At 48.5% G+C, this 144,179-nt stretch overlaps 2 protein-coding genes across 11 annotated transcripts in view; one reads left to right on the top strand and one right to left on the bottom strand.

Annotated features, from left to right (window-relative positions):
- Positions 1-32,402: 32,402 nt before the first annotated feature.
- LOC144936880 (uncharacterized) lies at positions 32,403-119,177 on the bottom strand. Of its 10 annotated transcripts, none has more exons than XM_078864075.1 (32): positions 118,542-119,177; positions 110,177-110,352; positions 101,328-101,622; positions 98,776-98,955; positions 94,120-94,568; positions 92,994-93,746; positions 79,887-79,958; positions 70,464-70,553; positions 70,051-70,098; positions 68,284-68,379; positions 67,648-67,713; positions 66,666-66,713; positions 66,472-66,558; positions 65,838-65,903; positions 64,856-64,903; positions 64,662-64,748; positions 64,047-64,112; positions 63,065-63,112; positions 62,871-62,957; positions 62,237-62,302; positions 61,391-61,438; positions 60,774-60,860; positions 59,708-59,755; positions 59,373-59,420; positions 59,179-59,265; positions 58,892-58,939; positions 58,376-58,423; positions 57,601-57,708; positions 56,510-56,557; positions 49,250-49,408; positions 45,128-45,193; positions 32,403-35,577 (listed from the first exon to the last, which is right to left on the bottom strand). In XM_078864075.1, the coding sequence occupies exons 2-32, from the start codon at positions 110,333-110,335 to the stop codon at positions 35,545-35,547; spliced, it is 3,639 nt and encodes a 1,212-aa protein (XP_078720201.1). In that variant the 5' UTR covers positions 110,336-110,352; positions 118,542-119,177; the 3' UTR covers positions 32,403-35,544. The 10 variants fall into 10 exon arrangements, with proteins under 10 accessions (XP_078720201.1, XP_078720209.1, XP_078720210.1 ...); XM_078864083.1 differs by having other exon boundaries at positions 57,601-57,690; XM_078864084.1 differs by having other exon boundaries at positions 57,601-57,687.
- A 13,629-nt stretch (positions 119,178-132,806) lies between these two features.
- Positions 132,807-144,179, top strand: part of LOC144936734 (galanin receptor type 1-like) — a 16,406-nt gene continuing 5,033 nt past the window's right edge. The window contains exons 1-2 of the mRNA XM_078863863.1: positions 132,807-133,632; positions 139,881-139,946. Coding sequence (XP_078719989.1) covers positions 132,952-133,632; positions 139,881-139,946 — 747 coding nt within the window. The 5' untranslated portion in view covers positions 132,807-132,951. The remainder of the gene's footprint in view (positions 133,633-139,880; positions 139,947-144,179) is intronic.

The raw sequence follows: 144,179 nt of genomic DNA, 5'->3' as shown, positions 1-144,179 counted from the left end.
TGAAATTGCGTGGTTAAAAAAAATGGATGGCTTCATTTCTTCGAGTGATTTTTGTGGCCTTCAAATTTTCCGTAGGAACTCATCTCCAATTATATAATCGAAGTCAATGGGGACAATAGGGTGCGATATACGGAATTTGGCTTTGACACGTTTTCACGAACGTATCGGTTCCGTATATAGACGGATGCCGGTGTGCTGTTATTGTTGGGGTAAAGGATTGGGCTTGCGTTGACAAGCAATTATGTTTCACAGGATTAAGCTCATTAATGTGTAATACGATTTTACACAGCATTAGGCTCGCTAATGCGCAATCTGATACAGTTATGGCTGTGCCTGTTAATGTTCATTCATATTTGCACGCGTGCGCTCGCACACGCGTGCGCATCTTGTTTATAACGGGGCATCAGCCCATTGAGAGACGTTTCTCTTTTTTGAAAGGGGTGCCTGGGAACACAAATAAAGAAGCATCTTTGCACAATATTCCACGATGTATATATGTATGTTGAACTTCTTTCGCACCGTGATCTTTGATGGCCAGCCAAAAGCTGCTGTGCGGATGACCGGAGTTCTGCGTGATGATGGTTTATGCTCCTTGACGATATCAGCGAGGTTATTGTGGTTTGTTTGTGGTTCTAGATTTGAAGATTTTGTGACTGCAAGGATTCATACTCTTAGTTTTTTCGGTAAAGTCACGTAGGTAAAAAATGAAATTAAAATTAATAATAAAAAATAATAAAAAAATCAAGGTGCATCCATTTCAGGGCTACCTACTTACTGCACATTTACCTTTTACAAAATATCACAGTTGCAGAAAATTACATAAATGCGCCAATAAAAATATAATAAGAAGAAATAATATATAAAGACATAAACATACATGTAAATATTAATAAATGCAAGAATAAACAATAATAAACACATTTGAACCTTAATATTTTAAACAAATCAGTTGATCTGATATAAAGCCATCATAGTAATCTCCGCCATATGGTGGTGGCTATACACGTGGCCTGCATGTATGTTGAACTTCTTTCACACCGTACGTAACCAACTGTGCTAATCCAGCACCGTTCATGCGATATTCGGGGAGGTGCTATATATCCAGGCTCGACAGCGGATGGAGGTGCAGCAAAACGCAGACTAATATCACGTGTCCCGTTTATATGGGATAGAGTGTTGCCCCCTTGCACGCCGTGGAATTTTTTTCAGGTGCTCCGGTTTCCTCCCAAATGTATAAACACATTCATTAATTGGCTGGCAACATCTTAATGTATAGAGAACTGCAAAGCTTGGGCAATTGTTGGTAGTGCCGGCCTCCCGGTCTGGCTGCTGCTTTCCAGCTTGTCTGTGGTTCCCCAGCGATTGAAAAATGCAATATGCATGAATGACAGCGTTATATATATACAAAATATATTATCTCCCTGAGCCAGTCATCAACCTACAATAGGTTTCCGATATTCTTTTAAATATTCAATGGGATTTCATATGCCCACTTATGCAATCATAATTGCAAAATGCTATAAATGTGTCCCTCCTAATGTGCTCTCGCCGGGGAAGGGTAGTGCAGCGGTAAGCGCTCCGCGCTATGAACGCCGTGGCTCGAGTTCGATTCCTGCTCACGGCCAACACCAGTGACGATTATCTGAACCGGTCCTGGGCCTCCGCTAGTTCGACTCAGCCTCAAATGAGTACCTGGTGCGGTGTGTAAACATCGCCACTAGGGAGGAAAAGGCGGCCTGGGCGTGGTGCTGGCCACCCACCCCCTCGTGGGCCGTGCTCGCCTTCATGGGTGCTCGCGAACAGCACTTGCCCCAACAGTCTGTTCAGGTTATCAGCGCAGTTTTCTTCACTAGTTTTTCGAGGGGGACCACTTTTGCCGATAAGACATCATCAATGTGAGAGCCGCCACACATTTGAAACCATTGGGTATGACAACACGATCATGATGATGATGATGGGGGTAAGTGTTTTCACATTTGTGTGGCCGCACGTCACGGGTGATACTAAAGGTCATCAGGGATCGCCAGTGACCCGCGGGCTTTGCAATGAAGGAGCACTGCTATAGAGGGGATCTTTGTCACCTGGTCATACACGGCTAAGGGCTTGAGATTGTATTGATTGATTTGGCGATTGTAAACTGGTGTCTTCCTGCAAGCCATCTCAACACCAGGATGGCGACTGGGTTCAAATTAAGGTGTTCAGCCTCGGCTTACTTTTGGTTCTCAAGTTAAAAGCAGAACGACGGACAAAGAAAAATATTTCAAGAAACATACTCTTTTGTTCTTTCGGTAAAGTCACGTAGGTGAAATAGCCACAGAAAGAAAATGCTGAAATAGGCCTAGTTCAGCATTTTCTTTCTGTGGTTGTTCCACCTGATGAAGAATGCTTGTGTTGCGATCGAAACGTCGTGATTTGTTTTATTTTTTTCTACCTACGTGACTTTACCGAAAGAACCAAAGAGTATGGATTCCTGCAGTCACGAAAGCTTCAAATCAAGATTTCAAGAAACAATTCACTGTTGCTGCTGCTGCGTTGGCAGTGGTGCACAAAAGCACAATTAACAACAACTCAGCACGCTCGCGAATAGCACTGCTTTAAAAAAATTCCGATTGTATATATATATATATTTGTAATGTCATTGTTTTCCTTGATGGCAGCGTTGTTGACGAATTGTGTTGAGGATTATTGAACAATAAAAAAAAATTAGCGTTGTGATGAATGGAAGAAAAAAAGTAATTCAGCCATCCGCCAGTAGGGGTCTCTAGCGGGTAATCATAATGACCGAGTGACCCCATGAACAGTTCAGCTCGCTCTCAGGTCAGGTCACGGCCTCCGAACAACATTTTTAGATTGCTCAGTGATATTGCTGATGGGCGTGTTGCCCATTCTATAATTGCATGCGGTATTCGGATTATAATCGGTAATAAAGGAACATATTTCAATAATTGATCAACATCAGTGTGGCAAGTGTGCTGCATGTTTTATTTGACCGCAGCGAAGATTGTTTTTGTTGTTGTTGTTGTTTTTGTTGTTTTTGTTGTTGTTGTTTTTGTTGTTGTTGTTGTTGTTTTTGTTGTTGTTGTTGCACAAACTCTCCGATGTGATGTCCAACGTTGCTGGGAGCTTCTGCAAGGAATTAAATTCCTAAACAAGCCCCCACCCCACCCACCGCGGCCACGTGGAGCGAAGTCTGACATGTGTGCTGTTCGGCACACCGCGTGTGGTCCGCCATGATGTCCGACGTTTCGCTCAACGTGCTGGGAGCTTTTGGAAACAAATCCCTGCGTAAGCTCTCAACACGTTGAGCAAACCGTCGGACGACACGCGGCACAACCCGAAGACACGCACCGTCGAGCTAGAACATGTTTTGATATCGTGCGGGAAGTGTTGTTGTTGGAGGGGGGGGGGGCATTGGCTTGAAGGCGTGGATTGTGAACGCGTTTGGTCGGATTTTGGCGCCGTTTGTCATAACCACCAAAGACAGAGATCGTCCCGTGTAGCCTTAACAGACTGTTGGGGCAAGTGCTGTTAGCGAGCAACCTTTGAAGGCCCACACTGTGGCACACGAGGGGGTTGGGTGGCCAGCACCACGCCCGGCCGCCTTTGTCTCTCTCAGTGGCAATTTTTACACACTGCAGCATCTACTCATTTGAGGTTGAGTCGACCTAGGGGAGGCCCATGACCGGTTCAAATACTCGCCACCGGTGTTGGCCGCGAGTGGGAATCGAACTCGGGTCGCCGGGTTCGTAGCGCTAACCGCTACACCACCACTCCCCACGGCAGCCACCACCACCACCGGCGGTGTGATTCTGGATGATGGAGCATGAGCGTTACACTTCCTGCAGACACGGGCACGCGCAGAGCTGGGGGGGGGGGGGTCCGCGACCACTGCTCGCGTAACACGCGGCGGTCAAAGCTGTCTATGTGCCATCCCTTAACGGCCCCCTTGATCGAGGAGCCGTCGACGATGTGTCGAACGCCGGGCGGCAATGGTTGGTTCCGTGCGGTTGTGTGTGCCGTGGGCAAGCGGACGCGTTGATCTACAGCGACCGCCGTACGGGCCTCGCCTGCAGGGCCGTGATCATCAACCTCCGATTGATTGGCGAGGCAAGAGCTGTATGGTGTTGCTGGACGGGTGGGGGTCAGGGAGGGCAGCAGTGAGGAAGCTACGGGGCCCGTGGGCTGTAATCGGCCCCGTGCATTGTAAAGTACGGAGCCGTTTACAGCCCAAACGGCCAACGAACAACATTTACATCCACAATATAGTTTTTTTTGGGGGGTTAGATCGCGTACATATATAAATGTGTCGTCAAACCAGCCGCCACCCGACACAGCCAATCAGTAAGGTTTGTCACGTAAACAGAACGTGCCAATTCGTTACTAGTGTAGTGGCATAGTGTAGTAGCATAGCGCTGGCTGCTGGCAGGAAAGGGGATCTGCGGCGTACGGCAGTCCTGAAGTCAGCAGGCCACGTGACACACCAGAAGGGGGGTCAAGGAGAAAGGTCACAGAAGGGGCACACCAAGAACCTGCTGGTAGGTTCTAGAAAGGGGGCGTGGCCGGGGGCGGAGCCAGGCCACGCTGACGTCATAAGAGGGGCCCCTGTAGGGGACCTCGGGGCTGTTGTTGGAGTGGGACCCCCCTCGTGCTGCTGAAGTCTTCGTCACCGTTCTTCTCGTCGTCGTCTCCGTCTTCACCATCTCGGGGCGCCGCGAGTCAGGCAGCCTACCAACTGTCCTGGCTGAGTAGCGTCGCCGGCAATAGGCGGACTCATTATGAAGAGTGTTAGCCCCGATGGTGCTTGTTCATCAAGAAGTGCCTTCGAGTATGTTCGTCTCCGAGTTAGTCACGACACTAGCACAGCAACGCCGGTGTGTTGGAGAACAATCCACAACATTTACAATCTGAGTACGACGTTTCGCCAGTAATTACAACTCGCTTCATCAGGCGACAGCCAGATTTTAGTGGAGAAATCCTCCTGTTTAGTTCCTTACATAGAGGGGTAGATGTGATGACGTCACTTGTGAGCTCTAACGACACATTTTTCTACATTTACGCGATCTAACCCCCCAAAAACCTGTATTATGGATGATATTGGTCGCGAAAGCCTGCTACGTGTTAAACTAACAATTACACAAGCCATTGCAAGTGTATGAGCCGCCACTAATCGTGTACCAGAGGAAAATATCCTCGATTTGGCAAGGCTGTGTTCCTAATTTCAGCATGCTCAGCCACTCGTTCTCTTCCAAGTATTTCTGAGTACACAGCCAATGTATAGAGTCATGGCGTCGTCAAAGATTAGTGTCAGCTAATGTGCGGTTGTTCCTTACTGCAGACATCTAAACGTTGTATTCGGTCCTCAGTGGGCTAGAGTGTGCGACTAACAGTCGAAAAGTTGAGTTAAAATCTCAGTCAGGGGTCGACTCCACTCACCATCTCTGCATGGAGAATACAACTGAGTACCACTTTGTGTGAACTCATTACCTACGTGTGGATGTTGAACTTCTTTCACACCGTACGTAGCCAACCGTGCTAATCGGAGGTGCGGGGGAAGGAAAACAAACGAAGCACAAAAAGCAGTTCTCAAGAAATGAGCTTTCAATCTAAATGTGTTTTCAAATTAAAAGTGGTTATTCCCTGTGGATAAACTGCCCCCTGCCACAGGAACGTGAAATGAACATTGCTTCTTCAAGGGCTTCCGATGGATATGAGGATTGCCTCATTGTTTGAGCAAGGGTGACACTTTGAGCTTGCCTTGATGCCTCTGCATATGCTCAGCACGTGATTGCAAGAACAAACATAATCAAGCTGAAGCAGGAATATGGAAGTAAATAATATTTACATAAAAAACCTGCTTTTTGAAATGATGAAAGGATAACAATAATCTATCTGGATTTACATCTTCAAGAGAAATGTTTTCCAGTAAATGACACTTTAGTCTGTTTTGTGATGGCACGTACAGCCAGCGAACAATCTTTATTAAATCGACCATAACACGGGAATACAAACATACAAACATGAGTGAACCGGTTTTAGTATTTTTGTTTTATTTTATTTTATTTCTAACTACGTGACTTTACCGAAAGAACCAAGGAGTATGGATTCCTGCAGTCACGAAAGCTTCAAATCAAGATGATTCATATTGTCGTCACAGTGCCCATGCTTCTGGGTTCAGTGGAAGTGTGGGTGCGCTGCATTCCTACGTTATTCTTATGGTCTGATAAGGACGAACAATGGTCAGTATCAGAGATCAAAGCTGCGAGCGATATGACATTTTAAAGGAATGGATGTTTTCAAGTTTCGGGTTTCCCATACAATTCTAGATTTGAAGCTTTCGCGACTGCAAGGATTCATATTCTTGGGTTGTTTTCGGTAAAGTCACGTAGGTACATTTTTTTAATTAATAAACGTAAAATAAAATAAAAATAAAATAAAAATCACGACGTTTCGGAGGCAACACAAGCTTCCGTCTTCAGGTGGAACCGTCACAGCACGCTTGCTGTATCAAGTAAATGAGGTATCATTTACTTGATACAGCAAGCGTGCTGAATGAGGTATCATTTACTTGATACAGCAAGCGTGCTGTGACGGTTCCACCTGAAGACGGAAGCTTGTGTTGCCTCCGAAACGTCGTGATTTTATTTTCTTTTTTTCTTTAATTCAACTTTCCCATACAACCCCATGACCAGTCGATCTGGTGCTGCTCCTGCAGCAGCCGGTGCCATCTCGACAGTGGCTCCACGTCTCCAGTGAAAATAAATTAACAAGTTTGTTTTCGAGGCTTGAAATAACTCGACAATGAAACAAAATCTACTCCAACTCTCAAGACGAACACATTTAGTCGCCCGCGTAAGATTGCGTTGGTTCCAAGTTATGCAAATTATACGCTGTTAACCTTTAGGCCGCCTGTGACGAACGCACCCGTAATGCGCCCGATCTTGTCAGACCTGGGAAGCTGAGCAGGGTGGGTTCAGCGACCACCACGTGGCAACGGGGCTGCGATTACGTGTTCAGCAGGGGACAGCTCAGCAAAAAATCCGTGGTTGTACCGTACTTCTATGTTCCCGTGCTTCTTGTACCCCTACGTCCGACGCAATTACCAGCGTTGTGAAAGCTGGTCAAATAACCCCCCCCCCCCGCGACCTACACAGTGTGGGGAGGACTTTATCCAGCAGTGGATTGGCAAAGAGCATGTACACGACCTTTGGGCCAATGGAATTGGCGAGAGCGCCAAAGACGGAATGCAGAGCAAGGCAGTGGCATGGCCCAGCGGTAGGTAGCGTGTGTCCACCGCTTTTTGCAGAGGTTTGCGGTTTGAATTCGGCAGGCCACCCTGGTTATTACTTCGGGTGTATTATCCATTAAAGAGGCACCGTCTGCTTCACAGTGGACGTTAAAGATCCCGTGAGGTCATTACAAAAGAGAAGGCTATTGTCTTCCGGTGTCATGGTCCATATTTTTCCAAATTTGATCAATTACACCTCAAATTACTCAATTGGGATTGCATAGAGCAGTATTGCCCCCTACTCTGAAGCAACTACAGACTATCTGTGAACATGGCTCCTTCGTGATAGCCTTGACCCATAAGAATGGATCATATATCAAATGCACAATTTTTTTCACTAACTCTTCACTAATTTTCAGAGGTGGGGGGGCGGCACTTTCGCTAATAACACATGCATGTGAGGTCCGCCACACATTTGAAACCATTGAGGTTTGACAGCACGATGATGGGGGGGGTTACATTTGTGTATTGTCGGGAGCCGCAGTAAAGGCCACCAGGCGCCGCCGGTTGCCTGCAGGCCTTGCGATGAAGAACCCTCGTCTCTATAATCAACTCACATCATGACAATAGGTAGAATTGCGAGCGGTTGATCGTGAGACGTCCATGGTTTTCACACCAGCCCTTGTGCTCCTCTGCAATGGAGACACCGTGGATTGACTACCCACCGAGAGGCTTACGCACTATGTGGGGTTTAAGTAAAGAGGGATCAGTCGTCGGCTGTCGTGGCACTCAATCAGCCATCTTCTTGGTTCTTTCGGTAAAGTCACGTAGAAGGGAAGTAATAAAATAATAAAAATAAAACATAATAAAATAATTCTCTCGACGTTTCGGCCACAACGCAAGCAGCCGTCCTCAGGTGAAGACAGCGTCATTCAGACGCTGTCTCCCCGACAGACCTCGTCTTCACCTGGGGACGGCTGCTTGCGTTGTGGCCGAAACGTCGTGAGAATGATTTTATTATGTTTTATTTTTATTATTTTATTACTTCCCTTCTACGTGACTTTACCGAAAGAACCAAGAAGATGAATCCCTGCAGTCACGAAAGCTTTAAATCGAAATTCAATCAGCCTTGTGCCGCAGGTGTGTCTGAGTACAACGCTGTCTCAGTGTTTGCGGAGCGACCAGCAGTTGGTGGTGCTAGTGTCTGGCCTGGCTGTGTTGGAGTCGGTATTATTGGCGTTAGGCACTAACACCAGAGTACAAGGATGCATGAAACAATACCCTTGTATTGGTTCATGCATCTGGGCTCCTTGAGCTGTTTAGAGCCCTAAGCTTATGCTTGGTTTACATCTGCCTATCACTGGAAATGACTTCTTGTCACGTATGTGTGTGTGTGTTGCCTGCGTGTCGGGGGAGCGGTGGTGCAGTGGTTTGCCCACTGCGTTATGAACCCGGCGACCCGAGTCGGATTCCCACTCACAACCAATAACAGTGACGAATATATGAACTGGTCCTCGGCCTCCCCTAGGTCGACTCAGCCTTTACTTGGTGCAGTGTGTAAACATAAAAATTGGGGAGACAAAAGTGGCCAGGCGTGGTGCTGGCCACCCACCCCCTCGTGTGCCGTGCTGCCCTTCATAGGTGCTCGCTAACAGCAATTCCCACAACAGTCTGTGCCAAAAGTCTAGACGAGGGATCTTTGCTTATGAGTATCACGTAGTCACCTTTGAAACCTTCCTTTGTTTACTTTTGCATGTTCCATAGCTAGGTGTGGCTTACTCAGAGCAAGGTCTGTATTATATTTAAATCTCTCCTGGAATGTACTTTCTATCGTACAGAGTTGCCAAGTTGAGTGTTAAGAATGCTGAGTTTGCATGGCTTGTATAGTCAGTAGCGTAACGAGCGTGGAGGCAGGGGGTGACTTGACCCCCACCGGTGGCCAAAGCTACAAATTGGGGCCGCGCTGACGACCACCACGAGATATGTTTACACAGTGTAAACAAAAACGGAGCGCCCCCACAGCGTTAAATGTCCAAGACCGTGAGCGTCACGACGTGATGAGGCAAGAGGCGCTGCGGTTTATAACGGCCTCTAGGTGCGACCTTGCGAGACAAATCAAATATTGGGGGCCCCCAACTTGGCCGATTGCCGCACTCCCTGAGCTGATAATTGAGTTGCTTCGCCACTGCTGTGACTGCACAGCCTCACCCTGGATCGTACAAGATACACCTCTCCTGGTTCAGCATAATGTGCGGCACTGTTAAGAAACTCTACATAGGCCAGATCTCAAAAACTGAGCAGAGTTGGGCCTGGATAGTGTTTGGATGGGTGACCGCCTTTAGGCTCTAGGCTCCGCGTGCCGCATGGCGGATAGCAGAAGGCAACGCGACACAATCCGTCGTTGTAGTGTACCTCCCGGCTGCCGCATCAATGTCACCCACCACCATCAACCCCGCAACTGAGCAGCGTGTGGAAGTGCGGTACAGTAACTGCCAATGCGCGCATGGTGTGGGGAGAGGCCCTCATCCAGCAGTGGAGTGACCAGACGGCGGCTGTTCGGGTATGGGGTAACGGGTGGTGGGCACTGAATTTGCTGCGTTTCCACTGCCGTTAGAAATCGGACTCGTGCTGTGCTCGTCTGTTGTTGGAAGAGTCGAGCTCCTCAATGGGTTCAGCACCCACTTCCCTCCACCCACCTCCTGTGTCCTGTCCAACCCCGATCTCCTGCGGGGAAGTTTTCATAATTGTTGTTAGGCGCATGCATCGGGTGGCCGAAGCTAACTCAACACGACAACTATTATTTGGGAAATTTCCCACGATGGGGTTTTTTTTCTTCTTCTGGTTGAACCCTGCCCTGCTTGTTTTTTGTTATGCGTGCGAGATCTCATTGTTGGATGACAAGTGAGTGGAAGGTCTGCGATTGTGTTTTCGGATTGCACTTGCAAGTTCTAAGCTTTCTCTCGCTGTCTCTGTCGTGGAGACGCTGTCTCACCTGAGGACGGCTGCTTGCGTTGTGGCCGAAACGTCGTGAGAATTATTTTATTATGTTTTATTATTTTATTATTTTATTATTTCCCTTCTACGTGACTTTACCGAAAGAACCAAGAAGATGAATCCCTGCAAGTCACGAAAGCTTTAAATCGAAATCAGTGGAATTCTGTCAACTGAATGTACAAACCGTTAACGGTGGAATTCACTGCAGTCTACTGGGGGGGAAACTATTCAGGTTGATTTTTAAACAGCCCAGCGGTGAGCGAACTCACCGCTGTGCCCTAGTTTATGATTCAATCCCACAAAGCCCGCCTGTAAATTAGATGTTCGAGATGCACTGCTGTAATTTGCAAGAGAAGTGATTATTTGTCGGCGTCATAGCGCACGATTGAATAATATCTGGCAACAGAATGTATAAATCGTTCACCATCTATAGAGCTACGGTATCCCGGGTGTGCTTTGAAAAACATAATTAATCTCAATGAACCCTTTTCTACTCTGCCAATTAGCAAATTCTGCCAATTAGCAAATATGCCACAAAATGTAGACATTTTTCAAATTTAAAAGTCATACCTCGTGCTCTCTGGATCGTCAACACATCCGTGCAAGGACTCGAACAACTACACGCTTCTCAAAATGTGACTTTAGATGCGGGTTGATTAATGCCCTCTCGGCTGCCACGAGAGATTAAGGCCCTCTCGGCTGCCACGAGAGCACGAGTCTTCATTCGAAACGCGCGACGTTATTTCGTCAAAGAATGATGAGGCTTGCGACGGCGCAACAATCGCATTTTAATCACTCTCCTTTTTTTAAATTCCGCGTTTAAACGGCGCCTCCGAATGAATGTCACGGCGGCTCCGCCGCTAATTTACACCCTTCCACGTTGCATTGCGAGGCTGGGCCCGCTAACCACTTCAACAAAGTCACCCCCAGGGACAGACGACAGCCAAACACGCCCACCACAGCAGCGATCCCGCACGCCTTTTCGCCATCACGGTTCTCCCAGCTGCACGTACACACGCTGAGAAAGAGCGATCCCCCTGTATACATTTAGACCGATGGCACGTTTGCTGTTAGCGAACACCTACTCAGGCCGGCACGAGAGTTCAATGTGGACAGCACCGAGCCCGTCCACCTTTGGTGGCTTGGTGACCTCACAAGGCCGTAATTATAATATATAATGGGGGAGACACATTCCCACACATCCCCCCCAATATTCAAATATGTTCAAAATGCCCCCCCAATATATTGCTATAAACAATATTAAAAATATTGATACATTTCTATGCTATATAACTAAAAAACAAAAATTTGCTAAACCTGGGCCACAATATCTGGACTTGTCTTCATATAACAATGCATAGATTTCTGTTTATATGATTGTGGTTATGGATGTACTTTATAAATCCCTAATCTCTGTCATTACTTACAATGACACAAGAAAATGTAAAAAAGAACAAACAGAGCAATGTAATACAATACACTATTTTACATTATTGTAAAAAAAAGTACATCCGATATGTTAGTGAATTTTTTTCATATTTTAGGCAGGAAATGACAGGAAATTTGTTTTCAAATTTAGATTTTTTTTCTGGGGGGGGTGGGGGCCTAGACCCCCTGGAAGATTTGGTCCCCCCTAATGTGTACTCCATGGCGACGGCCTTGATATTTACTCATTTAAGGCTGAGTTGACCTAGGGGGGGCCCAGGTGAAGTTCATTTTAGCCCACGCTGTTGATGTGAACTGTGGCCAGGAATCGAAACCAAGTCATAGCGAAGCGGCTGTGCCGCCACTCCACACACACACACGTGCGCACAAAGACAAAGACCCCCCGTACAGCCTTAACAGACTGTTGGGGCAAGTGCTGTTAGCGAGCACCTATGAAGGCCGGCACGGCACACAAGGGGATGCGTGGCCAGCACCACGCCCGGCCGCCTTTGTCTCCCCAGTGGTGATGTTCACACACTGCACCAGGTACTCATTCGAGTCAACGATGCAGGTGACATGGTCAATCCGGGGAAATGTTTGTCTGAACGAGTTGGTCCATTGGCGTGATATGCCCTGCCACGTGTGCTTGGTCTCGGGGCCGTTGCGTAACACGATGACAGATTGCGCCACACCAAGACAAAGATTCCCTTGTGTGAGCCTTAACAGACTGTTGGTGGCAAGTATTGTTAGCGAGCGAGGCCAAATTGGCACACGAGGTGTGGTGGCCAGCGCCATGTCCGACCGCCTTTGTATCCCTCATGGCAATCTTTTACACATTGCCCCAGGTTCAGATAATCGTGACTGGTTTTTGGCCGTGAGTGGGAATTGAACTCCCGTCTCCAGGTTAGTAGCGCAGCGCACTAACCGCTACATCCGTGCGAGGGATGCTGCTCAAAAATTACAGTTGTTCCAAAATTAGTATTCAGATTACAGTGTTTGAGACATCTATGTATTTTCCGTATGCCAACTGTCCACCTATTTCCCTTGGACAGTCCTAAATGTAATACCATAATACTTTACGTGTGTGCTCATATTCGGGTCGCCACCTTATCCAGCCAGACTTTTTTTTTCCCCCGGTCAGCCTATATCGGTCTATTATCAAAACTGTGCAGGTGACTGCAATACAATTCAACACAAGACCGGTAACCAGATCTAGGTGCGAATCAATTCCTACCACCGGAACGCAGATGGCAGTTCCAGGACTGTCTGGGGCAAACCGGGACAGGTGGCAACCTTAGCCCATACATCAACACGCACACACCCACACAAACAATTCCCTTTTTAGGCAGGCAAGGCTGTTGATGAGTGAGGTAAGTGCTGTCAGAGGGGACTTAATATGACCGGCATGCAGGGATGTCATTTGTGCCTCAAGCAACTGCATGTGTATATACACACACAGACACGTATATTTACACACACACACACATATGGGGGGCAGTAGTGTAGCGGTTAACGTGCTGTGTTACGATCCCGGCGACCCGAGTTCGATTCCCACTCACGGCCAACACCAGTGACGATTATCTGAACCGGTCTTGGGCCTCTCCCAGGTCGACTCAGCCTTGAATAAGTACCTGGAGAGGTTTGTAAACATCGCCAGGGAGACAAAGGCACGTGGTGCTGGCCACTCACCCCCTCGTGTGCCGAGCCGGCCATCATAGGTGTTCGCTAACAGCACTTGCCCCAACAGTCTTTTAAAGGCTATACGGGGGATCTTTGTCTTATACACACACACAAACACTGTGATAACCGCGGCAGACTTTGCCCACTTTCTTTCCGCGTAAGTGTTAAGCTGCATGGAAAGCATAATGCTTGGTTCTCACGCTTGCCAGGATGGCAACTTGAGTTCATACTCGAGTTACGCGGCTCACAGAAACGCCGTGTAAGAGTCACATGGGGCACAGTCGTTGCCGGCTTTGCCTGCGATACTCCTCGAGGCCCAGAACAGAAATGGCACTCGTCGGTCCCACCGGAGGTGGCATGACGTTTCAGCGGTTCCATTTTCTTTACGTGGCCAAACACATTCCTGCGGAGGGAGCTGGTAGGAACGTTGGGTTGCTCGGTCAACGGCCAGGGTCAACGGCGGCGTGGTGTATTCCGCAAATATGCCCGACTGTGAGGGCGGGCACAAGCCGTTGTGAGTAGGTTAAACGTTGAGTTTTATAAGGGCACCACGAGGTGACCAGCCCCTCCCCACCCAGCCCCACCCTCCCCACCCAGCCCCTTTCCACCCTCCCCACCCCACCCAGCCCCTCCCCACTCTCACCACCCAGCCCCTCCCCACCCTCCCCTCCCCACCCAGCCCCACCCCTCCCATTTTTGGATTCACGACGGATGGTCGGACACAACAATCCCCTGTGGGCTGGTGTAACCAGGAGGTTCCTACCAGTATAACACAATGAGTTGTCTGATAACTATCTGAAATGAGCGGGTTACAACATAATTATTTTCCAAATAAGTAAATCGATATGGCTAAAGTTTTTGAAATTGCACTCTTTGGATATTGGACCGATTGAAATAAATGAGTCGTACATTTTTGGCACTCCACCCGCCCCTCCTCTGAAGGTGTCCTGGTTGGTTTGGAAGTTGGGATTGTGGTCTGGGATGTGTAGACATAATGGACTCTTTTATTTTAGTTGTGTTGATAATTTTAGTTTTTTGTGGTTTTGTTTTGGTGCAATTTCTTATTTTTTTCTTTTGGTTTAACACGTAGGCTTTCGCGACCAATATCACCCATAATACAATTTATTTTGGTTAGATCGCATACATATATATGTGTCGCCTGATGAAGCTAGTTGTAATTACTGGCGAAACGTCGTGCTTAGATTGCAAATGGTGTGGCTTGGCTCTCCAACACACGGGTGTGCTGTACTAATAACGAATTGGCATGTTCTGTTTACGTTAGTAACCTTACTAATTGGCCGTGTCGGATGGTGGCGGGTTTAACGACACATATTTACACGATCTAACCCAAAAAAAACCTGTATTATGAATTTGTTTCTTATTTTTATTTTGCTTGGTAGCAGGGTATTTATTTTTATCGGCAGTGGCTGTATATGGGAATTTGGTCCTTATATCATAATTAATGTACAGCGTTGTGGGATGCTATAAGCATGAATAACTCGATATAAAATTCAAGTATCATTATCATTTGCTATCATGTGTGCTGTGGCCCATGGGCTGTAACGTTGCCGCGGGGTTGCAAGCGAAGAGCCGCTTGCCTGGTTCGTGAACCGGGCCATCTCGCTTCTCAGAGGTCACGTGATCGCAGCAGCAGTCTGCCCGGGGGCTGACTGAACAGCTCCCAACTAACTGCAGCATGTGGGCCTCTCAGGCTGAGTTGACAAATTCCGGGCGTGTGTGAGTGAATGCCTATTTGCCCTGATGGAGAGTTTAAATGCCCAATCATGTCTGAATGTCTATTGGCCCACCTTGCACTGTGCACTTCACACACCAATGCATTTGACCACTCCCTCTATACGAAACAGCACAAAGTCACACGTGCACGCGTGTACACATACAATACATGGCTTATCAAGATTGTCACTATTTGGTGAATTGGGCCGTAATATGTTTGCTTTGGTCAGCTTATTGTAGACGTGTGAGATTTTGTAAGCGCTTGGTGAAATATCATACAAGGAGGTCGAATTACCTTCATGGTCACCGCCTGAACAAATGCAAACAACCCGTATTTTCAAGAGTGGACTAAAACTTGCAATAACAATAACAATGATGACTTATTCACGCAGGCAAGCCACACTTGGTACAAATACTCGTTTGTCAGGAGGGTCCTGCATTGGGATGTTTGATCTACACCAATTACACAACGTGTATAGCTATGGGAGGAAACCTGAAAAACTAGAGGACGCCAGAGTGGTGAGATGTTAACTACCTCGCCGGGTGTACAGGAGGCCGTGGGCTCGATCCCCCCACCCTGTGATGCCTGCTGTATATTTGGAGTTTGCGTGTTTTCCCCGTGATCGCGTGGATTTTTCTCCGGGTCCTCTGGTTTTTGCCTCCACATGCGTTTAGAGTATTTGGCTGCTATCGATTTCCACGTGATAAGTCACTTCGTTGAGCTATCAATTGTGGCCGGGTCACTTTTGAAAAAGGGCGAATATATCTCAGTGTGCCTTACCTGCTAAAATAAAAATAGAAGTTAGTGAGTTAATAGAAACCCAAGCAGAACGTACACACTCCACACAGAAATGTGCCTGAATCAGGAATTGCCCCCAGGTCCTTCTTGCTCTGGGGAGCAAGGGTTACCAATGCACCACCCTGCCCCACCCCTTTACTCTACTGAGGTCAGTGTAGGGGAGGAAGAGTGAAACTTTGTAAAAAAAAAAACATTTTCACATCCAATTATTTAATTTATATTTTTAATTAAATGTCCTCAACAGATGTTTACATTGGATGACACTCGTCTCCATTGCCTTGAATGATTGGTGTATGTGCTCCACATCACAATGGCAGGAAATGTTTTTTGGGATCCTATTTTTGACAGTGGCACAAAAGTATGGCCCAGAAATGAGTCAGTAAGTTGCCAATGGGTCGTCTCCCTTCAATAAGATAGCACACTGCAACATCGCCAACCAGGGTGCAATGCGTCAACAACTCTTGATAATTTTACTCTTCATACAAATTAGTTCATGTATAATACAACTTGGATATGTGAAGGGTTTGCCCCTCACTAAATGTCCATCAATGGGCAGCTGTGTTCATTTGACAATGTAAGACAGTTCATATGAAAACGCGGCGTATTTCGTGTAGTCTCTGACTGCTTTCACTCAATCTCTCTGGCCTCTCCATCTCTCTGGCGAAGATGGCGGTCTACAGAACGAGAAAAACGATACTGGAAAGTGACACTGACGGCTGCTCTGTGCTGCTTCCAGTGTTCAGAGGCCTGCTTAAGGCGCGGCTCCGGCTGGAGCACGCATACCGTACACATGCCGGTGATGTGCACGTCTGGGGAGCCGGAAAAGCCCTCTGTACCAGCGTGGACGCCACCCTCGTGTTCACCTTCTGAAGCGCTCGCTCGTCACCGTGGCGTGCGCGATGACCACCACAACCACGTCACTATTCTTGTGTGTTGTACGCGGTGCTTTTAGCGCCACAGAGCGTCGATTTGTAGCGTTTATTTTCATTTGTTTGCTGCTGACTTTGTGTATTTCATATCGAAATCGCCTCCAGTGCTTTTGCTGCTGGCGGCAATAAAAGTTGTTTAAAAAAGTCAAAAGTCTGCTATAAAGAAGGGCCTTTGCTTGAAATGTCTACCATCATATTTATTTCTTTTCCTCCCCCTTTTAGACAAATATCGTGAGTCTGTGTTACAACGGCGAGCCGCAACACAACAACCCCGGTATGGATGATCGCCCGTTGCCTCTACCCTGGCCGGGGTGTGAACCCACGAGCCAATAATACGCCAACGATGCTGCTCTACCGGATGGGCTATCCTACTGCCAAACCGCCACAAGGCAATGGTTGAAATTGCTTAAAAATAATTAAAGAATACGAGGAGGAGGAATATACATTTCTTCACGTTGACTAAAGTGGGACCGAAGAGAGAATACTACAGATGCCTGTATTTCCACACCCTTGCTCAAACTGACATGGCTAAAAAAAGATGTGGGTTAAAAAAAAAAACTTCAAAAATGCAGCCAAGACCTATATAATATAAATGTCACCTGTAAAGGAATGTGGAACACTTACCAGCTCCTCTCTCGACCCATTCCTACATACTCATGGCCGCGTCATTTCATAAGTGTACAGGGCTCATTCTGTCCTCCAAGGTCGTAAAGCGATCATCATCGCGACGCCACCACTTCCACCACAGCTCGCCATCACTTCCTTCAGCTAAACCACGTGTTGTAGTTGTTGCCAAGCTAACACCTGACCTTTACCATCGACCTCTTGCAGTACCCAACAGTGTGGCTTTGTGCCTGCACTTTGTCACGCAGTGGACACGCCCTTTGAGGGCCGCCCTCGGAGTCTGCTTCTCGGTCTCCTACTTGGTCGCCGACTTCTGGATGCTACTCCCATGCCCGTCTCCGTCAACTGCCCTCCTCCATCCTGAACACGTGTCCCACCCATCACAATCTCCTCTTTTCCGATTACATCTCTAACATGTTTTTTTTACACATTCTATTCAGAACTTGCAAGTTGCCCACCCTAGCCTTTGTTTTTTTAATGAGATTCCAGGTATTTTCCTTTATTACAGGACATCAGGCCTTCGAATCGTGAGATTGTGAGGTCACATAAGGGCCGGGCTCGACTCATCCAAAGCCAAAACATGCCCGTCGTCCTCAACTAAAGTTCACAAAATTATCACTGCTGCTGAATTCATGTCTCATAGCGGTTGCCCCCTGCAATGGGAATAGGGAATGTACAGCACAGGCTCAAGGCTTCCATCAAAGGCGAGTGCTTCCCCACTGCGTCAGTGTGGAGACGTTGAAACTTGCAGTATTTCTAACTCGGGCCGTAGACAGCAGGCACCATTCAGGGCTAGGCAGTCCGCCCCCTGGGCCTCAGATCTGAGGGGTGTCTCAGAAGAAGAAGAAGAAAAAAGCCAAAAGGGCCTCAGAGGACACCTCATGCGGAATTTTGCCCCCGGGGCTCGAGAAACCTTTAGTTTGGCCTGCTTGTTATTATGGTCACGGAGATGACGAATCCTTGCAAAGAGAGACGACGAATGAGCTCCCACGGTCTCAGACATAGGGCGCTCACCGTGTAAGTTACGAGCCACGTTCAAAGTATGCAGGTTTGAGCCTGGATCGTGCTTGAATGTGCACTCACGATTCATAACACAGGTGTTGTAGGCTGCCACGGGGCCACGTTATGGACAGCAGAGGGCAGTACAGTAAAATACATTACTGTACTGTGTTTCTATGCTCCCACGTGTTCAACTCACACTGACCAGGGTGGTGAAGTATGGTCAAATAACCCACATGGTGTGGGGCAGCCCTCATCCAGCAATGGATTCAGGTATATGTGAATACTTGCCGACAAGTGTGACCTGTGTGGGTTGTAATGTGCCCGGTTCATTATGTGCCTGGGTACGTGTCTTTAAGAATCCATGAAAGTAATGTGTAAATGTAGGCTATGCAAAACTCTCAGGAGGAAAGCGTGTGTGACGTGGGAACGGAATCCATGAATATGTGATTGTTTGTATGTTTGAATGCATGTGAATTAAGTGTGTGTGTGTAGGGAGCAGTGGCTCAGTGGTTAGCACACCGTGCAGAGGTGATATTCTCTACCATAGATGACTGGCAAGTGGTATTCAATCTCCCTGAGCCTCGCCTAGGTTGGCTCAGCCTTAAACGAAGGCAGTAAGCGGTGCAGTGTGTAAAACATCAGCACTGTGGAGACAGGCAGGCTGGCCACGGTGCAGACCACACAGACCTCTGGTGCAGCACTTTTCGCAGACGCCCCAAGAGCCTGTTAAAGGCTACACGGGGACCTTTGTCTTTGTGTGCGCGTGCTCGCGTGCTTAAAGCGTTATGCTTGATACCAGCGCTTAACCCACCAGCCCCTGGGTGTCCCAAAAGGATCGTTATTTGATTACCTGCACGGATGGGCATGGGGCTGAACCATACCTGTGTAATAAACGACTGGACCACGATGTCTGGCTCAGTGTCCTTTATTATTCGGTTCGTGCTGTACACCCACACGGCTGTCTTTACTCTGTAGCTTCTCCACGGTGCTGACTCCAATGTCGGCCCGATCCACAACAGCAGCTCCGCTGCTGTTCTCTCACACAGCCCCCCTTGGCTGTACTCTCTGCTGCTCTTCTCCCTCCGCAGCTCTCACAGCTTCTTGCTCTCTCTCTCTCTCCGCAGCTCCTCCTGGCAGCCACACCGCTGCCTCTAACAAGCAGCCCCCTCTCTCTCTCTCTCCGCAGCTTCCTCTTATCTTCGGGGTTGGCTCCCGATCGCCGTCGGCGCCCCCCCCTCTCCACACTTGCCCGCGTGGCCTCACTCTTTTCCGCTCACACCCCGACTACCTTCCCCTTCCGGTTTACCCGCTTAAAGCCCCGAACCTTACCCCCACGTCACATGACTCCACCCCCCGTGACGTCACCTCCGGAAGGTCGCTTACGCCCGCATTACACCACCCTCCCCCGTAGAAAAATCCCAGCCGACCTCGGCTGACCAATAGCAAATCGTAATGCGGCGAACCGAGCTTCCCCCCCTAAAGGACACTAAGCATATAATGTAACAACAAGAACAACAACAACGCAATGAACATCAACGATCGTACAAAAGCATGCAATAAATACAACTGTAAGAAAAAAATAACAAGACAGCAACAATCAACGAAACGTAAGCGATTTGGAACGTGTGCGGGTCGCCGGCCCGTCCCGGACGGTCGGCGGCCCACTCGCAGAACGGGAACGCGATGAAAGTCGAGGAATGACAGGGGGTAATCCCCCTGTCGCAGCTGGAAGTCCACCGACGTCCCGTGTCCCTAAAGAGTTAGTCTTGGGCTTGTCCTGTGACCGTGCCCGCAGCTGGGTCGGAAGGGCTGCAGGGCTCGAAGGTCCCGCAGACCTGGCAGGCGTCCTCCGAGCAGGGCCCCTCGTCCCCCGCAATGTCACGGCCGGCCTGTCTGGAACAGGTACGACAGGCGCTCCAGCGAGATCAATGGACGCAGGCAGGGGAGAGTCAGCAGCAACAGACCCCGGCAAGGCAACATTGGGGGATGACGCATCATGTAAGGGAGCAACATATGGTTTCAAGCGCGACGTATGCACAACCCAGCGACGAGACCCAATCTGGACGCGTGCTGTCTGTGGGTTGGGAACCGCAATGAGGCGTACGGGACCATGCTAGGGTTTGTGCAATTTCGGCGAGGTCCCCGGACGTACCTGTGGACAATGAAGCCAGGCTAGGTCCCCAACCTTCCAAGGGCACTCCCCCTCAGACCGTCGCGCATATCGCTCGTTCCGGGCCTGGGCTTTGGCCGTAGCCACGCGGGCATTCTCCCGCGCCTCCGTGACTCGGCGAACCGTGTCCTGAATGTATTCAGGAAGTGGTTTACGAGGTCCCTTCACCCCAGTTCCCAATTGCACATCCACCGGCGGCACGTTTTCCCGACCATACATAAGGTAAAACGGCGAATATCCTGTAGCCGCATGAGGCGTCATCCTGTACGCCGAAAGCACCCCGGGGATGTGCAGATCCCAATCTGATTGTTGTTCACTCACGGTATGGCAAAGCATGGCAGACAACGTCCTGTTCAGCCGTTCAACCATACCATCCGTCTGCGGATGGTATGGGGATGTCCGTACTTTCTTAGTCCCAAGGCCCGCGCACACTTCCGCCAATAATTTAGAAGAGAAATTCCTGCCCTGGTCCGTGAGGAGTCTCTCAGGCGCCCCCTTATCCATAATATACCCAAACAAAAAGGCGTCGGTAATGGCCGCGGCCGACTGATCGGGCAACGGCCAGGCCATCGGCCAACGGGAGAGGTACTCAACCCCTACCAGCAAATATTTATTACCCCTCGCCGATGGTGGAAAAGGTCCCAATATGTCCAGCGCCACCAATTCATTGACTCGAGACACCTGAATCGACTGGAGAGGCGGCACGTAAGGATGTTTCGGCGGCTTACGTTGTGCACACGCAGGGCACGCGCGCACGTGCCCTACGACATCTGTCGCCATGCCGTGCCAAAAATAATGACGTTGCAACGTCAACAAGGTCTTCTGCACCCCTAAATGTAAGAGAGTGTCACAATGGAGGGTTCTAATCAACTCGAACCGCAAGGACGTTGGTACCACCAGGCGCCAACGTTCCTGGAACCCCTCCCGCCACATAAGCAGACCATCTCGGAGAGCGGTTTGCGGCCCCACAGCCGTACTCGGACTCCCATTGTCCTTAGCAGACCGCTTCCGCAAGGACACCAATGACTCATCCATCATCTGTTCCCGGATCCAGACAGACCGCGGCAGATTCAAAACCCCGTCAGCCGGTCCCGGTTCCATCGGAGTGTCCGACTTCTCGACGGCCAACGTGAGCGGCTGAGGGGGGTTTGGAATCGGCGAACACCTATGCGTCCCCGACTCACATTTACAAGGGGCGCGCCGCGGTAATCTGGAAAGTGCGTCAGCGTTCGCATGGCGCACTCCCTTCCGATGTTGAATTTGGAAGGAAAATTCCTGTAGCGTGTCCAACCAACGTGCCAACTGTCCGGATGGCTGGTCAATTTTAAGGGCATATTGCAAGGCCGCATGATCCGTACGCACAATAAAAGAACGACCGTAGAGGTATGGTCGAAATTGCCGTAGGAAAAAAACAACCGCCAATAGTTCTCTGCGAGTGACACAGTAGCGGGTTTCCGCAGGAGACAAGACTCGGCTACCATACGCCACGACACGCTCTACACCCCCTTTAGACTGTGATAACACCGCCCCAATACCTGTGTCACTCGCGTCCGTATCAAGAATGAATGGGTGATCGAAATCGGGATAATCCAATGTTGGGGCCGTGGCCAATAGATCACGCAGACTCCGAAAGGCCGCCTCCTCCGGCTGTCCCCAAACAAACTTCCGTCCTTTACCCGTAAGGAGATGCAAAGGCCTCGCAATCGTCGCAAAACCCGGCACGAATCTTCGGTAATACGAGGCAAATCCCAAAAACCGCCGAACATCCCCCACGGTGGCCGGAGTCGGCCAATCCCGGACGCACGCCGTCTTTTCCGGATCCGTGGACACTCCCTCAGCGCTCACGATGTGCCCCAAATAGCGGACGGACCGTTGCAGTAGGTGACATTTCTTTGGTTTGAATTTCAATTTGGCAGAACGCATCCTCGTGAACACTGTCTCCAGCCGCGTCAAATGTTCATCGAATGTGCGGCTGAAGACAATGATATCGTCCAAATATATAAGACATGTCTCCCACTGCAACCCCGTCAAAACGAGCTCCATCAATCTTTGAAATGTAGCAGGGGCCGCATTCAATCCCATCGGGAGACAGTTGAATTGAAATAACCCCTGCGGCGTACGGAATGCGGTTTTCTCCCGTGAGGACTCGTCAAGGGGAAGCTGCCAAAATCCCGAAGAGAGGTCCAGTGTGGAAAAGAACTTAGCCCCCGACAATGCGTCGAGGGAGTCATCCATACGCGGCAGGGGGTACGCATCTGCCACCGATATCTTATTCAATTTGCGGAAATCAACACAAAATCGCAATTTGCCATCCTTCTTCTTAACCAAGACGACTGGAGCGCCCCATGGGCTGTTAGATGGCGATATAATGTCCGCAGCCAACATGTCTTCCACTGCCCCCCGTACGTGTTCTCGCTCCGCAGGACTCATCCGATGCGAATTTAATCGAATAGGGGCAGCATCGCCCGTCTCAATGTGATGGTAAAGCAAGGAAGTGCGGCCCAAATCCAAATCATCGGAGCTGAACACGTCGGAATATGTCAACAACAATTCACGCAGCGCACCACGTTGCTCCATGGACAGGGAAGAATTTTCGTCACATAATTGAGCAACCCAACGATCATCCGAACTCCTTGGCTCGGAAACCCCAGCAACAACTCCCCGGCTATGTGGACAATCATGGGTCGCAAACGCCGTAGTGGCATGTGCCACAACCGTACCGGCCGGGACACGGACGTTTTCTCCCCCCGCATTAAGCACCTGTAAAAACGGTAATTGATCCGGCCGGACGATGGTCTGTGCCCCCACTAACGCCAACCCGGTTGTTATCGTGGCGGACGGTGACAACAAGACCCCTACTGCTCCTAGCCGATCAGGCAGGGGCTTCCGATACCGCAAGGGTATAAGCATCTGTGTACCAGGTGGGATGTCCACAGATGCGACGGACAGCGCCTGCACTTGTACGGCCGAAGCAGGTCGCCCCCAGGGCGACGGCAGAAACGAGATTTGACGGCCCCCCGGCAGTTCAATACAATTCTCATTGATTTTGATCAAAATGGGCATCTTAGCCAAAAAATCGGTGCCTAACAAACAAGGAACCGCCAAAGATCTCGATATCAACACAACACCCGAGGCCGACACATCCCCAATAGATATCTTAGCATCCACCTGACCCACGATACCCATGCTACCCCCGTTCGCAGCGACGCACGACCCATAAACCGGACGCACAGCCCGCGACGGAATGCCCAACAGATGGAAAATGACATCCGATATAATAGTCGCAGACGCGCCCGAGTCGACCAAAATGCGCACGTCCACACCTTGTATGGACCCCGGTACAGTGGACGAACCCGTAGCGGCCGCGACAACTCTCCGTGCCAATTTGCGCCACTGCGTAACTGAATGACAAGGCCCCGTCGATGGCCTTTCTTTAACAACAACAATAGGATCGCGCAACACAGGTGGTGGGTGAGGTGGAAAGCCTTGCCGAGTGTCTGGTGCGTGCCGACATGCCTGTTTCGGAGGATCTTTAGCCGACTTGACCGGTGCCGAGGCCTCCTGCTGCGGCGGAGCCGGGAAGCGGGCCCAGCAGTCTCTGGCGTAGTGGCCCCTACGCCCGCAGCGGAAACATTCGGCCTCGTTGCGCCGAAGCGCAGGCCTCGCCTCCTGACGGCCCCGTTCTGGTAGCACCGCGCGCGGTCTCGGCCCGCCGCGTCCCGTCCATGGAGCGGAGGCGGCCGTCAGTTGTTGAGGGCCCCGGTCATCCGGAACATAGACGGCCTGCGCAGGGTTCCACCCCAGCACCTCCTCTTCTTTGACGGGCTCCCCCGTCCACGCCGTCACTTGTTTCCAGCGACGGAGGTTGAATTGCGCATCGAGACACTTAGCAGCCATCCGGGAAGTTAGCTTCTCATGCCCACACACAGGCATGGGGATCCCTAGATCCCGAGACAGCTCCAACATTTTCCCTAATATGAGAGGCTCCAGCAGGTCCTGTGGCGTCTCAGGATAAGCTGCCATGGCCAGCTCCAGCACCGCACCCCTGAACGCCACGGGCGACTCCTCTGGTGCTCGTTGTCGTTGAGCGAATCGCCGATGCGCATCATCTGGTGGCTCATAAGCATCGGCCATTTCTTGAAAAACACCACATAAAGTTGCCTTCTTATCGGTCGCTATGGAACGGAAGAATCGGACAGATTCGTCATCCAGGAGAGTCGGCAACACCTCCAAAGCCTCCGCATCGGTCCATCTTGCTGTGCGTACCGCCGCCAAGAAGCGGCAGGCGAACGCGCTCCAGTCCCCACCGACGGAAAATTCTTTAACTGTTGTAAGGTGGCGACTCCGACTCCTCTTCCCGCCGTCTTCCAATGGTGGTGGTTGTGATGGCAAATTCAAAATGGCGTCGGCCCGCGGCGTGGCCAAGATGGCGGTTTGGCGCCACGGAGCGCGCAAAATGGCGGCCTCTTGCCGCGTGGGCAATGGCGGCGGCAGGACAGGCAACGTGGCGGCCCGCGGAGCACCACTTGCATCATCCATCGTCCCTGGCGCGACGAGATGGCATAGATGCGCCAGGACGTCCTTAAGTGCCTCCAGTTGTACCGCCATCGCTTGCCATCGTTGATCCGCGTCTGATGATGTCGACGGACCCGCCACCGCGCCAACATCCTCCACTCCCGTTCCCGTGGTCTCCTCAGCCGGGCTCTCCTCCACCACCCCAACAGGATCCGCGGTTGGAGGGAGTTCGTCGTCGTCGGACGAAGAAGCCGATGCAGGCGCCGGATTAACTTTCTTCCTCACTTGTTTCGACATGCCGTTGCACTTCCGACACCAGTGTAATATACGACTGGACCACGATGTCTGGCTCAGTGTCCTTTATTATTCGGTTCGTGCTGTACACCCACACGGCTGTCTTTACTCTGTAGCTTCTCCACGGTGCTGACTCCAATGTCGGCCCGATCCACAACAGCAGCTCCGCTGCTGTTCTCTCACACAGCCCCCCTTGGCTGTACTCTCTGCTGCTCTTCTCCCTCCGCAGCTCTCACAGCTTCTTGCTCTCTCTCTCTCTCCGCAGCTCCTCCTGGCAGCCACACCGCTGCCTCTAACAAGCAGCCCCCTCTCTCTCTCTCTCCGCAGCTTCCTCTTATCTTCGGGGTTGGCTCCCGATCGCCGTCGGCGCCCCCCCCTCTCCACACTTGCCCGCGTGGCCTCACTCTTTTCCGCTCACACCCCGACTACCTTCCCCTTCCGGTTTACCCGCTTAAAGCCCCGAACCTTACCCCCACGTCACATGACTCCACCCCCCGTGACGTCACCTCCGGAAGGTCGCTTACGCCCGCATTACACCTGTGCCAGCTTTAATAAATGCTCACTTACAGGACTTTCCACAACACTTGCGCATGGGTCACACGGAGGAATGTCTGCGTGCGCGCGCGCACGTGTGAGCACGTGTGAGCACATGTGAGTGATGAAAACACAGCTGGGCTTGAAGGGCGATCATAAATTTCATCGTCACATCAAAGTGGTTGAGCGAGGTTGAAACGGTGAACGATAGCTCTTCTTTTTTTTCTAAGCTGAAGATCACATTCCACAGCAGCATCACTAAGGAGGTCAAGCGACAGATACATTCCATTAGTCATTCACTCAAAACACAGAGCATTTAGCAAAACGCATTTAATAAAAGGAACGTGATAGGCGACATTTCGGGCAATAGCCCTTCCTGAAGAAAATTATTCACAGCACATTTGATTTTACTTATTCGGAAGAAGAGCCGTTATCGGAAACGTTGCCTATTATACATGGCGGGACGGTGGGGGTTATTTTAAAGCCACCCAGCATTCTAGACGAATATGTTGTGTACTCTTAGGTTTTTTTCGGTAAAGTCACGTAGGTAAAAAATGAAATTAAAATTAATAAAATAAAATAAAAAAAATCATTTTTTTTATCTACGTGACTTTACCAAAAAACTAAGAGTATGAATCCTTGCAGTAACGAAAGCTTCAAATCTAGAATGAATACGTCGTGTTTTTTTGTTGTTGATTGTGCTTGTGCACTGTTGCCAACGCCACAGTATCGCCAACGTCATGTTTACAAGGGAGCGTGCATCATTCGCACGCCACCCATGGGGTGTAATGTTTGGTGCAATGGACTCGATTCTATCTCCTGGTGCGGCAGCTGAATCTACACGGAAAATTAAATTCCTCCCTCGCCACCACTGTCCGTCCGGCAGGGTTGAATGTCTACACCACAGTCTAGTCCAGGGGTCGGCAACCAAAATAACAAGAAGAGCCATTTCTTTCCAATTCGGTACAAAATTCAGTATTTCAAGAGCCGCAATGCATCTGAGTACATACTGTACATACGTACATATTGTCAAGAAGCAGCCCGTAAAGAGCCACATGCGGCTCCGGAGCCGCAGGTTGCCGACCCCTGGTCTAGTCCATCGGCAGGTCACTTGTAGAAAAACGTGCATTGAGATTTAGAGAATGTTTCTGCTATTAATGTCCAAATGATAAGCCAATTTGTTGAGCTATCATTTGTGGCCAGGTCGCTTCTGAACAAACAGGACCCTGCGGGGTGGGCTGGTAGGAACGAATAACCAAAGAATATAAACATAATGTATTATTACACTTGTTAAGCCAGGAAAGCCCCACTGAGTCAAAAGGTTTTTGTAGGGTCCTGCCAAGTGTTTGCAGTAGGGGTCGATGTTGATACACGGACGGACGGACGGACGATATAATCTATTGGTGGTCTGGTCCACTTCGTTCCTACCAGTATAAGTTCATACCTCAGTGGGCTTTGCCTGGTAGGATGGGGATGGTTTTACCTGTTGTATTTGTTTGTGTTTGGATGATTTGTTTACCTTTCTTGTACTTTGCACGACTATCATGTTTTTATATTGTTTATTGTTGTAACGTTCTCAGCTGCCCTTACTGGACATCTGTGAAAAAAGAGCTTTATCGCTCATCGGATTCCTCCAGTAGAAATACATATTCTTTTTCGATTTAAAGCTTTCGTGACTGCAGGGATTCATCTTCTTGGTTCTTTCGGTAAAGTCACGTAGATAATTATTTTATTATGTTTTATTTTTATTATTTTATTACTTCCCTTCTACGTGACTTTGCCGAAAGAACCAAGAAGATGAATACATATTCTGTTAACATGTGGGTACTCCGGCCTCTTCCACGATGTCTGGGCGAGCACGGACGAGCAGGCGAAAAATCCCTCCTGCTGTGGCAGTAGGAAGCCCTTCTGCCAGCAGTGGCGTGAGCAAGCACTTGCAGGGCTGCGCCTTAACCGTTTTACACCCCACCGGATTCCTTGCCTTCCAGATGCTTTAATAACGTTCAGTGAAGCACACCATCGTGTATATATATGCACACAGCAACGAAATGTCAACCCGTGACGAGGAATTCATGCCATTTGCAAGAGGGCCCTCCCATAAAGTTGTGTTTAATGTTCGGGTCAGATTGTAATGTCTTATTATATATTTATGTTTTGCCATCTGAGCCACACGAGACTATACCTATGTCTGTTCCTTTTTCCAATTTATCGGAATATGTTACATTTTACGACGTGGGTGATGAATACAACTTCTTTAGCTGAGCATCATCATATGATGCCATGGAATGGTACAAATGAAGGTGCCAGTCCAGGACTTACCTGGTTAGTAGTCCATGTATATACTGCCTGTTGTCCACACACGATGCCGTATTTATTTTCACATTCTGAAAATTTCCTTATCACAACAGTTGTTTTTATTTGTTTGTTCCACATTGCTATTCTTCATCAACTGTGCATCTAAAGAACAGTTTCCTCATAAACAGCTACCACATCAAGATTGCTATCCTATTTAAAACTGTCTTTAATTTTGCCAGGTAAGGCCCAATGAGCTATCTTGCTCTGTTTCCGAAACGACCCGGCCACAAATGATAGCTCAACGAAGTGGTTTATCATGTGGTAATTTGTAGCAGCCAAACACGTTTATAAATGTAGAGTGAAACACCGGAGGACCCGGAGAGAAATCCACACGACCACGGGGAGAACACGCAAACTCCAAATGTACAGGCGTCAGGATCGGGATCGAACACCACGACTTCCTGCATACCAGGTGAGGGAGTTAACATTTCGCCACCGAGCGATAGGTTTATCTGTGATGGACGGAAGTGATATGGGAGCTACCTATCCATGAGAAGCTCTTAAACTCTCCCCCGCCACTCCAAAGTTGTGCCTCAAGTCCCGGGGCCGGTCCCATTCGGGGACAAGGCCAAAGCCCTCGACGCGAGCTCGTTCCGCTCGGCCTGGACGTGGCGCGACGCCACCGTGCCACGAACAAGGAGCTCGCTGCGGACCACCCCACACGAGAAACTCCCGGGGTTCGACTCCTACCCAGACAACAGTGGTCAGCTCTAAACCGCTGCAGGACAGGGTTAATACCGCAAGATGTGGCCACCTCCTTCGTCGATGAAAAATGAAAATAAACGGCCCGCAGTGTGACTGCCGCGGTCGCCAGAGGCAGACTGTGGATCACGTGATTGAGCCAATGCCCCCAGCACCGCCAATTCACAGGTCATGGGTCACACGATTCAGCACTGCCCCATACACCGCCAATTCACAGGTCATGGCTCACGCGATCCAGCACTGCCCCACGCACCGCCAATTCACAGGTCATGGGTCACACGATTCAGCACTGCCCCATGCACCGCCAATTCACAGGTCATGGGTCACACGATTCAGCACTGCCCCATGCACCGCCAATTCACAGGTCATGGGTCACACAATCCAGCACTGCCCCACGCACCGCCAATTCACAGGTCATGGGTCACACAATCCAGCACTGCCCCACGCACTGCCAATTCACAGGTCATGGGTCACATGATTCAGCACTGCCCCATGCACCGCCAATTCACAAGTCATGGGTCACGCGATCCAGCACTGCCCTACGCACCGCGAATTCACAGGTCATGGGTCACACGATTCAGCACTGCCCCATGCACCGCCAATTCACAGGTCATGGGTCACGTGATCCAGCACTGCCCCACGCACCGTCAATTCACAGGTCATGGGTCACATGATCAAGCACTGCCCCACGCACCGCCGATTCACAGGTCATGGGTCACGCGATCCAGCACTGCCCCACGCACCGCCAATTCACAGGTCATAGGTCACGCGATCCAGCACTGCCCCACGCACCGCCAATTCACAGGTCATGGCTCACACGATCCAGCACTGCCCCATGCACTGCCAATTCACAGGTCATGGGTCACGCGATCCAGCACTGCCCCACGCACCGCCAATTCACAGGTCATGGCTCACACGATCCAGCACTGCCCCACGCACCGCCAATTCATGGGTCATGGGTCACGCGATCCAGCACTGCCCCACGCACCGCCAATTCATGGGTCACACAATCCAGCACTGCCCCACGCACCGCCAATTCATAGTTTATGGCTCACACGATTCAGCACTGCCCCACGCACCGCCAATTCACAGGCCATGGGTCACACAATCCAGCACTGCCCCACGCACCGCCAATTCACAGGTCATGGGTCACACGATCCAGCACTGCCCCACGCACCGCCAATTCACAGGTCATGGGTCAAACGATCAAGCACTGCCCCACGCACTGCTGATTTGCGGGCAGTATCACTGAAATCCACTAAGCCCCTACAGAGGCTGTTGCATGGCTTCATCACCTCGATATCCACATTTAGAAATGTTGCCAATTTCACCTCGCTATATGAAAGAAGAAGCGATAAAATGCTTGAGGAAAGTCACTGCCAGCATTTGGCACGCTAGGTGGAACCGACGATCCTCGTTTTTTCAGGCTACTGGCTCGAGGTGACCATTAATCGCAGGCATCTGTCTGAGATTTGAAACCAGGTTTTTTTCCATGACATTCGCTCACAGCTCCGACACGGGCGTTAGCCCCTGGAGGCGTATTGCCACATTAAAAAAGACGGTGTTTTTTTGGCATAAATCAGCCAATGCGATGTGCGATTTGCTGTGTGTAAATAGTGTAGATGTTTCTCTCGCCAGAGATCCATACATTAAGATTAATTTGACTAAAATTTAAACGGTGGCAAATTCCATTGTTTTTTTTGCCCCCCCCCTTCCTCGGCGCCCGAATTCTCGTTGTCATCAAGAGATGACACTGCCAGTGCACTACCGCGGGCCGACGCAGCTCCGGAATATGACGCGGCACAACTACTTCTGAGGTCACGTCACTTGCCACCTTCTGTGTGGCCCTGCAAATGGTGTCTTATCGCAAGTCAAATGAACAATTTTTCAACGAGATTGTCAGAGCAGGAATAAGCCGAACTGAGTCCAATTTCTTTTTTAAAATGACGGTTTGAGGGGACGCGTTTTTAATCACAGAGGCGGCTGCCAAGATTCGATTCCAGGACCTGAGAGGAACCGCCTCAGTGCTCTGACATGGCACCAGCTCCCTAAAGCCACCGCTACGCTACTTTTTCTTTTAACCTTCCGCCCGCCCGCGCATGCGTACGTGTGCCCGCACGCATTTGCTTCAATAAACCTGCTCGTTCAACAAGATGCAAAATGAGAAATGTTAGCGATGCCGCGTGCTTGCTCGTATTTATCAAGAAATTGTTTTTTTTTCATCGCAGAGGTAAGGTCAGAGCGCTGACCTGGCACTGCTGAGCTTCTGGGTTCAAATCCAGGTGACCGCTTGTGATTAAACATCGCTCTCAAGTATGGCGAGTTAGCAATATGATGGTTCTTGGCTCGTTCACTTCACCATTGGATTTTAACACTCAATTTGGTTCTGTGCATGACGAGGCTTTATTATATCTGAGAATTTAAATATTGGTTTCAATGTCACGTCATGAATATTACTCTCACATGCACAGTGTGAACAGGAAGGGGGATCTCAGAGGTGGCTCTGTAGTGTCCGCTTCTGTGGGCCGTTCTCTAACATGAAGGGCTACGCCGAGCCGCTCAGAATCAGAATATTTATCCTGGAGAAATCCGATGAGCTATGAAGCTCGTTTTCACAGGATGTCCAGTAGCGGCAGGTCAGAAAGTTACAACAAGAAACATTACAAAGTATAGGAAAGGTAAGCAAATCACTAAAATTAATAAAATAAAGTATAAAATAGATCATTTCCAAAGCTTGAGCAAGGCAGCAAAACACGAACAAGAACAGCCCCATACCACATCAAACAACACAGTCCCTCTATGAAATTACCCATTCAAATTCAACTATCGATTCCATGGGTAAGGATGAAAGTTACAAGTCACATTTGCAAATGCAACTGTATTTGCAAATGTGAGATTCGAACAACATCAAAAGCACGATTGGCATACACATGCTGGGAAATTGACAAAAAAAAAATTCTAATTGTAAATAGGTTATGAACCCCCCAACGATGAAATAAACTTTTGATTGCTGCACGCAGAAGATACGCACGACTCAGTCAGATGCCTCTTGCCGAAGTTTCATATCGTTTATTTGTACACTTAACAAGTGGATTTCAACTACAGTCTTCGGGGGGCCACCTCAGTCCAGCATTCGACATATGCCTTGCAACAGACACGAGCAATTTACAAACAGTTCATAATTTACATTTTAACGAGCAGGCGGGTAATTTACATCCGAGTGTGAGCGACTGGCGGCCGCGTAAAAAGTCAGACTGATGATCGGTCTCTGAGGACTGAGGTGGGAGGGGTGGTGGTCACAAAACCCCTGAAGTGAAAATCTAAAAAACTCTCAATGTCCAGGTGCGATCCCAAATCTTACAAAACAACATTAGTTCCCCCGATGCAATTACCCCTTCCCTGACCCACCCAACCGCTGAGCAAATACATTTCATTAGAAAAAATATACAAGGCTTATATAATTAAAGGAAGAGCTACATTAAATGATAAAAAGTAATCCCTTTGTCAAGCCACTGCTGGATGAAGGTCCCTCCATTCCATTTTGGTCGTTGGGGTTGTTTGACCATACTTCACCAAACTGGTCAATGCGAGTCGGTGAAGGGTAAGGGGCAGGGTAAGGGGTATGGGCCTACTTCAGATATCACTCGTCAATGATGCAACACGTGGTGGCTTCATAAAGCGGTGCGCTAACCACTGCACCACCACTCTCCCCCACCTGCCCCTGCCCCCCATTCCACCAAAGTAATGGAATGAAATAAACACGATATGTGTTTTACAGTAAATCACTGGAGTCGTGTCTGTAGCCATTGGTTCTGCATTCTTAACCATAGAAATTACTGCCACTGCTAATGTCACCGATGCATGTACTGGTGTCAAACGCTGGAGCAAAGAGCTGCAATCACAGTCCGACTGCATGCCCGGTAGTGTGTTTGATTCATATAAAAAAATACAAATCTAAACTTGTATTGAAATTGTATTACAGTGTTAAAAGCAAAACTATACAAGGTAATAAAAAAGGCAGGAAAGAATAAAAAAATATTTTGACAAACAGTGGTTTTGAGAGAGTCTGAACTCATTCGCCCCTGGCAGAATTAATCACACGGCGTGCAAGAGTAATTCTAAAGCTCCCCATCGGCAATTAAAAACAAACAGCACGTTACAAACATCGAGAAGTAATTTGGAAATAACAAAGCGCTGCAGGCAGAATGACGAATTATTAAATTTTTTCCCCCTTCCTGTTGCAAAATTAACTTTGCACGCTTCGCTAAAAGGTGTTAAAATATACACTAAAATCATGTCTCAGAACACAGTTCTAATTAAACAATAACAGCGTGACCGACCTATATATATTGCGTTTTACTTGTACATCAATCTCACATCTGTCAAAGCACGTGACGAGGCGACAAGGCTCGCACGCATCAAAACCAACACCTTCCGAGGTTGAATTTTCCACTTGTGATTAAAAAATACTCGACACAATCATAAAAAAACACCGTGGACTTAAAAGGAACTACGGTATATATGTATAATGCATACGATTTGGAGGCGATGGCATGTCATCGTAGCAAATGTGCTATGTAGAAAGGCCATTTGCCTGAAACATCGCCTACTTTTCCTTTTAAGGCTACGTTATTTACAAATGCGTGAAGATGTTTTGTTTTATTTGTGATTGTGGACCATGGCCAACGCAGCAGCAGCATCACCAAAATTATTTGTTACATTTTACCTCCGATTAACACGGTTGGCTACATACGGCGCAAAATAAATTCAACATACATTTCATTCGTGCGCTTTTTTTTAACCAGATTTTCCAGAATAATCCCATGTAATAGATGCCAGAAGCCTCCGATTAAAGTTTCGTGCATTTGACTATCGTTTCGATTTAAATCTTTCGTGACTGCAGGGATTCATCTTCTTGGTTCTTCCGGTAAAGTCACGTAGAAGGGAAATAATTAAATAAAAAAAATAAAAAAATAAACATAATAAAATAATTCTCACGACGTTTCGGCCACAACGCAAGCAGCCGTCCTCAGGTGAACAACAGGTCAACTGTCTTCCCGACAGAATTATTTTATTATGTTTTATTTTATAATTTCCCTTCTACGTGACTTTACCGAAAGAACCAAGAAGAAGAAGTTGACTATCGTTATTAATATTCCTGAACCCATCCTGTTTGACAATCTGATAAAGACTAACGCCACATTTGTGACGCGCTCGGAAGCAACGCGCTCACTCTGTGACTTCCGAGGAACTATCGACCGTACTATGCCGCCCTGGGGCCTTGACGATTTCACTGCCTTAAAAGTGTCACGCCGTTACCAGAAAAACCCTGAAGTAAAAGCGTAAAACGTAAAAGTAACACCCACCGAACACTGACGAAGTGAATTTTGTGTGGGTGCCCCAGCTGACAACATAAAAATAAAAACGCCGCAAAAGATGCCAGCAAGCGGTGAACTTCACCGGGACAATGCCACGTCCTCCGCACGGCATCCGCGACCAGATGTGGGACCCCGCAACGCCTCCTCTGAAACCCCCTGCTCGGTGTCTCGTGCGTCACTTAACAAGATGATGATGGTTGTTATTATCGTTCGTTACGTTTCTGCAGGCCCCTTTTTGTCAGTCGGTGCGGGCAAAGGAAAGGGGAGCAGCTGCATGATACTTAGCGGTCAGTGTGCACTTTTCCATCCAAGGCAGCTTGTACGCACGCAGCCAGTGAGTTTGATTTACACAAAGTGGCTCGTCACTGTCATTTTTTTTCAGTGGCAGTCACCAAGGCACGAATACCAAAGCAAAGCCTCCCGTTTTGCCGAAAGTGGAAATTACAGACCCACCATCACGCAAGTGCTGTCAGAAACTGGCGGCATGTCTTATATTTTGAACGGCTGAAGTTACAGACGTGATGATGGTGGATGATGAAGATGCGACGAGCATGATTTTGATGTATTGTGCGTAAATGGCTGGTAATTGATTTCGAGGCTGACAACGTTGTGCTTGTGTTGATGGTGATGTCAGCTGTTTGCCCTGTAGGAGTATCTGCTATAGTGTTGCACGCTGCAATAGAATTTGCTATGGTGCTGTATGTTGCAGTGGTGTAGTGATTCAAATCTGTAAATGACGAGAAAACCCAATCAAAACAGAAAATGTAGTGCCGGCCGGAATACAAATAGATTCAACAACAAAGAAAAATGTGTGCATTGTACCAACACAGGATCTCACCCTTATCCAGACCACCAGATTGAGTTGGGTAGTCTGGGTAAAGCTCACAGCTTTTGTACTAAACCTAGCAGCGTAGTGGTATTGTTGTTGTGTGTTGCAGTAGTCACGACATATGCTCCATGGTCGTGGTGTATGCTGTGGGGCTGTATGTTTTATTGGCATATTATATGGCGTGCTGAGTATTGGTATAAGCTATGGCGCTGCGTACCCGAGTTGTGTAAGCTTCTGCGGTGTGTTGTGTCTGGGTTAGGTGGTGCCAAGATGTGGCAGTGGCGCTGTTGCGTCAAACACAACTTCTTCTGCTCTTTGGAGTTGTGCGGCTCTGCTGCTTGGCGAGTTATTGTGCTCAGGAACTGCTGATGATTTCGTTCGAAGATGCCTGTGACGAGAGACACACACACACGCATACACACGCACAACACGATCCTCTTGTTAATCGTCTCATCCGTGCTGCCACTCGTTCTCTCCGCGCAGGTGAAGGAAGCACTGGCTTCGCACTGCACTCTCAGGGTTGCTAAATATCAAACTTAATTTGTAGCTTTCGTGACTGCAGGAATTATTCTTTGGTTCTTTCGGTAAAGGCACGTATAAAGATAAAATAATAAATTAAATTAAATACTAGCATACGACGTTTCGATTGCAACACAAGCAATCATCATCAGGTATAAATTAAATAGAAACACAAATCTAGTATACTTAGAAATGTAATGTAATACAGTATACTAGATTTGTGTTTCTATTTAATTTATACCTGATGATGATTGCTTGTGTTGCAATCGAAACGTCGTATGCTAGTATTTAATTTAATTTATTATTTTATCTTTATACGTTACTAAATATCGCCGAGCGTGCAGTATCTTAACGCGCGAGTCACGGGCCCAAGCACACAGGTGGAAGAAAAAAAAACAAGATCCCTTTTGAGATTCCGTGAACCTTGTGGGTCAAGAGCGGACATCAAGAAAATGCCTTCAATGCCCACTTACACATGCGCACACACGCGCGCATGCACACCCGAAGGCAAAGACAAAGATCTACGTGTAGCCTTTAATAGGCCGTCGGGGAAAGTGCTGTGAGCGAGCGCCTATGAAGGCCGGCACGGCAGACGAGGGGATGGGTGGCCAACACCACGGCCGACCGCCTTTCTGTCTCCCGAGCGGCGATGATTTTACACACCGCACCAGGCGCTCAGTTGAGGCCGACTCGTCCTTACACACAAGCGTATTCTCGTTCTTACAAATTCACCCTCGTAAACACGTCTCACACACAATGATATGTGCACATTTACAGCACGTATGCGCAAGGAGGTAGTCGCCTGTGGCCAGTAGCACGCCCAGCCACCAATGCCTCCCCCGGTGCTTCTCTCGTTTGTTGGAAAGAGCTTGCAATGGGACGTCTAGTTTGGCGATCCACTCCATGGCTTCCCGAGATATTGAGTGGAGAAACGAAGCTAGCCTTCCGCAGCAGATCTCAGTGGGCAGGTCGATGCGATCGATACCTTTCAGGGTCTGGGACTCGTGGCCACGGTCGCACTTGTGTGCGGGAGGGGGGGTCGCATCCATCATCCTCCCCTCTACACTGAACTATACTCAACTCTTTGTTTATTTCACCAGGTAAGGCCCACTGAGCTATACAGTAGCTATCTTTCAGAAGCGACCTGGCCACAAATGATAGCTCAGCGAAGTGGCTTATCGCGTGGAAATTTACAGCAGCCAAATACTCTTGTACGCGTAATGTCGATAAAAAAAATCCACGAGAACACAGGGAGAGAGACATGCAAACTCCAAATACACAGGTGTCAGGGTCGGGATCGAACCCACGACCTCATGTATACCAGGAGAGGCAGGTAACATCTCGCCACAAATGGCGCCCTGCTTCACTCGTGAAACAGGCGGGCGCGTCATCGTCCGTGTCTTGTCGTGCGGGTTCGGTCGAGTGCCATCCACTGTCTTCGAGAAAGGTCAAAGCCAGTGACCTCTGCTGCTGGGTCAGTGACGAGACGTTTGGCTGTCTATGCCGCGTGCGTCCCACGATTCCATCCTTTAGAACGATGGCTCATTGCCATCTGCGTGGATAGCGGCTGCTGCTTCGTGAGAAGGCTGGCGTGATTTTAAGCACTTTCGTGGTGGGGTTTTTCAAGTCTTCATTGGTGGGGACTTTGGAGTCGTTGAAAGGCTGCATCAGGTACTAATTTAAGGCTGCGTTCACTGAGAGGAGGCCTGATCCTTGGTCAAGATAATCGACGCTGCTGTTGGCTATGGCTAGGAATACAACCCAGGTCACCAAGTTCCTTGCGCATACAAACACGCTTGTACGCCCACGCATTCCAGCTTGCTCATGCTATGACAGTCAAACATGCATGTTACATGCGCACACACACACACACACGTGGGCTGCGCCGTTCCACGCAAGCCACGGGTTGGTGCGCAGTGTCTGGCAATACTCAACGTAAACACTGTTGTATAAGAGGAGGTGAATTTTAAATCATTGTACTCGAGTCATATTGATTGCCAGAGCATGTAAATTTGTGCCTTAAAGCTTTCGCGACTGCACGAATTCATACTCTTTGGGTCTTTCGGTAAAGTCATGTAGATAGAAAAATAATAAAATAATAAAATATATTTCTTCCTGCCTCAGCAGTCCGCCTGCTGTATTTTTTCACCTGAAGACGATTGCTTGTGTTGCGAAGGTATTAAAAACATCCCCCATAAAACAAAAAAGCGATTGCCTCCGTCGCTTTATATACTGAACATCTGAATGTATAAATAGAACATCTAAAAGACACGTACACGTAAGCCAAATGACCAAACTGCTTAGGATGCCCAAGGATCTCGTAAGATCGCGGTAGCGAAGCAGGGCTTGGACGAGTGACCACCACGGACGCCTGGTTGTAAGAGGCTGCTGCGGGGATGTGCTACGTGGTGGTCAGCAGAGAGTGCAGTGAAACAAACATACACCGCTGTTCCTTGCTAGTGTAATGTGAGGATATATCCGGCTCACTGACTTATCACAACTCGTCATGATGATTGGCTCTGCCGGTCCTGGTTTATAGCCAATGGGGGGAAGCCTAGAGGCGTGGCCCTGACGTAATGGAAAGGTGACAGCTGTAAGTAGAGGATTGGTTCTGCTGGCTTTGGCCACAGCCAATGGGGAGATGAGTCAGGGGCGTGGTCCCGGGAGCCTACGAGGGAGCCTGGAAGATTCCATGGAGGCTAACTAGGATTGGTGGAAACGTACCACGTGACCCGGGTATTAAATAGGGGTGGAGACGAACGACACGTGGTCAGAACGGGAACGAACGGAGGAAGGGGCCACGCGTGAGCGGGGCTCCAGGTTGCCACGTGGCAGTGCGTCTCTATCTGTCCCTCTCACGCTGCCTGTCAGCAGCGTGAAGGAAATCTGTAATGCAAGTTGAATAAAAGACCGGATTCCAGAAGTCGCCTCAACGACCTTAATTACACTAGTATGATCCCGCGTCTCTTCTCCCCGCCTTCGCCAACCCGCACTGACCAGCGTGGTCAAAGTGTGGGCGCATTAACCCCACGGCCCGCACGGCGTGGGGAGGTTCCACATCCAGCGGTGGAGTGACAAAAAGGGGCTGTACGTGTTCTCTCATCTCAGCACACTGAGCTGCAGAGGTCAGCCACCGAGGATTCGATTTGGCGTCTCGCTCAACGAGTTGCGGGTCTCGCCTAGGTTGACTCGACCTAAGATATAATACCGAACGTAGCTGCATGTCACGAACGTCAAGAGCAGTGCGAGGTCGACGAGGCATGATGCCGAAGGCTGCTTCACTTCCTCGTGTGCTGCGCTCGTCGTGATATAGGCACTCGCTAACACCTTGCCAAAGTGATTCATACTTCTATTCGTCATAGTCGCTCCCTGTTCAAGTCCAGGTCTCAAGACCTTCCTGTTTTCTTCCTCTGCCTACGACTGCCTGCCTCTCGCTCTCTCGCCATTTCATCTTGAGTGGGCGGTCGCATTTAAACGCTATGCACATCGACATTTGAATTGCAGATTGTTATAAATGCAACGGTTGCGGAAGCTTTTTTTTCCCCTTGCAATGATGTCTAGCGAGAAATCCACGAACCTGTTTCAAACACAGTGGATGGGACATTGTAAGTTTGAAACGGGGCAGCAAAAAAAACTGCACCAGATAGCCGGCCTGATGCCTTTTAAAAGGTGGCCTTTAATAATGAGGTCTTTGGCAGAGAAAGGCCTCATTTGTATGTGGGTGCTATTGAACTCTGGTGACAAACCACTCAGACACCCGACTACATCAAATAACATAATGATCGCACCTGGGAGAGGCACTCGGGCATGCCAGCATGGCTCGACAGAGCAGAGAAAGTAGAATTAGGCCGAGCCGTCTTTAGCGGATAGGTGGGAGCCGTCTTCTTGGTTCTTTCGGTAAAGTCACGTAGAAGAGAAATAATAAAATAAATAAAAATAAAACATTATAAAATAATTCTCACGACGTTTCGGCCACAACGCAAGCAGCCGTCCTCAGGTGAAGAACATGTCTGTCGGGATGACAGCATCTGAATGGTGGGAGCCGTGTTAAGGCTTTTATATTGTCTCTGGGTGACAGCGCGTGCTAGACTGTGTGTGTGCATGCGGTGAGTGGTGAGCAACTGAGTGAGAGTGTGAGTGGTGAGTGGTGAGCACACTAAGTGTGAGTGAGAGTGTGTGAGTGATGAGCACACTGAGTGTGTGAGTGTGAGTGGTGAGCACACTGAGTTTGAGAGTGAGAGTGTGTGAGTGGTGGGCACACTGAGTGTGTGAGTGTGAGTGGTGAGCACACTAAGTGTGAGTGGGTGGGTGGTGAGTGGTGAGCAACTGAGTGTGAGAGTGAGAGTGTGTGGGCGGTGAGTGTGAGAGTGTGTGGGTGGTGAGCACACTGAGTGTGTGAGTGTGAGTGGTGAGCACACTGAGTTTGAGAGTGAGAGTGTGTGAGTGGTGGGCACACTGAGTGTGTGAGTGTGAGTGGTGAGCACACTGAGTGTGTGTGTATGTGGGTGGTGAGTGGTGACACACTGAGTGTGAGAGTGTGTGTGTGGTGAGTGGTGAGCACACTGAGTGTGAGTGTGTGTGGGCGGTGAGTGGTGACACACTGAGTGTGAGAGTGTGTGTGTGGTGAGTGGTGAGCACACTGAGTGTGTGTGTATGTGGGTGGTGAGTGGTGACACACTGAGTGTGAGAGTGTGTGTGTGGTGAGTGGTGAGCACACTGAGTGTGAGTGTGTGTGGGCGGTGAGTGTGAGAGTGTAAGGGCGGTGACTGACTATGTTACAAGATTTTTTTCCTGGGTAGTAAGTGATATTTCCTAATTGCTTATGCCTCAAAAGTATAGAAAATTGCTATTATTTCCCACAAACTTTGCTTTTGTGACCCGGACTTTACGTAAAGGAATGACACAAATGCACACTTTTCTCATTGAAAATAGGTACATTCATAAATATCACTGTCCTGGTCACAAAAGCAAAGTTTGTGGGGAATAATAGCCATTTTCTGTACTTTTGAGGCATAAGCAATTGGAAAATAACACTTACTACCCAGGAAAAAAAAAACATGTTTTTTGTTACACAGCTATCGCATTGGTTTGACAATGAGTGCTAGAGTGTGTGTGTGTGTGCCTTTGGTGAGTGGTAAACACATTGGTGTGACTGAGCGCTGCAAGAGTGTGCGTAGGGGAGCAGTGGGTGTAGTGGTTAGCACACTTTGATTTAAAAAAAACCCAGCTCAGCCTCAATTAAGCCAACTGGCGTAGAGCGTTGACATCTGCACTGGGAAGACAAAGGCGGTTGGGCGTGGTGCTGGCTGTACCCACCCACCCATTTGCTCTGTGGCCAACCTTTACAAGAGCTCGCAAACAAATTTTGCCCCAACAGTCTAATAAGGATAGATCTTCGTGTCAGTGAGTGTCTCTGTGCAAGTAGGGTCACATTCGTAGGAACTCTGGTTGGCCTGCATTCCTGCACATGGGCTGAGGTCCAAGCCACATTGCAACACGACAGCAAGCTAATTTATAGATACTTTTTTTTATATATACTGTATTTACACGGCGCAGAGAACAGGTTAATCATCAGACACATGTTAATCATCAGACACATGTTAGCACGTTGACACTTTGTGCATGGGAAAACTAGCACGAACATAACGAAACCACTCTTTAAGAGTAAATTTCCAAATGCGAAGTGTTATAGTGCCAATAAATTGCTGCGTTTTTATGCAATTATAGCGTTGCCAAACACGAATGAAAACGGAATACAGATGCACAAAGATACACATACACGCGCTTATTAAAGCAAGCGTCTTAATACTTCATGAGGCCTCCTTTGCCAGTAGCAAAATATAATAATAGGTTTTTTACCCTTTTTTCTGGCAACAAAACTGAAACCTTTTTTTACAAGGGATCATGTTTGCCTTAATCACAATACCTGCAGTCAGAATGCAAACAAAAACACACTGATAATGTATGCATTGTCCTTGAAATTAAGGAAAGCTGCCTCTGGTGTGGACCAATCAATTTCAAGGACAATGCATACATTATCAGTGTGTTTTTTGTTTGCATTCTGACTGCAGGTATTGTGGTTAATGCAGACATGATTCCAGAAAAAAGGGTAAAAAACCTATTATTACGTGTTAATACTTGTTATTTACTTTAACAGCAAAAAAAAACCCCTATACTTGTAAATATTAATTCCAAGTCACCTCTAATAGCTCCGTATTATATACACCTGCAATTGCAGAGGTAGTCAGTTTGCGTCTATCTCCCGGTGCTGCAGCTGGGACAAATATATAAAGTCATCACCCCAAGACCGGGTCCATGTCTCTGTCCAGCCAGCAGTAGAGATGGGCACAACCAACGTTTAGTTGATCGTCGGCCGGCGTGGTCGAGTAAGCCACACGGCTTCCTCGAGAAGTTCTCTACAGCAGCTCCGTTTCACAGATGGCCCTTCGACCGGTAGTCGGGCTAGCGAGCACTTTCACGGCCGCACCTTGACCTTTTTTTTTTATTCAACCGGATGAAACGCAATCACATTTTGTCTTGTGTGAGCCCTGGTGTGCAATTGGGCCGAGCGCGGACGGGCGGGTTCACACTCACCTCGTGTGAAATTGCAAATGACTGCTCGAGACAGGACGTAACGGGCAGAGCGTTAGGATAATAACTTGTTCCGCGGCTCGAGATATTTCAGGTTGTTATCGAGATATAATTACTTGTAGGCGCTTTATTATTGTTGTGTTTACACACACAAGCTCGGAAGTGATGTGCACGCGCACACGCAACCACGCACGCACGCACAACAAAGATCACCCGTATAGCCTTAACAGACTGTAGGGGCAAGTGCTGTTAGCGAGCACCTATGAAGGCCAGAACGGCACACGAGGGGGTGGGTGGCCAGCACCACGCCCGGCCGCCTTTGTCTCCCCAGTGGCGATGTTTACACACCGCACCAGGTACTCATTTCAGGCTGAGTCGACCTATGGGAGGCCCAGGACCGGTTCAAATAATCGTCACAGATAATCGTCACTGGTGTTGGCTAAGAGCGGGAATCGAACCCGGGTCGCCAGGTTCATAGCACAGCGCGCTAACCGCTACACTACCGCTCCCACGCGTGCACACACACACACGCAGGGTTACATCCTCAATTTATTTCGTACACAAAAGTACACGTTCCTACGTATACAACTCACCACATGTACACGTGATGCTGAACCGGTCCTGGGCCCACACACTTCACCAGTGCCACGGTGGCAAGATGTTAACTACCTTGCCTGGCATACAGGAGGTCGTGGGTTCAATCTCAATCCAGACGCCTGTATATTTGGAGTTTTGCATGTCCCTCTCCCCGTGGTCGTGTGGATTTTTCTCCGGGTCAGCCATTTTTTTCCCCTCCAAATTTAGAAACATGCGTTTAGGGTATTTGACTGCTATAAATTCCCACATGATAAGCCACTTCATCGAGCTATCGTTTGTGGCCAGGTCGCTTCTGAAAAAAGAGCTGGATAACTCAGTGGGCCTTAGCTGGTGAAATGCAAAATATAGTTTTAAAATAGTTGAAATAGTTTAGTTGAACAATGACTGACACTGTGTGGGAAGGCCAGCAGCCAGTAGTCGAGTGACAAGAGGCTCTAAAAAAATTTTTATTATTAAACGAGCACAGATGTACACCCTGCACATTGGCTGTAATTTATAACTGTCAAAACGCCTGCGCTATCAACATTTGTCAACTTTTCACTGCCACCATATTTAATGGGTTCACATATCCAGACGGCAAATTGCTCATCTGTAATGAGAGCGCCTCTCTTTCTGTTCTGTTAAGGCATCACTCTGCCGATCGACATATCTGAAAAGCATTAGTTGTGTCTTACAAATTCGATACAGAGTGCAGGCTCGAAGATGATGCAGAGAACAAAAATCCGCAGCGTCTTGCGAATTACCAAGGGTCAGAGGCTTCTTAATGGAGCCACAGCTGAGAACTGTGTAAGTAATGCCGCCCTATAACTGATCAGCGGACAAAGCCTTGGTAGAATGATGCCGGTTCAATAGTAAGAGCGGTGCAGGGACAAAGGATGTGCGGCATTAGCTTCATCCGCAGCTAATGTAAGAGGGTTAACGATTACTCTCGCACTAATACAGGTGAGTTGATTACTTGGGATTACATTATGGATTACAAGCAGGGATATGCAGTCCAATATCATCTCTGTCCACTGCTGTCTACTTTGCCGTGTCTCATTGTGCCCTCAAGGCAAATGGACAGTCAGTCCTCTGCAATCATGATGTACGGAGCATTATGCCGAACGTAAACTTAAAACAGCAATCCCTTTACAGCAAGGCTGTCATCTTATTGGAGCCTGGAATTTTCACTCCACTACCCGTCCACGCACTGCCGGGCCCAGCAATTCAGGCTATCGAAGCGCCCAGCCAAACTTCACTCACTGGGAAGTCGCTCGTTCACTTCTTCATCTGCCCCCGTTGACTGGGGAACTCCGTTCCCACGGCCATCCCTGCTGTCAAACTCCCAGCCCCTGTTCGCCCCCCATCCCATGTGACTGACTGCCTCTTTCCATTAAATGAATATGCCAGATGTGTCTGTGCAGAACTGCTTGTTGTCCTTCTCCCGCACCGCCAATTGGCACGGTTGGATACGTACGGTGCGCAAGAATTTCAACATATATACGGCATCTCTAGTTGCGGTCGCATTTAGACGCGATATAAATCCAACCTGTAATTGAAAAGTGTCACGAATGCTCTAGTTGTAGTTGCTTGTCTTAAGCAATTCTCTTCCGGTGATGTTTTGCTTGTTATTCACAGACATCAAACAGCGTGGATGGGACACGGTCTTTGAAGAAAACGATTAATTCGCTGATTATTCTGTGGAACTGCGTTGGCAGTGGTAAACAAGCACAAGTAACAACAACAACATCGACACATTCGTCAATAACACTATGGCCTTTAAAGGAAAATAGTACATAATGGTCGACTTTTCCGGGGAAATTGCTCTTCTTTACAACGCAGAGTAAACCGAGTGAGGTAACGTGAGCAATGTAGAGAAAATAAAACTCCAAACTGACACCGCCGTGTACTTTTGTGAAGATTTTGCGCCTTTTGGCGTCATCTGGTCCAACCCTTGTGAGATTAGGCTCTAAGGAAAGCTGTCTCGGGTGTGGACCAATCAACTTCAAGGACAGTGCACATTATCAGAGTTATGTTTTTTATTTGCATTATGACTGCAGGTATTGTGGTCTATGTAAACATGACTCCTTGTAAAAAAAGGTGTCAGTTTTGTTGCCAGATAAAAGGGTAAAAAAACAATTATCAAGATTTTGAAACGTTGCCTGTGCGGTCGCCTAACTTGTGAAACTCGCCCTCATGGCGGGGCCGATCGCTCCTCTGCGACCGTGGCCGCTATCAGGCCGCGTACTCACATCTCCGTTGCCAATGAGTTCACCGTTGCCACCAAACACCTCCTGTCTCTTCTCTTTCCTCTTGTTCTGCACGGGAAAAGGTCAGCGCGCCACACGTCACACGCACACACACACGCGCACGCACGCACAGTCAGATTAAAAGCAACGAAACGCGAACCCTTTATTCACCCTTGCGGAAGCCACGTCGAGTCTCAAAACATTTGTACGCTTGACTTCACCATCTATACCAAAAAAATCCTCGTAATTCGGAAGAGATAAAAAATAACGTCGGTTCACTTAAATCATGTTAACAACAAAAAAACACCTTGATAGTTGCGGCTGACCCGACGAAGGGTGCTGTCGATCTTAATTAAAGGGATACAAATCGGCACGTGGCCGCACATGACACCTGCATGGCATTTCCGTTGCGAGCAGCACGCGCTAATTACCCGCAATTAAGGGGTAATTGCAGGCACTTCTTTGCTATCAAATGGACCATCGCTAATCTGCGTAAACCACCAATCCACAAGAGGTTCGGATCCAATTACAGTAATTCATATTTGTGGTCGCTGGATTTATTAATTTATTATTGTTGTTGTCTCTGTGAAGCCATCGTGGAGGGGTGGCGCAGTGGTTAGCGCACCGCGCTGTAAAACCCCGCAAACACTGAGTTCCCTTTCCAAGCGCGGCTAACATAGCTGCTGAGCGATTATCTGAACCGGTCCTTCTTCAAGCCACGCTGACAAAGCGTCGACTGCAGTTTGGTCCAACAACCTCCATGGCTGACAAGGCAGCATGGGGAGGCCTTCATACAGCAGTGGATTGGCAATCAAAGCCAGCGTTTAGAATGAACCATTGCATCTTTTTTCATGGTGACGGACGGTGGGTAATGTGTGGGTAACTCCACGCCCTCCGACCTGTTTGACCGGCTTTGACGCGCAGGTTAAATGCCCCCCGCAGAACGAGTTTGTAGTGTGAGCCGCGAACGCGCGCACCGGGGTATAGAAACGACCTTTACATTTTAGCCCAACGCGAACACTCTGGTGCCGGGTCTATCCTATGACCACTGTTTCATTGCTTTCATGGCTTTATTTTGGTGATTTCGAAAAGTGTATTGGTTTAGCCATGTTTGTTTGTTGTAGTACAGAGTTAGACTGATGGCCTTAATCTAAGTTGTCTTGTGGTTGTTGTTGGTTGTTTGACTTGCATCCCACTGGGATTTTTGCACACAGCGTTGGTGTACGGTGATTTTTTTTCTGCAATATTTTGCTGTCTTTTCTTGGATTTTCTGTTTGCACTTAGTCACATATTCACTTTAAGATCTTTTTTGTACATGTTTTTTGTTTGTTGCGGTTGCACCCGATTCAAGAGCCAAATGGCTCACAGGGCTATACCTAATAAATGAACTTGAACTTGAACTATCCGTGCACTCCGCTGTGTATCCGTCATGGGAGGTAATAGCCTCTGTTACTTTTGCAACGGCAATAAATTGCATTCCTGGTGGTCCAGTGCGGTGTCGACCGTGCATGAAGAACTCGCGTGCTGCTAACTGTCGCACGAGTGGGATTTCATTCCCAAGTCACAGCGATTTCCGACTTTGGATGAGCAATTCAGACGATGCTCATCTCCAGTTGACAGCCTGTGGTGGTGGAAATTCTCCATTCCTATGGCAGAGGTGAGTCTATCCAGTCTATCCATAGGATAACCACCGTTGACTTTGCCACAAAGTGGTACTCATTTTATGGACCCCAGAGAGACGATGGACCGAGTCAACTCCCACCAGGGTTTGAACTCGCAACCATGACCTTTGCACTCTGTTGCTGCACCAGCGTAGCCAGATGTTTTAGTCGCTGAGTGCATGCCCAAAGGCTTCAAATGCCAAGCGACGAGCAACAAATAGCACCGTGAGAGTTGGAGTCGACACGAATTACGACGTTCCTTGACTTGAGCTTGGTGAAAAGCGTTGGGTTCAGGGACGATGGGAGGGAATTACAAAGTGGAGCAGTGCGAGGGAAGAATCAAGAGGGAGAAGTGTTTGACGTACATATACAAAGCCAAGGACAAAGGTCCCCTGTGTAGCCTTAACAAACCATTAGTGAGCACCAAAGAAGGCCGACACGGCACACGAGGGGGTGGGTGGCGATGTTTACACGTCACACCGGGTGCCCATTTGAGGCTGAGAGGGCCAGGACTGGTTCACATAATCATCACTGGTGTTGGCCATGAGCGCAGCGCAAAGCACCGCGCCATTACTCCCCACTTGACATACACACACACACACACACGCAAACACTATACCTGCATAAAATGATTAAATGCTGCTTATTAAATTGCAAGAAATGTGAAACCAAATAGACCAAGTATATTAATACGGCAGAGTAAAATTAGTTTTTGCTTTAGTCCAGGGACGCTGTATCCAAGGTTCACGAAACACATTTAATTTCTGACCAAGGATGGCATTATGCTGCTCATTGCAGATATTCCCCGATGAAACCAGTCACTTCATTTGGTTGTCGTCTGCATCTGTGCTTCTTCAGCTGTGGTTTATCGAAACACCTTGCTTGGTCCGAGCTTCGTGTATCAAATGAGTACCTGGTTGCGATGTGTAAACATCGGCACTAGGGAGACAAAGGCGGCTGAGTGTGGTGCTGTCCATCCCCCCCCTGCCCCCTATGTGTGCCGTGACGGCCTTCATCGGTGCTGACTAACAGCACTTTCCCCAACAGTCTGTTTCAGGCTTCATGGGGGATATTTGTCTTCATCTCATGCGTACATATTACACGTTGGGCACGCTGCACTTTGTGGATTTAAAATTGATTCACAATCGGGAAGCGTGCACACATTGGATTCTGCGCGTATGGACCCGCACACATTACATGCCAATGGTAAGGTATCCCTGCGGCTAGTGGAGGGGAGGGCCCACAGCAAATGAAAAGGACAACACATGCGAGAGGTTTGCGGTACACACGATGCTCAAGCTAATGAGTCGTTGAATTGTGACCGTTCAAGTAATGACAATTCACCAAAACAACGGGAGGGGCACTTTGTCAACTGCCGACTCAATATATTCCGTAATTGCATCAATGTGCATGCATCTCATGCATGCATTGCGGTGATATGTAAAACGACAGCGAATCGGGATGCGGCTACGCTTCGAAGCAATATTAAATACAATTGGGAGTGTCCATTGTATTTGATGCAAAGTACGTTTACTGTGGGGGGGGGGCACGTGCCCCCCCAATGATCCGATCTAAATCCCTCATTTCGATCGGATTATTGGAGTTTATTAGTAATAAATCGGCATTTTGCGACCCCCACTGCCACTGCGTAGCATATTATGACGTGCCAGGGACTCTATGAGATGATAGGACAATAGTCTGAGTCCATAATTGGCAATAAGTAACGGCAAAGCAGTTATAAGTGACTCACAGAATTGTGCGCAGTTGCGTATAGAGTACACGACTTCCCTGAAGGCATTCACCTTCAGCGAGCGCGATGCCGATCACACAACGCGGTTCGAATTCGACCCTCGATCGATGTCTGCGCCATCGCCGTACACGCGAATACAAAGCAAGGGACAAGTCCTCACTCACTAACAACTGCTATCATTTTTCATTGCTGGAGGAGTTGCCCCCCCCCCCCTACCTGAAAATCCTGGCTCCGCCATTGAGTACGTATGTAATTCGATTCCACGTTGCGTTGCGCTGTACGGCTAGCTGCACATTCGACACGCACGTATGCACGTACGTGATTAAAATAAAGTGCAGCAATAACGGCCACGAGTGGGTGTCTGTTGTCGGCATCTCATTAACCCCTTCCCTGACTGGTTACGCGCGCCGCGCCGCACCACCGCCGCCCAATGTCACCACAAAATCGTCCCCCACGCCTTCGACAGCAACAGGTGCCGAGGGGCGAGAGTGCATCAGGAACCCCACCGGCCGCGCCTCGCGAGTGACGCATGCACGAGATCCATGGGATGTCAGGTGCGCGCAGAGCATCATTCGTTCAGTCAACGGAAGGCAATGGGGCTGTTTCATCTCACTGGCGATGGCTGGTGGGGAAGGCGCGGGGGGTGGGGGAGGGACGGGAGGGGTGTGGAGAATAGGGGGCGCGGGGGGGAGGGGTCTTCAAAGTGTTACTCACCACTCGGTGCAGCATGCCCAGGACGCTCTTGTCACGGTTCTCATCCAGCCCACCGGCCCTCACGCTCCGAATGGTTGGTGAGCTCCCATTGGAGGGGGAGCCCTCGCTGGTGGATGAGTTCCCATTGGTGGCTGAGTGTGGTCCATTGTGAGCGGCCACCTGAAATTGCCCCCAAAACAACGACGCCAACATTGTCATCTTTAAAATGATCATCATACATCAATCATACATCATCCAATCATTGTCCTCCATTCACCATCACCATTTATCATCCATCCACCACCATAATCCATCCAAACATTATCTATCCATCACCATTGTTTATCCATCCTTTCAATAATATCATCGTCCTGCCATAACCCATCCATAATCTATTTATCACCGTCATCAATCTTCATCATCGTCGTAAACGTCGTCATCATGGTGATTGTCAGTCATTGTTATCACTATTTAATCTACAGTTTAACACTAAATTTCCTGTTAAATTCTCAATAACAGGGCGCTGATGTGCAGAATTGCACCTCTGCTTAAACGACCCAACTCTTGTTTTATATCTCTCTCTGTGCCAATTTTGTTGCACTTAGTTTAATGCGTTTCTGTTTGTCTGCTTGAAAATGTAAAGTGTTCAATGTAGGACTTTGAGATGCTTTTGTATTTAGATGCTTTATGAATTCAAAATTGTATTTTTATTGTCACAATCATCATCAATCCCGATTAATCAACATATTTGAACTCATCCATTATAATCACCGCCATCAATCACTAAACTCTGCCACCTACTCAATAAGTCATCATTATCATCATACTGGTTAATGCCACCAGTATCACTGGCCACAGTTTAATAATTTTTAACGAGAGTAGTGTAAGTGTGAGCACAGGGCGAGCTACCGACACGAGTCAGTCTGGATTTATACAGCGTCCAAATTCAACACCGTCACGATGCTGCACGCACGCACACACAAAACAACCACTAACACTTCTAGACCATCGATGTCACGATTTTAAACAACGTTTTTGATAAAATCATGAAATCTTAACTCTATGCGCACACAGGCCTCAGGAGATCACCCGGCAAAGCGCGACGCTTTCAGGGAAACACGTGGAGCCGTAGCTGACACGAAGCTACCCCAAGCTGGCACGTGAACGTACAAAGTAGCCAATCGTCAAGACACCTGCTGGAATTGCATTTGTGTGCGCTATCTGGTGCGTCGTTTCTCTTGAAGTGCCAACGGCATTGGGTTTAGAATGCTCACCGAAGCGTGAAAAGGCTACGTCATAACAAAGCAACAGCTGGGCCAAGCGACTCGCTGCAGACAAGCTGATGGATGGAATAATGGGCCCAACGTCCCATTTGCAGGTCGGCTCACTCTACTACCCTGTGTGCAGCCCCGATTATTGCCCCATCCCACTGCCATCACCCCATCCCACCATCAACCAATCCCACCATCGACCAAATTTAACACGTTCCTGCGGAGGGAGCTGGTAGGAACGTTGGGCTGCTCGGTCAATGGCCAGGGTCAACGGCGGCGTGGTGTATTCCGCAAATATGCCCGACTGTGAGGACGGGCACAAGCCGGCGTGAGTAGGTTAAACGTTGAGTTTCATAAGGGCACCACGGTGTGACCAGCCCCTCCCCACCCAGCCCTATCCCTCCCACCCCCCACCCAGCCCCACCCTCCCCACCCAGCCTCTCCACACCCTCCCCACCCAGCCCCTCCTCACCCTCCCCTCCCCACCCAGCCTCACCCTCCCCACCCAGCCCCTCCCTACACGACGGACGGACACAATAATCCCCTGTGGGCTGGTGTAACCAGGAGGTTCCTACCAGTAAAACTGAGTGAAAATGCCACCACTGTTTAAAATGACAGACACCTGCTGGAAGGTGACATTCAAAACTAATTACAGTGGATTTGATTTCATAAAACCATTTTACAGAAAGTTTGTTAATCAGATGAAGAATATTGGTTTAACAAAAAAAAGCGTTTAAAGAGCCGCTCTTGTAAGGGTCTGAAGTGATTATTTGATTCTGCTGGTTTTGAATATAATTCTTGAAATGTGCCCTTATCCAATAACCATCAGAATAAGTGAAGTTGAATTAATAGCAGAATTGTCTTTGAACATTTCAAGAACAACATCTTCTCGCAATACCATTTTTTCCTGAATCGTGAACAATCTTTTAATTAAAAACGTAACATATATTCGAATCTTTCGTGACTGCAAGGAATTACTCTTTGGTTCTTTCGGTAAAGTCACGTAGAAAGGAAATGTTATATTATTATTTAATTTAAATCTATTATTAGTATTATATTATTATTGTATTTCTTTCTACGTGACTTTACCGAAATAACCAAAGAGTGTAACATATATATTTAATTTATGACACCACGTGAAACGCTTTACAAAGGATGCTTTAAATACTCTGATGGAAAATGACTCATGACTCAATTGAATGTTAACGAGGCAGCAGCGATGGGGACGACGCTGCTCAACAAAACACGAGCGCACACACCAACTTGCACAACCCTCACGAAGACAAATATCCCCCGTATAGCCTCTAACAGACTGTTGGGGCAAGTGCTGTTAGCGAGCACCTATGAAGGCCGGCATGGCACGTGATGTTTACACATCACACCAGGTGCTCATTTGAGGCCGAGTCGACCTAGGGGGAGGCCCAGGACCGATTCAGATTATCGTCACTGATGTTGACCGTGAGCGGGTCGCCGGGTTCGTAGCGCAGCGTAGCGCTAACTGCTAAATTACCGCTCCCACACAACCCTAACGCGCGCACGCTTGTTCATAGCAGCACAATTCACCGCAGACGTCCCAAACACGTGTACACATTTGCAGCGAACGGTTCGCGCGTGAAATAATGCGAGCTCGCACGTGCACATACAAAAGCGCGTTCGTACACACGCGCAAACGTGAACGCACGTACTTTTATCTTTAAAAAAAATTAGATAGCGCATTGTGCAAGGCGCTTTGCACAGAATTAAGAGTGGTACATAGGAATACAACGGTGGAGACAAGGTGAATGAAATAGATGAGAGGAAGCAATGGGTGGAGGGCAATGGCGGAGCCAGGATTTTCAGGTAGGGGGGGCAACCCCTCCAGCAATGAAAATGATTGCAATCGAAACGTCGTATGCTAGTATTTTATTTTATTTATTATTTTATCTTGATACGTGACTTTACCGAAAGAACCAAAGAATAATTCCTGCAGTCACGAAAGCTCCAAATTAAGTTTGAGTTGTTAGTAAGTAAGGACCTTTATTCGACGCGTGTGCGGCGATGGCGCAGCCATCGATCGTGGGTCGAATTCGAACCGCGTTGTGTGATCGGCATCACGCTCGCTGAAGGTGAATGCCTTCAGGGAAGTCGTGTACTCTATACGCAACTGCGCACAATTCTGAGTCGCTTATAACTGCTTTGCCGTTACTTATTGCCAATTACGGACTCAGACGATTGTCCTATCATCTCATAGAGTCCCTGGCACGTAATAATATGCTACACAGTGGCAGTGGGGGTCGCAAAATGCCGATTTATTACTAATAAACTCCAATGATCCGATCGCAATTAGGGATTTCGATCGGATCATTGGTGGGGCACGTGCCACCCCCCCCCCCCCCCCACTGGCGGAGCCTGTGGGGGGGGCGCAAATCTGCGATGCGTGAATTCGGTGAAAGCTAAATTGATGACAGTAAATGATGACGATGAATGGATTGAATGAGTGGGTGAATGAAAGACATGTAATGAGAATGTGACAAGGTAAATGTAGGGGCGGCGGTTATGAGGGAGAGATTAAAGGGGTCGTGGGGTGAGCTCTGGAAAATCACCGAGTTTTGAGTGCGGAGCGGAAACTAGTGAGCAAAGGTGACTGTTTAATACATACACACACACGTGCACACAGGCACAGACATGCACACACGTACACACGGGAATGGCACACATATGCCTAATCAGTGCTATTAGTGAGCTCCTATTAAGGCCAGCAGGACATGCGGGGGGGGGGGGGGGGTGACCAGCACCACGCCCGGCACGCCTTTGTCTCCATAGTAAAGATCTTTACACATCACACCAGGTACTCATTTGAGGCTGAGTCGACCTAGGGGAGGCCTAGGACCGGTTTAGATAATCGTCACTGGTGGTGTTGGCGTTGAGCGGGAATCATTTTCGGGTCGCCGGGTTCGTAGTGCAAGCGTGCTAACCGCTCCCTAACAAACATACACACACACATGCACAAAGACAGATTCCCACCTGTATAATAATCAGAAAGTCGGGCAAGTGCTGTTGGCGAGCACATGTTTTGACCAGAATGACACATGAGTGATGGTGTGGCCAGCACCGGGTGCCTCTGTCTCCCCAGAGCCGACGTTTATACACTGCAACTAGATATTGAGTTTAGGTTGAGTCAACCTAGGGGGAGACCTAGGACCCTCTGGGATATCACTCTCCACTGAAGTTAGACAAGGCCAAGCATCGAACCCAGGTCGCTGGGTTCGTGGCGCAGTTCTAAAACCACCACGCCACTGCTCCCCACATGCCCACACAGGAGGACAAAGGTCCCCCCCATATAGTCTACACAGGCTGCGAAATACAATGCTGCTGGCAAACATCTTTGAAGACTGTCATCATGGCATTCAAGAGGGTGGTGTGGCCAGGACCACATTTAGCCAGCTTTGTCTCCCCAGCGCTGATGTTTACAAAGCACACATACACACACACAAAACATGCACGTGCACACAAAGATAATCGTCACTGATGGTGGCTGTGAGCGGGAATCGAACCCAGATTGACAGGCTCATAGCGCAGTGCGCTTACCACTACACTACCGCTTCTCCCGTGCGCATACGCACGCACACACACACGCACACGCGCACACAGTCAAAGACACTTGTATGGGCGACACATTAATTACATCTTAGTTAGACCCACTCGCCCGTGTGCAGCAGATTGCACATTGTGTTGTTTCTATTAAACGCTGATAAATATTCCGCGTGCAGCTCGCGCTCTTAGGAGCCAAGTGCTCTTGTGCTCAAGTGCAGAGTCCTGCTGTTGCCTGTTGACTCAGGAGTGGGTGGCACAGCAGTGACCTTCAGAGGAACCAATTTCTGTCGGCAGCCCCTCCAAGAAAATAAGGCCACGGCTCAGTCGACACGATGACTGAGTACTACCGCCAAGAAGGGCGAGTGGGCTTGGGCATCTGCACGTCGCTAAGAGAGATCACGGCCGGTGGTCGAAACTAATGACGACGTGGCAGCCAGGACGTCCGGCACGAAGATGGAGTGATGAGATGAGCTCGTGCAAAAGGTGTGTGGGTGGTAGGTGGATTGTTACATTGCAGGAGCGTGGGAGAGGCCGACGGCATGGGGAGGGGCTTTGTCCTGCAGTGGAGAGATCTAAATTGAAAACGAATTTCTTTAGAAACTGCCTTTTTTGTGTTTCTTTTTTGTTCCTTCCCTGGCACATCCGATTAGCACGGTTGGCTATGTACGGCGTGAAAGAAGTTCAACATACATACATAAATAATGACTGTATTTTAGAGTTGCATTTATTGGCTAATGAAATAAACATTTAATCTATTATTGCTTCGATGCTAATTCCTAGACAGTCTGGGAATTGGCATCTGTATTCAGCTGGCAGGAATGGGTTTGTACCGAGATCTGGTACCAGTCTTGTGTTGAACTTTAAACAGTGTACTGCACAGTTATGACAGACCTACACTGAGAAATATGCCTGGGTGTGGTCTGTGGTGGAAAAAGTGGCGACCTGATTCGCTAATGACATTGTCAGTTTGGTCATGAGGCTGAGATAATAATACTTTAATTTTACAGTATACTAGCATAAGTACCCGGCGTTGCCCGGGTGAAAAATATATTTCTTAATAACCTTACATATATACACACCCTCACCACTCACCACTCACCCTCACCATTCACCCTCACCACTCTCCCTCACCACTCTCCCTCACCACTCTCCCTCACCACTCATCCTCACCAATCACACCCTCACCAATCACCACTCCCCACTCACCCTCAACACTCACCCTCACCACTCACCCTCACCATTCACCCTCACCACTCTCCCTCACCACTCTCCCTCACCACTCATCCTCACCAATGACACGCTCACCAATCACCACTCACCACTCACCCTCAACACTCACCCTCACCACTCACCACTCACCCTCACCATTCACCCTCACCACTCTCCCTCACCACTCTCCCTCACCACTCATCCTCACCAATCACACCCTCACCAATCACCACTCACCACTCACCCTCAACACTCACCCTCACCACTCACCCTCACCACTCACCCTCACCACTCAACATCCCCTCACCACTCACTAATCACCACTCACAATCGCCACTCACAACCGCCCTCACCATTATATTTTTGCCCCAGTCAACGCCGGATATTTCCCATTCGTAGCAGTTTATATCAACTCTATAAGCAACTTATATTAAACAGGAAGCGCGATCCTAAAGTAATTTACAACCTTCGATTAGTCCTTTGTGCGATTCAAAGAATCGATTCCTGGCATGTTGGGGGTTTACATTTTGAATGATAGAGTTTCATTTTCATTGTTATTTTATTTTTTTATTTTTTCTGGAGTTTTTAATTACATTTTTGCCCCGGTCAACGCGGGATATTTCCCGTTCGTAGCAGTTTATATCGACTTTAACCAACTTATAGTAAACGGGAATCGTCCGAATCTAAAGGAATCTACAGCCTTCGATTCCTTTGCGCGATTCAGAGAATCGATTCTTGGCACGTCGGGTTTAAAAGTAATTACACAGTTGTTTTTTCATTGGTATGTAATGTTTGAAAGTTTTCATAAGATTTTAAATGTATTTCCCCCCCGGGCAACGCTGGGTATATCGAGTTTATACCACAAATGCGTGCGCATATTTTTAACGGGAATTAAAAATGGCGTCCACCCGGCAGCGAATGCGTCGCTACCTGTTGCCAGGGGCAACCGCCGTCCAATGAAACTGCGTATGGTCCGGCGACACACAGACACACACACAGACAGACAGACAGATTTGCGATTTTATATATATAGATAGTGAATGGAGCAGAATCTGTTATCGTCGTCGACTGCCAATGTCCTACAAAGTAAAACTGCCGAGCTCAAGGAGGGCATCATCAGAGCCGTCAGCGGTGGCAGCGAGAACTGCTTGTGACCCCGTGAACTACGCCGGCGGTCGTGCGCGCCGGAGTGAGACGGCATTTGGTAGCTTCGTCCCAATTCTCTCACCTCTGCTTTTGTCTTCTTGGCTTTGTCGCTGTCGTCCTCCTTCTTGGTCTGGGGGGACAATTTCACGCAAAGCCGGTGAGGGTGACGCCTATGCGATGGGACGTGTTTCCTGTACAATGCACGGTGTGATGGGACGTGTTTCTTGTACAATGTGCGGTGTGATGGGATGTGTTTCCTGTACGATACACGGTGTGATGAGATGTGTTTCCTATACAAGGCGCGATGTGATGAGACGTGTTTGTTGTACAATGCGCGGTGTGATGGGACGTGTTTCCTGTACGATGCACGGTGTGATGGGACGTGTTTGTTGTTCCAGCAGGGGTGGGGAACCTTTTCCTTACTGAGCACCGAATAGTTTTTTCAAATACCTTGGCCAAGCTACTTCGACTATTGGCTGCCCATCGAAATGACGGTTGCTGTCTTGGAAGCTTGGAATTAGTTGATGTTATCCTTTGTTTTATTGTTATTATTTTTCAACGTGTAATTGTTTTTATGCATGAGAATTTATGGTTAAAATACTGATCTGGTTGACACAGGGCCGCACATTATTAACACACACCTTCATGGTATCCATTCATAACGCATCATATAACGTGCGTGCCGATGGAACGTAGAGACTCCCTCGCATTGTCATTACTGACCGAGCTCACCAAAATTAGACACGCAGGTTGAAAATATTTCGCCCTCGAGTACCCGATCAGTGCAGCTAAGATCCTAGCAGTGACTGATAGATATTCTAGATTTGAAGCTTTCGTGACTGCAAGGAATCATACTGTTAGGTTTTTTTTGGTAAAGTCACGTAGGTAAAATATATATATTTATTTATTTACTTGTTCATTTATTTTTGCCTACGTGACTTTACCGAAAAAAAAACCTAACAGTATGATAGATATTGTTTGCGAGCTATTTCGAAGTGTTCGACCTCATGTAGCTGCAGGCCGTATGAAACGAAGTTGCGGACGTCAGGCTCCCCGCCGCTGCTGTGGAAGCGGGTGTGAGTGGTGCGCGATACGAGTGGTGAGAAGTGGCGTGCGGTGGGGGTAGCGGTGGCGGTGGTGGTGACGGTGGTGGTGGTGCGTCGTTCCACTCACTATTTGAGAGAATAACTTTGAGAAGGCGTTATCTTTGCTCTCAGAGGGCTTGGTACCTCCTTCTGTTTTGTTGGCCACCTCCTTTGCCTGCTTAAGACGAAGACCCAACTTTTGACCACCATAAAACGAGATAATAGCCCATCAAACTCATTACGAATAAACAAAAAAATCCTCGAAGAGATATCACCTTCAGGGTTTCAAGTTCATTGTGGTGATATAGGTCACCAAAATAACGAAAGGCAAAAATAAATAAAAACAAAAACAACCGTGTGTTGCAAGAGAATTCTAAAATTATGCACAAACATGAATCAACATTCAATAATAAATCCCGTGTTGTACAAGTCAGCTCTGGGAGATTATTTTTTGACTGATCGTAGTCCAATTACACAATTATGTTCCAGTAACATAGCAACAGACAGCACTTTAGTACATATCAGTACATATTCATATAATATTAAAAAATATTAAATTTAAATTAGCAATATATTTCTAACATGTAAACACAGACAAGGATATATGAAGTGACGTTATCATAAAGAATCGACAATTTAGCATCCCCTTTGTGATTTAGATTATAAAGTAACTGAGGGCGCTTTTGAAGCGATTGGAATTTCAGGTATTTGGGGCTCTAAAAGAGAAGTGGCAGAGAACCATAGGATTAATGTTCCTTAGTACAGTGCAGTTTATGGTTGTAGGGTTATCTAAGAATGTGAGGGTTCTGATCCTGAATAACCACTTTGGATAGCATGTGGGTGTGACGTTGCATTTCTCTCACCTGTGCTCCAGCCTTCTCTGCCTCACTGCCCGGCTCCACTTTCTTGGCCTGTCAGCACATTCATCGCAATTGCTTTACGACCTCGACTTTCCAAAGTCCAACTTACCCAAGCAAGACTGTTTCAATGACGGCGTAAGTGAGCGAGATTATTAATTCTAGTTGTGGTTGAGTAGTCCATTGTCATAGATGTGTGGGGTGTGTTGTCTGATTTTAATTATACAAGTCTTGAGTCATCCTTCTCCCCAGCAATACAATTAATCTTGGTTATTCACAGTCACGCTTCGAGTTTTGAGAATCAATTATTGTGCTTGATTCGAATCGCTACTATTAATCGTGACAATTCATCAAATTTCTGGGAAGGTGGTGCGAGGCAAATTTGTCACATGCCCTGTTACCGTCAGTGTGAAGTCAGGGCATTGATTTGGTGGGTTGCAGTGCATGGCGGTAATGTGAGTTGTTATCAGGTGATGTAACATGATGTAGTTGTGTCTTTGGCTGCTTAGGAGTTGTCCTTACCTCCGCTTTCGACTGCGTGTCCTTGCTGGGCTCATCGGTCTTCATGGACTGTGGGTACATTGGCAGGCTCGGTGAGGAGAAGACGCAAAAAAGGAAGCGACAGATCTCATGTGTTCCTACAGCCAATGCCAAGATTCCATGAACTTTGTTCAAACTTCCATAACCACCGTGACCTCTGCGACAAAGTCACAGCCATAGTCACATTCGGTATGAAGCACCCTGTGTGCCGGTGCAGGGAATGTCGAGGCCGGTGTCATGTGGACAGATATAGCGCCGGTTTTCGTTACCAGCCGTCGGAAGAAATTGTTCACGGGATTCTGCTTGGTCTCCGCCGTGGTGCTGGTCTCCACTTTCTCGCTCGTCTTTCCTCCGGCCTGCACGCACAGAAGACTCGCTCGGTCACACGCCTAAGCTCCGATTCTTCACTCTGGCAGAAAGGAAGTAACTGAATGGCGAAGAATGATTCAGGGTTTGGCCTCACCTCGGCTGCGACGTCCGTCTTACTGTCCGGCTCTCCTTTCTTGGGCTGCTGACACAACCGCAAGGATTGTTTTAAAATCTCAGTTGGTTACGTCACACCTGAACATGCAGACCAACCTGTTCTCTTAACACAATTGCGGGGGGCTATTTGCAAATAGGGGGAAGATTACCCATTTTTCACCGATAGTTATTATGAATCATAATTTCAACTTGTAATGCCCCGCACGGCATTCACTCACTCTGGTGGTGTGCAGTGCTTGGCGGTAATGCGAGTTAGTTATGGGTTGGTGTAACATGATGCAGTTGTGTCTTTGTCGGCTTAGGAATTGTCCTTACCTCCGCTTTTGACTGCGTGTCCTTGCTGGGTTCATCAGTCTTCATGGACTGTGGGTACATTGACAAGACATGGTGAGGAGGAGGAGCTGTGTGTGTGTGCTGTGTGTGCTGTGTGTGTGCTGTGTGTGTGCTGTGTGTGTGCTGTGTGTGTGCTGTGTGTGTGCTGTGTGTGTGCTGTGTGTGTGTGTGTGTGCTGTGTGTGTGCTGTGTGTGTGCTGTGTGTATGCTGTGTGTCTGCTGTGTGTGTGTGTGTGCTGTGTGTGTGTGTGCTGTGGGGAGCGGTAGTGCAGCAGTTAGCATGCTGCACATTTGAACCCGGTGACCCGAGTTTGATTCCCGCTCATGGCCAATACTAGTTATGATTATGTGAACCAGTCCTTGGCCTCCCGTAGGTCGATTCAGCCTTAAATGAGTACCTGGTGTGGTGTCTAAAACATCACCACTGGGGAGACAAAGGCAGCTGGGAGTTAGGCTGGCCACCTACCCCCTTTGAATGCCGTGCCGGTCTTAATCGGTGCTCGCTAACAGCATTTGATCCAACAGTCTGTTTAAGGCTATATGGGAGATCTTTGTTTTTGGCGCTGTGTGTGGATTCACCGGGAGACAGGGAGCCCGTATGGGTGCTGTGAGGTGGCTATGCCTACAGCTACATCGTTGGCACAGTCATTCTTAGTCAAATTGGCAGCTGAGGTGTGGCAGTGCCCCATCTAGAATTAGCTTTTGAAAATCAAATCAAATGTTTTTCTTCATTGAAATAACTGTTAAAACATCCATACAAATTAAAACCAAGTAATTTTGTAATAAAAAATATGTTTTTTAAACATATTACCACGCTGCTATCAGCGCATTTTTTTTACGTAATAAAAGAGGCGCCAAATCTAGCATGTTCTTACGGCCAATGCTAAGATTCCACGGACTTTGTACAAATTCACGACTTCCGTAACCACCGTGACCTCCGTGACAAAGTTACAGCCATAGTCACGTGCGGTACGAAGCAGCCTGTGTGCCGGTGCAGGCAATGCCGAGGCCAGTGTCCAGTGGGGAGACGTAGCGCCGGTTACGTTACCAGCCGTCGGAAGAAATTATTGACTGGATTCTGCTTGGTGTCCGCCGTGGTGCTGCTCTCCACTTTCTCGCTCGTCTTTCCTCCGGCCTGCTCGCACAAGTTCAAGTTCATTTATTAGGTGTAGCCCTGTGAGCCATTCGGCTCTTGAATCGGGTGCAACCGCAACAAACAAAAAACAAAAACATGAACAAAAAACATCTTAAAGTGACCATGTGACTGAATGCAAACAGAAAATCCAAGAAAAGACAGCAAAATATTGCAGCAAAAAGCACCGTACACAAAAATGTGCAAAAATCCCAGTGGGATGCAAGTCAAACAACAACAACCACAAGACAACTTAGATTAAGGCCATCAGTCTAACTCTGTACTACAACAAACAAACATGGCCAAACCAAAAAACTTATCGAAAATCACCAAAATAAAGCCAGAAAAGCAATGAAACAGTGCAGGTCATAGGAACTGTGACCGAATTTTCACAATAAACGACGTAAACAACATGTACTACCAAACTTTGCAGCACAGACGACCCACTCAGTAACACGCCTAAGCTCTGTCTCTTTACTGTGGCAGAAATAAAGTAAATGAATTGTAACGACTAATTTAGGGTTAGGCCTCACCTCGGCTGCGACGTCTGCTTTTCTGCCCGGCTCCTCCTTTTTGGGCTGCTGACACAACCGCAAGGATTGCGTTAAAATCTCAGTTTGGCTACTTCACACCTAAATATACAGAAGAATATCTTCTCTTAACACAATTGCGGGGGATATTTGCAAATCGTGGGAAAATTACCCCTTTTCAAAAAGAGTTATAATCCGCACCTCCGATTAGTACAGTTGGCTATGTACGGTGCAAAAGAAGTTCAGCATACATACATACAATGAATCATAATTTCAACTTGTAAAGCACCGCACAGTCATTCGCTCACTCTCGAAGAGAGAGACGCCAATTAATGAATACTTACATGAAGATCGATTGTGCAAAATTAATAAACATTTTCATATGGACACCCGAAGGTTGTAACTAGTAACAGGATTTACGAAAATATAACTCCGTGTGTGTATTTTATGGTGATTTTAAGGGGTGACACTGAACATTTCCATTTCTTGACCACATCTTATAGCCAACGCCCTGGCGGTCACCCATCCAAGTACAAACCAGGCTCAAATCTGCTTAGGTTCCGAGATTTGATGGGATCCGGCACATTTGATCGTAGTCATCATCACTATCGTCGTAATTTAACATTCATGTCACGCTCAACACAACACAATTCTAACATGAAGATGGTGCACAGCGAATTAATCTGTCAGCGGTTGAGTTCACGAGCGTATGACGTCACGTACAGGAGGCTTGCCTTTACCTGACACTCCAGCAGCAGTGTTTGTAAAGTTGTGCACATTGTGGCGTCGTGGTGCCATGTGAGATCACGAGTTTGTGGCGATGGTGGCATTTAGATATCGTGGCCTCACCTCAGCCTTGGCCTGCTTCTCCTTGGCAGAATTGTCGTCCTTTGTGGAGCTGTCGTCCTTGATGGACTGTGGACACATCGACAGGGTGTGTGAGGGGATGCTCTTGTGCCGGTGTGCTTTGGAATGGACATGTATTGTATGAATATTTAATGTTACATTATTTATTTTTAATACCGTGAAAAAAAAGGGACATAAGCAACCCCCGCTGGGAGCAAGACCAGCTGTGCTTGTATCTGAAGTAGTGCGCGGGCATCGGAAGTTGCCCATCGCCTTCCCTCCACCAGTGTAACATATGAATGTGTTGCTTATATCAGAACAGTGTTTACATCAGGTGTGCTCGTATCCAGCTTCCACTGTTTATAATTGCGTTGCGTAATTTTTTTCCTCGCCGAAAAAATCTTTCTGCGAGTCTTGTCTACACAATGGGAGCGTCTAGTCTTTGCCGTATTTGTTTCCATCTTAGGGTTGCGGACAAATCTCTTGCAAAAAAAAAGAGGTCCCTCAATTGAGTCGGTACCCTCATTACGAATACGGGTCGTTATTCTGCCAATCGGTCCTTCTAAGGAGATGGTGTCGGTGGTGGTTTGAGAACCGGGGTGCAAAAGCACGAGGGGAGCCATGGGGGCCCTGTTACCAGCTCTCGGAAGAACTTGCTGACGGGATTCTGCTTGGTGTCCGCCGTGGTGCTGCTCTCCACTTTCTCGCTCGTCTTTCCTCCGGCCTGCTCGCACAGACGACCCGCTCAGTAACACGCCTAAGCTCTGTCTCTTTACTGTGGCAGAAAAAAAGTAAATGAATGGTAACGACTGATTTAGGGTTAGGCCTCACCTCGGCTGCGACGTCTGCCTTTTTGCCCGGCTCCTCCTTTTTGGGCTGCTGACACAAGCGCAAGGATTGCGTTAAAATCTCAGTTTGTCAACTTCACACCTAAATATACAGACGAATATCTTCTCTTAACACAATTGCGGGGGCTATTTGCAAATCGTGGGAAGATTACTCCTTTTAAAAAATAGTTATAATCCGCACCTCCGATTAGTACAGTTGGCTATGTACGGTGCAAAAGAAGTTCAGCATACATACATACAATGAACCATAATTTCAACTTGTAAAGCAACGCACAGTCATTCGCTCACTCTCGAAGAGAGAGAGGGCTCTCCCCCCCCACCCACCCCAGCCCAGCTCTATGGTGCTCTACACACTGAGGTGTTATTAATTATCGGCCAATTAATTAATTCGCTCATTCATTATATTGGCCGATAATTATCGGCCAATTAATGAATATTTACATGAAGATCGATTGTGCAAAATTACTCAACATTTTCATATTTTCATATGGACACCCGAAGGTTGCAACTGGTAATAGGATTTACGAAAATATAACTCCGTGTGTGTATTTTATGGTGATTTTAAGGGGTGACACTGAACATTTCCATATCCTGGCCACATCTTATAGCCGACGCCCTGGCGGTCACCCATCCAAGTCCAAACCAGGCTCAAATCTGCTTAGGTTCCGAGATTTGACGGGATCTGGCACATTCAGGGTGCTTTTGATCGTAGTCATCGTCACTATCGTCGTAATTTAACATTCATGTCACGCTCAACACAACACAATTCTAACATGAAGATGGTGCACAGCGAATTAATCTGTCAGCGGTTGAGTTCACGAGCGTATGACGTCACGTACAGGAGGCTTGCCTTTACCTGACACTCCAGCAGCAGTGTTTGTAAAGTTGTGCACATTGTGGCGTCGTGGTGCCATGTGAGATCACGAGTTTGTGGCGATGGTGGCATTTAGATATCGTGGCCTCACCTCAGCCTTGGCCTGCTTCTCCTTGGCAGAATTGTCGTCCTTTGTGGAGCTGTCGTCCTTGATGGACTGTGGACACATCGACAGGGTGTGTGAGGGGATGCTCTTGTGCCGGTGTGCTTTGGAATGGACATGTATTGTATGAATATTTAATGTTACATTATTTAAAAGGGACATAAGCAACCCCCGCAGGGAGCAAGAGCACCTGTGCTTGTATCTGAAGTAGTGCGCGGGCATCGGAAGTTGCCCATCGTCTTCCCTCCACCAGTGTAACATATGAATGTGTTGCTTATATCAGAACAGTGTTTACATCAGGTGTGCTCGTATCCAGCTTCCACTGTTTATAATTGCGTTGCGTAATTTTTTTCCTCGCCGAAAAAATCTTTCTGCGAGTCTTGTCTACACAATGGGAGCGTCTAGTCTTTGCCGTATTTGTTTCCATCTTAGGGTTGCGGACAAATCTCTTGAAAAAAAAAAGAGGTCCCTCAATTGAGTCGGTACCCTCATTACGAATACGGGTCGTTATTCTGCCAATCGGTCCTTCTAAGGAGATGGTGTCGGTGGTGGTTTGAGAACCGGGGTGCAAAAGCACGAGGGGAGCCATGGGGGCCCTGTTACCAGCTCTCGGAAGAACTTGCTGACGGGATTCTGCTTGGTGTCCGCCGTGGTGCTGCTCTCCACTTTCTCGCTCGTCTTTCCTCCGGCCTGCTCGCACAGACGACCCGCTCAGTAACACGCCTAAGCTCTGTCTCTTTACTGTGGCAGAAAAAAAGTAAATGAATGGTAACGACTGATTTAGGGTTAGGCCTCACCTCGGCTGCGACGTCTGCCTTTTTGCCCGGCTCCTCCTTTTTGGGCTGCTGACACAAGCGCAAGGATTGCGTTAAAATCTCAGTTTGTCAACTTCACACCTAAATATACAGACGAATATCTTCTCTTAACACAATTGCGGGGGCTATTTGCAAATCGTGGGAAGATTACCCCTTTTAAAAAATAGTTATAATCCGCACCTCCGATTAGTACAGTTGGCTATGTACGGTGCAAAAGAAGTTCAGCATACATACATACAATGAACCATAATTTCAACTTGTAAAGCAACGCACAGTCATTCGCTCACTCTCGAAGAGAGAGAGGGCTCTCCCCCCCCACCCACCCCAGCCCAGCTCTATGGTGCTCTACACACTGAGGTGTTATTAATTATCGGCCAATTAATTAATTCGCTCATTCATTATATTGGCCGATAATTATCGGCCAATTAATGAATATTTACATGAAGATCGATTGTGCAAAATTACTCAACATTTTCATATTTTCATATGGACACCCGAAGGTTGCAACTGGTAATAGGATTTACGAAAATATAACTCCGTGTGTGTATTTTATGGTGATTTTAAGGGGTGACACTGAACATTTCCATATCCTGGCCACATCTTATAGCCGACGCCCTGGCGGTCACCCATCCAAGTCCAAACCAGGCTCAAATCTGCTTAAGTTCCGAGATTTGACGGGATCTGGCACATTCAGGGTGCTTTTGATCGTAGTCATCGTCACTATCGTCGTAATTTAACATTCATGTCACGCTCAACACAACACAATTCTAACATGAAGATGGTGCACAGCGAATTAATCTGTCAGCGGTTGAGTTCACGAGCGTATGACGTCACGTACAGGAGGCTTGCCTTTACCTGACACTCCAGCAGCAGTGTTTGCAAAGTTGTGCACATTGTGTCGTCGTGGTGCCATGTGAGATCACGAGTTTGTGGCGATGGTGGCATTTAGATATCGTGGCCTCACCTCAGCCTTGGCCTGCTTCTCCTTGGCAGAATTGTCGTCCTTTGTGGAGCTGTCGTCCTTGATGGACTGTGGACACATCGACAGGGTGTGTGAGGGGATGCTCTTGTGCCGGTGTGCTTTGGAATGGACATGTATTGTATGAATATTTAATGTTACATTATTTATTTTTAATACCGTGAAAAAAAAGGGACATAAGCAACCCCCGCTGGGAGCAAGACCAGCTGTGCTTGTATCTGAAGTAGTGCGCGGGCATCGGAAGTTGCCCATCGCCTTCCCTCCACCAGTGTAACATATGAATGTGTTGCTTATATCAGAACAGTGTTTACATCAGGTGTGCTCGTATCCAGCTTCCACTGTTTATAATTGCGTTGCGTTATTTTTTTCCTCGCCGAAAAAATCTTTCTGCGAGTCTTGTCTACACAATGGGAGCGTCTAGTCTTTGCCGTATTTGTTTCCATCTTAGGGTTGCGGACAAATCTCTTGCAAAAAAAAAGAGGTCCCTCAATTGAGTCGGTACCCTCATTACGAATACGGGTCGTTATTCTGCCAATCGGTCCTTCTAAGGAGATGGTGTCGGTGGTGGTTTGAGAACCGGGGTGCAAAAGCACGAGGGGAGCCATGGGGGCCCTGTTACCAGCTCTCGGAAGAACTTGCTGACGGGATTCTGCTTGGTGTCCGCCGTGGTGCTGCTCTCCACTTTCTCGCTCGTCTTTCCTCCGGCCTGCTCGCACAGACGACCCGCTCAGTAACACGCCTAAGCTCTGTCTCTTTACTGTGGCAGAAAAAAAGTAAATGAATGGTAACGACTGATTTAGGGTTAGGCCTCACCTCGGCTGCGACGTCTGCCTTTTTGCCCGGCTCCTCCTTTTTGGGCTGCTGACACAAGCGCAAGGATTGCGTTAAAATCTCAGTTTGTCAACTTCACACCTAAATATACAGACGAATATCTTCTCTTAACACAATTGCGGGGGCTATTTGCAAATCGTGGGAAGATTACCCCTTTTAAAAAATAGTTATAATCCGCACCTCCGATTAGTACAGTTGGCTATGTACGGTGCAAAAGAAGTTCAGCATACATACATACAATGAACCATAATTTCAACTTGTAAAGCAACGCACAGTCATTCGCTCACTCTCGAAGAGAGAGAGGGCTCTCCCCCCCCACCCACCCCAGCCCAGCTCTATGGTGCTCTACACACTGAGGTGTTATTAATTATCGGCCAATTAATTAATTCGCTCATTCATTATATTGGCCGATAATTATCGGCCAATTAATGAATATTTACATGAAGATCGATTGTGCAAAATTACTCAACATTTTCATATTTTCATATGGACACCCGAAGGTTGCAACTGGTAATAGGATTTACGAAAATATAACTCCGTGTGTGTATTTTATGGTGATTTTAAGGGGTGACACTGAACATTTCCATATCCTGGCCACATCTTATAGCCGACGCCCTGGCGGTCACCCATCCAAGTCCAAACCAGGCTCAAATCTGCTTAAGTTCCGAGATTTGACGGGATCTGGCACATTCAGGGTGCTTTTGATCGTAGTCATCGTCACTATCGTCGTAATTTAACATTCATGTCACGCTCAACACAACACAATTCTAACATGAAGATGGTGCACAGCGAATTAATCTGTCAGCGGTTGAGTTCACGAGCGTATGACGTCACGTACAGGAGGCTTGCCTTTACCTGACACTCCAGCAGCAGTGTTTGCAAAGTTGTGCACATTGTGTCGTCGTGGTGCCATGTGAGATCACGAGTTTGTGGCGATGGTGGCATTTAGATATCGTGGCCTCACCTCAGCCTTGGCCTGCTTCTCCTTGGCAGAATTGTCGTCCTTTGTGGAGCTGTCGTCCTTGATGGACTATGGACACATCGACAGGGTGTGTGAGGGGATGCTCTTGTGCCGGTGTGCTTTGGAATGGACATGTATTGTATGAATATTTAATGTTACATTATTTATTTTTAATACCGTGAAAAAAAAGGGACATAAGCAACCCCCGCTGGGAGCAAGACCAGCTGTGCTTGTATCTGAAGTTGTGCGCAGGCATCGGAAGTTGCCCATCGCCTTCCCTCCACCAGTGTAACATATGAATGTGTTGCTTATATCAGAACAGTGTTTATATCAGGTGTGCTCGTATCCAGCTTCCACTGTTTATAATTGCGTTGCGTTATTTTTTTCCTCGCCGAAAAAAGCTTTCTGCGAGTCTTGTCTACACAATGGGAGCGTCTAGTCTTTGCCGTGTTTGATTCCATCTCAGGGTTGCGGACAAATCTCTTGCAAAAAAAAAAGAGGTCCCTCAATTGAGTCGGTACCCTCATTACGAATACGGGTCGTTATTCTGCCAATCGGTCCTTCTAAGGAAATGGTGTCGGTGGTGGTTTGAGAACCGGGGTGCAAAAGCACGAGGGGAGCCGTGGGGGGCCCTGTTACCAGCTCTCGGAAGAACTTGCTGACGGGATTCTCCTTGGCCTCTGCGGTGGTTCGGCTCTCAACTGTCTCGCTCTTCTCGCTCGTCTCCCCCTTCTGCTGAGACCAAACAAAGCAAAGTTCCCCCCTGCTTTAGCCTTCCTTAAGCGCTGCGGGGACCAACATCGATGCACTGAGCAGTGGCCTGTTAAAGCCGGCACAGCTCACAAGGTGTCGGTGTGACCAGGCTCATGGCGACGCTACCTTCATCTCTCCACTTCTGAAGGTTGACCACAGGCACTCACTTTGTATGCCTTCAGAAGGCCCAATACGGGCTCAGATATGATTATCCACTAGCAGTGCTCATGGCCACGGATATACAGTGCAACAGTCACCAATAGCAGAGATCCCAACATTTACGAATTGTACATTTTGTATCACACGCTTGGAATTAGACCGAGACAGAACGACCAACACGTGAACCGGAGAACATACGCAAATTGGAGACATCATATTGACTTTAAAAAAGTAAGCGGACTTGTGCAGGACATGTCGTTAAGAGGGATGATGATGATGGGCGGTGGTCAACTCTCATGATGAAGTGGCAGCCAAAGGAGTGATCATGCCCAAGAGGACTTCCTCTGAGGAGATGGATTGATGACATGAGCTCATGGTTCAAGAGTTAGATGCCGTTGTTGCATCAAGCAACAATGAGGGATGGTGACAGCTTGTGAAGGCCTTCATCCAGCAGTAGAGCCAGCTGAGCTATCCGCTGATTGTTCAGAAGCGACCTGACCACACATGGAAGATAATTGTATTTTTTACCCTTTTATCTGGCAACAAAACTGACACCTTTTTTACGAGGAGTCATGTTTGCATAGACCACAATACCTGCAGTCGGAATGCAAACAAAAAACATAACTCTGATAATGTATGCGCTGTCCTTTAAGTTGATTAGTCCACACCCGAGACAGCTTTCCTTAGAGCCTAGTCTCACATGGTGTTGGACCAGATGACGCCAAAAGGCGCAGGTCTATGCAAACATGACTCCTCGTAAAAAAGGTGTCAGTTTTGTTGCCAGATAAAAGGGTAAAAAATACAATTATCATATTTTTTACTGGAAAATGAGGTTCCAATGGAAGCTCAACAAAGTGACTTATTGCGTGTAGGGTTACATTGTCAAGTCATTTAGAATACAACAGAATATTATTACAACAACAAAAACATATACGACAAATCTGCAGACCTTATTTTACAATAATTTAATACGAATTCGAATATGGCTAAGAAAAGAAGGCGAAGTAGCTGAGAAATGGATTGTAATTTACCGAAAGGGAAAGTGACCAGATGTCATGAATTCTAAACAAATTGGCTTAAGGCAAAGGGAAAACAGGGAACAAACACACCGTCGAATGAAAAACATTCACAACGGCTTTCGTCAAGCTTACTCACCAACATTTTCTCCAAGCTCAGCTTCTGGTCACTTTTCGATTTAAAGCTTTCATGACTGCAGGGATTCATCTTCTTGGTTCTTTCGGTAAAGTCACGTAGAAGGGAAGTTATAAAATAATAAAAATAAATAATTTTATTACGTTTTATTTTTTATTATTTTATAACTTCCCTTCTACGTGACTTTACCGAAAGAACCAAGAAGACTTCTGGTCACTATTAACTTTAGGCAGCGATGGAGAGACAACGTGGCGCACGGACTCAAGAAGCACCAGTCGAACATGATGCCAAACCGAAATCAGTAATTAGCGCATGCTCGGTACGGTGAGAACGAGTACCCACCTCGGCTTTAGGCGGCTCCTCCTTGCTGGGATCGTCCTCCTTCTTGGACTGCGGAAACATTCGTGGACTTTGTAAGGATGTGTGTGTTGACAGTGGGTTTGAGCAGTGGTCAAGTGTTGGTAAAGCTGTTCGGAGATAGACTGGGTGGTGATCTACGTGTTGGTGAGATGTTGAAAAGTGGTCTGAGGTGTGACCAAGTGTTGGTGAGATGTTAAGATCAATGAATGATGGTGTCAAGATGTTGAGAGACGGTTTGAGTGATGGTCCCTGTGACCGAGATGTTGAGAGACAGATTGAGCGGTGGTCTACGAGGTGGTGAGTCAATGCGGGAAGGATTGAGTGGCAGTCTATGTGGCAGCGAGGCGGTGAGCAGGCATGTGACGTATGTGGTGGAGAAATACGGACTCGGTCACCATTTGCGTGAAGAACTTTCTCAAGGGGTTCTCCTTGCTGTCGGCAGAAGCGGTGCTCACCACGTCCTTCTCGCTCGCTTTCTCTTCTGCCTGCTCAACCAAGACACGCAACCACGTCGGCAACTCCACGTTACTCCTCAAACTCGTACATTTCATGGGGCAGAGTCAATTCAACTGGCAGTCCGTGGTCTGCCGAGCTACGGCTCGTGGAGAGATGAGGCTTTTTCGAGATGTAAAGAGACACAAAATACCGAGACAAAAGGGAGATAAAGAAGAGGCAGAGATGGGAATGCTGGAGGCACCAGGTACGGATTAGAGGGCGCTTGTACAGGCGTTATGACCAGGGCCGGATTATGACACGCTGGGGCCCTGGTAAAAAAAAAAATCGTTTAGCTTAGCACGGATGGCTACGTACGGTGCGAAAGAAGTTCAACATACATACACACAAATTCCACATTCTCCGGCTTATAAGACGGAAAGGAAAGCCGCATCCCATAATTTTGCTTTAAAATACATCGGCGGGGTGTTGGGGGCGGGAGTAGAAAGTGCTTGTATTGTAATCTGGAGAATACGGTACACTGTATTTATACCAGCAAGTGCCGCCGTCTGCAAAACGTAATTTCTGTTCACTGCCGGCGAGTTCTTTGTGTCCCAGAACACCGGTGCCTCGGCACGGAACCGCACAGAGGCCTTGCTCAATGGCGTGAGGCGCACTGGTGGGCGGTGTGAGGGGTTCCTAATTTCACACCTCCACGTCTCGAAGCGAGCGGAGGGGGTGGGGAGGTTGCGGGGTTGGTGGAGTGGCATTGATTAGAGCCGTTTGAACAACGTGCAGAATAACGGAGGAAATGCGGATGAAGCAGTTGAATTTCCTGGCGTCCCAAGTTTCCCAGCATTTGCCAGATGCGCCTGCGTGTGTTAAGGTAACCGAAAAGGCATGCACGATCTTATAGATATAAAAATAATTATTATAATTAGGCATCTGACAGTTGACGTTCACCAACCTGCACTGACATGATTGGTGGGTGTGGGGAGGCCCTAATCCAGCAGTGGATTGATAAATGCACATGTAGCCATTCAGCCTGAAACCCAGTGCCCTTTCCCAGAGATTCAACGTGTTGTTATGATTCAGAATCAATGTGTTTAGTCTCATTTCTAGTCTAATTTGGAATGTTTTGTTAGATGCATTTGCATATGTGTAAGGCGACAATGCAATATTGTTTATTTAAATATTTTTGTTTTACCAGGTAAGGCCCACTGAGCTATATAGCTCTTTTTTTCAGAAGCGACCTGGCCACAAATGATAGCTCAACGAAGTGGCTTATCATGTCGAAATGTAAAGCAACCATATACTCTAAATGTATATTTCTAAATCTGGAGGGAAACACCGGAGGACCTGGAGAAAAATGCACGCGGCCACGGGGAGAGAGACACGCAAACTCCAAATATACATCTTCTTGGTTCTTTCGGTAAAGTCACGTAGAAGGGAAATAATAAAATAATATAAATATAAAACAATAAAAATTCTCACGACGTTTCGACTGCAACACAAGCAATCATCATCAGGTGTGAAATCCAATTTTCTTGCTGTGGATTTCACACCTGATGATGATTGCTTGCGTTGCAGTCGAAACGTCGTGAGCATTTTTATTGTTTTATATTTATATTATTTTATTATTTCCCTTCTACGTGACTTTACCGAAAGAACCAAGAAGATGAATCCCTGCAGTCACGAAAGCTTGAAATCCAAATATACAGGCAAGAGAGTTAACACCTCGCCACCACGTGTTTAGAAGGCGCAGCAGACCGAACAAAGAGCTTCAGATTGCCATACACATGATTCGATTCATGTATTGAGAGTGTAAATATTGCATTTAATCAATTAAATGAGCCGTCATTACGTGCTTTATAATGCCCTTTATGAAGGAAACCCTCACTGAGTCTTAAGACTATTTTTAAGAGCGTCCTACTTTGGGATATTTGGCAAATTATAGGAGGGAATCGGAATGCCTGGTTAAAATACACACACACACGCTCACAACTCCCACAGAGATAGATTCAGGAACACATGTCTGCATTGTCACGTCCTGGCTACCTCGAAGTAATAAAGTTATTTCATGAAAACCATCATTTATTTGTTTGGCTTTGTTCGTTCGAGACTGAAGGAGATTGGTGAACGTGAAAAGGTAAAGAGAAGGCGGTGGCAGGTGGAGGCCGGGGTTTGAGAAATGCCGGAGTAAATAATTGTGCGGGCAAAGTACCTCTTCCAGGGGGCATTTCACCTTCTTTTCTTATTTATTTCCTGATTAAATAATAGTATTTTAGAAAATCGAAAAAGAAAACCCACCCCCTCGCACAACAGGAAATAAAATATCACTCGCGGGAGCTTGCAGTAGTTTTTTTTTTCTAAAGGCCAAAAGCATTCAATTTTTCCACAATAGCTATTTGGAATTTGAAATATATACTCTTTTATATATATACGCGAATGCTTTCATGGTAGGCAACAGGCAAAGCCGGTATAAGTGGTATTTTGTGCAAAGGTTACAAACTCAAGATGCCTCGAACACCGGGAGTCACAACCCTGTGTGCACGAGTGCAGACAATCATGACGATGATATTACATTTTTACAACGCGGAATTAGACTGTTTGTAAATTGATCTTCTTTCGCACCATACATAGCCAACTGTGCCAATGGGAAGTTTGATCAGTCTGGAGAATTTGACTTTGAACAAACATCGCAATATAGGACCCCAGAGCTTGAGAAATTGTTGCCGCTGGTTCTGGCCGCCCTCCCGCGTGTCTCTGGTTTCCCCACGAAAGCTGTGCACGTTACAAATTCCACGGCGTTTTGAGAAGACTAAACACACATAATTAACATTGTTGACATCTTCCTCCACCAATATCACACACTATCCTCTTTTCCAGTCACATACTTCGTCAAATATAAACAACACCTCATTTATGAAATGCAGTAATTAACACTCTCCCAGGCTCTATATTCTGATCGTATAGCGACTCCGAAGTCCGTGTCTGAAATTAGACCTTATTTATTACTTCACCAGTTATTCATGGTATACGATCACTACAGCAACAACCGTTCCATTAGTGTCATCTGATAGGGTTTGGCGGCGCCTTTCTCGATCGTAACTTTTTTATTAATTCCAGCGACAAACAAAGAGAGGGAGTTGCACTGCGGGCGTGGAGTGGAAGAGGTCATGCGGCAGTTTGACCTCCCCTCACCTCTCCCCCCGCCTGCCGCCCCCTATTGCTCAGAACACGTCCGCAACCAAAAGAATCACTCCGCCGCATGAGTCTTTGTGGGTTAGTGAGCAGCCGCGTCGTCACATCCGCAGGGGCCCGGTCTAAGCTGATGAGATGTACACTTCCCGTGCTGCCGCTGCGAAAATCCTCCGTGATTGTACGGGAGGCCGAGCAAACAAACCCAAGCAGGCAGCCGCTTCCTCGTCAATCCTAGCGAAGCGTTACATTTATTTTACACTTTTACTTATTTTAATTCGTCCATAATATTCTCATGAATGTTCCGTGATTTGAGGAAAGAAAGAAAAAAATGATGACACTGCCCCGTTTTTTTTCGCGTGGGACTTTTTCGCGCGGGGAGTTCGTGCCGCAGTGTGGCGTCGGAAGGCAAGGGGGCGAGGTGACGGGTCCGCGTGCCGCTCGTCAAAAAGAAGAACACAAATGTTGACGCTCGGCGATGCGTGGCGTGCACGCCGTCGTCGCAATTGCTGACCCTCAAAATGGCCCTCTTCGCGCAAATTTGTGCCGGCCCGCATGCTTGCGTGCATTCGTTCGTACGCTCGTCTAGAAATCGTTTTATTACCCAGCGGCAGATTTGGCCGAGATGCCATCGTGGCTCAGGACACGAGGTTCTTGCCCACGGATAGATAGGTGGCATTACTCATTTGTTTTGCAATTTATTTGGGGAGTAATTTCCAATTTTTGTGGATTTTGGCGATGACCCAAGTACACAGCGGTCCATATTTTGTGAAATATCTCACGGAGATCTAAATCAGCTATGCGACGTGCAGTGGAGTTTCATGGGTGGCACGGTTACTAGGTGACCCACTGAACTCTTGCATCTGGCGTGGTGGTAGTCAACATAACCAGCGTAGCTATCGGGCCACACCGAGTAAATGCATTTGACTATCCACTGGTGTGTAAAAGGCAGGCGCGTATGGTTATTAATGTGCCATTTCATTGACAGACTGTGTGGCGTTATCTTGGTGTGCTCTGGGACTGTTTTGTTGTTGTTTTGTGCCTTGCCCAAGCTTGATAAATCGGACTTAAAAAAAAAATTTAGTGAGTTGCTTACTCTTTTCTCTCTTTTGCATTGTTTACTGTTGTAACTTGCTGACCCGCCCATATCGGACATCTGCAAAAAGGAGCTTCATAGCTCATCGGATTCCTCCTCCAGCAGTCTAAGTAAAAGATTACGACTACCATTTGATTGTGGGTGGGCGAGAGGGAGAGTTTTTTTCTTGGGAATTAATTTCAATGCGTTTTTGCGAAGTTCCACCGCCGAGTTGCTCGCCGAGATCACACGCACTGCTCGCACAACTCGGTACTGTACTCACAAAGCAATTAGGGCCGTCGTCGCTGCACAGTGTTGCGCCGCGACAATTTACGCCGTAATGACTCAATTATTGCTCGGGTGTTTGTGAAATGCATTGCAAAGATTAGCCAGAAAACTGCCACGGATGGGGCCGATTCGGCTACTCTCCATTACTGAAGATCATAACCGCGTGACATTCCGTTGACGCTGTAATGGTTAGCAATCGGGACTTGCAAATCAGAGATCGGCGGTTTGGGCGTCGCATTTTAAACAATGGGGGAAAGTTTCTTAAATCCCCATCCACCTCTCCCCGTCTCTGTCCACCGAGCATTATACACGGGCACTACCACAGTCAGCTGGCTGGCAGGTCACGAACGGTGGGGCAAAGCGTGGGTACACCCCTCCCCCCCACCTCTTCCAAGATGTCTGGCCTGCATGGAGGAGTAGGCCAAAAATTTCCCTCTGGAGCTCCCTCTAAAGACGGTCCTTTCGACAGCAGCGGTGTGTGCAAGCAATTGCAGGGCTGTGCCCTTTACCCCTCTTCTGTTCTCTCGACGCATCCATTTCAACGCACAGAGTCAAACACTTGCCCACTTATCCAGAGATACTTTTGCATTGGGGCAATTAGCCAGAACCTTTGTTAAGGCTGGTGCGGCGCACAAGGGAATCCCAGGTCAGGTAACGATATTCATAAATAAAAATGCACACACATATGTGCTGACAAAAGATACCATCTCATAAACTGTTGTGGCAAGTTTTGTTAGCGAGCGCCTGTTTAGGTTGGCACATGTGGTCGTGTCTGAGCACCACACGGGGCTGCCTTTGTCTCCCTTGTGCTGATGCTTACACATCAGGCACCTAGTTAAGGCGGATTCGACCTAGGTGAGGCGCAGGGCCGATCAGATATCCTTCACCACTCATGTGAGCCATGGCCGGGAATCAAACCCCTTTTGCGGGGCTCATAGCGCAATTCGCGAACCACTTTGTCACCACTCCCCCCCCACACACACACACACACCTCTGTATATGAGTAAGCCCAGGCTGGGAATTGAACTCAGTTTGCCTACTTAACAGTGCAGTGTGCCAATCAGTGTGCTTTCGAGTGTGCTAACCACTGCTGCTCAGTATGCATGCGCACGCACGTACACAAGTTTGCACATTCCCGTACGTACGTAGGTACAAATGTGCTTACATATATAAACCATAATGTTTGCTTATTTCTGGAACAATTTATCTACCTCCCCACAATGGACTTTATTGCAAAAGAATCCCTGAATCTGAAAAAATACGCAGGCTTATGAATGCTGTCAGAGCACACCGCTTGAATGCTCCCATATGGGCGGCGTGTGGATTTAATAAGGGCCGTGATAATGATAAGTGAACATGACTTGCAGTCCAATATTAAAACGCTCTGTGTTTCTGCGAAAGCCTGGAATATCATCAGCGACGAAGCCCAAAAGCGGCCAACCGTCATTTACAAGAACAATGAAGAAGAGCCGTGCATATGCATGGCTTCCGCAAACGCGTTCCAACGTGCATTTGTCCTCGGAAGTACTTAATGCGATGCCATCGCCACTTTATTAATGCAACAACGACAGCAACAATTGCATAAATAACACTGCCTTCTAAAATAAAATACAAAGTATATAGTAGACGACGTTTTGGGAACTGGCCTTTCTTCAGAGCACACAGAGTAGGCCAGAGAGATAGAGTGCTGTGAAGAAGGGTCATTATTGCCTGAAATGTTGCCTTTTTCTTTTTTGTTAGGTCACAGCGTTATTAACAAATGTGATGAGTTTTTTGTTGTTAATTGTGCTTGTCCACCACTGCCAACGCAGCAGCAGCATCGAGAGGTATCATGACCCCCCTGGACAGAGTGAACGCAAATACCGCTTTCATCCTTCATCGAAAAGCATTCAAAGAACAATGCTTTCTGCTTCCAGGTACAGCCCCACCTGCAATAGGCAGCAGATAAAAAATCCTCAACAGGGACTTAAACTAACTTTCTCCGACAGCGTTTAATTTGTATCGGCCCGAAGCAGCCTTTGGCGGTGAGGCTTTGCTTCGGGGCAGCACGTGGCCCTGATGAGTAATTTCGTTTATGGGTGCCCCGAAATTGACTTTCCCTAATTATTGGATGAAAAGGCCTTGCAGTACTGCAAAGGAACAGAGCGTTATTGTTGCCTCTGTGAGTGTGTGTGTACGCTCGTGTGTGCGTGTGTTTGTTTCTTGTGTGTGTGTTTCTTATGTATCCCCGTGAGAGTGGCTGCGTGATTAGGACACCGCGCTCTGATTTCAACGAACCGAATTCAATTCCTGGCACGACGCATAACAAAAGTCTTATTCTGAAATATAGAATCTGAATTTGCTCTGCGCCTCCGTTGGGTCAACTCAGCCGAAAATAAGTAATGCATCTGCTTAGGGCTGGATTAAGGTTGATGGGGGCCCGGGACTGTAACAGAGCTTTGGGGATTTTAACTGTCTCTTAAACTTATTATGTTTATAGAGGTTTATCACCACGCAAACTCGATGCCAAACACCTCATTGTTATTCCTCACCTTCGATTAGTACGGTTGGCTACGTATGGTGCAAAAGAAGTTCAACATACATATATATGCTTATTTCAATTCTTGTGTTTAAATGTGATATACGATGAAGCAAAATCAAAGCTAAAACTATTTTATATTCGGCACATTACTGCTAAAATTACACATGGTGACGTTACACGGCCTAATTACCAAAATACAAATATAGGCTGCATTACAGTGCTAGAGTAGTACATTTCAAACTAAACGAATTTATTTTACCAGGTAAGGCTCACTGAGCCATGTAACTCTTTTTCAGACGCGACCTGCCCACAAATGATAGTCCGACAAAGTGGCTTATCACGTGGAAATTCATAGCAGCCAAATACTACAAACGCATGTTGATTCTAAATGTTGAGGGAAAAACAACAGGAGGACCCGGAGGAAAATCCACGTGGCCACAAGGGAGAGACACACAAACTCCAAACATACAGCAGGCGTCAGGGTCGGGATCGAACCCACGTCTTCCTCCATGCCAAGTGAAGGAGTTAACACCTCGCCACTGCGGCATCCCAACCATTAGAAAGCCTTTGTTGGGGGGAGGAGTGGAGGGGGGAGGGGGACCCCTCACAATATGAGATCCCAGGCTGCCCCCGCGAGGAACCCCCTGCCTTAATCTGACTATGCACCGGGCACAATGTGAGCAACGCCACTGGGGAAACCACGACGACAGTGACGTGTGAACCAGGCCCCAAAATCCCCTTGTCTGCTGTGCCAGCCTTAATAGGCGCTCACTGACAAGACACTTCCTTGGCAATCAGCAAAGGCGAATGAGGGGGAATGATTTGTCTCCGTGTGCAATCCAAATGCGTGTGCGCATTGCGAGTGTGAGCTGGTAGCTATGGGCAGCGTATCTCATTGCACACATTTTCAAGTGTAATGAATTTAAATGTGAATGCACCAGAACGAGGTGCGTTGTCAAAGGGGCCTGTGTGTGTGTGTGCCTCGGTGCTGTGACATTTTGATATGACCAAAGCTGGTGCCAATGCACGTGTAGCTGTACACAGAATACGTTTTGCAAATTTGCCTGTAATCGTTTGCCCTTTGTCAATCCACTGCTGGATGAAGGTCCTACCCCCCCCCAATGCTCGGTTTGTTGTGGAGGTTGTTTGCCCATACTTCACCGTACTGGTCAGTGCGGGTTGATAGGGGGAGGCGGGGGGTGGCAGAACACGTTAAAATATAGCTCGTAAGTTGTGTTAGCTATGGCCGGGAATCGAATTCAGATTGCCTGGTTCCTATCGCAGCGTGGAAACCACTGCACAAGCCCACTCCCCTCAGCATCTCAATAACTCTACATTAATCTACCCAGCACTCACCACCCGTGAATCCTCTTATTAAATGTCAACGTGCGCTAATCTAAATTTACGTAATTGAATAAGCACATAAATTAGCTTCATTCAAGTTTCATAAACTCATTATTGGATTTTTTTCTTTTCCTGTCTCCCCTGACTAGATGTGACAACCACCCGTGGTGCTTCGTGAATGGGTAATGGAATTTTCTTGGGAAAAAAATACAAAGCGCTACTCACAGGCGTGTAACAACGTGTTGATTAATCGATTATTATCTTTTTTTGCGTACTTTCTTAACTAGGAGAGCCTCACCGAGTCTCAAGACTTTTTGTCAGGAGAATCCTGCCAACTATTGACAGGAGGGGAAGATGCTGCTCCAGTGTGTGATCCCACTTAAGTCATTTGCAGGTATTCTTCTTCAGAATTGGGATGTTTTGGCCAATGCCAGTCACTTTTTATGTTTGTGGGTTTTTTTTTTTTGCTATGGGAGGAAAACAGAGATCCCGGAGGAAACCCATGCAGAACAGAAATGGTGCCCCAGTCGGGAATCGAACCCAGGGACGTATTGCTGGGTGGCACGTCTTGTCCTTCCCCCGCACCTCCGATTGGTACGGTTGGCTATGTACGGTGTGAAAGAAGCTCAACATACATACATACAAGCTCTACCACTGCGCCACAATGCTGCCCAATGATTTGGGCGGCATGATGGCCCAATGATTTGGGCAGCATGATGGAACAATGATTTGGGCAGCACGCTGGCACAACTATTCGGGCAGCATGGTGGCGGAACTGAAAGAAGGAAATTAAACTATGGTGAGCATGAACGAAGTGCGTGGCATAGGTGGTTCACGGCGGATGCGCCGTGCACACACACACACAGAGCAAGGCTGTGTGATTGCGAGCGTAGAGAGGGCTGGTGGAGGGGTAGGGGGCGAAAGGTGGGGGGAGGGTGCTCGCGGGGAGATAAGTACCGATCCATCAGCCGATCCCGCATCCTTCACGCCTGCTGGTGCCGCTCGGTTCTTGGGCTCTGATGGAGAACCCTAGCAGAGGAAATGACAAAGATCCAACCGTATAGTTCACACAGACTGCTGGGGCGAGTGCTGTTGGTCAGTGCCTATTATGACCAGAAAAAAACACACGAGTGATGGCGTGGCGAGAACCACATTCCCTTTGTCTCCTTACTGCACTCGATACTCGTTTAAGGTTGAGTCAACCTAGGGGAGACACACGACCGTTTGGACATCACTCTCCTCTGATGCTCGCCATGGCAGGGAATCGAACCCAGTTTTGAAAGTTTGTAGCACGATGTGCTAACCACTCCGCCACCGCTACACATGCACACACGCACACCTTTGTAACGTATATTCAAAAAAAGACAAAGATCCCCGTATAGCCTTAACAGACTGTAGGGGCAAGTGCTGTTAGCGAGCACCTATGAAGGCCGGAACGGTACACGAGGGGGTGGGTGGCCAGCACCACGCCCGACCGCCTTTGTCTCCCCAGTGGCGATGTTTACACACCGCACCAGGTACTCATTTAAAGCTGAGTCGACCTAGGGGAGGCCCAGGACCGGTTCAGATAATCGTCACACGCATGAACACGCACAAAGACAAGCACAAACACGTGCACATATTAGCTGTGTACAGGTGCACAAAAAGCCATGCAGAGCCTTGTTCATTGCACAAATGCTGTTAGTGAGCACCCATTAAGGAAGAAAAAACCCCAACACATTCATCAACAGTACTGCCGTTAAAGTTAAAACTTCATAATAGGCAACGTTCCGGCCAACAGCCCTTCTTCACGGAACATTTGCTCTGAAGAATGGCGATCGCCCTTCTGCTGCCCACGCACCACCACTGCCGACGCAGGCGTATGGCATTTTTGCAGGGATATCGTGGCCAGCCAACGCACACACGCCCAGCTGTGCTTGTCTCCCAGAGTGCTAATGTTGAGCACAACACAACAGGTATTCACTACAGGCCGAGTAAATCTAGCTGAGGCCCAGCCCAGTATCTAACAATTGCTCCTGTCAATTAACTCTGCTAAAAGCGGTCGATTCGTTTATTGCTGTATTCTTTCCAGCACAAACACCAAGTGCATTTTACGGCGGAATCGGGAACTGGCAGCCGGATGAGGATCAGTGTTGTTTTCATTCGTTCACTCGTTCACTCGCTCCCTGGCTAGCTAGCTCATTCATTTATGAATGAAAGCCTTCCATGAGCATTTCTCAAATTCCGACCCTGCCACCCCTCCCATGACCCAGTGTTCCACGTCGAACAATCAACACGCACATTAGCACAGTGCTGAGCGCCTCATTTGCATGTGAATTGAGTGGCTTTTGTAAACAAAAGGAACCTGGAGGGTTATAGTCGTGGTGGTGGTGGTGAGGGCGGTGGGGGGTGGGTACGGTCAGGAGGGAGGATGGCATTACTGTGGTTGTGAGAAGCTACTGCCTGAAATGACCTTTTCATGCCGCGCCTCTATGGTGGACCGCAATCGTCCAGTTGAGCTTAAAGATTTAAATAAGTGAACAGTAGAAAGACAACGTGCAGCTGAAGCAATTGGTCAGTGTGATTGATTGTCGATGCCGACCAGAGGCAATTTTGAAAACTAATTTCTTTAGAACTATATTCTTTGGGTCTTTCGGTAAAGCCACGTCGATTGGAAAATAAAAAATAATAATAACAATATCACGACGTTGCGATCGCAACACAAGCAATCGTCATCAGGTGAAAAAAAGAGGGGGAAAGCTGCTGAGGCAGGCTGTTTATAAAGGTTTAGAGATGGGCGGGGCAGCTAATGTTAATGTAGGAGCGGTCTCTATACCCGGCAGTAGGTCTACACCAATCAAAGAGCTGTTTACAAAGGTTTAGAGATGGGCGGGGCAGCTAATGTTAATGTAGGAGAGGTCTCCTACATTAACATTAGCTGAGCTGTTTACAAAGGTTTAGAGATGCTTGTAAATGTAAGCTCGGAGAAAGCTAGGAAAGATCCATCACCACATGGAGGTGGAAAAGGATGGCAAGCCGCCATGTACGAACACAAGCTAACGGTGGCTGTGTTTAGTTCTCACGTTTACAGTGTAAGCGGAATGATGGGCAATCAAAGATGGATCGGTGAATCGGTGGACGATCTATTCCGCAAACCAATTGTTTATAAAAAAAAAAGTAATGGACGAATTAGGCTTTAAAGTTTCCACAGCCTTTAAAATCTATATTTCACTTTATTTAGGTGTGACTGCATGCGTGACTGCATATCCAGTTGTTGCTAAAGTCGCCATCCTTACATCCGGCCTGTAGACTGCTGCTGGTGTTATCCTCCTGCTTTTGCTGCTGCACATTTGCTGGAATCAGGAACTGACGACGAAGTCACGCGTGCAGTCGCACTCGCGTAAAGTGTAAACATGGGAAATGTACTGACTACCTGCGATATTATTTCCAGACAATTCTGTTGGGAATCATCCCATTTCTTTTTTTTACCTTTTTTTCCTGCTCCCGTAGTCTGCCCTGAAAATCCCCAGACCTCCCTTCTCCCGCTCTAAACACCCTTCCACCGTCGCACGGCTTTACAAGAATGCGCGCGGTCTTAGGCGACCAGGTGGCTCAGAAGTCAAAGCACTTCCTCTTTTGTATGGCTTTTGTAGATGCACAACAACTACAATCTCACATTCAGGTGGTCAAGCTAGCGAACCGCGTCAGGAGCAGTGGAGTGTATCGCTGTGATGTCTCCGTATTTATGGATTTGGCATTGCAGCGTCGAAGCACTGAGATGGTAGTCCTGAACTCTTGGGTTCAAATCCAGGTAGCCACTTGTGATTAAATAAGATTCTCAAATGTAGAGTCGATGATCTCTATGACTGCACCAAAATTAAATTTGTTCCTGCGTTTAATTTGACTGAATTCAAGCTGTAAGAATAGAAAATAATGGTTAGAATGGCAAGCGACGAACATCCCTCTCCGTAGTAGATGCGGGTGAAAAGTTCTGCAGTCTATGCCAATTGAAGGGACCTCGGAGGTAGCTCTGTAGTGTTCGCTTTCATGGGCCCGCTCTCGAACACGAAGGAGCTGCACCGCTCTTCGAGAGATTTGAATGCACTCTTGGTCTCGTGAGACGACGCAGATTGTGCAATGCGGCAAATAATTCGGGAAAATCACAATTTTTAAGAATGTGCAGAATCTTCACAAAAAACCCAAAAATATTTCTACAAGACAGCAAAGCGAGCTCTATCGAATATAACCCGACCAACCGGCCAGGCCGGGTAGACTGCATGATTCCACAGTTGGGTGTGGTTTGTTTTCGTTATCTCATCGTGATAATTCACATGCACGATCGACATTAAGGTCCCACTGGCCACACAGTAACCTGCCAAATGTCATGGAATTTACAATGAAATGTGCGTGCAAAATTTCGTCTTATCACAGACTTGTTCCATCTTATGGTGACAGTGGTGCGTCTGGTGCAAAGCAGGGTTATTTTCTACTTTGATCCGAGTACTCGAATGTGCACAACAGCACAGTTGAGGTTGTAGGTGTAACTCCGCACTCCGTCTCTGGCCAAGATTCATGAGGTTTCACAGAGTCACTGAATGCGGCACCGTTTTAACATCGGCTCAAAAGAAAGCTGTCTCTGGTGTGGACCAATCAGTTTCAAAGACAATGCATACATTATCAGAGTACGTTTTTTGTTTGCATTCTGACCACAAGTATTGTGGTTAATGCAGACATGATTCCTTGTAAAAGGTTTCAGTTTGGTGTTTTAACATCTTAACACCTGCTTTGTTGAAAAAGAAAAAGGGAAAACCTCTTCTCAGAATCTTCAATGTCCAATAATTGGCGAGTGCCGTGGTCGAAATAAATCATTTCAAAGGCTCTTTAAAAAGGATTGCCCCAATATCTCCAAGCCACAATATTGATTTTGCCCCAACTTCAGTGTGTGTCGTGAAAATCGCATGTAGTTGGTCTGTTTCTCTCCGTGGTCTCCCATCCAAGCAATTTATTGGGCCAAAACCCTGCATAGCTTATGAGAATGCGGGGCCTCCTAGGGCTTACGGTACCCGAGTAAAGCGACACATCGGGATATTCTGATTGGCAAACCCGCGGTGGTCTAAAGCTCACACAGCCGAGGCTATTGTGTCTTAAGAGGGGGGGGCCCCCGCATGCTGCGATGAACTGAAAATGGATTCGTAATAGAAGAAGCTGATTATATCCCGTACATAGGCAGAAGTCCTCACAATCCACGACAAGGGGATATATTGCATGCATGCCCGTGAAAATTGAATGCTTTAGATTAAAATGTCTTACTCTGCCGGCATCGCGAGCGGACTTTTCTATTTGCTCGTGCACACTTCGCGGTGGAGACGATAGCAATCTCTCTCTTTCTCTCTCCCTATTACACGATGTACCACGATTTTTGTTCCTGGGTTGTAAGTGTTATTTCATAATTGCTTATGCCTCAAAAGTACAGAAAATGGCTATTATTCCCCACAAACTTTGTGAAGGAAAGACACAAATGCACACCACGTGTTCTCATTGAAAATAGGTACATTTCTAAATATCCGTCTTGGTCACAAAAGCAAAGTTTGTGGGGAATAATAGCCATTTTCTATACTTTAGAGGCATAAGCAATTGGAAAAAAACACTTACTACCCAACAACAAAAAATAGTGTTATTGTCGCTGACTCGTGCTGGCAAATCTCAGCAATTTAAGCGGCAAGGGGCGGCGGTGGCGGTGTTGGGGGGGGTCGCTAGCCAGCAGGTGTTTCGTGGATTTCTAATCGGAGGGGGAGGAAGGTGGCAGGCTCTTCGGTCTCCTGCTCCGCCACGACTCGCGTGCCGGTGTCGTGCCCCCCAACCTCTCTGAATGAGCCCCCCGAGTGCGAGCCCTGTCGTTGGTCGCCCGCTCGCATCGCCCCGCGCGTTCGCGCACCCGTGCTTAGTGCGATGGTGTTTCAAAATCTGGGGCACGATACAAAAGGCCGTGCCTGTCCATGTCCGTGCTGAGTCTTGGCTCATTCCTCTATTCGCCTGCCTGCCTGTGTGTGTGTCTCTGTCTCTTTGTCTTTGCTTAGCTTTCTGTCACTTGCTATCTCGGGCTCCTCTACGCGCGTGTCCGTGTCTGTGCCAGCCTTTATCCATCGCTACGACTCCACTCGTTGTGTTCTGCTGTCTTGTCCACTATATCCCCCACCTCTCTCCCTCTCGTTATCTTTCCTTTTGTTGTCCATCCCTCACTGTCCCGGTGTCTCCCTCTCTGAGCCAGGACCCTTCGCAGTTGATCGGTCTCACAAATGCTCCGTTCAAAAGGGGGGAGGGGCGGCTAAGCCACAATGTCGCAACGACACAAGAGGATCTAAGTGAGAAAAAGCTGAAATAAGCGTTTCAAAACCTCCACGGTGGGATCGCGATGAAGGTTTTTTTTAAGTTATTTTCACTAATCTGATACCCGAGACGCAGAAACAACGTTTGCATTTGAAGAGAGTGATGAATGGGGAAGCAGAGCCTAGGAGTAGAAAGAAGTGGTGGAGTTTGAGAACCCCCCCCCCACCCTGGAATGCAGGAAGAGGAGGAGGTTGCAGATGTAATGGCAGTAGAGTCTACATGCGGTGTGAGTGGACTAGTGACAGGGGAGTCAGCCTACAGTGTGAATGCACTAGTGGCCACGGGAGGTAATGACAGGGGAGTCATATTCTTAGGTTTTTTCGGTAAAGTCACGTAGGTAAAAACATTAAAAAGTAAAATAAAATAAAAATAAAAATCACGACGTTTCGGAGGCAACACAAGCTTCCGTCTGTGTTGCCTCCGAAACGTCGTGATTTTTATTTTTATTTTATTTTACTTTTTAATGTTTTTACCTACGTTACTTTACCGAAAAAACCTCAGAATATGAATCATTGCAGTCACGAAAGCTTCAAATCTAGAACAGGGGAGTCAGTTGTGAGTGCGGGGGGGCTGGTGACTACTGGAATGATCGAAAAGGGAGCGTGGTCAGGAGATGGAAGAGGAGGGTGGAGTCTGCCGGTGGAGCGAGCGTCCAGAGTCAGCGAGAATGATTGAGAAGGGGGGCGTGGCCTCGGTTGGTATAAAAGGGGGAGATGCGCGGGAGACTCAAGGCTGTTGCAGTGGGGGTCTCCGCTTGATGTTAAGTGAATGTGTCTTCAATAAAGTGCCATCTCAAGAGAAGCGTGTCAGGTCGTCTTTACACAGAGATGGGAGCTCATATTCTTTGGGTCTTTCGGTAAAGTCACGTAGATAAGTTAAAAGAAAATAACAAAAAATTAACAAAAAACTACGACGTTTCGATCACATAACGTCCACATAACGTCCTTCCAATGATTGCTCAGTTTAAACCCATCTTCTCGATTGAAGTCGTGAGCAATCATTGCAAGGACGTTATCAACCAGTTTAAGTAATAACTGGCTGTGATGTTCCCATCCTACCACCTTCCGATGTTAGTTGTTGTTTTCGGCTCTCTGATTTTACATGAACAGGTTAAATTTCGCACACTAACACAGCCACCTCGCTCGTCGAGCTCCACGTTGCTGCTCTGCGATCTGCCATTAACATGCCAATCTCTCACATTAACATGCCAATCTCTCACATTAACATGCCAATCTCTCACATTAACATGCCAATCTCTCACATTAACATGCCAATCTCTCACATTAACATAGCCACCCGCGCACACTCGTCGTAGAGGTCACCCTCCGATCTTACATTAACGTGCTAATTTCTCACATTAACATCACTAGCCCCGCCCACTTTGTTTATGACCCTTGGACTACACCCATTTTAACCTTTAAAAGCAGTCTGCCTCAGCAGCTTTCCCCCTTTTTTTTCCTCCTGATTACGATCGCTCGTGTTGTGATCGAAACGTCGTCATTTTTTGTTATTTTTTTTGCTATTTTCTTTGAACCTATCTACTTGACTTTACCGAAAGACCCAAATAAAATGAATTCCTGCAGTCACGAAAGCTTTAAGTCAAGAGATGGGAGCGCAGAATGGGCGCAGAGACGCACTGTGGAAGCTGGTGGTGTCAGACTAGCGCCAGTGTCCACTAATTTTCAGAGGGGGGTAAGACATCGTCAGTGCGAGCACCGCCACACATTTGAAACCATTGGAGTTCGACAGCATTACGGACGGGCGGGTGGGGTGTTATCACATTGGTTGTGTATTATTTGGGGGGGGGCGCACATTAGGGGCCGTACTAAAGACCACCAGTGGCCTGCGGGCCTTGCGAATGAAGATCAGTGGACTAGCGAGTGGATGCCAGGGGTTATTGGTCAAATCACAGATCGGTTCTGTGAAGTTCGCCCCCACCCCCGCCCCGCCGTGTCAGGGATAAGATAAGTTATGCTGCACTATAATTATACCGCATAAACACAAACGCTGCTGGCTACTTACTCAGTGTATCTATCATTCAATATTAATGTACATATTTTATTGAGGGACTGTGTGTTGTCTTGGTTTGATCTGGGACTGTTTTTGTTGTTTTGCTGCCTTGCCCAAAATTGCATTTAGTGTTGAAAAATCGGCAGGAATTTGTGCATTTATGTAATTCGTACTTACAGGATACCTGTCAACTCATATGGTTTTCCCGTATTCTTGTACAGGCAAATTGAGTTTTCAGGTCCATACGGCGTACAGCCGTTTCAATACGGGCAAAAAGATGTCTATTTGTTTGTGTGTATCCCTTGTGATGGGACTTTGTAGGATGAACGTTGAGATTTAAAAGGGCACGAGGTGACCAATAAAGTCTGAGCTGGTCTGTAATAAGGTAGGCACTGATAAGGGGTTGACAGGTTTGTTACATCTTGACTTAAAGCTTTCGTGACAGCAGGAATTCATATTCTTGAAAATAACAAAAAATATTTTTGGTTATTTTCTTTGAACCTATCTACGTGACTTTACCGAAAGACCCAAACATAGGTATGTTACATATTGTATTTTTTTAGTTACTTGATTATCTCTTCTTCTCTAGCTTACACTCCTACCGTTTGTTTTTGTTTTTTTTTGTAACTCGCTGACCCGCCCCAACTGGACGTCTGTGAAAAAGCTTCACAGCTCATCGGATTCCTCCAGGACAATTAAAACAAATAAAGATTCTGCGCGCTACCGCGTATTTAAAGGATTCCATCGCCGGGCATTAATCAACGGTCGTGTCGCCTCGCGAGACGTTAAAAATACCACGATTCTTGTCCGAAATGTTTTGCGTGGGTTTTTTTTGTACTATATCTCAACATTTGAAGGGGGGGGGGGGGCGGTGTCCAGACCCCACGACGCTCACCCACAGTGGCTGTGCCCCTCATGCACGGTAGCAGGGGGACAGGTGGGGGTAGAGAGGGGTGGGCAAGGGGGCGAAGTACGCGTGGGGCTGGGCGAACGTTTGAACTTCTTTCGCGCCGTACGTATCCGACCGTGCTAATCGGACGTGTGGCGGCAAGGGTGATGGGGGGGGGGCCAACAAACTAAACACAAAAGAGCAGAGTGCGAGCTGGCACGGCGTAGCATCACATGCTTGCATAAACGTCGGAAACGCGCATCGTGAAACTCAGGACCCCGCAAACCAAATCAGAAGACTTCACGCCAGGCTTGGCACGCGAGCCCCGCGGGCTGTTTGAAGCGTCATGAAGCGAGCGCGACCGCCCCGCACGCCTCGAGTGCTGGGGGGGGGAGGGGGGCCGCCAAGTGTGCGATCGCGCCCCACCGAGACAGCGATGAAAGGCGCGTGGACACCTCCTGTGTCACTCACCGCGGGCGTATCCAACGAGGAACATTTGATTGATTCTTGTTCATCCAGGATAACCAGCCACTGCTGAGTGGTAAGATTGGTTTTTTTGCAGGTGGGGTCCTGCATTTATTTTAATTTAAGATGTTTTTCAGCCACTGAATGATGAGCGTTTACACTACGCGTGGGAGAAAACCAAAGCGCCTACAGAAAACCCATGCATGCAAGGAGGCAACCGCACAGATGGAAACTGATGGCGATTAGTCCACTTGCTGTACTGCCTTCTGCTGACGAGCCTGGGAATGGCACTTCGACGTGGAGACTCAGCGCATTCGTGTGCGGTGATCCACCAACCCTGGCTGCTACCTCCACAGTGCCAAATTCCAGGCATGCGCCACCGCACTGACGAGGCGGAGAATTGTGTGGAATGAGAAATGAATGGGCTCGACAGTCAGAGCAGTTCATCGCCCTCTCAAAAAATCGGTGATGACGGATCTGTCTGGGTGCTTTATAAGCAAGTGTGAATTAGATTCCCCTTCACAGGTCTAGCAGCAGAAAATGGCACCCTCATAATACGCCCTTTTTTGTGTGAAGCAAAAAAATGCATCCTGATTTTTCATTTTCCGCATCAAATCTGTGATAAAAGTATTAGTGTGCGACCTCAGATGGACTGACTCTGTAGCTGAAGCATCTGTGTAAATTGTTGGCATTAATAAAAGTCTCACGCGGTTGTCCTGACACCATAGTAAAGGCTGCTATGCGGATTAGCACGATCGGCTTCGTGGAGTGCCACAGAAATTCAACATACATACGTACACCGCGTCGGCTTGCGCAGTTGTTCCGTACCACTCTCCGATGAGTTTTCCGGCTTTTGTTCTGCACGATGTCCCGATATTTCACTCAACACGTTGGGACCTTCTTCAGGAACTGAAGTGTTAAAGAAGCTCTCAGCACGGGGAGTGAAGCATCTTCAACGTTGACGTGCGGTACAACCCGCTAACACTTCAAAGGGCTTAGCAGTGCCAGTGTCTAAAGTATGAATCGAATGCTTACAATAGCTCTGTGATTAGGCAATGATAATGATGGAATGTCGTGAGGATTTTTTTCCCCCTCATGCTGCTATGAATGAAAAATTGGAATGACCTTTTCATTATGATTGTAAACTCTTGCACACTTTGTGGGTTTTGTACCAGGAATAGTCAGCTGGCAGAAACAAAAACGAATATTCTTTGAAAATGATAAAATTATTATTGCTTCCTTAATCCTAACATTACTCCAGAACGCTTACGATGAAGTTGGTGCAATTGAATGGGACAACGATAATCATCACTGCTAACGTTACTTTGTATGTGTGCGCACTAAGAGTTTCTATGCAATTTTTTCCTCAAAGTCTGCATAAACACACGCGAACATAACGCGTGTTGGAGACATCGCCTTGATCTTTTTTTCGTTTTAAACATAGTGGGTTTTGGCAGGAAACTCCGCACGAAGGAATAGTGGCTGGTGGTTGAGATTAACGACGGCGTAGCACCCGGAGGGAGAAACAAAAACACGCCCGGCAGGACGTCCAGCGCGGAGATGCAGCGACGAGATCGGCTCCTGCGTGTGCGTGTGCAAGTGCCGAGTAGATAGTTGCATCATCGCAGGACCGTGGGACATGGGCGACCACTTGGGGGAGGACTTCATCCAGCAACGGATCGATCGCAGCTCTTGATGTTGATTCTGGGTTGCGTCCGTTTGGCCCTCCAAAGGAGCATTTGGGAGGGCAACGATTTGAAATCGGGTGACGAAGCGGAGACGCGGGTGCAGAAGTGGTTCCATTGTGTGGGAGAAGTGCTTTGTGGGGAGTGGAAGTGGAGCGTGAGCACGTTGCACTAAGAACCCGGCGACCCGGGTTCGATTCCCACTCACGGTCAACTCCAGTGACGATTATCCGAACGGGTCCTGGGCCTCCCCTAGGTCGAGTCAGCCTCAAATGAGTACCTGGTGCGGCGTGTGAACATCGCCAGTGGGGAGACAAAGGCGGCCGGGCGTGTTGCTGACCACCCACCCCCTCGTGTGCCGTGCCGCCCTTCAAAGGCGCTCGCTAACAGCACTTGCCCCAACAATCTGTGAAGGCTACACGGGGGATCTTTGTCTCTGCCGTTGGTGGAGACTATGTGGAGGAATCGTGCGAGCTGCAATGATGCTGCAGTGAAAGCTCTGGTCTCCTGTGAGCAAAAGTCCAGCAACGACTTGCACCACCCTCACACTAGGGCCGGTCACGTTGTGAACTGGCCAACAGCGGCATTCCTTTGAACATTTTTGTAATAATTGACTTAGGACGCCCACACCGCCCCAAGTGCCTTCACACCCATTGCAAGCCCCCTCTGCCCCCACCCAACCCACGCCACTCCCCGGCCACTTTCACCAGCCCCGACCCCTACCGCGAAGGGCAGCGGGCAGCTCGAGGCCGGAGGTGGGGGCAGGGGGGGGCCACTAAAAAAAAACCCCGACACACCCCGGCTCTCTATGGGACAGAGGTCGCAAACGGGTTTTGATTCCTTACCCGTACCCGGCGCACCAGGGTCGCAAACGGGTACCTGGCTACCCGTACCCGGCCGTGTACGGGTAGCCGGATATCGGGTAGGGTACGGGTATCGGGTAGGGTACGGGTATCGGGTAGGGTACGGGTATCGGGTAGGGTACGGGTATCGGGTAGGGTACGGGTATCGGGTACCCGATTGCGACCTCTGCTATGGGATGTGCTCACGTGGGTGGGGGGGAGGGCAGCAGCACAGCAGTGAGCAACATTGCCCTGTGAACCCGGGGCCATGAAATTAAATGTCCCAGCCACGAGTTAACTTCAGCGGTGAGCCCTACCTGAACTGGTCCATGCCCCCTCCTCCGCTTTGCATCTCGCTTCTCACCGACACGCAAACACACACGAACGTCCACCAACGTTGTCCCAACACACACTAACGTCAGCCGACGTACAAACGTCAACAAACGTTGGTCTCTTTACGTGTTAAGCCTCATTGCAATTACGACACTGCACATACCGTTGCGGTGAACCACATCGCGCTGCCGTTGTGATTGTGGTGATTGCAGTATATCCACGTTGATATTCATGAAGCGGTGTCTGGCGGTTATTAACCCGGCGGGCCTGAGTTTGATTCCCGGCCACGGCTAACAACCGACTCTGTGGCTGTGACACAGACGTAGGGTCCACCCATCACCACCAACCCGCATTGCCCAGCTCGGTGTAGAAGCATGGTCAAAGAGCCCCCCCCCCCCCCCGTGACCGATACGGCGTGGCGGGAGGCCTTGAACCAGCAGTGGACTGACAAAGGGCTGTACGACTATAATGAATGCGAGAGGTCTGGGCCACAGAGAGAGCGAGCGAACGGAGGGGGGGCTACGTTCCCCTCCCTGCCTCTGCCCCATGCCCTGCCCCTCTGCTCGGTTTCCCAGAAGGAGGCCTCTGTCTCTCTGTGTGTGTGTCTTGCCGCGTAGTGATTCCCATAGGAGCTCACCATGACGTGATCGCGTGTGGGGGTCATGACCAGGGTTACCTCCCGTCCTGGTTTGCCCAGGATCGTTCTCTGTTTGCGGTAACCGTCTTTGAGACTCTGTCAATCTTCCTGGGGCATTAGGAGTCTTGTATTTTTTTTGTCAGTTGTACAATAATACACAACACACCACTAAAACAACCACGTGTTGGTTGTTTGTACCTCGGAGGTGGCAATCCCCTAGTCTTGCGATTCAATGGCTTGAAAGTGGTGGTTGGTTGATCAGGAAATAATTAAACCATTTAAGGACACGAGGCTTCCACCATCAAATGAATGAGGTGATGCCCATAGAAAGATAGTACAACAAGTAGCTACTGACCTATCTGAGCAAAGTTTGAGTGATATCCACCTACGTACAGATTCACTCTGGAACTAGTGTATTCTTACTTGTATATATTTTTTAAACAGACATTGATCAATCAACTTTAACAATGACCCATCTATAAGGCCTGACTGCTGATGAAAGTCAGCAGAAACAAGTTTTACCAAGGCATCCTACATTAATAACAATACAAATTAAAAACATGAATCTATTTCACGTCCCTTGATGATGTGTTAGTCGCACCACTTATATGTGCAGTATCTTGTAGTGAAAATACATTCAATCTTTTTTTGTATTTTTTATTTGGGTCCAGATTTGTGAGAGCTTTGATGACTGCATTGATTTAAACCGAGTCTGGAAATTCGAGTGCATTCATAAGTTAGTTTATAATCTCTTACAAATGATTTTAGATGCTATGCAACTTCAAGTTGTCGTGATTTCTGGACAATAAAATTAGGGAAATGTGCGCGCCCTCTCACCTCTGACCCCGCCTCTGCTCCATCGCTCTTCTTGTCATCCTTCCCCGTGAAGAACCGCTCCACCTTCTCGATGAACGTGAGGTCCTCCTCGCCCTCATTCTTCTCTTCCTTCCCCTTCGCTTCATCCGCACCGCCACTCTTGGGAGCGGATACAGCGGCTTCATCTTTACTCGCGGGGGCCACGGCTTTGCCCAGAGAGACTCCATCTTTGCCCGTGGAGACTCCATCTTTGCCCAGAGAGACTCCATCTTTGCTTGTGGAGACTCTATCTTTGCCTGGGGTGACTCCATCTTTGCCTGGGGTGACTCCATCTTTGCCTGTGGAGACTCCATCTTTGCCTGGGGTGACTCCATCTTTGCCCAGAGAGACTCCATCTTTGCCCGTGGAGACTCCATCTTTGCCTGGGGAGACTCCATCTTTGCCTGGGGAGACTCCATCTTTGCCTGGGGAGACTCCATCTTTGCCTGGGGAGACTCCATCTTTGCCTGGGGAGACTCCATCTTTGCCTGGGGAGACTCCATCTTTGCCTGGGGAGACTCCATCTTTGCCTGGGGAGACTCCATCTTTGCCTGGAGAGACTCCATCTTTGCCCGTAGAGGCTACTTCATCTCTGCCTGGGGAAATTCCACCTTTACCCACGGGGGCCGTGCCTTTGCCCTGCACCGGGGCCTCCAGCGAGTCATTGCTCTGCTTCACGACCGCCACCTCCTCCTGTGCCACCGGCCTGGCTGCCTCCTCCAGCTCCGACGCCTGCTGGGGAAGCATGGACAGAGAGTAACATTGACAATGACATAGTGCAAGCAGTGCAAGCGGAGGATGTGTGTTCACTGCAAACAAATGGGCAAGCAGCCCTGTCGATGTGTCTGTAACTGGGCAGGACTGCTGTGGGAATTTTTCGTGCTGAAAAAAGAGCAGAAAGCCAGATGATGATTTATTAATGATGGTGACTTCTTATTGATGATGCTCTTGCAATAAAACCATACATTACGAAGCATGGTTACCAGCTGCAGAAACCCACATTGCTATCGCCAGCTGCGCTATGTCGCTATGTCTCACCAACAGCGCTCTGTACAAGAACCTCCACAGAGCAAACAAAGCGTCCACTGCCGCATGCTTAACCTCTGACCTTCGTCTCCTTGCCGTTGGCCCGCGGAGGAGGAGGAGCATTCTCCATCGAGGCTCTTGCAGCTGAGAGCTTCCCAACTTCTCCACCGACCTTTGCCCCGTCCACAACAGCCCTATCTGCAGACGAGCCCGACTTCCTACTCTCATCCGAAGTCGACCGCTGATCGCCGCGACCCTTCGAGTCCCCGTCGTCCTCTGCCGAGGAGCCCTCGTCGTCTCCTTCCGGCACTGACGCCGGGTCGAAGGACTCGGAGGGCCGTCCCTTGAAGGTGTTGTCGGACCGCGCCGGGGCGTCGCGGGAGAAGAGACGCTTGTAGAACGGTGGCGACCCAGGCGGCTTGGCGTTGGGGGCAGCATTGGCCGTGGCGGCCGTCTGCCCGACGATCGGCACCTCCGCGCTCTTCCCCTGTGGGCCCCGTTTGGGGTCGGAGTCGTTCGCAGACGCCACGTCTGTCAACAAAACACGCAGGGCGACATCTGAAGTGGTGGACTCGCAGGGGAATATAGGAAGATTTGGTCTCCCTTTGTTGACCGGCTATTGATTCGATCCGCTCATCCCGCTGGGTACTTAACCACCTGTCAATCTCTTCTTTTTCTCTCTCTGCTCTATGTCCATTGCTCCATTGCCCTCCCTTTCATTTCACTTGGTTTACTATTTCCCTTGTTCCCTCGATCACAGCTAGGCGCACCTATTGTTCAGTATGTTCTGGCTTTTTTCTCGTGGTATATGTTGCTGTTGTTGTTGTTGTTGTTGAAAATACAAATAAATAAATTGAAAGGAGTGAACTCACCCACTGCCAGTGAGGAGTTGAGTGATGATAAGGCAGTGCAGCGGCTTCAGGGGCTGTAGGCCAAAGCCTCAGATTTTGAGGGCCCCCCCAATATACACACATACTGCTCTATAGCGGTTAAAATGCAATACTTGAGCACTATCATAAATCTTTTGTAGAATAACTTCGTCATTACAGCCATGGCATCAGGGTCTGTTACTGCGAGTCATGTGCCAAAATGAAAGCATTCAGGTTCATCTTAACTTTGATTCACATTTTTTTTTTAAAACATTTGACCTGAAATAAACCAAGATGGGTATTAATGGAGTATTTAGTAGCGTGAGTGGTGGTAAAACATTAAAGGGAATTAACTGAAGGTATTACGGCCCCAGGCCATGATCAAACTCATTCCGGCCCTTACCATAGAGCACAGGCACTCACTGAGACGAATTATTCTTTGTTCTAGCCTTGTGTAAGGGTAAGCGTGCTGCTTTTGCCATTTTGTGCAGTGCACACCCAGCTGTGTTGTGGCCCCGATTCCTTACCAGGTGACCTGGCATTCGTCAAACACACGACCAAGTGCAGCTGGTAGACAGATTGCTCTCTCACGGGACCACGAGGTATGGTGATGACTTGGGGATGCCTTCATACAGCGGTAGACCGATCGTGGCCGATGACGTTGATGGTAACGATGATGACATTGCTGACATTATTAATTGGGTCCTTAATCTGTATTTTTTCTTTGGCTTTGGGTCCTTGAAATTGCAAAACGAAACCGATTCACTCTCGCGCGATGCACGCATTATAATTCGAAGTTGTGCCGTATAATTTAAAATGTACTCATCGGGAAGGGGGAAAAAAAGAAGACATTTTTGTTTTGGTTGGCCCTCGCCTCATTATAAATTAACACATTTATTCATTCCATCCTCCCTCGGCCTCTGAATGCTTACACTGACGCCTGTCAAAAGCTTCCCGTTTCGTTTCGCTCGAGCAAGGGTCGACAACCTGCGCCGCCGGAGGTGCATGCGGGAAGTCGCTTAAAAAAATTCGTACATTTTCAAAATAATTAAATGCAAATATAATAAACAATTGATTAAATACGGCAGGGAATGGGTCACTACGGAATGTCTCGGTGACAACAAAATGTACCGTCAAAGTGAATTGTATAAAAAAGAAACTAAGGGAGGGGGAAAAAATAGACGCAGTTTATTCCATCACCTATTGTGTTTATTGAAGTCAGAATTTGTTTGTCATCTGCCATATACCTGCGGTGTTTGTGTACAAGTCGCTCTGCGGGTGATGCGGCTCTCAAACTATTTTGGTCAAAGACAAAAAAAAACAAAAAATGGCTCTTCTTCTTTGAAAGTTTGCCGACCCCTGTGCCAGAGTGACCACCGCTCAGCATCCACGCGTTGTGCACACGACTGGACCACCTGGTAGTCCATGAGGCCAGAGCAGGCATATTGTATTGTGCTCGTCGGTACCGTCAGAGGTAGCGTGGCATTCGAGCGTCACAGTTTACTTACGTGACCAACAACAACGGATTGCGCGATAACCATTTAAAACGAGTCGGTTACCAAATAATTCGGCAGTATTAGCCATTCGTGAATACATCGGCGCCACTCAAGTATTCCTACTTTAGCTGGTACCAATTGCTGCACTGACCCAGGGACTAACATGGGCCAGTGCTGAGTCGTAAAGCCAGCAGCAGCAGCAGCTGCAGCACAGGACTGAGAAAACAAAAGAGGGCTGGTGAGATTTACATTTTAAGCGCTCTTCTGCTTCCACGGGCAACCAGACCGGACACGGATTTAGAAACTTCCCAAGTGGGAGGAGGGAGGGAGATTAAGGTGGGGGAGTGGAGGAGGGGAGGGGGGTTCCGAAATTTCAAGCTTTTCGGGATCTCAAGTTGGGGGGCAAATGCCCCCCAAACCTTCCACTGCATCCTGATAATATGACGTTCACTACATGCGGCTTTCTGGTAAAGAGTACAAAGTTGCATGCAAGGTGGCCATCAGATATCAGCTCACAGTGCAGTGTTTATGCACGGTGTAATAACGGTCATTTTCTGTAGACGTTCGCAAATACAACCTTTCCACATGTCTGCCTGTACCTCAGACTCGGATATGCGACGTTATACTGCAGATTTATTTTACCCAGGTCAGGTGACACTGAGACAAGAGGTGTCCCCTGCAAGGGAGATGATCTGGCGTGAATCCGAAGTTCGTTGCGTACGAAAAACGTCCGGCCCTTTTGTCAACCTGCTGTTTGACGATGTCCTGCCGTGAGCCGTGTAGGTCGTGGGGCTTGTTGGAACGGGGATGAATGCACACTTTCACGATTAATGGGAGAATCCGGCATTTAATGCATAGGCTCACAATTTTACATTCCGCACATTTGCTGCTGCTTTCAGGCAATCAATCGGACAATGCTGGGCTAACACACTTCACAAGTGGAATTTCTTGACGTCGTTTTGAACTGCTCGCTCATGCAAGTAGCAGGAGCAGCAGAAAAGATAAGCCAGCTCTCTCTCTCTCTCTGCCTGCGCGTAGCTTCAATAACACACGCACAGGGAACTAAACACAAACAAACACAGCCTTTCTGACAAACAAGCACTGGCTTTGGCTTCCAAGAATTCTTGGCTGTGTTTATTTCTTTATTTATCACTCCACCAAGAAGGGGGGTGCATCGCTGCGTTTTATGTTGGGAAATGAGAAACGCACGCCAGAAAAAAAAAATGACGAATGCAAAAACAAAAGAACAAAAGCCAAGTCACGAAAAGGGATCAGCCCTCCCCATGGTAAGGATTTCATACGTGTAGAAACAAACACCACGTTATGTATAAAACACGCAAGCCCTGTAAGAGATGTAATGTCACGGTGACTGTTAAAACAAAGACACAATTGGGGGTAAAACAAAAATATTGGCATCCTCTCTTTCGTTAGAAAAGAGACCTCGAAGTAGCAACATCAGCACACAAGAAGGTTCGCGGCAAAAATACGAGGAACAGCAAGACGCGAAGGTTTGACCGAAGCAACAAACCCCAGTAGTGGACAAACAGTGATGGAGGGCATTCATTAGGCCCTATTGTTGCTCTTCGGGGGTTGGGTTTGGGTGATGGGGGGAATCGGGAAGCCACTGAATCTCAATGAGCTTCCCACTCGGGCTTATGAACCGGTGAGTAGCGGATGTCATGAGTTTATGAACCGGGTGAGTAGCGGATGTCATGAGTTTATGAACCGGGTGAGTAGCGGATGTCAGGTTTACTTGATGAGTGGTGAGCGTCGTGTGAGAACACGTTATCTCATCCGTACGATGGGCTGCCACATTCGTTGTTTTTTTTTTACAATATCCTCTGGATTATAGGAGGCTCCAGGATAAGAAAAAGACGCGCCCATAATTTGTGACTGGCGTCAGTAGCGTTACACAACTCAGATTTGCTTTCATACACAGGGGGGGAAGTGAGTCGTATTATAATAACAGAAAAACAGACGAGTGTCAATATGTGAGCATCACATCATGCTGCAAATACAACCGGCTACCCACGAGGTTTACATTTGCAGGGTTTGTCGATCGTCGTGCAATGGAAACTGGTGCAAAGTTTGCTTGGCTTTAATCATTGCTGCTGAAATTGTGGACTCCCAGAAGGCCGTACAGTCGATGCGTTGTGCAATAAATACAATAAATACTTAAATTCAAGTAGCTTGCACCCCCACACACAATTACACAATCACACACACTTACACATTTGTTTGAAAAGTTACCGGTACATGTGAAGGGGGCACATAACCGTCCGCCTGTCCATTTCGCTGCACCGCGTGCATTCCGCACGACGACGCTCGACGACTATTCCGCGCGAGCGCTTTCTTTGCCCGTTCTGGATTCACCTTCTTCGACGGACTCGAGGTCGTACGACTCGGAGGGCCTGTTCTTGAAGGTGTTGTCGTCACGCTCGGGGGCGTCGCGGGAGAACAGCCGCTTGAAGAGAGGAGGGGAGCGCTCGGCGGGGACGGGCGCAGCGCCGTCCGCCTTGTCGACGCCGCACGGAGACTCGGGGCCCGCGACCCCTACAAGGCGACACCGCACACCGAAAGGGAATTCACACGCCCGGGCGGCCAACGCTGTGGGAACTCTGCGCTTCAGGCACATTGCTCGCCACTCGAACCGCTTGTTGTCGGGACGCTGGCCCGACAAATGGTTAGAATGGTTTTCACGCTGGACTCGATTATCTTGGTTATCCAGAGGTCGCACGTTCGATTCGATCTCGCGGTGTGCCAGTCATAACGCCGGTCATCCTCGCAGCAGCAGCTTTTGGCTAACCATCCGAACAAAGACGGTCACTGCATCCGCGCTGTCAGATGCGCTTCTGCGGCCGTCTGGAATGCTCTTCCTTCTGATATTAGGCAGCCACTGGAACTATGCACTTTTAAATCTAAATTAATTTCTTTAGAACTGCGTTTTTGCGTTCAGTTTGCTGTCCATCTCCAATTGGCACGGTTGGCTACGTACGGTGCTAAATAAGTTCAGCATACACATGTACAGTTGAAACAATGGGGCAAGTTAATTAATCCCCGCCCCCCCACCCCGCACTTCTGCCCAGCGAGCAGTATAAATGGGTACGTCGACCGGCAGGTCTCGCACAATGGATTCAAAGTGTGGGTCGCCCACCTCTTCGAAGATGTCCGGCCAACGATGGAAGAGTAAGCCCAAATATCCTCTTAGTGCGGGATCTCAAGGGGTTGCCCTCTAACAATTATAGAGGCCCTGCTGCCCGCGGTGGTGTGAGCGAGCAATTGCGGGGGCTGCACCTTGACGTTTAGACGTTCGCTCTCTGGCTGCTCTGCCTTGCCGAAGGGACACGGGGGGGGGAGGGGGGGGCACGCGCGTGACGACGCATTGATGCAACAATTCGAATCGATTCTCTCGCTCACGATGGATGACGATGCAACCTATTCACGTTGCGCCAGAATCGGGTTGCTTTCAACCGATGCAAATTAGACGCTAATGTCACATTTTCGGCGAACAAAACTTGTACAAACGTGATGGGGGGGAAAATGAGCATTGAGCATGCGAACGGGAATGCTACGGATGAGACGGGGGGGAAAGAACTATCGAATGTTGAGTTGATTCGCCAGGGGATCGTGACGATTATCGGGTCTCTGGGGCAAGGTGGGGGGGGGGGGGTGGGTCATCATAATTAGTGGCCTCTCAGCTGGTTGTAATTAAATGACACTATTACTATAGTCACAAAACAAATTATAGGGAATTAAATATGATAATCGAAATACCAAATTATTTTCATTTAAATTCCTAAATTCCTTTGAAATAAGCAATGTTTATAATTCAAGATTAGAGAAATAAGTGCATTTTATGGTCTTTAAGGATTAGGGTTTAAGGATGAAGGCATTCAGGTTGAAGTTTTAGGATTTTGGGATCAAGGGTTAAAGGTTGGGGTTTAGCATTCATGGTTAAACAATTGTTTAAGAGGGGAGCGGTGGCACAGCGGTTTGCACACTGCGCTGTGAATTCGGCAGCCCGAGATTCATTCCCTACCGTGGCTAACATCCGTGATGAATCTGAATCAGAATCTTTATTTATCCTGGAGAAATCCGATGAGCTATCAAGCTCTTGTTCAGCAAGCCACACTGACGAGCGCGGTCAAGAATCGTTGAACACTGACACAGCGTGCAGAGGTCGTCATCCAGCAGTGGATTGAAAGAGGGCTGTGATTGTGCGTTTGTTATTTACTTCAGTGCTGTCCTTTACAGAGACAAGCCCCTGTCATAAGGATATGAAATTTCCATCACTGTCAAAGCGAGTTCGTTCGAGAATGGGAGAGTTGAGCTTACACAAATGCTCAAACTCCTTTTGCGACGATTATTAGCGAGCTGTTTTAACGGATCGTTATTCAAGGTTTGAAGTGAGATGGCGAAGTATTGCAATTGGTTTAGAAGTTTGGCATTGCAGGGCAGTGTGTTATAACAGGTGTTATAGGCTGCAGGGCAGTGCGGCAAAAATCCGACGTTGTACTCTAATTCTATGCTTGCACATCTTCTCCAACTCGGCGCCGATCATGGACAAACCCTGACCCAGCAGTGGATTGATCAAATGAATATGTCCACGCGTAAGTTAATACAAACTGATATTTTTTTTCAGAATTAACAAATTCCGATCTCAAATCCTAAATCCCTATTACACACAGTGGGAAAGTTAATCTTCTCCGGTGAACGTTGACAGAGCAAAGCTGCAAGTGTTAGCAGCTGATCGTTGGCGATCTCACACACACGCAGGCAGAACCTTCACGTTCAACCAGGGAAGAACCTATCCAGACCAACAGTCTCTTTGCCGACGGGTGACGCGGGTTACGAGGCAAAACGCGAATAAACGCAACTGCACAGATAATCAACTGAAAGCATCTCTCCTCCGCCCCTCCGCTCACCAGGCGCATCCCTGGAGAAGAGTCGCAGGGGCGGCTTGCGCGTCGCCGTGCCCTTGCCAGTTGTTCCGGCAGGCTGACCCTCGGCGACCCCGGGCTCTGACCCCGGCAGCTTGCCCCCCTCCTTCCCGGAACCGTCATCCAGCACCTGCGCGGCGAGCGCCTGCGTGCGGTGCAGCAGCTTCTTGCCTTCCTCGCTGGAGGGGTCGACGAACACGCTGCCGTTGTCATCGTCCGAGAGGACCTTTCCTTTCTTCGCTCCGCCGCCACCGCCATCGCCGCCGCTGCCGTATCCCACCTGCTCGCCGCGCGTACGCACAAGGCGGGACGGAGCGGAGGTGGCACAAGCGTCTCACGGCGGAGCGATTCGACGATCGAACAAAAGTCGGCTGCTACGCCCGCGACGCGTGCGCCGAGACGTGAGTATCTCGGTCGTCTTGCGATCGTGTAAGCCGTCAGCGGCGCGAGTGGTGAACGCACCGCGCTTACAGACCCTGATGACCCGAGTTCGATTCTCAGCCATGGTTAGCACGGCTAACAACATCGGTGGCGAGTGATATCTCAACTGGTCCTGGGCCCTTCTGCCCCCCCCCCTACACCTCCGCAAGCTCCTCCCACTTCACCGACCCACAATGACCAAGCGTGGTGAAGTATGGTCAAACAACAGCGTGGGAACGCCTTCATCTGATCAGTAGATTGATGAACGGTTATACGTTGCGTATTATTTAAAAAATGTATAAACTGTGTTGTATATATCGCATAATACTTTTTTTTATAAAAAAAAAAAGACAGTCATAGCCAAAGGAAGGTCTTGAACCTGGACTTTGAGAGATGACAGCACAGACGGCCGTGACACGACTGTGGAATGGGAGTTATTCTGTATGCGTGGGAGTTCTCTGGTGTCCAGGCACATGCAGGCAAAGGTCTTGCAAACTCAGTAGCGCTTATGCTGACAGTCTACAACAGCTAATGGGGAGGTAGTTTGCACGTGCGCTTACGTGTCTTTGTCTTCGGAGAGTGCCCATGCCCGTCTTCAGCTTGGTAGCATCTCACTCTGAACCAGTCGAGTGGCGTTATCGTTTCATCGGCTGCGTAACGCCATGTGGAAGCTGCCTGACCTTGTCGCTCCACACAAAGCGCTATGTTTTATCCGCCACAGTTACACATTTTATTCTATATGCTTGCAAACTCTGCATCCCCTTTACAGGAACATCTGCACCGGCTTGCAACTTTCAGGCCGGCTTGCCAACGATCCATCCTGGAATTAACCAGGCTGGATTTTATGATGAATTCACAAACCCATGAAAGGTGTGTACATAGTCCCATCAGTGGGCCCCTCCGGTTCCATTGACTGAGTCATGTAGCCTGCATGCCCAAGCAGTTTGCGTCTGAGTGGATAGAGGGGGCTAAACAGCTGTGACACGTGCTAGAGAAGAGATGGGCTGATTTGGAAGAGGAATGGACTTGTCTGCAACAGTTATGTGAAGATCGGCCTCTGTGGTGGAGGCTCATGAAGGATGCTACTGGGCAGCTGGATGGCAGCCGCCCTCCTGCAGCAATGAAGCATGGAAAAGCGAAGTGCTCAATAACGAGTGGCGCATCAACTGGCTAAGATAGATACAGCAAGTTGGCACAGTGGGGAGTACAGGCGGTGCATTTGCCGGTCATCTCGGTTCACCCTTATCGCCTAGATTTGCCCTGTGATGCATGGATTTTCTTTGGTTTCCACCCACAAGCCAGCGAGCACTCGGTACTCTACATGGCCTGAAAACACACCAAGTTTCACACGGGAGCTCAGGTGATGTTATCGCCACTTAGGTGGGCTGTTGTTGTTGGAGGGAGGGGTGGCGCTGTGTTTTATGGACTGCGCTGTTAACTTAGCGCCCTGAGGTTCATTCCGGGGCACAGCTAACTTAAGTGGCAAGTGGTTTCAGAAACTCTTCTGGGCCTGGCCTAGGTCGACTCAGCCTTAAATAAGCACCCAGTTAGGCATGTTAACGTCAGCGCTGGGAAGACAAAGGTGTGGCACCGGTTACACCACTCACTCATACGCAATTCCGGTCTGAATAGGTGCTTGCAAACGGCACTTGCCCAACATTCTATCTCCAATCTATCTATAATCTCTCTACAAGGACAACCATGTATCTACATGTACAAAGAGCGCTTGCTGTGTACAAGCGAGGAGCAAAGTCCAGTGGGATAAAATGTGTTTTGGTTGAGCAAGTTGGGTTGGAATCTGTGTCCTTGGCCATGCAGAGAAAGTAAGATGTTCACTTTAGGGGTCAGGTCATTGCACCACTGGCTACACTTGCACTGCGATGGAGCAGTGATTGTGATTTAAGCCGCTGAGAGTTGGCCCTTTAAATATTTACGCGCCCATCGTTCGGCCGAAGCCGAGGGCGCGAGGCTGTGCTTGTTTTTTGCCTCTGATCACCGCCGGTCATGAAGTTGGGAAGGAGACGATCGGTCGCGACGAAGCGACGGCAACAGCAGCAGCCGCTCTGAACCCAAAACGCCTCGAGAACCTCGCCAATCGCCGCTCGCGTCCGAGACACTTTGTCCTCATTAAGCAGCAACGCTGGACATAGATTATGGATGATAATGATGTTCCGTCTCGAGCTTTCTCTATGCCCAAGACGATTACTGGCGAGTGAAGTCGAAGTGGCTGTCAGCCAGGGGTTCTGGGTTGCATGCGCTGCGCCATCGGTGACGAGAGCACACACGCAGCAACGGCACTGCAGGGCCAGGGCCCCCTCTGGCCCCATGGATCAGAGGCCCACCTTGGGCCAACATAACTTTGGCCCAAGGTCTAGGGGCTGGGCTACACAGAGGGGGCGAAATTGCTAAAGGGGGCTCCATTTTTAGATTGTTGGGGCAAGTGATGGTAGCGAACACCTGTGAAGGCCGGCACGGTACACGAGGGGGTGGGTGGCCAGCACTACACACGGCCGCCTTTGTGTCCCTCGTGGCGATGTTTACACAACGCACCATGTACCCATTTGAGGCTGGGTCGACCTAAGGGAGGCCCAGGACCGGTTCTGATAATCGTCGCCGGTGTTGGCCACGAGCGGGAATCGAGTTCGGATCGCCCGGATTTTTGAAGCACGGCGCGCTAAACCGCCACAGTACCGCTCCCCACACACATAGCCACGTGCATTGCCACACACACACACATGCAGGAGTGCGTGGGCGATGAGAGAATTCTGAGATGTGATCTGGTTAGTTTGGGACCACGACGGGTCTCTCTTGACCTGCGCCCGTGTTGCCGTCAGTCAAGTGTCGCGGTTGCTTAGCTCGGCGAGTTGAATGCGATCTCTCTCACACACGTTGCATACCAAGTCAACATGCAATGCTGGGCCAGCGTTAATAGCCCAACGTCCCACGTTGACTGCGTTGTGATCTCACACGGCAGGCAGGCGAGGAGTTGTGGGGAAATGGAACACGGAAGTTACCGGGGGAGTGGTGATATTTCTCAATACATTTTGGAGGAAAACATTAAAACCGACACACAAACCAACACACCGCACACACACACAGATATATACACCCACACACGCACAACCATGCACACAGAGATCCCTCACATAGCCTTAACAGACTGTTGGAGCCAGTGCTGTGAGCGAACACCTAAGAAGGCTGGCATGGCACATGCGGGGGTGGGTAGCCAGCACCACGCCCGGCCGCCTTTGTCTCCCCAGTGACGACGTTTACTGCACACTGGACCAGGTTATTCATCAGGCCCCGTGACGGGTTCAAATAATCGTCACTGGTGTTGCCCGTGAACGGGAGTCAAACTTGGGTGGCCCTCTTCTGAGCGCAGTGCGTTAACCGCTGCGCCACCGCTCCCCATGCACACACACGTATATGACCACAAAAGTGCACGCACACATGAGTTCACTGCAACGCACACGAACTCAAGAACACACCCATACACGGAAGTGAAAATACAAGCGCGCGCACACGTGAACACACAATCGAGTGAACTGAAGCACACACCCATACACAAGTAAAAACACAACCACACACCCATACACACATGTGAACACACAACCACACACCCATACACACATGTGAACACACAACCACACACCCATACACACATGTGAACACACAACCACACACACTTGAACTCAAGCGCACACACACCCATATACAAGTAAAAACACAACCACACACCCATACACACATGTGAACACACAACCACACACCCATACACACATGTGAACACACAACCACACACACACACGTGAACTCAAGCACACAAACAGCCATACACAAGTAAAAACACACCCATACACACATGTGAACACACAACCACACACACACACGTGAACACAGCCACGCACACAGTCAATCACTGCCCAAACGAAACTTCTCGACGACTCACCCGCCCATCAAAACTAGCAGTGGGTCAAACCAACTCAACAATCAGGGGGGAATCAGATCCTGTTGGGCATAGTTATTTTCTCTATACGTCATTTAATTAATACCCCACTGTCCTTATTAACATCGTCTTTTACGTAGGGAAATATCGTAGTGTATGTGTGCTTGGTTCGTGTGTGCTGGTACGGAAGTGAAAACATTAATTAAAAAAAAGAATGATAAAATGTTCCCTCCACGCGTTGTGGTTTAGCCCAGGTTCAACGAGGTGACGCAACTCGTGGCAATGTCGCTTTCATATTGACACAAACAGGTCTGATGACGATGATTAATATCAACCATTCTGGTATGGTTCCCATGCCGCACCCAGCACAACGACTTAAATCACTAATAACCCAATACGAAAAAAGCTGCAGCACCCAAAAAATACCCCGAGGACATTAAAATCGCAATTTAACAACATTATTATTTCTGGTTCTGCTGCTGCTTGCGTTCGCAGTGGTCCGCAACCACAATTGATTTAATAAAAAAAAACCTCAAAACACATTCGTCAATAACACCGTGGCCTATAAAGGAAAGAAATAGAATAGGTTACATTTTGGCCAATGGCTATGTTTCTCTTCGCACATGGAGCAGACACGGAGTGATCTCTCTCGCTACTTTTGTATGTGCTACGGAGAAAGGCCAGTGACCCGAAACGTTGCCTCTTTAAGGCCACGGTGTTATTGAATAACATGTTGAAACATTATTTTTTTTACAAAATTGTATTTATAGCGCACCGTGTATTTGGGCCTGTCCAGTGCCCTCTCGGTCGCATGTGGGTTCAGTCTTTTATTTATTCGTCCACTGCTTTGCTTTGCATGATAGTCAGCGAGGTTCCTAGCCCGGGGGAGGGGGGGGCGCTCTTATTTACGAGGAGAGGCGCATAGTTGAGGATGAGGCAGTGTTACTCAGGGATGCGGTGCTTCTTACATCCCCGCCTCCCACCCCCACTCGCCCTGGCATTGCTGCTGCTGCTGCCACCATTGACAGCCTAGGGTTGCCACCCATCCTGGATTTCCCTGGATCGTCCCACTTGTTGAGGTGGCTGTTCTTGGAAATATATGAGTGTTCCTGGTACATTAAGTCCTTTGCGCACTAATACAGCGACACAAGGCAATGCATTTTCACGCTGTTCTCCCCCTCCGCTGGAAAAATGTGAGATTAATTTTCTTCCCATGATACGTCCAGGTTTTTGTTTTATCTCAGAGGTGGCAACCTCAGCTGCAACCCTCGCATCAGCTCGGAGTTTATAAATAAAACCGGAGGCATGGGCTTTGGCAGCCGTGCAGAAGATGCAAGCTGGGCTTTGTAAGCCAGCAAGCAGTCGTCGATGGCACTACTGGTGGTGAAGTCGTTTTGTCAACTGACTTCAAGTGCTTGAAGAATAATTCAGTTCCAAAAGCACCAATAGCACGTGGAGCAAAACGTCGGACATTGAGCAGGACAACACACGGTAGGTATGTATGTTGAACATCTTTCGCACCACACGGTTGGCTAATTGGAGGTACAACCCAACCACACGTCGGGTGAGAGTTGCACATAGCCCAGTGGTAGCGAGATCGCCACTCTTTTGCAGGGGTTTGCGGTTCGAACATGTCAGGCCACCCTGGTTAACACTGCGGGTGTATTAGCCATACGAATACGCACCCTTTGCTTCACAGTGGACGCTGCAGATCCCCTGACGTCATATGAAACAATTAGGGCATTGTGTGGCAGCGTCACGGTCCAAAATGACCACATTCGAAAAATTGCCTGCGAATTACTCAATTGGACTTCCGAATATCCGTCCACTGCAAAAAAATACTGCCGACAGTGTCTGCGAAGCATAGCCCCTTTGTAATAGCCTCGCACTCTCAGAATGGATTACTATAATTTCGACTTAAAGCTTTCGTGACTGCAGGGATTCATCTTCTTGGTTCTTTCGGTAAAGTCACGTAGAAGGGAAGTAATAAAATAATAAAAATAAAACATAATAAAACAATTCTCACGACGTTTCGGCCACAACGCAAGCAGCCGTTCTCATTCTTCGCCTGAGGACGGCTGCTTGCGTTGTGGCCGAAACGTCGTGAGAATTGTTTTATTATGTTTTATTTTTATTATTTTATTACTTCCCTTCTACGTGACTTTACCGAAAGAACCAAGAAGATGGATTACTATAACTTTACAGAACAACTGCAAAGTCTTATTTTTACTTGCCGCTGTGACCAAATGTATCATTGCAAAAAGCTACTTCTGCTGCTTGTTTGTGTTACGTCCAATGTATGGAGCTCAGATAACTGTGAAGTCTGCGTAAGAGGGCATGTCCAGTTCACGGCAGCGAAAAATGCGAATTTCCACTTGGCGATTGAATGGAATGAGTCAAGTGACCTCAGAACGTTTTGGCGAATGCTGATAAGTGAAAAAAAATGTCCGCAACCTCCTTCAAACCCCAAACTCCCTGGACTCAACACCCACCCACAGTGTCACCCAAAACCACCTCCCCCCAAACACCCACTTCACCGCGTCCACATCACCGGGGTTTTTTTCCAGTTTAGAAGTTCAATCTCTAGATATAGAGATTGATTGATTTTTTTTCTTCAGAGAAATGTATTTTTAGTTGCCGAGGATTGCGTTAGAGTTGGAGGTTTGGGAACGATTTTTTTCTGCAGAGTTTTTTTTTTCTGACCACACAGAAAGAACGGTTCAAACGGTGCAGGCTCGCTCGCCAGAAACTCTTCTGCATGGGCGCCATTATCGTTTGAAAGCAATAGTTTGAAAACCCAGTCGGACTTTTTGCCCAAACAAAATTCCCAAGTACTTTCCGCAAGCTGTGTGTAGGTTTTTACTTTTTAAACTTTTCATTCGCTCAGATGGTCCTCAGCTAAAACAACTCAAATTCCCTCCCACACACTCACCTTCTCTATCACAGTTTCCAATGCTCGCTACAGGCACTCGAAAAGAATGGAAACACAATTCACCCAGGCGACTGCGTGGACTCGTAAGAGATGCCAGTGTCATCATCACCATCAGCCATGATCTATCCACTGCTCGATGAAGGCCTCCTCACAAGCCATCATCTATCAAGGTCCTGCGATTCAACGATACATCTTGCTCGTTTACACGAGCCTATTTCGTAGCTTCATTAACCACGGTGGACGTCCTCTCAGTTGCATTCCCTCCATTGGCTGTTATTCCATCGTTAATCTCGGCCGCTGGTCTATCATCCCTTCTCGTGACGTCCCCCCCCCCCTCCCCCCCAAGCCCATTCACCTTCATGAACAGCCCACATGGTATCTATAACTTGCTCGTTCTCTAATCTATGTGTTCCTCTTCCCGTCTCTCGGTGTTATTTTCCAAGCATGCCCCTCCCCATGCTTCTTTATGGACTTTCCAGCTTTTGTTTCACATTCTTTGTCAATGTCTATGTTTCTGATCCATGTGTCATAGTAGATCATAGACGCTGGTTTTGGTTGTTTGAACTTCTGTTTTAGGCATGTGCTGCTGGGCTGCGAGGTCACTTGGAGATGGCAAATCCGCAAACTGGGTTCAAGAACCCATCTGTGTGGACCTGTGATTGTTTGTTATTCCCTCTTGCGCATGGGCTTGCCTCTCAGAGGCAATCAGCCAAACATCCCATCGCAGGACCCTGATAAAGGAACTGAGCTTTGAGACTCATTCGCTCGGTGAGGCTTTCCTGGATGAACATTCGACACTATTTTGGCGGGCGCCACGGTGGCGAGATGTCAACTTGCTCGCCTGGTATACAGGCAGTCATGGGTTCGATCCCGACCCTGACGCCTGTATATTTGGAGTTTGCATGTCTTTCTCCACGTGGTCATGTGGATTTTTCTCCGGGTTCTCCGGTTTTTGAGAGTATTTGGCTGCTATAGAATTTCCACGTGGTAAGCCACTTCGTTGAGCTATCATTTGTGGCATGGTCGCTTCTGAAAAAGAGCTCGATAGGTCAGTGGGCCTTACCTGCTAAAATAAATAAGAGTTCAGTTTAACCCGTAGGCATTCACGACCAATATTTTCCAGAATATAATTTTTTTGGTTATATCGTGTGAATATAAACGTGTCATTAAACCCGCCACCACCCGACACAGCCAATTAGTAAGGTTTGTCAGGTAAACAAAACATGCCAATTCATTACTAGTACAGCACACCGGTGTGTTGGAGAGTAAACCCACAATTTTTACTGTTGTTTACGTGACAAACCTTGCTAATTGGCTGTGTCGAGTGGTGGCGGGTTTACCGACACATTCATATTTACGCGATCTAACCCAAAAACCTCTATTGTGAAACATCGTTTACTTGAATATTTTAGTTCAATTAGAATACATTTCAGATGCATGTGAACAACAACAACTACAACTCGACTCAGTGCCAGAAACGGCGCTCTCAAGTACTGCCTCAACAAACTCTCTGCCCGGATCGGTTGCGGCCCTCACCTGGGCGTCGTGGGTGCCGTTCAAGGGCGGCAGCTCCGAGTCAGTGAGGCTGGAGCGCTGCACATACGACTTGAGCTTGATCGTTCCGTCCAGGTCTTTATCCGGGGCTCCCGGTCCCTCGAACACCATATCCTCTGCCGCAGACTCCGTGTTTCCCATCGCTCCTCTTGTCCCGACTGCATTCAATGCAGGTTGGGGGGCATTGATAATTGGGTACGGTGAGGGTAGAGAGTTGACCAAAGCACAAGAATTTCGATTTATAGCTTTCGTGACTGCAGGGATTCATCTTCTTGGTTCTTTCGGTAAAGTCACGTAGAAGGGAACAGGTCTGTCTTCCCGACAGGTCTGTCTTCCCGACAGACCTGTTTTTCACCTGAGGACGGCTGCTTGCGTTGTGGCCGAAACGTCGTGAGAATTATTTTATTATGTTTTATTTTTATTATTTTATTATTTCCCTTCTACGTGACTTTACCGAAAGAACCAAGAATATGAAAGCACAAGAAGTCACAGAGTCCCAGAATAGTGAATAATGGTGCATAGACACAGTCCCAACACGACTGCATAGGTTTTGTGGTTGTGCTCTATCGCTCTCCGATGGGTCACGGATACACAAGTGAATTCAGTTCCTGAAGAAGCTCTCGGCGCGTCGAGCGGAACGTCGGACAAGATCCTGAACGACACGCGGTAGAACATGTGAACTCATCGGATGATAAATAAATAAAAACGCGGCATATTCACCAATAAAGCAACGTGGTTACGCAAAAATGACAGGCGGCACAGCGTGCCACGCTCTGAACCTGGTGACATTCGTTTGAAGCTCAGCCACGGCTGACACCAGTGTGAAGTGACCAGCGTGATGGTCAAACAACCCCTGTGACCAACACAGAATGGAGAGGACTTCACCCAGCAGTGAATTGAATTTAAAAATGTCATTGTTCATTCTTCAGATAAAAACTATGAAGAATGGCCACTGGTTAATGGGTCATCCAATTACACGCCTTTCTTTCATAAGGAGGCAGCGTTAATGATGCATGTGTGAGTTTTTAACGGTTTACATTTTTGCAAAAGGAAGACTTGGGGTCAAATTAAAAGTCAAAGTATGTTATCGCTCCAATCAGTGTGCGCTGCGGTATTTGTCTCCTATGCACAACCCTGAGCCAGCGCTGGATATTCCACATTCTTATGACAGGGTGATTCAACTCGCAGTGCAGCAGCTATTAACTTCCGGCAAAAGTGGCACTTTATTTAATCGACCCGAAGAATGGATTGAGACGACCTTGTGATTACGAGTCACACACATGAACCACACAGCAGAATATTGTACAGTAAAATACAGGCAAAAAAATCAATTTACAAGACTAATTTGAAACATCTGTTTTACAAATATTGTTTACAAATGTAACAACTGTGAGGGATGTGCTAGATAAATATGAATGCGCTGAAATATATTGTAAAAAATAAATAGACATCAGCGGGATAATTTGCCAAAAGCGTGCCACCCAGCGTGAATTGCAGATTCTCAAAAAAGCCTTCGCCGTCTGCTAATTGCCGTAATTGTCTAATTTCGTCCCTCGTGGCAGACGTACAATGGGCCTGGCGCTGTGAAGTGAACAACACCCCGAGCCATTTTTTTTAATCATCCGCGTGCATTCGCTGACGGAGTCCTCATAATGATTGCTGTTGTTCAGGGCTCAGCGAGAATTCGCACCTGCCAGCGTGGCTTTATTCCACACAGAAGACAAGTGCTGCGAGCAAGCGCCTATGAAGGCCAACACAGCACCCTGCCTGGCTCTCTTTGTCTTCCCAGTGCTGATGTCCACATACTGCATCAGGTCTACCTCGTGAAGGGCCCCTGACCAGTTCAGATATTCGGCACTGATTTTGGCTGTGAGCAGGAATTGAACTCGAGTCGCCGGGTTCTTAGCGCTAACCATTGCACCACCGCTCCCCTACCAGGCGATCCACACACTGTGACCACGATGCTACCCAGTGACACACACGATGCTACCGAGGAACCAAAGACAAAGATCTTCGTGGGGTGGGGGGGCAACACCACATCCGGCCGCCTTTGTGCATTTGAGGCTGACCGGCCGCCTTTGTGCATTTGAGGCTGACTCGACCTAGGGGAGCCACAGAACTGGTTCAGATAATCGTCACCGGTGTTGCCCGTGAGCGATAATCGAATTCGGTTCACCGGGTTCATAGCGCAGGGTGCTAACCACTGCACCATCGCTCCAAAGACAAAGATGCCCCGTATAACCTGCAGCAGACTGTTAAGGCAAGTGCAGTTAATGATCACCTATGGAGGCCGACACGGCACACGAGGGGTGGTCAACACTCAGCCCGTCTCCCCAGTGGCGATGTTTACACACCGCGCCAGGCACTCAGTGGAGACTGAGTCGACCTAGGGGACGCCCAGGACAGGTTCAGATAATCGTCACTGGTATTGGGACCCGCCGGGTTCGGAGCGTGGCGCGCTAACCGCTGCACCACAGCTCCACACCCTGTGACAAAGATCCCCCGTATAGCCTTAACAGACTGTAGGGGCAAGTGCTGTTAGCGAGCACCTATGAAGGCCGGAACGGTACACGAGGGGGGGTGGGTGGCCTGGCACCACGCCCGACCGCCTTTGTCTCCCCAGTGGCGATGTTTACACACCGCACCAGGTACTCGTTTAAGGCTGAGTCAACCTAGGGGAGGCCCAGGACCGGTTCAAATAATCGTCACTGGTGTTAGCCGTGAGCGGGAATCGAACCCGGGTCGCCAGGTTCATAGCGCGGCGCGCTAACCGCTACAGCACCGCTCCCCCCAACACCCTGTGACACACATCGGCAAGCGCATTGACTTTACATGGCCACGCAGGTGGCTGTCACAGTCGCACTCATCCGTGCACACAACACTCATTTAAAACACTTGAAATACACACTCGATTTCTATATAAACGGCGAGAGTATCAAGAGCAGTGTAAATGAATAACTGGAGGCGAAAAACGAATCGCTACGCCACATCACTACGGAATTGTACATCTCCGTGCCGTCAATTTGCAGTACCCCACGATACAATGTTTCCCAAAAAGTAATTAACCCCCGCTGATAGACCAGTTAAACGCGTCTCTGCAAGGGAGACCCGGGGTAAGACGTTAAGAGTGTTTACATCCCGGTATTTGCTGATAATTAAATCACCAGGAATGTGGCTCGTTTCGTTAGATCTCGGAAGCCAAGCAGCGTTGAGTTTGAGTTGTGGTGGGATGGGTGATCACCATGCATAAGAGCTGTTATAGGCGGTCTGCGACTACTTGGTGAACAGCAGAGGTCAGCGTAGAAAACATTGTTGTACTACACTTATATGCTCCCATGTCCCTGCTCACAGCCAACCAACCAGAATTGACCAGCATGCCAGCATGGTCATGTACGGTCAAATAACCCATACGACCGGAGAAGGTGTAGGAGGGTGTAGGAGAGTCCTCATCATGTTTTACCATTGATCCCCAAATTATCTTGCAATTGTGACATTGCTGCAGTATTGTAACAAGATTATGACATTACCATTTGGAACTCTCACGGAAAGTGGTGTACCATCACCCCATGTTAATAAAATGGCCCGTGGAAGGTGACATCATTGAACTACTTCTGAGGTCCTTTCAATACCCTCTTAGCCACACCTCATACAGACGCCCTTACTAAAGACATCATCTGTGATCTGTGAGTCAAACCAAACACTTCATAACGCTTAGATGAGACTATCAACTTGAGAACTCGGTTTAATCACAGGTGGCTGAAACCTGGATTCCAACCCAGTATCTCAACATTCTGATACAGTACAGTCCATGGCCCAGAGCAGAAAGTGGTACCGCCTAAGAGATCGTAACTTCAATAGCACCGATATGTTTACGTGGCTGATAGAGAGTTGAATTATTTGATAGCCCGATCATTTCAAATGGCTATCACGCAATGCACTGTGATTGGGCCACATCAAGAAATTGTAACCGCTAAACCAGAGGTCGCAACCGGGTACCCGATACCCGTACCCTACCCGATACCCGGCTACCCGTACCCAGCCGGGTACGGGTACGGGTAGCCGTTTGCGACCCTGGTGCGGCCGGTACGGGTACGGGTAGGCCGTGAGTCACTGGTGAGTAACCGTTTGTCACTCATTTCGGGTAGGGTACGGGTAGGGAACGGGTACCCGTACCCGGCCCGGGTACGGGTACCCATTTGCGACCCTGGTGCGGCCTGGTACGGGTAAGGAATCAAAACCCGTTTGCGACCTCTGCGCTAAAGTGGTTGCCACCTCCGATGGCAGCGACAAGTGCAATATCTGATCTCAGCTCATGGACTCATGGGCCCTCTGAGCCACATGGCCACCTCGATTTCCGGGGATGTATGCAACAGCCCCGTTGTTTATAGGCACGCTCCTGTAATGCATTAACGCACAAAACTATTTTTCGAACTATATGATGTTTCCGTGAATGATCACACCAACGTGGTGGGGCGATTACGCTGTGGAGACATAATAAATGTGTGAGCGATGGCGAATTCAAACATTGTCTCATTGTTTAAAATGTATCCACCAGCGTGGGTGGCTGCGTATGTGCATAGTGTGGGGAAGCGGTAGCGTATCGCACCGCACTTCGAACCCAGTCACCTGAATTCGATTTCTACCTTGGAGTTAACATCAGTGACAAATATCGTCTGAATCTGGGCTGGGCCTTGCTCAGGTCGACTCTAATGAATGCTCGGTGTGGTGATTTGATCAGCATGAGTATTCGTCCCATAACCTGCTCTGTGTTGTGACCTTAATAGGAGCTGGCAAATAACATTTCCCCCAGCAACCCAGTGTATATGGTGACATCGGCATGTACAGTATATATGGTGGGTGAACTTGCTTCGCATCGTACGTAGCCAACCGTGCTAATCGGACGTGTGTGTGTGCGCGAAGGGAGCTCGAATATATTTTATTAAACAATAGACAGCGTGGATATCACTCCCATTGAGTAAATAACTACGCTTGGCAGTTGTTCTCAGCTTCGGGGTAAGGGAAAGTAATGTGGAGGACTGGGAGCTGTACAGTACTTCTATGCGCCCACATCTACGGGGCCGTCCATAAATGACGTCACGCGATTTTGGACGATTTTTTTACCCCCCCCCCCTCGTCACACGGCGTCACAAAAAGTCAGGACCCCCCCCCCCTCAAATATGACGTCACAAAGCTCTGCCCCCCCCGCCAAAATAAAACATGCTTCAAATCGCTTTAAACTATTGTCATTGGTAGTGCGTATTCAATGTGGCGCTGCACTCTGAAGTTGTAGGAGAAAACATTAATTAAAAAGTATATTTAATTAAGTAGAACCTGTTGTCTATTTTTATGTAAAGTTGCGCATTTTGATGTAACGTCACATTTCTCAAACCCCCCCCCCCTCGTCACAAATGTCTGACCCCCCCCCCCTAGGTGCGTGACGTCATTTATGGACGGCCCCTACGCTCTGTGCCTTCACAACCCCGCACTGACCATCGAGGGGTATTATGGTCAAACGGCCCCCTCCACCAAGGCCCACGTGAAATGTGGAGACCCCCATTTAGGCAGCAGATCGACAACGTGGCTGCACTTGTACACGGATGAGAATTTGGCCAAACATCCCCGACGCAGGATGCTCCTGCGAAGCTTTTTGAGACTCCCAAGGGCTCTCAGACAGAGCGCCGCAAATTCTGTTGAGCCAGGTGAGATCTCGAGAGAGACGGGAGGTCTTACATGTCTCATCGGTGACTTGGCTTTACATATCTGTACACACACACGTAAGGCAGCGTGCCCTTTCATATTTAGATGACCTTCCCCCCGCCCACTCTGCTGGAATGTATGTATTACCTTGCGAAACTATTCAGGAACATTCTACGCAGAAAAGTGGAAAGTTTAAATCACCACAGACACGCAGCACAGACGCATGCTCCACAGGTGACTCAGCTACGCCTATAACGTGGACTAACCTGTGTAGTCGGCTTATGAGTGCCGTGCCATCGTAATTATATTATCGGGTCACCGTAATTCCCAGAATTATGAGACACCCTGGAAAGTAAGACGCATCCCGCAACCCGGTCACGCACACACACAGACAGACCCACCGGAACTTTTAGTTTAAGATACGAGAGTGGGGGGAGGGAATGCGTATTATCATAGATGCGTATACGGTTTGATTTAAAACAACTTTGTTAATTAATTGCTGCCCGGTTGCGTATACTCAGTGCCGGATTATCCTAGAAGCAAAAGTAGCTACACATGCTACGGGGCCCGCACTTTCAAGGGCCACGCGCTAAATGCTTTCAAGCCATCAATTCCGGTTCAGTGATTCTGCACCGCCTTCAACTTTTACGAACGACTGGGTGTTTAAGGTTAGCGATCTGTATTATCTGGCTGTATAGCAAATTAAATCACACAATTACTTTACTATGCAAGTTAAACATTTGTGTTTTAATATTTAAACGTGTTTTTTTTATTTAGGGCCCATTTATAACATATGCTACAGACCACGCACTATCTTAATCCGGCACGATGCTACTGTGTGGCATTTGCAGCACTTTTGTCAACCCATTACTGGATGACTGGCTCCCCAAGCCGTGCGTTGGGGGGGGGGGGGTCATGGGGTTGTTTTGACCATACTTCACCAAGCTGGGCAGTGCGGGTTTGGCGATGGGTGGAAGGGTGTTGTGACAGCCACAGACGTAGCGTGGTCGATTCAGACGCCACTCGCCACTGATGTTAGCCGTGGTGCGGGAATCAAACTCAGGTCCGCTGGGTTTAATAGCGACCAGTCACCACTCGCACAACGGCAGCACTGTGCAGTTCACCACAACGGTGGCTTATACGCAGTGTCGCAATAGCAAAGAGGCCAACGTTGGTTGATGTTAGAACAACGTTCATTGCATGTTAACTGGGGTTTTATAAACACTTAAGAGACCCATGTAGACACACAAAGACAAAGATCCCCCCATATAGACTCAGCAGACTGTTGGGTCAAGTGTTGTTAGCGAGCACTTACGAAGAAGGCCGGCACGGCACACGAGGCCAACAAAACGCTCAGCCGCCTTTGTCTCCCCAGTGCTGACGTCGAATACGCACCGCATCAGTGAACTCATTTGAGGCTGAGTCGACCTAGGGGAGGTCCAGGACCGGCTCAGATAATCGTCACTGTCGGGTCTGTGGCGCAGCGCGCTCACCACTGCGCCACCGCTCCGCGTTAACCACAGGGACACACACGCACTGGCAAAAAGACAAAGATCCCCCTATAGCCTTAACAGACTGTTGAGGAAAGTGCTGTTAGGGGACACCTATGAAGGCCAGAACGGCCGCCTTTGTCTTCCTAGTGGCGATGTTTTTACGCACCGCAACAGGTACTCATTTGAGGCTGAATCGACCTAGGGGAGGCCCAGAACTGGTTCAAATAATCGTCACTGATGTTGACCGTGAGGGGGAATTGAACTCGGTTTGCCGGGTTCGTAGCGCAGCACGCTAACCGCTGCACCACCGCTCCCCACGCACACACGCACACACACTAGCACACACTAACACACAATCACCGCCATTCGCCACTAAGTATCGGTGACGTCACCACGACGCTTGTGCCAGGCTAGGTGCACGTTGAGGCCACGTGAAGTGTCGAACGCCCGCCGGCAGGAGGTCACGGGGCAGACCCAGGTGCCACAGGTCGACTGACTGAGATGACCGAGATGACTGGCTGATGCACCACCTATGCCCCCTACTGTGCCAACTTGCTGTGCTTTAGCCACCCGGCGCTCCGCTCGTTGTTGTGAGCGTCGCTCCTCCGCCCTCCGTTGTTATTGGAGGGCAACTGCCTCAAACTGCCCAGTAGCGTCCTTAACGAGCCTCCTCCACAGAGGCCGATCTTGACACCGCTGGTACCAGTCATGGGCAAGTCCACTCAGCTTCACATCCTCCTGTACCACATCACTCCATCTCTTCTTTAGCCCGTGCCGCGCCCGTTTAGCCCCCTCGATCCGGCCGAACAAAAGCTGTTTAGGCATGCGGTGGCTGGGCATGCGGGCTACATGACCCAGCCAGCTCACACACACACACTGGCCCACACGCGCAAGTTGTTTACGACAAGTGCTACTCCTGGCTGGGTGTGATTTAAAGTTCCGCAGGTGAGAGTTCTGAGTTTCAGGAACCCTGCCATTTAACTCGAGCTCATGAACCAATCGATACCGTATTAACGCGTCAAGAAGTTGCTGCTGCTGCTGCTTAAGAACCGAACGGACACACATTTTCTACCCCCCCCCCCCACTTCGCCCGTCACCGGATTAGAACCTTACTCTTTTAGTCTCGGCGATTGCGACCGCGAGGGACCGACTCGTACCGTCACGGCTCTGCTGTGTCGCTGTCACACTCGCAAGATGTCCCAGGGATGGTCGATCACAGGTCGCTGCTGCTGCTGCTGTTTTTCGCGTTCAAGTTGCGTGTCCACTCGGCCGCGCGCTCGCTGTGTTTGTCGGTGAATCAGGGTGATGTTGTGAGTCAGTGAGTCTGTGCAATCTGTGTGTATGTGTGTGTGTCAATGGTTGTTGTGTAATCGGTGTGTCTGTGGAGTGTGTGTGCGTGTGGTTTGGAAGTGAGTCTGTGTGTTCGCTTTGTGTGTATGTAATGTACCCGAGTTTAGAAGTGAATCGGTAAGTGTGCGTTGTGTGTGCGTGCCAGTGTGTAGTTTGAGTGAGTGGGTGTGCTGTGTGTAGTTTGCGTGTATGTTTGTGAGCGAGTCTACGAGTGGGCGAGTATGCCCTACTCGACTGTGGACAAGTCGACGCGTTCTGTGCCTTCTATGCGTCTGTTGAGTGAGTTGAGTGAGTTGAGTTCTACGACTGCGTGTGCGAGTCTGCGAGCGAGTCTATGTGCGAGCGCGTGGCTGCTGCCTCTGTGCTGTGTACATTCTTGGCACGCGCGGCGTGACGCCAATGGGAGTCTCAATAACCCCACCACCACCACCACACCTCTTCTGTCACCGAGTAACCCGCCCAGCTGACACGAGTGTCCCTTGGCTGGGTTGTCTCTTTTTTTCTTCCCTTTTTGCTCAGCCGAAATTGACAACTCTCACCACAGCGACACCTAACGACTCATCGTCATCCAGGCTCGGGCAATGCGTCATTCCTCAACGCATTGATGTTCCTAAGAAGTCATCCAATGAAACTACATATAGATTATATAGATTAAATATTTTGCCATGTCGGGCCCACACTGAGCTATAAAGCTGTTCTTTCAGAAGCGACCTGACCATCACAAATTCTAGCTCAACGAAGTTACTTAACATGAGGGAATTTATATCAGCCAAATAGTCTAAAAGCACGTGGATTCTCAACGTGAAGAGAAAAACCGGAGAACCCGGAGAAAATCCATGCGACCACGAGAAGAACATGCCAACTCCAGATATACAGGCGTCAGACTCAGAATCGAACCCATGACCTCCTGCATACCAGGCGAGGGAGTTAACATCGCGGGCCAATGCCCGAAATGTCACCAATTTTCTACGTTCCCATTTAAAGGCCATCCGTGAAAAAGAGCTTCACCGCTCATCGGATTTCTCCAGGACAAATGCAGATTCTGAGTTACGAATGCGTAGAGCTTTGTTGTTGTTGTGGTCACGTGTGCTTGCCCATCACTGCCAGGAAAAATATCATCAAAGAATTCGCATCGCCTGGTCATTTGGTCACGAAATTCACTGCATCGCTCTGTGCGCGCTATTTGTTAACCAGTTGTCCGCCAAAATCAAAATAGTTGCGTTCCTCTTGACTGAGATCGACATTCCGTGTACTGTATCACATATTGTTTTGTTTTAAGCAGAACTGAGATTGTGAAAAAATAAATATAAGGCGCTTGCCACCCAGCATGGGTGGCGGTGAAAGATTAAAGGGGAAGCAATCAATGCCAAAAAAACTATGACACTCAATCTAACCCTGCGCACACACACATTGTGGCGGTAAGTGCTGCTGTTAGCGAGCACCTATTAAGGCCTGCACGCCACACGAGGTGGCGTAAGCTGCCTTCGTCTCCCCGAGCGATGGCGAGGGCATCACACATCACACCAGGCCCCATCGATTTGAAAGAGCGCTCTTGCCAATAACATTTGGCAATCTTCTTGGTTCTTTCGGTAAAGTCACGTAGAATTTAAATAATAAAATAGAAAAAATAAAACATAATAAAATAATTCTCACGACGTTTCGGCCACAACGCAAGTAGCCGTCCTCAGGTGAAGAACAGGTCTGTCGGAAATGGTGCCCATTCAGACGCTGTCTTTCCGACAGACCTGTTCCTCACCTGAGGACGGCTGCTTGCGTTGTGGCCGAAACGTCGTGAGAATTATGTTCTTTCAGAAGCGACCTGAGAATTATTTTATTATGTTTTATTTGTATTATATTATTATTTCAATTCTACGTGACTTTACCGAAAGAACCAAGAAGATGAATCCCTGCAGTCACGAAAGCTTTAAATCGAAACATCTGGCAAACCAGCAGGATATATGTTTTATTCAGCAAGCCTGACTGCTGATTAACATCATTCCAGGAGGCCAGTTGGCCGATAGATGAACAAATGTGAATTTATATTTGTATGCAGAGTTACAAAAGAACGGATGTATTTTAATGAAATTTAGGATGGGTGCGGCTAATGATCAGATCACCTGGAATGTGTCCGAACCTGTCAGATCTCGGAAACTAAGCACGACTGGGCCTGGTTAGTGCTTTGATGGGCGACCAACAGATTGTTTATAGGCTCTGGAGCTACATGGAAATGAATTGTTTCATTGTACTTATATGCTCTCACGCTCACCAACGTGGTAAAGTATGGGGCCGTCCATAAATGACGTCACGCGATTTTGGACGATTTTTTACCCCCCCCCCTCGTCACACGGCGTCACAAAAAGTCAGACCCCCCCCCCTCAAATATGACGTCACAAAGCTGTGGCGCTGTACTCTGATGTTGTAGGAGAAAACATTTATTAAAAAGTCAATTTAATTATAGTCCTATAGTAATAGAGCAAGTGCAGAATCACTGAACCGGCATTGATAGCTTGAAATCATTGATCGCGGGGCCCTTGAAAGTGCGGGGCCCGTAGCTACTACATATGTAGCTACTACATCATACGTAGCTACTACATCATACGTAGCTACTACATCATATATAGCTACTACATCATACGTAGCTACTACATCATATGTAGCTACTACATCATACATAGCTACTACATCATATGTAGCTACTTTTGCTACTGGGATAATCCGACACGACTTGAGAAAAGTGTGTCACGGCTTTATTTGGCGTTCGCCTGGTCACCGATGCACATAGCACATTGCATAAATTATTTCCCCCCCCACCCCCCCAGCTCTTAAGAGAATATTTTAAGTTTAATTGACGTATGACCAACTCTTAGCAGTGCATTGTCGAAGGTGTGTCCCGAGTGTGAATGAAGAGATTAAATTAAAGCGAAAAAAAAGTGATTTGATTTCATCTTCCAGGGCAGTTTTCTACAACACAGGGTGATGCACTGCTAGCTGCAGAGTTATGAATGGCAATGCAATCGATTGGTCTCGTGATAGCACGGTTGGAATAGAATTAGGGAATATTTGATCGAACGTCCAAAAATATTTTAAGGGTAAAGTCAAATATTCCAAGCGGCACTGTTTTCGAAAGGGCTCATATCTTAATTTTTCATGTGAACGCACGTTCGTTCCCCGGCCACTGAAATTCTGTAACAAGTCACTCTATATCATGGGACCTCCATTGCCAGTACCAAAATATACTAATAGGGTTTTTCCCTTTTTTCTGGCAACAAAACGGACACCTTTTGCAAGGAATCATGCTTACATTAACCACAATACTTGCAGTCAAATGCAAACAAAAAACAATACTCTGATAATTTATGCATTGTCTTTGAAACTGATTGGTCCACACTGCAAGTATTGTGGTTAATGTAAGCATGATTCCTTGCAAAAGGTGTCAGTTTTGTTACCAGAAAACAGGGGAAAAACCCTATTAGTTTAAGTCACTCTATAGCCAGGCACTTACACCGATATATATACCTTACATACACATTTTGAAATGGTATTACTGGATTTTACAAAACAATTACTCTCAGCACAGTAAGACGATACACTCATTTAAAACACGAAAACAGGATGTGTTCATTATCACATTGAGCTAACGCTATTTCAGACGGGATGTTCTATATATTTATATCCCGTGGGAATTTTAAACTTGGTTGAATTAAATACAGTGAGCGGTGGTTCAGTGGTTCTTTGCACAATGCTACGAATCCGGCAATTTGTCTTCGATTCCCGGTGCCAGCGAACAAGGGTGGCGAGTGATATCCGAAACGGTCCTGGGCGCGCCTCCACCACCACCCAACCTGCAAACAGCCCCCGTGCCCGACATGTTCCCGGGGAGATCTTCACCCATCAATGGATTGAAAAATGATTGTAAATAATGGTTAAATCAACGAACATTTTTTTTTAATACAGAACAAACATTTATTTTAAAAAATGTCCAAAGAAGCATGGAGAGATGGACGTTTGCAGGAGCACGTTGGATTAGAGAACATACCGCATGTTAATTGCAATCTCTAAAACATAACAAACAAAATGCCTTGGGCAGAATACGTCACCGCCAGAAGGGATGATGACCGAGGGTCAAGAATAATTACCGAGTGGCAGTCGAGGAATGGAACGCATCTTGAGAAGACACCCACCGGGGGAGATGGAGGGGATGACGTCAGCTCGTGTATACCACGTGCTGGGTGAGAAATGGCCGCGTCTTGGGGACACCTTCATCCAGCAGAGCAGCAGTAGTAGCAATAATCATGATCTTCTTGGTTCTTTCGGTAAAGTCACGTAGAAGAGAAATAATAAAATAATAAAAATAGAACATACTGAAATAATAAAATAATAAAAATAAAACATACTGAAATAATAAAATGATAAAAATAAAACATAAGAAAATAATGTTTTATTTTAATTATTTTATTATTTCCCTTCTACGTGACTTTACCGAAAGAACCGAGAAGATGAATCCCTGCAGTCACGAAAGCTTTAAATCGAAATAATCATGATGATTATATAAAAAAGAGCGGTTGAGGTGGCTCGGTAATTAGTTGAGGCGCTCTGGACATTTGACCCGGTGCTGCACAGATTTCTAATGAGGAACGGATCTCAGAATAGAGCAAAGCCGGCTCCGTTCTCAAACCTGCAGCGGAGATGAATAACAAGTGACACCTTTATTGGACTGGTGCAATTATAAGCCTCTGTGAGCATCCTCTTAACGCACAGAAAGTCCATCGTGAAAGGCAGGAAGCTAATTAAGAATATCGCCTTACTTCCTGTGCCCTAATGGACTGTTCACCAGAGCGGTTAATGTTTTAGACTGGTCCCTGACATGAGAAATGTGCCACTTTAACTGTTAACAAGGTGCCACATAAAGTGTCAAGACCCCGAATCTGAGCCCAGCTTACACGGGTGATAAGGGTGTTCCGTTAGTACGTGTGTATACACTTATATTAGAAACTATACATAGTTCACTTAAAACGTATGTTTCAATAGTCAATGCAATGATCCGTCTTAATTTTTTGGTTGGGCTACGTAATAGTGTTTTTTTGCCAATATTCTTCTCATTAACCCTTCACCACTCAGCAATATTGTCTCATTTACAGAAATATATCTGCACGTGGCAAATTCTGAACAATAAAGCTCCTCCTCGTGAGTGGCTGAAGACTTTCCACGAAATTAACACCAACGTACGACGACGTTTTACTTAAACTGCTTTGACCTCCATCAAGTAATGGACTGGGAACCACTGTATACGGAGTTTGACTGCAATGGTGGAGCAAGGGAATGTATGCTGCACTATAAACCTGGCCACCTGCGTTGTATTCTTAGGTTTTTCGGTAAAGTCACGTAGGTAAAAAAATTTGTATTAATAAAAGTAAAATAAAAAATAAAATAAAAATTACGACGTTTCGGAGGCAACACAAGCTTCCGTCTTCAGGTGGAACCGTCACAGCACGATAGCTGTATCAAGTGAGAGCCTCTCTTATTTCATTTTTATTTTACTTTTATTAATTTTATTTTTTTTACCTACGTGACTTTACCGAAAAACCTAAGCATATGAATCCTTGCAGTCATGAAAGCTTCAAATCTAGAATTAACACCTGAGTTGTCTTCCCAGCCATGGCTAACATCAGTGTCAAGATATATCTGAACTGGTCCTCGGCCCCTAACTACATCCAACCCAACGTGACCAGCGTGGAGAAGTATGGTCAAACGCCATCCATTACTGACACATAATGGGGAAGCCTTAATCCAGCAGTGGATTGCAAAACATCTCAATATTATTTTTCCACTTCATTGTGAAGTCAACCGTTGGTTGTGCTGTTAAGGATGGAACGACCTCTATTTTAGTGTTATGGTTGTTATTGTTGTTATTTATTACGCTTGCTCAGGAAAGCCTCATTGAATCTCAACACTCGCTTTCAGGAAGGCCCCCCGCCCAAGTTGTTGCAGTAGGAAACGATGTTGCTGCAATGTGTATTCCCAATTGAGCGATTTGCAGTGTAATTGTTCTGCATTGAGACGTTTTGCCAATAATATACCAGATATATTGTATGGGGGGGGGGGAAGAGGAGCCCGATTTAGGAATCAACCCCAGACACTTCTTGCTGTGTGGTTCAATCATTAGCATCGCACTACCCTGCTGTCCTCTCTACCATAGGAATTTCGTACCAGGTATTAGCTCGGGGCTTTAAACATAAACTCCACACTTAAAGCTTTCGTGACTGCAGGAATTCATGTTCTTTGCGTCTCTCGGTAAAGTCACAGAGATAGGTTCAAAGAAAATAACAATACATAACCTATCTACGTGACTTTACCGAAAGACCCAAAGAATATAAAATCCGCACTTTTGCGGACAAAGAGACACCCTGACCATTCGTCTGTAACGTTCATGCCGATAATTTGTTGCTGATTTCACGACAGGGATCCTCTGAATGGGCCTTCATTTAACTTTTGCTGTTTCATATTCGTACTGTGAAGTGGTGCCCACACTTCTCGCGATCTCAGGCTCGAGCTGACGCGCTGTGGAATAGTTTCATGCTAAGTTCTCACGTGGTGGCAACCACGAGGGCGGACCGATGAGATGGAGCAATGAAATCAGCTGCCACGTGGATTGTGACATCCCAGAACCGTGCGAGACGGTGATGGATTAGGGAGGCCTTCATCCAGCAGTGGTTTGATCAAAGTGGTGCACATGCGCATGCACTCATGCGTACTCCCGCAGACACAACAACTAAATCCAGAAATGGCCAATGTTACTATCAGAACTCTCCTTAAACTGAGTCTTAATGTGACCAATTAACAAGTAATCTTGACCTTAGGCAGGAATTCATCCAGCAGTTGATTGATCTAGGCTGCTAATGATTATGATGAGAAAGGTAAAGATTGCATTACGAAGACAATGATGAGCAATGATATTTCACTGCCCAGCTTTTAAAATAGTTTGGGAGGTGCCCAGGATATGACACAGGGCCGGGGTGTGTGGGTGCGTTTTACACAGCATTTCATACAGGTGACACGTTAAGGCGTGCCACGTTTTGTTCACGTAATTACCTGCTCAGAGCCACGTCACCAAAGCTAATTTGGAAGAGTCAGCGAGGGCTTAAGCCAAATGTGATAAATTGGACATCTGTGAAAAAAAAATTCATAGCTCATCGGATTCTTGCAGCCGAAATTAAGATTCTGAGTTTGTGATTTGACTCTGCATGTTAGTCGCTCGTAATTGAGGGGCGGTACCGAACGACTGAATTTCGCCCTCTCCTGTGACAGAATTTCAGCCCCTTTACTCATTCCTTGTGGTGGCGGAGAGGGGGGGGATAATTCAGTGGTTAGCAGACCACGCTACAGACCCCGGCGACCTGAGTTCAATTCCTGGGCCACGGCTAAGTGACTGAATATCTGAACCAGTCGCCAATCTGCACTGACGAGCGGTCAAACAACACACCACGACCGACATTGCACGAGGAGATCTTCATCCAAGAGTGGATTAACACAAGTGTTGTGCGTGCGCGGACTATGTTAATATCGCTGGAGAGAAGGGTTCGTCGACAGAATACGGAACTGACAAATTACCTTTTTTGCCTTAACAAATGTGATACTGTTATGATACCGTGATCAATCCATTGAATGGCACTTGTCCTTCCACTTGTAGCCCAGGGACCAAAAGTAGCACAGCGATGAGTCGTTTACCAGGAATAAATGGGAATAAAAGAACACTTTCCAAAATGCAAGTTTGTTTTTTGGAGAGCGCGTGACGTGGACTAGAGAACAGACACAATATTTAACGGCGTGATGAGTGGCTGGTAATTGCTCGTGAGAGACACCTTTCGACAAACGGCTGCATTGCAATATTTTTCAAATCATCATCATCACCACAATCGTAATTCTGATATGTACAAAGATGGCCATTGCATAGCGCGCTTTCAGATGCGCTTCTGCGGCCGTCTGGAACGCTCTTCTTTCCGATATTAGAAAGCCTCTGGAACTATGCACTTATAAATATAGCTTGAAAACTCGTTTCTTTATAACACATTTTTGTGTTTAGTTTGTTGTCCTTCCCCCGCACCTCCGATTAGCACGGTTGGATACGTACGGCGCGAAAGAAGTTCCACATACATACTAACGAAAAAATCAAGTTGGGCTGGGGCAGGACACTTCACGGCTACAAGAGACGATGGGCCGCGACGATCGAGAATAATAACGGGGTGGCGGCCAAGGAATGGAACGCGTCCGAGAGTACAACCACGGAGGAGATGGAGCGATGCGAATCCGCGCGTGTTCAGGCGCTCCGTGGATCATTCCATCGCACAGGTCCGCGAGAGTTGACCGCGGCGGCGGCGGCTGCTGCTGCTCGGGTCTTCATCCACCAGTTGACAAGGTCGCTGCTGATGATGATCCATGACCCGTATCTCGGGCGCGTGTACCCAACCTCATCTCGTGCGTGGATCTCATCACTAAGGGGAAAATAAAACGCGTGACCCATGGATGGGCGCCACCGTAGCGGCAGCGGCGAGGCCGGGGGGGGGGGTCACAGCTGTAACCCGGTCGCAGCTCTGCAGGCGCGAGATAGGAGCGAGGTGAGCGATCACCCCTACCTCCCCCTCCCCCCTCCCCCCACCCCCGTGGGAGCGCTTCTCAAGGCAGCGAGGTCCGAATGACATTCACACAATCCGAGCGGCTGCCGCAGGAGCACACGCGGTGCGCATCCAACTCTGCTCAGCCTTCAACAACAGCAACAGCAGCAGCAACAGCAGCAACAGTTTGTGATACTGCGATGGCAGTGGTCAATATTTGTTTGTGGCGTTAGGCCACGAGGTGATGGTTTTTATGCCCAAATTCGTGTCGTTAAACCCTCCACCACCCGACAAAATTGTCACGTTTTGCAGAGGTGATATTCAAACGCGCCGATGTTTTGATCGTGACCAATAAAGATCCTCGGTACCGGTGGCTTTCAGGGAATCCCCACGACTGAAAAGTCCCCAACATCAACGTACGACGACGTTTCGCTCCCACTACCCAACGGCTTCATCGTGCAGTGATCCCTGGGAATGGAGTGCGCATCACGACGCACCACGGCGCATCGCGGCCACAAACAACTGCCCTCTCTAACTAAAATCCACCCAAATCTCTCTCCGGCCATTGCCCGGAATGTCGCCTGTTAGAAACGTTTTACTCTGCAGGGCAGTGCCATTTTCCCGGTCTTTCCGGATTTTGGTGGCTGTTTTGAGTGTTTTTCCCTCGCACGATTGCCTTGTCTCCGGCGATTCTCACGTTCCTCTGGCTCGCAAAACACTTGCAAGATAACTCATTGTTAAAATGACAAAATGTATCCCGGAAAGCCTCGCCGAGTCACTACATTGCTGTTGTCCTTCCAATTCCCAGCTCCGATTAGCACGGCTGCGAACATACAAATCGGGACCTTCTTGCAAACGAGTCTTGAAACTCGTCCAAACACCGGTACGCTCCCACTCCAAGCAGACACCCTAGAACAGCCGGCTTCGGGCCACCTTGGGGTCAACTCAGCCTGAAATGAGGTGCCACCTGGAAGCAGCCACTGGGTGAGTTGTCATGGAAAGACGAGGGCTTTGCAAGTGGTCCGTAAGAGGCCGCGTCAGAGACACTGAACCGGCAGCGCTGAGATTCTGGTTTCAAAATCGATCTGCGGCCTCCCGCGATTAAACAACTGCAAGCTCATGGTCTCAGCCAGGCCACCGATAAATGCACACACACACACACCTCGCATATCTATTTGCGTTTTGCTTCATTTGCCTTAGAAGTAGAGTACAACAATGTATGTGTCGTTGTGCTGCCCTCTACTGCCCAACAGACATCGCCGCGGCAGCTGGCAACATGCGCCTGTTCCGTGCGCGTCGGTGGCTCCTCACACACAGCCCGGCGACCCAGGTTCAAACCCGCTTCGCGTCATACTCTTAGTTCTTTCGGTAAAGTCACGTAGGTAAAAAATGAAATTTGTATTAAAAAAAAAACAATAAAATCACGACGTTTCGGAGGCAACACAAGCTTCCGTCTTCAGGTGAAACTGTCGCGTCGACGGTATCTGACCACACCGACTGAATCGCGGATGATGTGGACCCCCGCCGTAAGAACGTGGAATTTCCACCACTGGCTCGGGACAGAGATGATGGGGGCATCACCCAACGGTCGTATAAACACGGCAACACTTTGTGTGTGTGTGTACACATGTAGGGGAGTGGTGGCGTAGTGGTTAGCGCACTTCACTGCTAACCCGGCGAACTGAGCTTAATGCCCGCTGACGGTCAACATCAGTGACGATTATCTGAACCGGTCCAGAGCCTCGCCTAGGTCGACTTAGCCTCAAATTAGTACCTGGTGCGATGTGTAAACATCGCCTCTAAAGGAGACAAAGGCGGCCGGCCGTGGTCTTGGCCACCCACCCCCTCGTGTGCCGTGCCGGCCTTCATAGGTGCTATGAAGGCACCTGTCCCAATAGTCCAAGGTTATACGGGGGAGTCTTTCTCTTTGTCGTGAGAACTTGTGCAGTGCCATCACCTGCACCCCCCACGCCACGAACATGCGAGCTGTGGACTAAGACAAATGGGAGCAGATGCAAAGTTGAGTTTGCTGCTCCCTGTCCTGTTCTCGGGATCCAGGCTTGAATGAGAAGGAGGAGGGATGAGGACGGAGGAGGGAGGACGGAGAGTGATTGCGGCACGCAAGGTGTGTGGCGATGACGGAGAGGGAACACGGTGAGAGGAGCACACCGCTCCTGTGCGTGTCACTCGCATCTCTGATTCATTACCCCGGCTGATGATGAGTGTGATTGTGTTATAAGCAGGCCACGAAGAAAATCAGCCGCTTCGTCTGGTTCATGGTTGACACAACAACAACAACAACAAAAACCGTTGCGCCTGCCTGCTAAGATCGTTACCGTATTCTCTGAATTACGAGACGCTCCGGAAAGTAAGATGCACCCCCATGAATGCGTGTCCGGTGGCTTTAAACGTATACAAATGTGGTCGCGCACACACCGACCGGATTAATAGACGCACCCACAAACTTTTGCTCTTAAAACACATCAAGGAGGGTCAACGCGTCTTATAATCTGGACACTAAGGCGATGGGGTTTTTTGTGCTTTAGCGGTGTCAATGTGTCTGTCTGTCCGTCACGGGGAAGGGCGGGGGGGGGGGCGCGATAGCTCTCGGGAGACGTCGTTCAGCGTGGACTAAACTTTCCACTAAAGTTGCGTTGCTGCTCTAAAGGGAGTCGCCGGCTTGGAGAAACTCGGACGCATCAATCAATCGCGAGCTCGAGACGCGATAGAAATCCCGTGCGCCCGGAGCAGGGACCGCCGCGACACCGTTATAATCGAGAACTCATTCGTTGATTTGCTTGATACATTATGCACAAAAATAAGAAACCCCTTCTGCCAATAAAACAGGTGTTAAGATACTCTTAGTTTTTTCGGTAAAGTAAAGTAGGTAAAAAATTGTAATTAAAATAATAAAAAATCACGACGTTTCGGAGGCAACACAAGTCTCCGTCATCAGGTGGGACCGTCACAGCCAGATTTGCTGTATCAAGTGATGTGTTGCCTCCGAAACGTCGTGATTTTTTATTATTTTATTTTTATTAATTTTAATTTCAATTTTTTACCTACGTGACTTTACCGAAAAAACTAAGAGTATGAATCCTTGCAGTCACAAAAGCTTCAAATCTAGGTGTTAAGATGTTCAAACACCAAAATGGAAACCTTTTGCAAGGATTCGTGTGAAGCTTTCACCGGTGAGAGACTCGGCCCTAAAGGAGGTTGTCTCTGGTGTGGGCCAATCAGTTTCAAAGACAATGCATCATCTTAATGATCAGAGGCATCTTCTTGGTTCTTTCGGTAAAGTCACGTAGAAGGGAAATAATAAAATAATAAAAATAAAACACAATAAAATAAAATTCTCACGACGTTTCGGCCACAACACAAGCAGCCGTCCTCAGGTGAAGAACAGGTCTGTCGGAAAGACAGCGTCCCAATGAACACCGCCAAGCTTGGCAGCGTATATTTAAGCTGGGTTAGAGGAGGAGAGGGCTTTGACAAAGGAGTTTACATATCAATAGAGGAATTTAGCATATTTATGGCAAATGCAGATATGGGATTAGTCACTACTTGTGGAATGTGTAGGTGGTGGGGGGGGGGTCTCATAGTCATATTATGCTCGTGTATTAAGTAGGATTAGCAGTAATAAAGGGAGGAAGTAGGATTAGCTTTTTTTCATACTTTGATACTGGCAAAAAAATTATCCCGTCTTGATATATCAATTAGTGAATGCGTGCGTGCGCTTCCCGGAACAAACGCATTCATTCTGTTCGTAACATAATCCATGCGCGCGCATTTCTTTTTCTTCCTTGAGTTCTTTGTTGTTGTTGTGGCAGAGTGTCGGATTTTAATTCGCGTGAGCCAAATCCCTTTGCGATGTTTCTTGTTGTTGATAGCTAGCTGGCTGTCAGTTTTTCAATCCCGGGCAATTATTAGCCGAGGCCCCTCGCGAGCCGTCGAGTCCTGTACGCCTTATTGAATTAAACTCCGCTCAGTACTAGTTTTCCCTCCGGCGCCGAAGGTAATGGCAGTAATCGCCTGCTTTGAGAGTAGAGTGTCCCTGCGTTTGTGACAGACAAACAAACCAAGAAGGTGAAGAGATAAAGGAGCAGCCCCGCTATCGCTCTCTCTCGTAGCACTGCTGACGGAAGGGGTCTTCGCTAGAGGGAGCTCGAGACTGGTGTTGTGGAATTCTCTTGCACACTTCTAGGAAGTGCTGGGAGTTACCCACACTTTACCCCACCTCCTACAGCTCCTAGAGGCCGCGACATTCACCACGATCTTTCGAAAAAGAATCGTTCCGGACCGACATGCCTGCTCGCGAACAGCACTTGTCCCAACAGTCTGTTCAGGTGACACTGGTTATCGTTGTCTTCGTATGTGCCCGTATGTTCGCCTGTCATCTGTGTGTGTGTACAGGATGTGCTTGAGTGTGTCTGTGTCTGCCTGTGTGTATTTGTGCCTGTGTGTCTGCGTGTATGTGTCAGTGTGTGCCTGTGTGTGTGTGTCTATGCGTACATTTGTGTATGTGTGTAGTGGGCCAACACCAGTGACGAATATCTGTACGGATCCTGGGCCTCCTCTAGGTCGACTCAGCCTCAAATAAGTACCTGGTGTGGTGTGTAAATATTGCCACTCGGGAGACAAAGGCGGCCGGGCGTGGTGCTGCCGGCCACCCACCCCCTCGTGTACCGTTCCAGCCTTCATAGGTGCTCGCTAACAGCACTTGCCCCAACGGTCTGTTAAGGCTATACGGGGGATCTTTGCCTTTGCATCTGTGTGTGCGTGCCTCTCTGTGTGTGCATGCCTCTCTGTGTGTGCGTGCCTCTGTGCGCGCGTGCCTCTGTGCGTGTGTCCGTCTGTGCACGTCCGTGTGTGTGTGTGCACGTGGCGAGCGAGCGAGGGAGCGCGTGAATCTTTCGCTCCCCGCGGCGCGCGCCTGGCTGCGAACGCACTCGGGCGCGGGCGGGCAGGGCAGATGGACGCTCGCGTCTCTCCGGCACTCAGCCCCATCAGCCGCGTCTCATCTCCCCCTCCCGTCGTCTCGCGGTTTCTCCAGCCTCTCCGCCACACCTGCATCGCCGCCTCTCCTTCTGAGTCGTCGTCTATCCCACTACAACACCTCTCCATCTCCCTGCACCTCTCCTTCTCTCGTTCCTTCTTAATCTCACCCGTCTACCCATCGCTCTGCCTCTCTCTCTCTCCACTTTCTTACTTTCGCGTTTCTTTCTAACACCGCACTCGCGTTGAGTTGAAACTCTCCCTTACCCTGCCGGCGGCGTCTTAGCACCAGCAGTATAGCCAGTCCATCACACACTCGCGACCTCCTGTCTCTCGCTCTTCACGTCTCGCACGTGTGCGCTCTCTCCAACACGGAGCGGCGCATCTCGCCTCCCGCAGCGAGCGAGAGGTTTAGAGGGAGCGAGCGCGCGTGCGTGAGTGGAACGAGGAGCAGGAGGAGAAAGCGTCCACAAGAGACAGGAGAGAACTCGCCCTCCCGCCGGGCAGCACTGCGAATGAGCAGACGGAGACAGGACAAGGCACAGAGACAAACGCAGAGAGACACACAGAGAAGGAGAGAGATAGAGAGAGCGTTGTGCGCGAGCCCTTGCCCATGGAGGAGAGAGTGCCGACCAGTCCGGGGGCTCTCGGAGGCTCATGGAACCTGAGCCGTCTCGACTTGGCCATCAACGGAAGCTACCCGGGCATGCAGGAGCACATCGTGAGCGCCATCGTCGTCCCCGTCATCTTCTTCGTCATCTTCCTGCTCGGCATCGTGGGCAACTCGCTCGTCATCCTCGTGCTGGTGCGCATCAAGTTCGGCAAGTCGCACAGCATCACCAACGTGTTCGTGCTCACCCTGAGCGTGGCCGACCTCACCTTCCTGTTCTTCTGCGTGCCCTCCGAGGCCACCTACTACTTCCTGCCCGACTGGGTGTTCGGAGCCTTCCTCTGCAAGGGCGTCCCCTACGTCTTCACCGCCTCGATGCTCGTGAGCATCTTCACGCTCGTGGCGATGTCCGTGGACCGCTACATCGCCATCGTGCACGCGCGGCGCGCCGCCGCGGTGCGCTCAGTGCGCCGCGCGCTCGGCGCCGTGAGCGCGCTGTGGCTGCTGTCCCTGGTGCTGGCCGTGCCCAGGGCTCACTACCACACCATCGTGGTGTACAAGGAGCACGGCAACTTCTGCTGGGAGGTGTGGAGCCACAAGAATCTCAAGAGCACCTACAGGGCCGTCATCTTCTCGCTCGGATACCTGCTGCCGCTCGTGCTCATCAGCGCCTGCTATGCACGGGTGGGTTGCGTGCGTGCGCGCGCGCGCCGCGCGTGACTGGTTGGGGGAGCGATGGGGGAGCGGTTAGCCCTTGCGTTGCGCCACGAGACTGGCGACCCGAGTTCGATTCCCGCTCACGGCCAACACTAGTGGCGAATATCTGAACCGTTCACGGGCCTCGCAATAGGTCGCATCAGCCTCAAATGAGTATCTGGTGCGCTTTGTAAAATAATCGCGATTGGGGATACAAAGGCGGCCGGAAGTGGTGCTGGCCACCCACCCCCTCGTGTGCCGTCCCCGCCTTCATAGGTGCATGCTAACAGCACTTTCCCCAACAGTCTATCAAGGCTATATGGGGGATCTTTGTATTTGTTGTGAATGGTGGGCGTCGTTTAGACACCATCGGCACCGGCATGATGAACATCACAATCAGCAGCAGCAGCGTGATGATGATTATCGTCGTCAGTAGCAGCATCGTTAGCAGCAACTGTTTCAGAATCACCAGCATCACCGTCAGTCGTGTTCGATCCACTACTGGATAAAGGATTCCCACGCCGTCGCCAATCCCAGGCGGTCTCGAGTTTCCACTATCAGTGTCGCTCTTGCCCATGAGCCGATCTCATCGCTCCATCTCTCCGCGGTGGTCGTCGTCGCAAGGCGCGTTTCTCTCCTTTTGCTGCCATTCCTTCACTCGTCTCCACCATGGCCCCCCCCCCCCCGCCGCTCCTTCCAGCTCCGTGTCCTGCCCAAGCCGACGGCACACTGTTGTTGTTGGTTAACGGTCAATGCGATGTCTCCGCTTTATCCTTAATCCCCCTTTTCCCCACGTGCTCCTCTTCCTGTCGCTCAATGTGTCATTCCGCTGCACTGCATCTCTCGCGCCGTGTTTCTTTGCGCACTTTTCGCCCTCTTGTTCCGTTTGCGTGCCAGGTGGTCCGCGATTTTGACGCGTATGTCATGGCTCACCGAGCGACTCAAGTAGCCCCACACTTGTCCGGTACAATCCTCTCAGTCTCAAGACTATTTGGCAGGAGGGTCCTAGATGCGCGCTAGGACCCTCCTGCAAAATCGCCGGGTGCGCAGAGTATTCGGGGTAGTCCCGTGCGTACGAGGCGAATCGCGCTGAAACCCCGACATGGGCGAGGCAGAAGCCTGCTTCTTGTTCCGCTTTAACTTGTCCACCTCGTTGGGAATGATCAGATACGTGGTCATCTTAACGTGATACACCAACCCCGCCTCCGAAGCGCTGCATTACAAGCGTTCGCTGTAACAGCACAGCGCGTTTTTGCTGCAGCATCGATACGGTGTCTCAACGGGCTTTCGCGCGGTTTAATAAAGGGACGTTAATCCATCAACAAATCAATATTATATTTATTTATTTAAGCCCAGGTTCCGCGGGTGGGACTTGAGGCCGGCTGATTGGATTATGATAAACGCGAATTGTTTACGAGAACAGCTGAAGTGACCAAATCACCCTGGAACGCGCTCGATCACTTTCACAAATCACTCGCCATCGGCCGTCGACCCGTGGCCGAGAATCGAACTTAGGTTGCGATGGTCGGAGCGCACTGCGCTAACCACTGCGCCACCCCTCCCCCTTACCAATGCAACATTTAGTCATACGAATCGATTAATCGACGTTTGATTGATAATTCTACGCATCTTTACATCATCGAATGCGCCGGAAGGATAATTATGGTATTGGGACAAGGACAGAATACGCTTTGGTGGGTGGGGGGAGGCAACTGTAGCAGCAGAGAGAGAGGAGGGGGGGTGGAGCGTAACGATATTAATCTATGGAGGTGCAGCATATGGCTTGCCCCCCCCCCCCCCCCACCTGTTCGAACGCTATCATGCGTGTTGCAGGACCTCACTGCCTGCACCACCACCACCACCATCTCCACACGCCCTGTGCACAACTGCCAGCGTCAGCGGTAACCCACGCAGCGCGCGCGCGCAGAGCGCCACGGGGGGCGGCGTCTTTAGAGTGCTGCCCGTGCAGCCTTTTGGCTCTCGAGTGCGCAGGCGGTGCAACTGCACCGGGGAGACTACTAATTCCACTACGACTATCACTTCCGCTGCTGCGCCTGTACAGATCTCTGTCTGGGTGAGAGAGGGCCTCTTAGCGCCAGCGTGGGAACAACTGTCCGTACTTAATTTGGAGCTTTCGTGACTGCAGGAATTATGCTTTGGTTCTTTCGGTAAAGTCACGTATAAAGATAAAATAATAAATTAAATTAAATACTAGCATACGACGTTTCGATTGCAACACAAGCAATCATCATCAGGTATACATTAAATAGAAACACAAATCTAGTATACTTAGAAATGTAATGTAATACAACAGAGAGTCCGGTAACATAACAGTCAACACCCGATCTGGTTGATTACGTTCTTCCTGAGAATGCTAAAATTTGAGAGAGAGATAAAACACAGAACCAGAAACATATAGACAGACATATAAGCAGACAGATATCACAGAGATACATAGAGAGAGCACAAACATATGAACACAGAAGATATGTCCGTATTTCTAGATTTGAAGCTTTCGTGACTGCAAGGATTCATATTCTTAGGTTTTTTCGGTAAAGTCACGTAGGTAAAAAAATTAAAATTAATAAAAGTAAAATAAAATAAAAATCACGACGTTTCGGAGGCAACACAAGCTTCCGTCTTCACGTGGAACCGTCACAGCCACGACAGCTGTATCAAGTAAATGAGAGATTACAAGAGCTACCACTCCGTATATATAATGGTTGAAGAGGGGAAGGGCCAAGTACTTCACCATCGTGCACTGGACGTTGCCGCACCGCCGTCGTGATGTTGCCCATCACGTAGCCCCAGCTGTTGTGCGCGTGGCGGTCGCCCATTCGAGCACGACCCAGGCTCTCGATACCCCGCTTAGCCTCGGAGATCCGACGGTCGAGATCGCGCGCATTTGGTCATAGGCGAATCCTTGACGTTGAACTGTCTGGAGCGGGCAAAACATACGGACGACAGAACGAACTTGCCTGCGTTGAAGCCGCATTGCCTGACACGGCACGGTGATGTCACGCGGGGTGTAGAGACAGAGAAATGAGTCAGGCTGTGTGATGATGATGGTGGTGGTGTGACTGCTGCTCCTGCTGCTGCTTCTGATGATGATGGTGGTGGTGGTGGTGTAACTGCTGCTGCTGCTTCTGATGATAATGGTGGTGTAACTGGTGTAACTGCTGCTCCTGCTGCTGCTTCTGATGATGATGATAATGGCGTTCATCTTATGTTCACACTTTTAAATGCTTTGTTTTTTTGTTTAAAGCCAATAAGAAACACTGCCAGCACCACCCTAAGACCTGACATGGTGCTCTGGTCCCGTTCGCTCAAGAAGGTCTTCATCATTGAGCTCACAGTACCCTGGGAGGACTCAGTAGATGAGGCTTATGAGCGAAAACATCTGCGCTATTCCGAGCTAGCTGCCGAAGCACGGCATCATGGCTGGAACACAGAAGTCCGACCAGTGGAGGTGGGCTGCAGAGGTTTTGTGGCAACATCTACAACCAGACTGCTTAGAGACCTGGAAATTAAGGGCCAGAGCCAGCGTTCGGCAATCAGAGCTGTATCGGAGGCGGCAGAAGGCAGCAGTCAGTGGCTCTGGATGAATAGGAAAGACCCCAGCTGGGCCCCGAAGTGAGAGGGCCAGGAGGTATGCAGTCAACAATGCTTGACTCAGGGAGGAGGACACCCCTGCCATGCATAGTCCCATGGGATGTTGGCTATCAACAACAAGGCAACTCCTATGACTAATTGGGAATGGGACGCAAGCATAGGATTGATCACCCTGTCGCTGGCCGCCTTTGGGGAGGGTGTATAGTATGAAAGGCCGAAACACCCTAGGATCCAAAGGTTCACTACTGACGATGCGCTCCCCAAATTTCAGCAGGCTCACTGTTCATGAACTCTTGGAAGTGCTTGCACAAAGGATAGTAACATCTCATCCTGTGTTCTTTGGAATCTTATTTCGTGTAATTAGTGGTGGTTATTGTTAATTGGTGATGGTGATAATGTTTAATTAGTGGTGGTGGTTATTATTTAATTGGTGGTGGTTATTGTTTTATTGGTGATGGTGGTAATGTTTAATTGGTGGTGGTTATTCCTGGTGGTGGTGTTTAATTGGTGATGGTTATTCGTGGTCGTGGTGGTGGTGATGTTTAATTGGTGGTGCTGGTGCCATATTGAGACCGGATAAATCCTCGTGTGAGCATCTGTCAGGTTGTTGCTCGCGTTCAGCCGACCGCCCACACTGCTGGAACGAGCAGTCTCCAGACACCCGCCTCAGCAGCTCTCTGCACGAACCCCATTGCACGCACCCCCTGCACACACCCTCCTGCACGCACCCTCCTGCACACACCTATTGCACCCACTCCCTGCACCCACTCCCTGCACCCACCCCCTGCACCCACCCCCTGCACCCACCCCCTGCACCCACCCCCTGCACCCACCCCCTGCACCCACCCCCTGCACCCACTCCCTGCACCCACTCCCTGCACCCACCCCCTGCACCCACCCCCTGCACCCACCCCCTGCACACACCCCCTGCACCCACCCCCTTGCACCCATTCCCTGCACACACCCCCTGCACCCACCCCCTGCACCCACCCCCTGCACACACCCCCTGCACCCACCCCCTTGCACCCATTCCCTGCACACACCCACTACACCCACCCCCTGCACCCACCTCTACTGCACACACCCACTACACCCACCCCCTGCACCCACCCCCTGCACCCACCCCCTGCACCCACCCTCCTGCACACACCCACTACACCCACCCCCTGCACCCACCCTCCTGCACACACCCACTACACCCACCCCCTGCACCCACCCTCCTGCACACACCCACTACACCCACCCCCTGCACCCACCCACTACACCCACTCCCTACACCCACCCTCCCTATTTTTCAAACCACGGTCGCTGAGCACAGGCTCAAAGTCCAGGCGGCCGGTAACAAGCAGCGCCATTGAAGGCGTCATTGATACGAGTTAGTAGAATGTTTGAATGGAGCAAGGTTACAAGAAGAGCTTGAGAAAAGGAGACGACGGAAGGCAATTCCGTAGATGAGCAGTGTGGGAAAAGAATCGGAAAGCGAAGGGGTTTCACCTGCAATGTGGTGGTTGACCACAGCGTGGGGTGACGTGCAAAAGACATCAAAAAAATTAACCCGTAAAAACAAAGTTTTTCACTATAAATCCTTTATATGTAAGATCACCTCTTGACATGCCCCGTATATTCCCGAGGGCACTAGCGTTGACCCGTTTTACCACTTTCAAGAACCTGGCGGCTTCAATTTTACTGCTCTATAAATAGTCTCCATTGTACAGGGTGGGGGCAGGGATTTCATGCCATGTGGTTAGTCAACATTTGCGTCATCATGAAACGGGCGGCTACAGTTCTCTCGTCCTCTGGCTTGAGATGGCTGCCACCTATGGGTCAGATGATTGTCTGCCACCATTAAGCAATTGGTAATTAAATATTTTTAAAAAAAATTCCCTAAACAATGTAAAATTTTAGAAAAAAATTTTCACGAAAATTAATTGTCACGCACAACGAGTCTGTGTGCAAAATGTCAGCTCGATTGGATCACGGGAAGTGGGTTAAAAAACGACCGAAAGATTTGCACGGTCATAAGCAAGCAAGCAAGGAAGCACGCAAGCACGCAAGCACGCAAGCAAGCAAGCAAGCAAGCGAACTTCATATATAAAGGATTTAAAAAGAGATGCGGAGCTCATCGGATTCCTCCAGTATAAAATATAGATTCTGATTGTGGCAGCGACGTGGGTTCGTGCGGTCACGTCGTCTCCCGGCACGGGCCGCCCCGGGTACTGCCACGCGGTGTAATGACCGTGACAATACGACACGCCATCTGCTTCACGGTGGACTTTAAAGATCCCGTGACTTCATTCGCAAGGGGAGGCCCATTGCGTGCCAGCATCAGGGTCACATATTCGGCAAACTTCCAAAATTGCACCGCAAATTATATTCCATTGGAACTATGCACCGCAATAATCGCCCCCACCGCTACTTGCAGACTCATGCCTCTCAGGTCACCTGCACATGAGATTCATTCTGGTATCCTTGAGTTCGCACCTGGATAAACGTAATCAAAATTAACTTGCTTGGAGGAACAATGCACCCCCCCCCCCGAACCCACCACCATTGTTATGATGCAGCGCATCTCTCTCGTCTCCTCTCTCCGTCTCTCTGTCTCCTTCTCCTCGTATCCCCCACAGGTGGTCTCCCACGTGCACAGAAAGATCCAAAACACATCAAAAAAATCCATCATGTCCAAGAGAAAGGTACGGCTCTTCTGTTGCTGTGTCGCTCATTGTGTCGACGGAACGCGTGCGGTCAACATATTTAAATTAGAATGCACACAAAGAGAAAAATGACAATTATACCTGAGCCCAAACCACCACTTACGGAGATTACTCCGAAATCACCGAATCAGAGAGGCAGTGCAAGAAATTGGCCTAAAGAGTCGTACATTAAAATCATTTTCATCGGCAGAATACGAGGTTGTCAGTCCATCCATCGCCAACATCATTGGGTCACATTCGACTCTGTTGCGAATAAAATGTACTTGAAAATCAATGCTATTGCAAATACGCTGTCAGGAGGTAGGGCATTTCCGAAGATAGGCGTGGGGGTAATGGTGGCGTTACGATCGTGGCAATCTGATCTTGCGCGGGGAGTGAAACGTCCCTGTTGGGACTAGCCTGCGGAACGTGACAACGCCATTCGTTTAACTTCTGCACGAGGGCCATCGAGGCCCTGCCACAGTGGTGTAATGGTTACCCCACGCCGGACGACACCCGGCCTTGTTGTATGTTAGCAGGAGGCAAGCTGCTGTGCACAGTGCGTAGGTCACACCGCGCAGGTGGTTCGCTTGCCACCCCTCTGAATTTCAGAGCGAACGTGAGGGGGCCTAATGCTACCACGGTGGTGTAGCGGCGAACGAACTGGGCTTGCAATCCAGAGGTAGCCAGTCAAATCCACCGCCCGCCGCCGCCCGCAAGAATAGTTGAAACAATCGTGCAAAGCTCTTCAAAACAAATCTCGCTGCCTCTGCCCATCCAGCAGTATTGAGCTGATTTGATGTGTTACCGCCTTGTTTAGCCAGTTTCCCTCGGCTATGTTACACGGGAGATTCGCGGTGCGTGCACACAGCAGCGGCAGCAGCAAAAACACATCAACGGTGCAGAGAACGAGTACAGCAGGGTCCTTTGGGAAAGTATAAAAAATAGGTTCACCACAAGTTAATTGATCGACAGTACCGCGTGCGATGGGGTAAAGTGTGGGTGCTTCCACCTCTTCCAAGATGTCTGGCCTGTGCGGGAGAGTGTATGTAAACAGTGTTCACCACTGTGCAGAATATTGGAAAATGACGAGATAGGTTGGACAGGAGACACGACGAAGAGGACTGCAGGCGCTCTGCAGAGCTCCCTCGAGTGAAGGGCCCCCTTCTGCCAGCAGTGGTGTGAAGGGGCAATTGCAGGGCTGCTCCTTTACCCACCCTCACAGAGGATGTAACGGCGCGAGTGACCTGCAGCCACATCCACGACCCAGTCCACGTCTTTTCTTTGTTTACCTCACCACCTGACTTGGACACACGTGACGATTTGGACACGTACGCAAGTGTGGATCAATATCACCTGGACTTTTGTTTAACTCTAACATTTTCGAGTTTATTTCGTGTCCACCAGTTGAGAACTCAAGAGACCAGGACAAGAGTCATATTTCGCGAGAGAGATATGGGTCTTTAGTCTGCCAGTAGGGGGCGATTATTGCTGCTGTGGAGTTCACATTGAGGAATTAGTTTTTATAAAATACATACCCGGCCCTTGGCTTACCGAAATAAGACGCATGCGAAGGTAGCGCAGACATTTCTACCACCCCATGATGTTCATTAGCATAGTAAAGATATTCGGCCACGGGTTTTTTGGGGGGATCTGTGTAGGAGGTTAGAGGACATGCAGAGCTCATCAGTTAGGCCATAAGGTCCCTGGTTCGGTCCTGTCACAATGAGCCTTGATTTGACTTTCAAGGGTAAAAATTACCTAAACATACCTTATACAATCACAGTTCTGATATAAGTATCAGACGTGTATACTTTATTACACTGGTTGGAGGAAGACAAACGGCTGCTTCTGATACAAACACACTACTGATGATATAAACCACTTATTTGGTGAAGCTGCTGCATTGTCAGTGGTGCATAAAGCACAAATAGCAACAACAACACAATGAATAACACTGTGGCCTTAAAATGGAAATTATGTACTAAGTGACGTTTCGGGCAATGGCACTTCTTCATGTGAAGAACGGCCATAAGCACAGCTGGGCTTGTTCACAAAGCGTGTGCTTGTATTATCCAGCTTCTTCTCTATTACATTGCTTTAAAAATGTACATTAAGGTTTCGTGAAAGTAAATCTATATTTCGAATATGTATATATCCCTTACTGCTGCACTCTGTCCAGTGCGCAATGTTTTAAGTTCGCGTGCTTAACCCGTGCGTGTAAAAGTAGAAAGTTAAATTCAGAGATTCAGAGGCGAGCCTGAACCGACGCCAACATTTGCCCGAGCTCCGGGGCCCTACATTGGGATGTTTGGCAGACTCCGTTAGTGTGGGACGAACACCGGAGCATTTCGGAGAAGGCACACGCATGGCGACAAGACGACGCGACAAGCCATCCGTATAGAACAGACGGGAGATTAGTCCGCACTTTGCAGTGCTGGCTTCTCCTGGCGAGCCAGGGTATAGCAACCACGACGCCCTCGGGGAAGGGAGCTTTGCAACATTTGTGTGATCCACCGAACCTTGCCTCCACGGTGCTGCCCGGCAACTGAGTGGCCCTGGGCTGTCAGACAAAGCTGCTGACGTGGGACTCTTCTGAGCCCTGCCGTGTGTTCCACGAATGATTGTTTTTAAATAATCCCAGTTGCCGAGCGCAGGGCCCAAAGGCCCACAATTCCAAGGGGACCAGCAACAAACAGCACTATCACAAGGTGAACAGTCTACGCGTTAACATGTTTATTCGATTGAGCGAAGGTGATTCGAAGACCTTGGCAAAAAGAGACGAATGGGAGAGATCTCCAAAGTGGATCGGTGTGAAAGAAGAAGCGGAAATGCAATTGTTGTGACCCACAGTAGTAGTAGTAGTGGTGGTGTGGTTCATAGGTCAATGTGCCAACCACTGAACCAGTGCTGAACCACACCTCCAATTGGCACGGTTGGCTACGTACGGTGCGAACAAAATTCAACATACACACAGTGCGGATGAGACGAAACAGTCAGTGCGGTAGACCGAGTGGAGGAATCATCGAGTGAAGCGACAGGGAGGCGGCTGCCTCGGGTACCATCGCGCAAACTCACACCGCCGTTGCCATGGCGTCGGTTGCCGTAGCGACGGCCATTCTCAACAGCGTCGCGTCGTCATGACAATTAGCCACTCAGAAGGGGGCTCATTAAAATGCCACTTCAACTTGCAGCCGTCCATAAAGCCAATTTGATTATTTTCAATTTCACATTGAGCACTTGCGCACCGTTCAATTAACTCAAACTGTCCATACTTGGAATGGGAATCTTAATGGAACTCGAGCCGCAATCCTGCTTTGTCAACAACAAACGCAAAATGGTAATTTAGAATTTCGGGTGGAGGCTCGCCGTTTGCGTTGTCACGTTGACCGGTTGCCACGGTGAGATTGTGGTGACACTGAATTATTTTATCACGCTTTCTGAGCACAGGGCCCAAACACCGCAACAACAACAACAAACGCCAAACGGCCAGCCACAAACGCTGTAAAACAAAAACTAAACTATATACTCTTTGGTTCATCTTCTTGATTCTTTCCGTAAAGTCATGTCGATTTAAACAATAAAATACAATTTTCACGACGCTTCGGCCACAACGCAAGCAGCCGTCCTCAGGTGAAGAACAGGGCTGTCGGAAAGACATTCGGACGCTGTCTTTCCGACAGCCATGTTCTTCACCTGAGGACGGCTGCTTGCGTTGTGGCCGAAACGTCGTGAGAATTTTATTTTATTATGTTTTATTTTTATTATTTATTATTTCCCTTCTACGTGACTTTACCGAAAGAACCAAGAAGATGAATTCCTGCAGTCACGAAAGCTTCAAATCAAGATTAAAATAAACTAGATTTGAAGCTTTCGTGACTGCAAGGATTCATACTCTTTGATTTCTTCGGTAACGTCACGTAGGTAAAACATGAAATTAAAATAAATAAAAACAACTAAATTAAATCACGACGTTTCGGGTGCAACACAAGCGTCCTTCTTCAGGTGGGGACACCGTACCGAAAAAAACAAAGAGTATAAAACTAAACTGTTTACTTTACTTTACCAGGTAAGGCCCACACTGAGCTTTGTAGCTCTTTTTAAATCCTTTATATTAAGTTCACTTGCTTGCTTGCTTGCGCGCTTACGACCGTGCAAATCTTTCGGTCGTTTTTTAACACACTTCCCGTGATCCAATCGAGCTGACATTTTGCACACAGACTCGTTGTGCGT

This window comes from Lampetra fluviatilis, chromosome 17 (genome assembly GCF_964198595.1).
Source record: "Lampetra fluviatilis chromosome 17, kcLamFluv1.1, whole genome shotgun sequence".
Classification (NCBI taxonomy): domain Eukaryota; kingdom Metazoa; phylum Chordata; class Hyperoartia; order Petromyzontiformes; family Petromyzontidae; genus Lampetra; species Lampetra fluviatilis.
This window is presented reverse-complemented; position numbering and strand designations above follow the sequence as displayed.

What these genes read in the sequence shown, in the direction of transcription:
- LOC144936880 (XM_078864075.1), bottom strand. Translation starts at nt 110,335, where the DNA reads ATGGGAAACACGGAGTCTGCGGCAGAGGATATGGTGTTCGAGGGACCG. An exon ending in CCTCGAGTCCGTCGAAGAAG is followed by an intron (nt 94,569 to 98,775) that starts GTGAATCCAGAA and finishes TTTTGTTGACAG; the next exon opens with ACGTGGCGTCTGCGAACGAC. An exon ending in ACACGCAGTCAAAAGCGGAG is followed by an intron (nt 59,421 to 59,707) that starts GTAAGGACAATT and finishes CGGTTGTGTCAG; the next exon opens with CAGCCCAAGAAAGGAGAGCC.